The sequence below is a fragment of the Chrysoperla carnea genome, chromosome 3, assembly GCF_905475395.1.
Source record: "Chrysoperla carnea chromosome 3, inChrCarn1.1, whole genome shotgun sequence".
Taxonomy (NCBI): Eukaryota; Metazoa; Arthropoda; class Insecta; order Neuroptera; family Chrysopidae; genus Chrysoperla; species Chrysoperla carnea.
In genome coordinates this window covers 37,892,282-38,036,460 of record NC_058339.1, presented here as the reverse complement: position 1 = coordinate 38,036,460, position 144,179 = coordinate 37,892,282, and the positions used below count along the sequence as shown (strand labels likewise).

Genomic DNA, 144,179 nt, shown 5'->3' with positions numbered 1-144,179 from the left:
AAGGGCTGTTATGATTTATTTGCAATTGTTGTAAATGCTATAGTAAATGTCTAATTAAAATTATTGTCCATAAGAAATACACAAACGAACATAACATTTTTATATATACCTACCGAATTGTAAGCTATCTCCTTAGCAATATAAAATATATGAAGTAAGAAAAGTTTTTATTGACGTTCTTATGTATAAAACAAAGAGGGAATGTGTACTGTGTGTTATTGTGTGCTATGGTTGTGTGCTTCTGTGTGTGATTGGTATTGTATGAATATAACTGCAAGGGATGAGACTGACCGGCTGGGTGCATGTATACACATATACAATTCCTCTTTGTAATAATATAAATGGCTAACGATATGGTTTACAAGTTGTATAGATTTTTGATTAACATGTTCAATAAATAAATTGCTCGCTATATTTAAAATCCAAACAAATCAATTTCTTTAGTTCCATATCCAAATCGATTAAACAAGCGTAAAAAACAATCAATAAAATTTCAATCATTGGATGTTGTTAATAAGAGATTTAAGAAACACCGTTCTGTTTTTTTTTTTTTAAATTTCAACAGCAGAAATAAATAAATACCTTAGTTTAATATTTAAGAAATAAGTACTTAAGTACTTTTAAGTGATGTGATTTGAATTATAAAGTTTAAGTATATGTATGTATTTTTAAAATGTCGATTAAAGTAACTGCTTTGCTGTTTATACTTTTATACTTGTTGTGAAGTCGGTCATTACCTTTTATTTACCTTATGAGAAGCCAGTTTTATTATTATTATATGTATATCATTGTATACCGTATAGTAAGTATTATATGTATCTTTTAAGATAGATATATACATAACAAGTTAAGAAGTCACAATTCTATGCCACTAAACATCTGCTGTTTTATAAATAATAATAATGTTATCTTATAAAAGATGTATATAGATGCATCTTACTTAAAATCTTAAGTAACTTAAGTGGCCTTTAGCGTAAACTTTACCAAATTCGAAGAATATAGCTCGAAACACATTATAAAATAAATATACCCAAAATCGTATACATTCTATGAAGATACATTAAGCCATTAATGTTTACGTTACCATACTGGCGTAATTAGCCAAAAAGTTTTTCAAAACTTGTTATACCAAATGTGTATTCTTCGAATGCCTTATGTGTAAATTTTTACTTAATATTAGCATCTAATTCCATGGTTTTCTTATAGATAGCAGTGGAAGCCGTTGTACCACGAATCAAAATTTACATTTATGAATTTTGTATTACCTTTTTTTTTTTTTTAAATATCGCAATGAAAATTGACTTTGTTTATATTCTTCGAGACTAAACAATTGTAGAGTTTAAATAGGTAACCATTGAATGAACCATGGTAGATGAAGTGTGATCCGTTGTACAATATCATAATGTATCATAGTTCACATCATGATGTATCTAAGATCACTCCCATCGATTGTACTCTCATTTTCTCTGAAATTTGTCACTATTTTCATCAATTAATAATAAATTGGGCAATTTTCTCAATTTTGTGATTTTTATCTTACCGATTGTCATGTCTTGATCGATCCATGTACATTGACCCAGTGCTCGAAAGGACAGATGTGACTGAGCCATCTTCTTCTACCACTAAATTTATTGATTTTTGATTCGCTTAGTATTAATCTTGTAATGGCGACAATCGTTCAGATTGCATTGTGATATAAGAAATCGAAATTCTATTTGGAAATTCAATAATTCAAATTTTTTTCAATATGTTATAGCTACGTTACTTTACGGGATTTATATTTGACATTGTCTGCTTGGCATTGAAAATTTTATAAATCGTAAAACAAAGGAAATTTAAAAATACTGAATTAATCTATTTAATCGGTTTTAGTATCAATGTACCGATGCCCATTATTTGTAACGGAGAATCTTGTAGTAGTTTCAGACAAGATTTTTTTATTTATCGAAACCTAGACATATAAAGTAATAAACCAAAACTTTCATATTTTTCGATCTTAAATTGTATCTAACAAGATTATTCCCGAAAATGTTCATGGAATTTTTTGAATTGAATTATTTCCGATTTACAATATTGGCAACTTCTTCATATAAGTATATTTTTTGTTACGATAGCAAAATGAAATGGGAACAAATTGAGTAAAATATTGCAGTCTTATAAGAATCTTGCAATCATACTAGCATAGTTAGACTAGAATCTTGATTATCACCAGATAAAAGGGCATATAGTTCTCGTAGGTGTTCAATAATAGTTTTATCTACACTATATTAATCTGAACTATCCCCGCTTTGTAGGTACTTGATATTTTTACTGTCCCCCGTCTTGAATTTAGTTAATTTCTTCGGCATTGTCGAAGCACAATTCACTAACTAGCCAATAACTTAATTTCCTTCTACAGTCGACTTGATTTGCTTTCTTGGTTAACTAGGAGGATATACGTAATACGTATATGTGGTAGATATTTTTACTTTTTTTGGTAATAAATTTTATTCAAATATAAATGAATACTATAAATAAAACAAATCTAACCTTAAAAATAATACAGTTTTAGTATTATATTAATATTAATTAAAATAAAATCAATGTCTATGTTGAGACTTGAACAACATTTGAATTTGTGTGTTTCTGTTTTTGAATAATATAACTCAGTCAGTCATTGAAACAAAATGAAATACTTAATATAGTCATATGTTTTAAGTAGAGTGTAGCTTCATATACATGCATGTTACATATAAAATAAAATACAATATATATATATATATATATATATATATATATAGGTATATTTTATTGAATTTCATAATAAATTTTATCTTTATTTGGTAAATTGTAAAGGTTTTAATAATTAATGTATGGACTTAAATAGCAATCTTGTACAATGTATCAAAGATGCCTATTGTAGATACATCTTATTTTGGGCAAGCCGTTACCTATGCACGCCGCTAGTCAGCTCAAATTTTATTTAAAAACTTACCACATTAATGTTTTTCTCATTCTCTCTGCTCCCATAAGAATCCACCAACCCTCTTTTCCGTAGATTCTCAGGCACTAAAGAGGCCTTCGGAAACACTATTCGCAATCTGTTATTTGTTAGGTATTGAGATTTGCAGTACCTATTCAAGGTTCAAGGATGGCTTCAGCCTGAGAGAAGATTCATTATTATGAAAATTGAGTTTTAGAGTTTTCGAATTTTTCGATGGTTTGTTTAATCTTCTGGAAAACAGAAAGATGTCTCCGACATTTTAAAAGTAAGTCCAGCCAGGAAAAGAGCATCACAGAAGCCAGTAAAGGAACAGGCTAATATTACTATGGGCATGCTAAAATTGAGCCATGATCTTTTCAGTCTTTCCAATGAGAGGATGACTGTGACTCTAGCACTAAATTAAAATTACCGCTGATTTAAATTTTCTTCCCTACATTTTAAATGTTCTGCAAATATCAATAACATTTTGATGTTCGCTGAGTATTATATGATAATTCAAAATATATGGTAGTTTAGTATATATTTGTAAAATTTAGAGAGAAAATACAATTAATTTTATTATTTGATAATTTTGATGGTATAAATTTCAATTTCAATTTCGAATACCATATGTTCTTTGAAAGTTGACACTATGTTTCTAAAATTTTAATAAAAACACAACAAATTAGGTATAAAAACACAATAAATAGATAACAAAACGACCTTGAAATAGTTTTGGATTCATACTTTGAAAAAAAAATACATATGGTGTTAATTTTAACAACTTCGATTGTAGTTCGAAGTTTACTGTTGCCAATAAGAAGTTGTTGCTAAAGTCATGGCCAATAGAATTTTCTCTGTGAATCTTTTATCCGTTTATGACAGGCATGGGTAAACGTGGCTTAGAGAAGTCCCTCAGAATTCTGTATTTAAAATACGAGTAAGACAGTAACAACCTAGCCAGTGACAACCAAAAATACGAGTAAGACAGACAGACAACATATTTTTTCTACCTCATTACTATAATGGAAACTGAGATAGGTAGAAGAGTCGTGTACCCGAAAAAACTTAAGGCACTTTGGGCCATCCTTGATATTTTAAATTGAAAGTGTCCAGCTTTTACAAATAGTCATATATAAGTGATTCATAAGAAAACTTATTTTCTACTTTTTAGTACAATAAAATCTTATCCCTAAAAAAGTTTTTTTTTTTTTTTAAATTTTTATAACCTAAGCTGTATAAGCACGCTGTACATAAATTAAAATTATTATTTATTGCTAATATTTATAACCAACTCATTTCAATATAATCTATAATTTCCGATTATTATTAATAAATATAAATTACTAATTACAATAATTTTGGGTTTAATTAATGTAATGAAATAAATAATAATAATTATTTTAATTATTTTTTATTGCAATGCTAAAAAGAAGTACAAATGAATAGAAAATCTATTTTTAAAATGTTAATAGGTGAACAAATATAATTATTTATAAATAAAAATAATAAATAAAAATTAGTGAAAGTGTTTTTGTGGGCAGTTGCATGAATAATAATGACCTAAAGTAATATTATCTATCAACATGCTCCATCAAATTATTTTGTTTGTTTTTGTGCATTAAATTTGAATGAGTTATTTTTAAGATCAAATGAGTTTTCAATGAATGCATTAAGAAAATAGTTTTTGTTTTAATTGGGGGCACGACAGTGCCGCCGCCAAGTCGAGCGCGAAGCAAACACTGCCGTACCATCCTTTACGGGAACCATTTCACCGCATTTTCAGGCCCCTATTTAAGAATTTCTGGATAAGACCAGAACGCAGAAATTTTCGTCATTCAGTAAGCTATAAATACATACTTAAAATCTAAAATTTCAAGTCTGTAGGTCATTTAGTTCCGGAGTTAAGCGAAAGTAAATTTTCGCATTTATGACACTCACTCACTCACTCATGATCATCAAAATAGGACTAGTACTTCCCATAAACTCAGAGAGCTGAAATTTGGTACAAAGTTAGGGTTTAATGACTACATAAAGAGAAAACTATGGATAATCGAAGATCTGGAGTACCTGGCGACCCTAAAAAAAATAAATCAATATGCCCACGTTTCTACAAAAAGAAGTGAAATCCCACCAAAAAGATGCTAGGATCTGAGACCCAATTGATCTTTGTTGCTCATTTATGAAATCAAAATCAAAACCTTTTTACGTGCTGAACATGCTATACAAATTTCCCCTTGATATCTGTTTTCGGTTTTGAGCTATCGTGTTGACACACAGGCGGGAGAACGGACGGACAGCCCGAAATGAACTAATTAAATGATTTTATGAACACCTATAGCAAAGTTTTGTTTACACGTAGCATCAATATTTCTAAGCGTTACAAACTTGAGACTAAACTGAGTATACCTTGATATATATTTTATATATGCAGGTTATAATAAGTCAAATAAAGAGAAATTTGCAACTAAATGAATCGATTGTATGTTGAGATTATGGCCTTTATTTTGATAAAAATTGCTGTTTTATACGACGAGTTGCATTGAATTCGAGCAAATATTACGAATTTCACAACTTATGAATTAGACAGCATATTTGGGTCTATGAGGCGTAAGACCTGTGACATTTAAGTAATAATAAGTGAGTAAGGAAAGAGTTATCAATTTAAAAAAAATTCCCGCTAGCTTTTCAATACATAAATTTATCCGAGTAATTCCCGGTATCATATAAGCAATCATTTTGCATGGTCATTAGGTACAATAGAAAGTCTTAAATCAGATAATTTCGTTTTAAAATATGATTCAGACCTGTTCAGAGTCTGTGGTTAAAAGAGTAAGTATTGAAAAAGTAATAAAATATTGAATATAAGAACGACAATTTCAGGAATAATTAAGTATATGATTCAGAGATTTGATTTTTGCCATCAGAATGCTATTAAAAATACTCAGTAGAGTAGAAAATAAAAAGTAAAGTTTTGAATGAGTCAGTGTGAGTTGTACGTATAGTTAGTTTATAGCTGGAGGACCCTTTTTGATTTGTTTTTGTAACTAACATGATGAGTGTATCAAAAGGAAACCCCACATATTTAGTTATCAAGTCAATATTATATGAATGAGTCATTTAGTAGTACATGACGTATTATATTATTATTATTATATTTTGTACTCGTATATAACATATATGGCATAAATTATTATACAATATACAATAGAACTGAGGCCAGGTATAATTATTTGCCAAGTAATTTCAGAACGACTTGAAAGAGAGGTTGTTGTCAAGGATTGCCTAAAAACTTTTTCCTATTTGCAGCGTGCGTGAGTTTTATTGGAGGCGTTTCCATGGTAACGATACACTACTTAATTATAGAATTGTATGGATGTATATATAATTGTATGGATTGCATTTATGACTTACATTGAAAATTTAATATTATTGATATTATGATAATTTACATTTGAAAAAAAATATTTGTGCAATTTGATTTCTTATTTTCACAATTTTTAATGCATTAAGTTTAATTAATTAGTGTTTTTCAATAATTTTAATTTGACATTTTCTATAACATTAACATGTAAAGAATTGCAAATAAGTCATTACAACGTCCTTTATCTGCAAAATTTTTCACTGGAAGCGCTGCTTTAGAAAACTTTAGAAAGAGTACGAGAAGAGACGCTAATTGTAGAAGCAGAGACGTACATTATTAAGAAAATTTCCATTTTTCCAAATTTAAATAAAATTTTGTTTTAAAATCGGGAATTTTTTTGCGACATGTGTTAAAATCAAGTGACCTTAATTCGGAAGTAACTGGTTAACCGCGGAATTATATTCTGTAATTTTTCATAAGAAAACCCACTGAAAAAAAGTATATTTTGAGAAAATAGATTAAAGTTGACCACATTATAATATTTTATGAAATAATATAGTTATATATTTTAACATGGAAATATTAGTTTTTTAGACATATTTTCACGTTTTATTTTTTATATAAAAAAAATTAAATTTTATATTTTTAAATATGTGTAGAAAAGATTTACCTACGTGTCATTCGGTGTGTTTATAAGCGATTCGTGCGATATTATCTTATTAATTAGAAAAAAATTTATATTTAAAAACAAATTAATTTTATCGTACATATAAACATTACCTACCTATATTATCGAGTGATTATTAATTATTGATGTAATAAAAGGTGATAATATTGATTCATAATCAATAGATTATAGAATTCTTCTAAAATACATTGTCTTCGTCATCTTATGTATCTTAGATTTGAGAATTTAAAATTTAACACCTTCTTCCGAGTTGGTTTAAAACATAAATTTATTGAAGTTTTAAGGTATTTCGATAAAAAAAAAAAAGAAAATGATCAAAAAAATTGGAAATTTAATTGAACAATTAATCATCTTTTTATTCGCATCGTGCGTGAGTTTTATTGGAGGCATTTCCATGGTAACGATACACTACTTTAATTATAGAATTGTATGGATGCATATATAATTCTATAGATTGCATTTATGACTTACAATGTAAATTTAATATTATTGTCTCACAAATTTAAATAAATAATTATGATAATTTACATTTGAAAAATAATATTTGTGCAATTTGATTTTTTATTTTCACAATTTTTAATGCATTAAGTTTAATTAATTAGTATTTTTCAATAATTTTAATTTGACATTTTTATAACATTAACATGTAAAGAATTGCAAATAAGTCATAATAGCGTCTTTTATCGCAAAAATTTTCACCGGAAGCGGTGGCATCCATTTTATGGTCCCTACCATGACTACGCACACAACGAATACGTCTTTTGTGAAAAATTCATGTCGATTCTCTGTACGGCTTAGGAGAAATTAACTATCAAAGTCAGTGTTTTTACCAAGGTAAATTATTCATTTTTATGCACAGTTCTTAATTTTGATATGATTTAACTTGAGGAATATTGATAAAAAAATTTTATGTAAATGGTAAAACATTTTAAAAAGCATACTTATTTACTAGAAAACTAACATTTATTACGACTTCTTCACATACCACCATGTAAAAACGACTGTTTTTAATTATAATTAATTTATCGTAAACCTTACAGAGAATTGACTTGAAATGTATACAGAAGGCGTAATAAATACTCATTAATTGACCCACAATATTTCAGTTTTTTGGTAATACTTTCGTTTTGGTATCGAAACACCTATATCGTTACCTTTTTATCACTCTGTACGCTGTAATATTTAAAACATATATACCACTATAAAAATTTTAAACAAATTAAAACGGTTTTTATTTTTAGAATTTCTTTCTAATTTTAATACTTCATCGTTAAACTAAGCAGGTTGTTGATGAGATTTTAAACAGAATCTATTTTGAATACAAACATCGTAAAAACCATATGATCATTATGTTCATGAAAATATATTAATCAGCTGTTTTTTGTTGTTGTTGTCTAAATAAGTTAATACATTATTAAGTTTCATCATTCATTCATCTGAATAATATATTAATTAATCTTCAATTTAATTAATAACAGTGTAAATTTAATTACATATACCTATGTACAATTTTTATATATTTGTGTTATTTTTAATAGTTTCTTTGGAAATAATGGGTTGACTTTACAATAGATAATTTATGCCAAACTTTTACCAAATCGGCGATTTATGAAAATTTTGTAAATAACCTTGCATACCTTTTATGGGAAAGAGATCCTGAAAAAATTTGCTGTGAATTAACGACAAGTCTTAAGTTACCAGATGCTTTAAAGATTTTTTTCCGTATTTAAAAAAAAATCATTCTTCAGGAGCTGCGTTAGCTAAGTGCATTCTCTTAGAGATTGAAGAAAAATTAACACATTTTTCTTAAAATTGAATATTGCATTTTTTATTTTTTAAGAATTTTCATTTTGAAAACTAAGCGTCTAGAGAGAAAATCACAAGAGTACTTTTTTACTTAAAAGTGATCAAACGATACAAAAATCTTTTTTATTTAGAAAAAATTCAAAATTTTGTACTCTGCGGGGGATACGCTTCCCATAAATTTTAACGATGATAATTTGTGACATTTATCAGGTAGGATCAATTTTTGGAAACGCGATTTAATTTTTGTAAACCGATTTTTGGAAACTTAGCTATAAAATGTTCTCAGTCAAGGTGGTTCGACCATTTAGGGGCTACGATGCCACTAAGAAACACACAGACGCACAGATAAAAATTTCAAAGTTATAACACTCCTTCTTAAATCATTATCAAAGTGATGGTCAAGGACATCAGATGAGACGAAAAGGATACGTAGAGACCTATCATTTTTTGGGACAAATTTTTGGAAATATTTTAATTGAATTTGAAATATTTGAGTTGAGTTTGTTCTTTTGAATTATTGTTTTGAATTACCTAATTATTTTACCATTTCACTTTTCAAAATGAATTTAGCCAGGTTTATTCGACTATTTATTTCCATAGTAATTATTTAGGTGTTAAAATTATACGTTATGCCTTCTCCAAACTGAATCGATTTTGAAGATCATCGCCAATTTTTTAGTTTTTTCAAGAGAGAGAAGCTTTTTCAACTCTAATCTCGCACTTGAACATAACTAAAAACACTCTTATTGTTAGATAAATTACCTTTCAAAAGAAACCAAAAAAATTAAAATCGGTTCATCCGTTTAGGCGCTACGATGCCACAGACAGACAAACGCACAGACACTCACACACATAGCGGTCAAACTTATAGCACACCTTTTTTAATTCGGGGATTAATAAAAGTAAAAGTGAGTTTTAAATGTTATAAGAATAATTGAATTTTCTTTTTCTGCCTGAGCTTATAGCATATAAAAGGAATCTAAATATATTTAAAATAACTTTACAGAAATGACATCATTTTGAAAGCATTTTATTTTTAAATACGTTTGAACTCATATATTTTTTGCAATGCTGCTGCTACTCATAAAATATGAATAATAAAAAAAGGTCAAGATTACAACAAATATATACAATATTATTATTTTACATTGGTTGTTATCTGTTGTAAAACATCATTTATTTATTTATTATGATTATTATTCGTAAACATTTAATTATTAAAATTAAATAAAATTTTTATAAATAAATATGACTTTATTTTTTAAAATATTAAAATTATTATTAATGACTTCTTTAATTTGTTTTTTTTTTATTTTATTTAGAAAAGGATATTATTTTATATTCATGAGAAAACATATGTAATAGCACTGCAACAGACAACTTGCTGATAAATAAATAATATTTATGATTTTGGTAAGTTCTAAGAATTTAAGCTTCTTTGAATTGATATGAGTCACATGAGTATTAATTTCATTGATAAATACTGAGTGGGGCAGAGACAACAAAAATCTTCCAATTTTTAGACCATGTATATATGAAATATATCATGGTATATTAAGTTTAATCCCAAGTTTGTAACGCTTAAAAATATTGATGCTACGTAAACAAATTTTGGTATAGGTGTATTTGGCATAGAATCATCTAATAAGTCCATTTTCGGGAGTCCGTCCGACCGTCTGTGTACACGAGAGCTCAAAAACGAAAAAAAAATTAAGCTGAAATTTACAGCGCACTCAGGCCGTAAAAAGTGAGGTCGCGTTCGTAAATGAGCAACATAGGTTAATTGAGTCTTGGGTCTGTAGCACCCAACTTGTAAACCGTTAGAGATAGAACAAAAGTTTTGTTTGAAACATTTTTTTGTAAACATCACTGTTTACTCACGAGGGCACACATTAGATGCTAATTTTACTTTTGGCTAGCTATCACTTATGTGCCTTATTCCGAGAGCCGGGCTCCATATTCTTGAAACCTATTATAGATAGGTTAATTTTGATCACAAATCTGAAAAGTATGGCCCAAATTTAGTAGGATTACATACTTGGTTTATCAAAATTGGATAAAATTGGAATGTGATAGAGCAAAATGAAATTTTTTGGATTCTGATGACGTCATAAAGTTCAAAAATTTGATTTTCTTGATAACACAGGCAAATTTTATCCTATCTTATTGGAATTTTTTTTGAAACCCACTAATTTTGGGTCATTCTTTTCAGTTGCGATGTCAGTTTTTGGCTAGCTATCACTAATGTGCCTAATTCCGGGAACCGGACTCCATATTCTTGAAACCTATTATAGATAGGTTAATTTTGATCACAAATTTGAAAAGAATGGCCCAAATTTATTAGGAATACATACTTGGTTTATCAAAATTGGATAAAATTTGAATGTGATAGAGCAAAATTAAATTTTTTGGATTCTGATGACGTCATAAAGTTCAAAAATTTGATTTTCTTGATAACACAGGCAAATTTTATCCTATCTTATTGGAATTTTTTTTGAAACCCACTAATTTTGGGTCATTCTTTTCAGTTGCGATGTCAGTTTTTGGCTAGCTATCACTAATGTGCCTAATTCCGGGAACCGGGCTCCATATTCTTGAAACCTATTATAGATAGGTTAATTTTGATCACAAATTTGAAAAGAATGGCCCAAATTTATTAGGAATACATACTTGGTTTATCAAAATTGGATAAAATTTGAATGTGATAGAGCAAAATTAAATTTTTTGGATTCTGATGACGTCATAAAGTTCAAAAATTTAATTTTCTTGATAACACAGGCAAATTTTATCCTATCTTATTGGAATTTTTTTTGAAACCCACTAATTTTGGGTCATTCTTTTCAGTTGCGATGTCAGTTTTTGGCTAGCTATCACTAATGTGCCTAATTCCGGGAACCGGACTCCATATTCTTGAAACCTATTATAGATAGGTTAATTTTGATCACAAATTTGAAAAGTATGGCCCAAATTTAGTAGGATTACATACTTGGTTTATCAAAATTGGATAAAATTTGAATGTGATAGAGCAAAATTAAATTTTTTGGATTCTGATGACGTCATAAAGTTCAAAAATTTGATTTTCTTGATAACACAGGCAAATTTTATCCTATCTTATTGGAATTTTTTTTGAAACCCACTAATTTTGGGTCATTCTTTTCAGTTGCGATGTCAGTTTTTGGCTAGCTATTACTCGTGTGCCTAATTCGGGTCCAGGACTCCATTATCTTGGAACCTATTAGAGTAAGGTTAATTTTAAACGTTCATATTTCGTACTTCTAAAGATTTTCAAAAACCAAAATGCGGTTAAATTCAAAATTTGATTGAATTCATGATTCGTTCTTTGGGTTGCCATTCCTTTTTAATTTTAGTTTAGTTTTCTCATCTTTTTTCTAAACCGAAGAAATAGAAGGTTTTTTCGTTTAGGTATCTTTCAAACCAACCTCATCCGAGACCGGCTAAATCGGCGATTAGAACAACCCTTCGCCATCTCAATCATGAAGTGCCCTACTGTTCAAATTTTTTCCCCTAGGTCTTATACCTATCGAGAAATCAACGGAAAAATGCCATTTTCCAAGTTCTTTGTACAATCCATATCAATACCAAATCACAATACCAAGTGGGACAAAATCATGGTAAAATTGAAAATAAAACAAAAATTTCCTTGTGTTTTTACTGATTTTATTAAGCACTGGTTACGATATATTGATATTTTAAAATATAAAAACAAGTTGAAATTTTCTTTGATTCTAAGTTTTAATTTTCTTTGATTTATCAATAAATAATATTTTTTTATGATATTTTATACAATTTTTTGTTTAAAAATGTTTTTTTAAAATGAAATAGCTATTAATAGGTAGTATTTATAACTATCTGAATGTCATTGACATTGGCACTACTCTTACAAGTTTCATAAAGAATAATAAATAAATAAATATAAAAAATAAAATATAAATGCTATTTTATTTATTATATAAAATATAAAATTGTGGAATTTAAATGAATTTCCCGTTGCAACTAATTATTTATTAAATATATTTAAGAGCAGAGTGTAGTACCAATGATTAAAAATTACATTTATGTTGTTTTTTGAGAGTTAAATATTCAACGGCCACCATAATAAAAAATTGTGATATATAGTTTCAAATTTGTGATTCATGGTATAAGATCACAATGCATCATGGATCGCATTTTAATATACCTAGAATCCTCCTCACCTAGGATAGTATTTGAAGGCGTTATATTCAACATGTAATTTTTACAGTTCATTCTAAGGAGCGGCATATTTGATGAAAGGTGATTGAAACATTGAAAACTCAAATTTTTCTTCGAATCTTCTTCTTTGATTGTCCAGTAATAGCTTCATTCAATTGTACTACGCTAATATAAGTGCGATAATGAATTCAGTACCATACTAGGGCGGTAAGGAACTTTTTTTCCCATGCATACTGAGTGAGGAAAGTACTTCTTATCTCACGGTCGTAGATAAACATCTTTCCCATTACTTACTTTCTAGTAAGTAAATTTTTTCTTCATATATATTTGCTATTTCATAAATAGTAATCCGTTGAGAAACTAGAGATTGCTTCAAGTTAGTAGATGCATTTTATCCGAGGTACTACACATAACACTTTAAATTTTTATCTTATATACGTTTGTAGTACCTACATTAATTTAGCTATGTATATCCACATGCAATGTTCGTATATAAGTAATTATAATTATCTTAGTCTAGAAGTCCACCTGTGTATCGTTTCATTTTCTTTCTGATGACAAAATTGTAGTTTTAACATAGATATTTGAGATGGATGTTAAAGAGAAGAAGAGGTGAAAATCTCTTCTTAACACATTGGTGGAAGCGATGGGAAGTTATTTCGGTTTAAGGTCGATCCTCACCCATCTGATAACCAGATGAGGCATATTTTTTATGAAATTTTATTGATTTTTAAAGCTCCTATCATAGCTTTCTATCGAAAAGTGTTCATGGCTACTTTAATTAAACTAATTTTAATCAATTTTTTCCATGGACGGTTTTTTTTAAGACAAGCCTATGGCGATTGGCGAAATTGGTATCATAATTTAATTACGAAAATAATGGTATAGGCTTGCCTGAAAAAAATCGATAGAAAAACTATAATAAAAGTGAAAAACTATACAAATCAATAATAAAACATGGTTATCAGATGGTTAAAGGTCGACGTTACACCGTCTCTTGTACTAAAAGGCTCACTAACTGATAAGCGAAGTATACCGGCTGATGGCAAAGATGAACGAACTTGATAAAGTGTGGACTTAAGGTTTTGGGCTACAACCCAAAGATGCCTCAAAAAGTGCAACCTTAAAATGCCTTAAAAATCGCTTAAAAACTGCATGTTATTAAAATGGAACGTTTAATTTCTAGCGCAATGTATAAGTAAGGCACTCAATCGTCTTCTCTTCCTTAATTTCTTACATACTGCCGTTATTGTTTGCGATTTTCCATTCTCTTTGATTTTTATGCATACAACATCCTTCTTTTTTTCAAATTTAATGGTCGTACTAAAATTTTGGTTTTACAATTTATGAAATCAATCAATCAATAAAAAAAATTTCCTCGTCCTGATTAAAACCCATGTAAAATAAAGGATTATCAACGGTAGGTACATTTGAGGTTAGATCATATAATTAAAAACCTTGAATCTTCCTAAAATTGTTAATTTTCTCATCATCGTTTTCTCAAGGTTTATTATCTTTTAACTATTTTTAAACGGAAATATTTAAGGTAACAAAAATTGCTAGGTTATAAAGACCATGATTTTAATTTCTAAAAGATTATTATCAAGATTATCAAAACCTCAATAACTTGATAATATAAATCCACTGATTCATATAAATCCAAAATATATTATACTTTCGTTTATGATTTTGTTAAAACCAGATGACCTTTTAAGAAAGTCAAAAAAAATTTGGCGGGATTTGACAAAATATGAGATGACTGGGGAAATATGTATCAATCTTAAGACCTTACTTAAATATGTCTGAATGTCTGTGACTTAAATCAGTATTTCTTATGTTTATATATTAATTAAAAATTAACAGTGGCGTAGAAATAGATTTTTTAAGAAGAAGAAAATTATAGGAAAAAAGTTCGTGGTTGTAGTATTGCTATCTAGTTTCGATATTCGACATTTTCTATTTTCGTGATAAATCGAGTACCTACAGTAAACTAATAGTAACAAAAGAAATCTTAATAAATTAATCGCTCTGGCATAGGCCTCTGGTCAAATTTATTATTTTATAAAGCAAACCATTACGATCTATGGTTAGTTTTGACTTCAGGTAATGGAAAATGCTGTAAAATATTTAACGTATATGGAACACGATTTTTAAATGTTTGTATGCATGCGATTTCTTACGAATGCAGTAGCGCCAATATTTGTTATAAAACTACACGGTAAGAAATGCAAGGCGATTATTACAATGCTGGTATGATATAGGAACAGATACTCAAAAAGTATCTGATAATACTCTATATAATATTGGCGTAAGATCCATAACTATGGCGTTATCTGTAGAATACTAGCTTGATACCCATCTACTTCGTTGGACTTAACAGTGAAGACCACCGCGTTATAGTCTTCATATCCACTGCTCTCACTTTGCCCTCGTTTTCACCGCCTAAGGGGTATAATTTCGGAAAATCCTTTCTTATCGGATGCCTAAGTCATTCGAAGAACACACCATCCAAGTTTCAGGTCTCTTCTGGTCTATATGTACAGATTATCAGATAGTTTTTGAGTATCTGTTCCTATACCACACCAGCATTGTAATAATCACCATGCATTTCTTCGTGTACCAAGATCGATTCAAAGAAAGCGAGGATTTAGGTAGGAGGTATCACACAATATGCCTTACTTAACGCTTTTTAAAGGTTTGAGACTTTCGTAGATAACTTTGTCCTGCGCTACTGATTCAGAGAGAAAAAATTAATAACCAGTTTTGGTAGATTTTTTTTAGCAAGAACAAACTCTATATGCTTAAGTAATGGTGTGTATTTTTGTAGTTCTGTTCACATTTGAATAACATAATCTAACCGTCATTTTATTGTTAAAAATGATGTCATCAAATATAAATTACTTGAAATTCATATTTATGTTCTTTGAATTTAAATTAATTTTAAGTAAAATTGATCAAGAGTGTGGAGTGAACACAATCAAATAGTATTACACGGTAGTACTGTTTGTCTGAACAACTACGTCGTAAGAAATGCATCAATTTCATGAAAATCTTTTTGATACAATTTTCTGTAACCTAAGCATTCTTTAAATTATGTATGTGCTTACTTAACTTTTAGCGTTAAGAAAACTTATACTATGATTCAAATTAAATTTTAAAAAACAAAAAGAAGGTTTTCCTAATGGTTACTCTAATCGATTTCGTTCTACTGATTCAGAGAACTATTTGAATCAAAGGCTGTTGACTGTCAAAATGATCTAACGGATAGTTTAGTGGTATTTTTTTGCAATTGAAACATAGTTCTCTTGAGATAATGGTTTTGTCAACGATTTTAACTCCTGACACAAAAAGAGGAGTGTTATAAGTTTGAATGCTATATATGTGCCTATCTGGATGTCTCTCTATGGTCTCGAAGCTCCTAATTGGACGAAACGATTTTGATTGTTATTATTGTTTTGTTTGAAAGGTTATTTAATAGAGATTTAATGGAGATTGCCTTACCTGTGACTGAAGAAAATCGGTTCGGGTTGGAGAGAGCTACAAGGGAAAAAATGGGTAAATGGCTGATACCCATTTGCAACATTACCCATAAAAATTTAAAATTAGACTTGATACCATAACAAAATTTGAAAGCTAAATTAAAATTGATTAAAAAACGGAGAAGTAAGCATTCAAAGATTGTTTCCCGTCTCTTGTAAAACGGAGTTTTATATGTAAATTTCATGGCGTCCATTATAGGCAAATGTTGTATTTTACTTCTGACGAAACAATTCAATTTTACGGAAAATTGAATTGTTTGTTTGTTTTCATTGACAAGAGTTAATAACAATTTTCTATTTTAATATTTAAAATTATCGAAAACGAGTTGATTTTTACTTACACTACAATTGAAGAGAGCCAAAGTCCTTCTGAACACTCTAAACTTTGCCTAGTCCTAGGTCACTTTTTTTCTAAACAGGTACAAATGAAGTACTTAGAGTGTATTATTGTTTATTTTTATACTAAATCTTTTTAAACATCTTTATAAACAATTAAATATAATCATTATTTTTTGTTGTTACTGAATCCTAAATAAACTAAAGTATTCTAATATTTTATTATTCTTAAAATATAAAAATTTGATAATAAATTTCACTTGCGTTATTGAAAATACTTGAACATTAATAGTGATAATGAATTATTGTATGACATAAGACGAATTACCTGTTTTTAATTATTTTATCTTTTACGTGTAGAATGACTGTATCTTTGTATTTGCATGTATGTAATATGTAAATATAATATTATTGAGTTATCATACAAAAATTCTTATGATAAACTATTCATTTAAGTTACTGATAATGACATCTGCAATCATTTAACTCTTTTAATTTTAATTACTTTGTAACTTATCCGTTATCAGACGCTTGCTTCCCAATGGGATTTTACGTTTCCTGCCAAAAAAGAAATCGCATAAGCCTCAAAGTGATATCCGTAGAGCTGGTTTTGATAATTTTTATCATTCTGATGAAAAAATTAGGGCGTTAACAGTCGATAGTTTTCTTAAAACATCTCCAAAATGTTTCTAAAAAATTTGTTTGTCGAAATCTTTTTGAAGAATTCATACATAATTTGTTTGTCTGCAGCAATGACAGCAAATCAATAATTTAAAGAATGACTGCCATATTAGTAATACACGCGTATGAAGTTGTAATTGCTAAATAAATTTTAAACGGCTGGATACATGGATCCACACAGCCTCTATATACAAAAGCATATAATAACAAGTTCACTAGCGGGTGCACTAGATTTTTTTAAGGTAACGCGTGTTTTTAAAGACTTTCTTTATAAAATATATCCTCGGCAAAATATTCCCAAAATAAAATATCTTGAAACTAAAAGTTTTATAATAATCGAAATTAAAAATCATAGAATAAAAGCGAAGAACATCAAACTTGCAGACTACTGCGGATTACAAGATGAATGCAATCTTACTTTGAGATTGCATTCACTTTGTACATTCCGCGGGTTGTTTTTTATGTTTCATTGCAATTTGTGTTATGTTAAAGAGAGAGTCCGGAGATATGTTGTCCGAGGGATATTTTGTCTTTGAATATTTTGTGGAACCTATAAGTGACCATTTTTAATCGGCTTCCATTTCGACATGAAGTATGAAATTAATCAAATGGTTGTATGCACTACTCGTATTGTAGGGAGGAATTGTTCTCCTGGAGGAATGGATCTCCTGTTAATAAAACAGTTTGGCAGCAGCTCTTCTTGGCATATTGGTTTTTATGAGTATCTTTAGTGACGTAGCAGCACTTAAATTTAAAAACTTGTTTTTATAGTAAAGTAATATGAAAAATACTATACGGCGACTAAATCAAAGTAAATTCTGCTTTATTTTGTAGCTTAGACATTGAAGTTTTGTATATCGTTCTTATTAAAAGACTTTACTATTTTAAAATCATATATTATTAGTATCTGATTTTGGATTCAGAAAATATAAGGTCTGTGTTTCCATACTAGGTCATCCATAATCTGTATATGGAGGTTAGAGTTATTAATGTGATATAATTAGTACCTACCTAATGTAACAGATGTTACATATATTTTATTTTTGTTTACCTATTTTAATATTTAAATAATTTTGTGACCACCTACGAGTTTTTATGGTAAGTAAAAATAAGGTAAAAAACGTGGTAAGTATTTACCATATTATATTGTGTATTCTATGTACTTATATTAAGCCTCAGTTATACTAAGTTCTTAATACTTAGCAGACACTAGAATCTGACAAACCTTATATTTCTATTTAAGAAAACGAGAAGAACATCATATTTCGAACTTTATGATTCCAAATTATTTAAGAATATACGTCGACCAGAGTGACGTCTTCAAATAAAATATTAAAATCCACTTTAATTTTGAAATGTCTTCTGATTTCATGTGTCTTAAATTGTTATTGAACTTATCAATATTTTAAAAAATATCACTGTGATATGGTATCACTCTGATATTACAACTAATCAAAAATTATAAATCGATCGAAATAATTTGATTTCATCATAAATTGTGAATGGAACTTTTAGACACTTTAAATTAATTTTTTATTAATATTTATTATACGTAATTGTCTTTTATCTTACATAAATTACGGTTTTATTCCCGGTAACGGTTCTGGGATTTATTTTTTTTATATATTTAAAGGTTTAATTTAATCTACACCAATACTGGAGGTTAAAAATTGTTTACACTAGTTAATGTAAAATAGGCTTTAAACAAAATTTTGATGATGTCGCATTTATTATGTTAATCAAATTTAGGGAAACTATATTTTATCGATGAAAATACCTTGGTATTGTATTAAAAAAATACTTACTTAGATTTTATTTCTTTAGAAATAAACTGTAAGAAATAAATCTAAAAAATATTTTACATCAAACGAAAAGTGGTATCCAAAATTTGCGATGCTGCTTTCTAGCATAGTGTTGTACCCTATTATAAAATAACTAAGAGTCCCTTCAACTTCTAAGGGACAAAAGATGTACAAAAAAATTTAAAACCATTATTTTTCAACAGTTTTCTGTGTGCTAATTTTATCTGAAATACAATTTCTGGAATTTTTTTTACGAAAATATAGGCTTACTTTTTTTTATTGACTTTTCAAATATTTTTATTTTTACTGGAATTGAACAGAGAATCGTTTCCTTTATGATTATTCCATTGAAAAAATCTCCCACACTTTTGAAGCCAGGCGCCATACATATTTTCGACCTTGTAACTTTTGTTATATGAGAAAATCTTCAGCAAAGTATTTAAGAAATTAGTATAAAAATCTGATTACCTATTCAATACTCAATACTTTTACCAAAACTTTGTTGTTCTAGTATTTTCTAATTCATGTTAATAACTGAATTTTTTTATCTCCGAAAATTGATAAAAATTAAAAAATAACATAACTCAAGTATCTAATTGAAATATTGTTGTTTTCAAAATTCATATTCGATTAAATAAAATATTACACATTAATAAAATATTTTCATTTAAATCAAACTCTGCCCTAATTTATCTGACCTGTTTTTTTTTTTTTGGTTGTGAAATTCATTTGAATAAAGACAATTTCTTAAGAAAATAAAAGTGTGATTGACGTAATTAATGGAATATGTGACTCATCCAATTAAATTAAAAATAAAATTATATATCTAATATTTTTTATTAAGAAAAATTTTGAAATTGTAATTTTGGTATTTTAGGAACAAGTATGAACATGACCTTGATGAAATAGATATACTGAAAATTTTATTATTAGGTTCGTTCTTGAATCAAATTTTCAATTTCAATTTTAAATTTCTAATGTATTGATCACACGAATTTTTCTCAAAAAATTGAAACGTTAAAGTAGATTATTTTCTCGACTCTATTTTCCTTGGAAAGTTGAAACCGTAAATTGAAAAACTCTATTCGCAGATACTATATACAAGCGAATATTGAACACCAAACCAAGAGAATAAATTCTGGAAAAATGGAAGCTCTTATAAGTCTACGTTTTTGGCTAACGTCAAAGTCGGAAATGTTTATAAAGAACTTTTCCAATAATTTGCCCATTTTAAATTTTGCATTAAATCAAACATTTCCGTTCATTAAATTGGATTTGGTTAGTAGGTAAAAATTATTGTTGATAATTTATTAACTCTTGAAGAAAATTTTTATGATAATGAATTACTTGGTATTCTGTACAACATCCTTCAAATGTGTATGTCATGTGTACTGTTTATAGCTAACTATAATAACATTTAACAAATGTGATATTTAATTAGAGATTGCGTAATTAACTTTGATCCTTCAAATTTTAAACGAAATTCAAGAAAACAGAATGAAATGTCTCTTACATTCTTATAGCCCAAGAACTAACGGTTGTAGATTTTCTTCTGAAAATATTGATTTTAAATTTAGTTTTTAATCTTCCCTGAAAAGTTTGTATGGTGAATAGAAAGATCCTTAAGAATGTGGACTGCTGTATCTCGGGAACAGACCAGAGAATTAAGAAAATCGTATGCTTGACCTTTAAACCTACGTATACGTATAAAAAATGTCTGTGTACATTTTAGAGTTTCCTTGCCTATTGCCCAAAATGGAACTCGATTTGACTGATTAAAATGATATCATCATAAAAGAGACAAGAAAGTCTTCATAAGAAGCAAAAATTCGAAAACGGTAGGTACCCTCCTCTTAACTTTTCCGAACATTTTGTGTTAATTAAGGTAAATATTAGAGAGGAAGACACTTTTGATTTTGAATGCTTAAATTTCGTGAAAAATTCACCTAAGGAGAATAATCATTCAAAATCTAAAACACTCCATTAACGACGACCTATATGTATAACAAGTGACGAAAAAATTTGAATGCGCGAATTTTACTTGAGTCGGCTCTATCGCCCTATTATACTTTTATAATATAATGAAGTTGAAGTTGTTCGACTATGAATAACATATTCTCTCCATAAAGCTGATGGTATCTACTGTACCCAAAAAATAAGCTGACATTGTATTTATTTTGAAAATTCTCTATTTATTCTTCCAAATCATTTTTATCTCCTTGAAAATAATCCCCTCTCAATGCAATGCTCTTATGCCACCGGATTTTCCAATATTCGAAACACTGGTTGTAGTCACTTTCCGGGATTGCCTTCAGTTCTGTCTTCGTTGCGGCTTGAATCTCCTCTATCGTTTCAAAACAGTGTCTCCGAAGCGGTCTTAGAAGTGAATACGGTGGTTGCGGAACGATATGGGTTGAGTTTTTGACGAAATGATTACGAATTATGAGTGCAGTATGGGATGGTGCATTATCGTGGTGTAAAAACCATGAATTGTCTTTCCGCACTTCCGACCTTTTAAGGCGGAAAGCGTTATGCAATATGCACAACAAACGCCGCGCGCAATTTAAATTCAAATGTCATCTTATTTTTTAGCTTATATTAAGTTATCATCATTGAGAATAGGAAGATTTTTTTCATTATGAGGTCAAGATAATTATAATTATTGGTATAACAATACCAAAGTGATTCGCCACTCTAAACAAAACAATTATTCTCGAATATGTTTCATTCCAGCGTCCTCCATGATGATAGATCCAGGATGATAACTGAAATGTTTTCAGTTAAGAAATTTATTGCAAACCAATCGCGCATCCGATACTTTTCTAACAGCCGAAAGAGTCAATATGCGGTGAATTATCTCTAAATAATATAATAATAATTTCGTTGGCACTGTGATGATGATATTGTTGATGTAAGTTTAAAACCACTGAGAACACACATTTGGTTTTAGAATTACATATTAAAATTATATTTGTTATATCTTTAATAAACATTCAACGCATTCAACGTCCGGTGTCCGGTCTGGGTTTTTTTTTAATGTGTTATTTTTATGTATGTTTTAAATGTTTATCAACAACTTATACTGATGACAAATAAATTATTATTATATGACAATTTAATATTTATTAGCTGTTAAAAAAAGTCTTGTGTGTCAAATATGATAATTTGGAGTCAATAACATGTGATTCTGACTATTATTGTTAATACCTATTCTAAGCCAATATTGTGCTCTGTCGATGCTACCTTAATTAGGTTAGCCCCAGGAATAAATCAACAGTTTAGGTTTGTAATGGTTGTGCGGATTCAGTCCTCAATTTTGACAAAAACCAGGTCAACGTTAGTTTTGAGCGAGAGCAAGATTAAGAACAAGATCATAGTTCTCTTGGTCTTGCAAAAATATGTCCTGGTCTTGCAGAATCGAATTTTGTCCTTGCAGAGTTGAAACTTGGTATTGTAAAAATAATCTCAATCTTGGTCGTGGTCAACTGAGTCTTGTTTTTGATCTTGGATCAACCATGTTTTGAACATTTAAGTTTCGATTGAGTCTTATTGTATTATTTCGGAATTTTTGGAGTCTTACTTTTAATAATGATTACAAAATGAATCATTTATCTATATATTATTTATATAAAATAATGAGAAAAGATAATCAAAGTCTGTCAACCAAACTGTGTCATACTGAAAGTTAGTAGATTAGTTATTGTTTTTTCTTCATTTCTCGGGTTTAACTAAAAATAACAAAGAAAAATTTACCCAGGTATAATAAAAAAAAAAACACATTGAAAAATTCTCTAGGAGTTTCATTAATTATTCTCAACAATAAGTTTGGTAAAAGTCGAGTTATGAGTCTTGGTCTTCGTAAAAATTTCGGCTTGATACGTTTTTGAGTTATCGTGTTCACAGACGGGCGGTTGGACAGCCGAAAATGAAATAATTAGGTGATTTTATGAACACCTGTAGAATATTTTTAATTAAGCGTTACAAACATGGGACGAAAGGTATAATAAGTATACATGGTATAATAAGTGCATCTTTTTTACAGCTATAAATATATTTCTTACATAAAAAATAATATTTTTAAAAATATGAATATGGTATAACAATGTTAAAAAATAATTTCAGAATGGTTAAATTCATATAAGGTATGCAGAACGTGCATTTATCAAAGCTGAAAGCGACAGTTGGCCTTGACGGGGACTGAAACGTGTCAATGTTAAAATAATATTGTATATCTACATTCTACATGGTTCTGTTTTATATTATTCTACTGCTTATGTGTTGGATTTTATAATAATATAATTCATTTTATGTAATTTCATCAAATGTCCAATGTGCGTTTACTTTTATCAGCGCGATCGTCAAACAAGTGAAATTTACAAAATTTAAAAAACCCCCGACAAATGCGATTTAATTCTTGTACCTAAACCGATTTTTGGAAACTTAGCTATAAAATGTTCTCAATCAAGTCGGTTCGACCGTTTAGGGGCTACGATGTCACTGAGAAACACGCGGACGCACAAATAAACAATTTAAATTTATAACGCTCCTTCTTAAATCTATATCAAAGTGGTGGCCAAGGACATCAGATGAGATGAGAAGGATGCTTAGAGAGCAATCATTATTTGGGACCAATTTTTGGAAATGTTTTAATTAAAATTGGAATATTTGAGTTCACTTTGTTCTTTGGAATTATTGTTTTGAATTACCTAATTATTTTATCATTTCACTTTTCGAAATGAATTGAGCCAGGTTTATTTGGCCATTTAATTCCACAGTAATTATTTATATGTTAAAATTATATGTCATGCCTTTTCCAAACTGAATTGATTTTGAAGATCATCGCCAATTTTTAGTTTTTTCGGGTATGTAACCCTAAGCTCGCATTTGAAAACATATCTAAGAATACTCTCCGTTACATTACCTTTCAAATGAAACCAAAAAAATTAAAATCGGTTCCTACGTTTAGAAGCTACGATGCCACAGACAGACAAACACACAGACACACACATAGCGGTCAAATTTATAACATCCCTTTTTTTAGTTCGGGGGTTAAAAATAGTTTTTGTTTCCTGACATTTTGGTCCAGTATATTTTTTTCTTTGTCTTCTAAATTCACCAATGTTTTGAAATATCAGCAAAGATTTTCCTATATGTTTATATAAGGGCTTTATGTCTAAAAATAACTTAACAAGACAATATTAAAAGTAATTCTTAAATGTAGCTCGCTGTTTCGCACAATCCATATACTGTTTGTCATGGTCTTGGATTTTTACAAGGTTTGTGGCAAAAAAAGGATTGATGTCAATATGAGTATGTAAGTATAGATCTTAAAAAATAGAAGCTAGTTGATAGTATATCATCCTATTGTGCGCAGAACTGTTAAGATAACACAAGTCATTTCCGTTAATCAATTATTGATTAACAAATTATAATTGAATTGTGTAAATGGCTTACTGATTCATGAAAAAAATATTTAAAATATGTATTCAGTTACAGCGATTAGATAATAGATTACGGTTCAGATAATTTCATTATAATAGGCATTCAGATTTCAATTTTTGGCTTTTCTCATCGCGTATTAAAAGTGTTTTATAGTAAGTTTGATATGTAATGAGTTGAAGTTTTTAAGAGCTATGGAGGAAATACCGAAAAAACAAATGAAAACCAACGATTGACTGTGTTAATTGTTGAAATACCATGTATAGACAATGTTGATTACGCTACACACATACATAATATTTCCATATAATACATACTACATAATTTGCGCCCTCACGAGTAGGCAGAATTTTGAGTTATCGTGTTCACGTACAGACAGACATTCAAACGGACAACCCTAAACGATTTTTATGAACTCCTTTATCAAAATTTTGCTCGTAGCATCGATATTTTTAAGCGTAACAAACTTGGGACCAAGGTTTATTGTATATATATATGGTATAAAAATATTATTTAATTTTTTAACAGGTTTTTCGCCTCGTTCTAATAATAAATAAATACTTTTGAACGCCACACACATAGGAATTTTATTTTAAATAAATGATTAGTAAAATAGACAAAACAAGATAAATAATAGTTACGCCTCTAGTGATAAATTTTTTTTCAATTATCATTATGCTTTCAACTTATTCGTAAAAATTAATAAGCGATCAATACTTAAAGGGTTGTTAAATTTAAGGAATCTTTAAATAATAAAACATTATTATCTTCGAAAAGTACGATAATATTTGTGAAAAATGATTGAACTTATTGATAAGAAATTTTTGTGATAATCAAAGCAAGTGAATTGTTGACTTTTTTGTGACCGTTATGGCGGACAAAATTTTAATTACTCTTATTTTATCTTGAAGCGGGAAAAAATACAATTTCGTCTTCTCTTTTATCCTACAATTTAATTAAGTTGTACTTAAAAAGAAAACTCTAATTTCAATGATTCGACAAACACTTTTTCCAATAGTTTTGCGTGAAAAGCAAAGAAAAATTGGGTGAAAATATACGAACATAACAGTTTGATCTAGTATTATTCGCAACTTCTAAAATTTTCAATAAAACTTGGACGCAAATTTGTTTGATCATTTTTAGCGTCGCCACGAATCTGCCAATCTGCCTGCAAAGTTTCAGCTCGATTTGATCAAAGGAAAACAGTTAATAATCGATCCAAAGTTTTTTTCGGAGACAAGCAGACAAGCCAGACACAACGAGTTAGAAGAAAGGGTTTTTAAATATATCCAAAGTTTGATCAAAAATTCAAAATGAAATGCAAATAAAACAGATTTGGGTCATATTTGCCTTGTACTTCATATCTAACCCTTTTCATGATTTTGAACAAATAAATAGTACAGCTATCTTTCTTACATTGCAAACAGATAAATTTTAAATTAGGTACAGGTGATTTTTGATATTTCAAGAACGCATTCAAATTCATTTAACTAATCTTTTTTGGTGGAAGCGCAGAAAACAGTCAATTTTATCATAAAAACATATATGTTAACTTGCTTACCTGCACTTCCACCATTATGAAGACATAGGTAATAATTAACATTTAACGTTTTCAATTTAAGTATTTTATTTTTACTATCGAAATAAGTATTTATCTTTAATACAAAAAATTGATATATAGACACTGGAGCGATTTTAAAATTTTATTTCAAGTATAAAAGTTTCCAGAAGTATCATGTTTAGAATTGCAAATAAGCCCAACAAATGCAAAAAAATAAAAAATATAACAGTTTTGTATGAATTTAAATTATATTCTAGACAATATCCGATTGAACTTTGAATCATTTGTTTATATTTAATTGATTCCACACACATTCATTATTATTCAGACAAATTGCTTCTAGTTGATTTTGACATCTATCTCCTTGTAATAGGATAATGATCTGTTTTAAATACTTCTCGTCTCGTTGTTGGTATTAAATATCCACTGCCAAAAAAAAATTAATAAACCAATGCTTGATTTGAAAATCTTGGAAAATATAAACAATATTCTTAATAAACAATTCGAAAGTTATTCTTATCGTCGAGTGTCTCATATTATCTCTTTTCAATTTCGAGTTATCGTGCTCGCGGCCAATTGTGTGATTTTATGAACACCTTTACCTAAATTTTGTATCAATATTTCTAAGTTTACAAACTTGGGACTAAATTTAATATACCTTGATATACTTCTCACATTCAGGGTAAAAAACTAAAAAGCGAATATATAAATGCAAGTACGATTACATCACGCATTTTTGAGTTTTTTCGCGGGATACACATAGATTTAAAACGGGCTGTGATCTCATAAAATATCTAAGTTTTACAAAATTATTTTTATTTTTTCCTCAAAAATTTTTTATTAATGCTTCCGTCAAAATTTTAATGATTGCATTTTAATTTTAAAATGCAATCAATCAGTGGTGGCAAAGGAGCAGTTGCAATTTAAGTGGTGGCAAAGGAGCAGTTGCTTACTGGGACCTCGAAATAAGGCGGATGTATGAAAATAAAACAAAATGGATGAAATAAATGGGCAGTACATAGTCGGTATGGTACTGAAGTCGCGTGACTGCGACCCCTGTAGTCCACACGACTAACTTTCCAGGGAAAAAACATTAAAAAAAGGTCTTGTTAGCTTTCATAGATTATTCTTCGAACATGTACTGCAGTTTATGCTGGAACGATCATTATCTCCATAGATAAATGATGTGTTTTATCCACTTTTCAGATTCTGTTTATTCAGTTTTTCCGAGATTTTCAAAATCGGCCCCATTACTTTAACTTCCTCTGGGAAGTTAAAAATTACACAAGCGAATCCAAATTAAAAAAAAGTAAACTAAAAAAAAGAAGTTGACTGAACTAACAAACAAAATTTTTAAGTTTCGTGAATAACGCTTGTTGACTTTGCTTTAATATTACGATTTCTTCTAATAAATAATTGGTATGAAAAAAATTCGTATCTTCTTTAAATGTATGTATGTGTGTGTGCAAATAACTTCTAACTGCATATTCATGAATTTAGAGTGAGTAAAGTTATTCATTTAATTAATGAAAAGAAATTAGAAATCAAGGTTATTTATCGTGTATAGACCAGAAGAAACATTGGCTTTGAATAAGCAACATTACACTATACATAAGTACACTTGAATTCAAACAAAAATGAGTCTTTGCTAATTAGTTTGTATACTTGAATTTTTTTCAGTTTTTAACCCCCGAAATATAAAAGGGGTGTTTTAAGTTTAACCTTATGTGTGTGTGCGTGTCTGTCTGTGATATCGTAGCGCCTGAACGGATGAACTGATTTAGATTTATTTGATTTCATTTGAAAGGTTATTCAATGAAGGTTTTCTTAGCTATGTTTCAAGTACGAGCTTAGCTTTCCGTACCCGAAAAACTAAAAAATTGGCGACGATCTTCAAAATCGATTCAGTTTGGAAAAGGCAGGACATATTAATAATTACTATGGAAATGAATGAAATTCAACTCAAATATTTTAATTTCAATTAACATATTTCCAAAAATTTGTCCCAAAAAGTGATAGCTCTCTAAATATCCATTTAATCTCATCTGATGTCCTTGGTCATCACTTGGATATTGATTTAAGAAGGAGTGTTATAAGTTAAAAGTGTTTCTCAGTGACATCGTAACCTTTAAACGGTGCATTATGTATTTGTTGTTTTTACCAATATTACGTCACCAAAATGGCTAACATCGTTTTTGACAGAATAAAAAAAAATTTAAAAATTAATTTAATTTTATGGCAAGAAAACGTGTTTATTTTGCCGAAATTTATTTTTTGGTGGCTTTTAATTAGGAAAATCAAAATTTTGAAGTATTTTTTCAAGCATAGTAGAATACCCTATTACGATAAATTATCCCACTTATTCCAGTTTTAGAATGGTAGGTCATCATACTACCTCTTCTCGGGTCTATATCGATCATAGGAAAAAATTTATAAGTATCAAAATTGTAGGAAATTTGATTTAAAATAATTTTGGTAATTACCATTTGTCGTGTAAAATTGAAAATAAACGCGTTATTCAATAAACAAAAATTCAAACTCAAATTCACGATGGCGGATGACGCAACAGAGTTGGATTCAAAAAAACCGAAATGTAGAGTGCCAGTGAGCACCTCCCTCCAACGTTTTCCGAAGGAAAAGTGCTGTTATGAATTTTCCTGGGTCAAATTCTAATTCCTGGGTCAAAGAAAAATCGTGTTTTCTAGAACATACAATTTTTTCGCTCAAAAGTGTACAACATGACATAAAATAACAAAAAAATAGAATGTAAGAGGTCTTTGAACGTGGTGAATGAAGAGTTTGTGTGTAAATATATCACACATATACAAACATACAAACAGACATAAACCGAAACAGCCAATCTATTTTAATGTTGTGTGAAACGTATTATTAGTACTAAAAAAATAAAATATAAATATGTACTTAAAATAGATCTCATTTTCATAAAATAAAATTTACATAATTCTTACTTTTAATTTATATTAATTAATTAGCTATTATTAAATCGGTAAGCATATAAGCGAATCATCTCACACGAATCATATTCATAGAACGATAGAAGAACATAGTTGTGGTATGCATATAGGTATTTATTTTAACAGGCTAGACAATTTATTAATGGGATTCCTTTATTCTTTTTTTTTTATTGGGGGATAAGTATTCAATTCATAAAGTTTTTTAATATTGTAAGTGAAATTTTCAGATGTATGCTCTAAATAAACAGCTGAAAATATGAGCTAATAAATATATATAAGTACAGTATCTCCCAGAAGTTTTCTCTTAAGTTTAGTGATATACAGAATAATTTTTTAAGCAAAAGTTAAAGATAGGCATCCCATACGCACCTTGGATTGAATCTTTGAGATTCGTTAAAGGTCAACTCGTTTTTATTACTGGTCATATTTTAATTAGAAAGTTCTATACACAAAGCACAAATTTTTTTTGTCTTTGACGTTATTTTCCGAAATATAACTAGTTTTGAAAGAAGCTGAGTATAAAAAATTGCTGCAATTTTAAACTTTGGGGAAGTTTTAGAAAAATTGTACGTTGACATTCAAAAGAGCACCGAAAAAACCTGGTTTCGTGATCGGACATTGTTTCAATATTCCAAGGCATTTTCATGTATAGACTTTTATATTGATTTCTGCAGATGTTGTAATGGAAAAACACTAAATTAAAACGGGCTTTTATTCGCCACATTCGCCATTAATTGACCTTGCAGATCAAGGTCTAACCCTAAATGCCCATGAGACGTCTCTTTTGAACGTCAATTGTTGGCCTTCCATCAAAAAACTTGGCAGTTTTAATTGCAAAATCTTACGAAAAAAGCTTAGAAGTTTATTTTTCAAAAGAAAATTCAGTTTGTGGTTTCGTAAATGGTACGTAACACCAAGCGCATGTGTACTTAAGAATGTTGTTTCTATCGATATTTATCGATGTTTATATTATATTTAAGCAATTGTGGTTTTTGCGAGGAAGTTTGAAAACTATCGTCTATTATCTAAGTTTTTATTAATAAACTAACACCTACCTACCTATTTTAATAATATTTAACTTTATATCTATTTATGTGGCATGATGTACATGGAAAATTTTAAACATACTTTAAGACCAAAAATTTAATTTTTGATAAAAATTATTAAAAGAAATGATTCTGCCACTTTTCCTTTTTTTTAAACAGAAATGATTCTGCCACATTTCCATCATAATGTATAATTTTCCCAAAATTATTTTTATCGAGCGTTTTTGGTTTATTCAAATTTATGCTTAAATAAACATAACAAATTTTAATGAACTAATAAAATTACATAGAATTAAGGAAGGAATCCCACTAATTATTTGCTGATATAATACCTATATATGTATGACACACCTATTGACAAACTTGATTTGTTTGAGGTGTGCCGATAAATTACACAATCAAACTGAAATGAAATAATTTAAAAAATTTGTTTTCTATTATTTAAAAAGCTATTAATATAAAATATAATTAATTAATGGTCCTTGATTTTTGCCTAGAGACATTTAAAATACTATACATAATAATATAATATCCTATCCATATGTAATGTAATGTAATGTATAAATATTATTTGTATTTAACACGATAAGTATGTACCGTAACAATGTTATAAAAATAACCATATATGGTAATGTTTATTAAACTATAACAATGATAAGGAGACTTTAAATTATTACAAATGTATAGAATTAGATACAATGTATCTTAAAAGTACGAATACAGGGTGGTACAATTGCTATAAATTTATTTATAAGTAATATTATCTAGAAATACGTTTTCTAAGCTTGAAAACTTGATATTAAACATTTTTTTGGCAAAAATTTTAATAACCTAAGGTAGTTTTTTAGTTTTCCTAGTTCTATATTCAGATTTGAGTTGTTTGTTAATATGGACGGGAATATATCTGATATTATTGTATCGCTTATATAGGGGGAGGTGATCTCAAATGACCCCCCTTAGAAAAAATGTAATTAATAGTCAAACTATTCGAAATATGTACAACGTCGAAATATTTTCGAATTCTTTATTCAATTGTTACAATATTGATATGTAAATTTCTTTTTATCTGTTCAAAGTTTTAGAACTATTCAATATTTCTCAAAAGGTATCTTTTTGACCGACTTTGTAAAGATAGTAGGTAAAATGATCTCATTTCATTTTTTATCAAACAGTTCACATAAAATATTAACTGTTCTTTTACATTGCATCAACGATTGATATGAAAACAAAAATAACTGGTAAATTCATCTAAATCAACACATTCAAGACCCGTTACATGATGGGGGATAATTTTATCTATAATAATTTTACACACAAAACAGGGATCATTTTAGCCTATATAAAGGGGATCATTTTACCCGTAACATATTTGAACTTGTATTTAGAATTTATTATACGCCTATGAAAATTTGTTTTAATATCATTACAAGTCAACAAAAGCCAAGAGTAAAAACAGCCAGCCGGCAAAAACTAATACAAAAAAAGAAATTTTACGTTGAAATAGGTGTCTTACCATAAGTCATAAGCAGTAAAATTAACTAGCTTATACATCACTATAAATCTTTATTGAACGATTAATTTGATCGCGTGGAAACCATCTATCGATAAATATACATAATTCCAACGTCAATTTTAATTTGATTTCCGTATTTGATGCATTTCAATCTTTTTATGCAGTGAATCGCCTTGAAAATTAAGGTAATGTTTTTGAAATCCCAATGGAATCAAATGGGAAAAAACCTAAGAATATTGGTTGATATTGGTCGTTGATGCGGGTAGACTTAGTTTGTACGAATAATAACTTACTTTTTAAATACATGGTAATTAGAAATAATTAAAAAACATATGTGATTGTGTGACTGAGACGCACAGTCTATTAAAAAAACAAATTTCTAGCAACAAATTCTGAAATCATCTATGCACGATATAATATCTAAAGTATGTATCAATTACTATGGATGGCCTCAAAAAATTATATACTTTTTAGTTATTTTTTAATTGAATTAATCTAAATTATTTATTTTTTTGTATACAAAATTATATCTTTATATATTTTATTATTTTACAAAACTGTAGGTATGGATTGGTCTAAAAATCTGCACCATGTAGTTAGGACTCTCTACATGGTCTGATTTTCGCAAGTACCATAAAAACTTGAGGAACCTGAAATCAGCGACGGATTAACACCATTAAGCAGACTAGGCTATTGCCTAAGGGCCTCGGGGAGAGGAAAAAAGAGAAAAATATAAATCTATAGGAAAAAGGGGCTTAGTTGATTTACGAAGAGTAAAAATACAAGGGGAGAGACAAAAAAAATTGAGAGGAAAGACAAATTTTTATGCGATTCATAAAAAGTGATGAGCTTGATATTGAAAATGGATCAAAATGATAAGTTCGCAAAATGTATCTCTGAGTCACAAAATTTGCACAGGTTTTACAATTTTTAGTGATATAGCTATATGTACTGTTATAGTATTATCAATTAGAATGGTAAAAACCGTGCAAATTTTGTGACGATGAGTATATTTATTTCGAACGAGTGCACTAATGACGAAAAAAAAATATTTTGAGTCAATTTATGATTTTCATGGATCTTATGCTTAAAATTTCTTATAATTTAAGACTTAACCCATCTATTTTCGATCCAAAAATAATTATTCAAATCCCAGAATTAAAATTTTCAGCTTTTCTAATTTTCTTTATAAGTCATTTTCCATAAATTTATTAAACGCATTGACATAGTAAAAAATTGACCATTTTTAGGCAAAATTATTTTATAATATAAACGTAATAAATTTGTTTTACAAAAATTTTCTATTCTCTAATCCATAGCTGGGCAGACTTTGACTTTGTTATATGTTTTTTATGTCTTTTAACAAGACAGGTATGATCCGAAGTGTTAAAAATAGTTTAAATAAAGAGAGTCAGCTACTCAAGTAATGGCTCTATCAATACTTAATCAGTTTTGATTTTGTTGTTTCTGTTTGTTTTTTTTTTGAAATAAAATCAATGAAACAAAACCGGATAAGGAAAGTATAAACAAGAAGGAAAAAGAAATGAAAAACGTGTGTATGTCTTTACAATGATTATATTGTTATTATTAATTGTGACACAATTCACATGGTCTGTTTCACTTTGATCTTCTTATTACAGTCTTTACACCAAGTTTTTGTAAAAAAAAAAATAAATAAATAAAAACAATGGCTATAGTTGGTTTGTTAATTTATTATAATTTCATGTTGTTTTTATGTATGTATGTAATTAAAGTGTATTATATTGTTAATTAAATGGTAATAATTAAGTTAAAAAACATAAATAAATAAATAAATATCTTTATAATCTTGGATATTAAATTAATATGTTATTTATAAAATATAATATCAATAAAAACGCCGCAATTAAAATTTTATATATATTTTCTTTAAAATATTATAAAAATATTTGATTCAGTAATTAAATGGAATGAAAAGTGGGTTAATACGTACAGAACTAAGCCTTCCGTTTGGAAAATTTAATCAGTCTGCTAAATTTTTACTAAAATATTCTAATCTTGCTTATAAAATTTCATTGAAAGTAATGTTTTGTGTTGATATCGAAAAAGTTTAAACATTTTCTCTTCATTACCTCTCTCTACGAAAATGTATTCTAAATCATCTTTCGAAGTGTTTAAATAATGAAACAGTAAGTTAGCATTAAGGTAGTACTATCGGTAATAGACTTTGCATTCAGAATTGAATGAAACATGGCATAGTTGTCCATTATTATATCATAATTAATCAGTTAAATTTTTAGGGGCCTTCAGAGAACTGAAAATCTGAAGGTCCAGCTTTGTGAAATAAAATAAAATCTGTGATTTCCCATAAGGATCAATATAAAAATATCTTTAAAATATCTTTTTTTCAGTTCTCTGAAGGCCCCTAAAAATTTAACTGGTTAATTATGATATAATAATGGACAATTATGTCAAGTTTCATTAAATTCTGAATGGAAAATCTATTACCGATAGTACCTTAAAGTAAAAAATTAAGACTCTTGCTGTTAGACCTAGGTCAACAGTAGGCGTATAAAGCAAAACCAAGACTACAGGTGCAAAACCATGATTAAGATCTTTGCGTCTTTGTCTAGTTTTCTATTACGATTGCGTTCATTTTTTTACTTATCACAATATTATGAATTAGTAGATCTTAAAAGATCTGCCTGTTATTTGTAGGTCTATGTCAAAAATTTTTATAGCCTCAATCGATGTTCGTTATCGAGTCAAAACATCGTGTGAAATCAATTTTTGGACAACAACAATAATTACGAAAATATGAAGAATTTAAATGTACAAATAGAAAGAGAGGAAAATAGCACGTGGTGACGCCATAACTTGCGACAGAAAAAGATTTAATTGATCATATCTTTCATTTTTTCAATCAATTTGATTTTTTATTTCAAGTATTCTTATCTATTATCTTACATTTTCAAATTTGAACGAAAGATACATGAAATCGACATCCGGACAAAGGCCTGTTTAACTTTTTTCTTTTTAACTATATTTTTTAATAATCTCGTTTCATGAAAAATTGTTCACAGAGAGGCAACTTATGTCGTATTCGTATACGAGCAACTCAATTATCGTATAAATAACTTGTGCAAATTAACAACAAACTATTTCACAACTCGTTTATTATTATTAAATTTTACATGAGATTAAAATTTTTTAACGGTAATTGCCATTATTGATAACCATAACTCAAAACTTTTATCGAAATAAAATCAATAAACCCTCAAATTGAATTTCTAATTGATAGTTTATTTTTAAAATTACCTATACTTACCCAATACTTACCATCGAAACCATTTTGTAATTTTTCAACTTTCTTAAGAAATGAAAAAATAATAAAATTAAATTTCTTAAGTGTAAAAAATGATTTTATTTAGAAATTTCGACTGATGTTTAACAATATTATTAAGGACATGATGATTATAACTTAGATTTTTGAATTTGTAAACGTTTTTGTCGTAACACTCGTTGAATCAGTTCTTGCGTTTCCAATGCATGATCTAATGGCATTTGTTGTAATTGTAATGATACATTTCGTCCAAATGCGTCAAATTCATTGTCGATATTTGACGACATTTGGAGTGTGGATAATGAGTCTCGACGATTCATTGGTGTTGTTGATTCAGTAATATAACATTCTTTTTTTTCTGAAATCGTAACAAATAGATTATTAAACAAATAAATTAACTAAAAATTAAAATTAGTTATTTTATGTTAAAATATAAACTACTAGATGCCATTAAGAATGCCACGGCGGGGGGGTTGGTCATGCTTGGTTGAAAGTAGGCCTGCCAAGTCTCTGATATGGACCGGAGTCTCTGATTTTCCAAATGTGTCTCCAGTTTTTGAAAAAAAAAAAATAGGGGTAAATAGGTAAAAGACAGCAAATTTTGAATTACAAACACAGTGAGGAGCTTTAAAGAAAACATTTTCCAAAAACTTTATCACTTCAGATTTCTAATTTACGAAAATTTGTTGACATCATAAGCAATTCTTTTACAAATTGGAACTTTAGTCTAAAAATAGTTAATACGACTGCAAATGGAGAATAAAGGCAAAAATTTTTCCTTCAGAAATCTTTTCATTTTGAAAAATTTTTTCTTCCTGTCCGTGGAAAGGAAATCGTGTTTCCGAAAGTTCATATAAGATGCGAGCTAGATGTATGTTTTCCATATTTCGAATTAAGAGTCTGCATTATTGTTGTATGTACATGTCAGTTAATAAATTTCTGTTGGGAAAAAAATGATTTAATTTTTGAAATGGGCAATATTTTTAAAATGAAAATAAATCATTTAATTAAAATAAAATTGAAAATTAACGAAAACTTACATTTAATTTAAATATGAAATGTTTAGCTCAAAGAACACAAAAATTTTGGACAGTCAAAATTAACACAATAAAAACAGTGGCAGTAAGCTCTGGTTACATAATTCTGGTTTATATGACACAACGTCATAGATCAGGGTTGAACTTGCACATAATCAGCCCTCTTCAAAATTCAAAATTTAGTGCTTAAAAATTTCTAAAGAAACACTATAGAAATATTTACTCTTAATTTCTGCGTTTTTGTTAATTCCTTTGTTAATTTCCAATTTGTATTTGATATTTTCCATAGCGAGTTTAACAGCCGGGACCCATTATTGGGAAGATTTAAGCCGGTCTAGATTTTAATGGGTCCCGACTGATAAAGTCGCTATGTAAACAGCTGGTCTTGTTTTTTTCTTTCAGTTTAAATTTAATGCAGTCGTTTTTTTTGATTTGTTAAATTATTTTTTATTTTGCCCTTTTTTGTTGGGATTTTAAAATACCTATTCAATGATATCCCACTTAATATAGTTCTTCGACTTTCATTTTCGGTCGATTTGCCTATTTTATAGCTATTCTATGATACTCCACTTAACATATAGTTAATCAACTTTCGATTTTTTTTCTTTTTCACAATATGGTGTCTGGTGGTCGCCATATTGAATTTTAATTATTACTCTAGTGTACCTGAAAGGAGCACAGATACATACATTTTTAATCCTTTGCGTCGCGCAGTCGGGTAAAAAGGGGATTAACATGACTAAAAAGGGAAAACACTATTAGGATAATACCAAAGAAGGTAAGAAAAGCAACAACTAAAAAACTTTAAAACACAAAATAATATAATTTTATTAAAACTTTAATTTTCGCCACAGTCACTCATATTTGTTATAGCTTGAGTATTTGTTAATATGGATACACGTTTTTGTCGAATAATTCGTTGAATCAATTCTTGTGTTTCTAATGCAGCTGCTAGTGGCATTTGTTGTAATTGAAGTGAAACATTTCGACCAAATGCATCAAATTCATTATCATTTGTTAAAATTTCTCGTAGGGACAATTTTGAATTCCTTCCATATGATATTTCAGTCTGACTCATTGTAGATGTTGTTGAACTAATGCATTCTTCTTTTACTGTAATAAAATCTTCTGTATTTCCTGACTGTAACAAATAGAAATTATACTTGAAATATTTTACTGAAATTATTTTAGTATGTTTGGAGCGAAATCATATAACAGCAGAAAAGTGAAAAATGTATCGAATTTTATGGAAAATCAGTATTAAGAAAATTGTACAAGACCGTACAAGAAATTGGCCTCTAAAATAATGTCTTCGTCTTTAACTGGCCTCTAAACTAATGTCTGCTTCGAAAATTAACCGAAAATTTGATCCATCTACAATAATTGGACCGTTTCGGAAGAATGATAAGAACCAATCTTAAAAACACTTTTCCAAAAAGTTATTATTAAATTTTTACTTACTGCTTTTCTGCTGTAATAATGTGTGTTTATTCTTAGGATTTGACGATCCATTTAAAATACGCGGTTCAGTTTAATATTTGATTTTCTAGTGATATGGTATCAACAAAAAATTACTCTATACTTGTCATTTATATAAATTTTTTTGTTTAAAGTTATAAATGTATATGTATTTCGATAATTCGTTAAAAACTTGTCTACTTTCAAATTAAACTAAAATTTGGTTTCACAAAACTTACATTTAATAAATATGAAACATTTTTTAGACAATCAATACGAAAACTTTTTCATAATAAATATCAGATTATCGTTGATTCTGCATATTTAATCATTGGTAACCATGTTTGGAAACCTGAGAGATGATGAGTCAGAAGAATTATCCGATAAGCTAGAATTGATTTGCGTAAAAGAGGCAACCCATTCATTCTAAAATTAGGGACTCAAATGGAATAGTAAGCAAGGCTTATAACTTTCCTTGCCTTTTTTTTTATTTTACGCTAGTTTTGTTCGAATTAAAATTCTATCGATTTCTATCGCCAATATTATTGAAACCAAATATTATACCATGTATATATGAAATATATCATAGTATATTAAGTTTAGTCCCAAGTTTGTAAAGTTTAAAAATATTGATGCTACAAACAAAATTTTAAGGTGTTCATATAATCACCTAATTAGGCCATTTCCGGCTGTCCGTCAGTCTGTCCGTCTGTCTGTGGACACGATAACTCAAAAACGAAAAGAGATATCATGCTGAAATTTTTATAGCGTGCACAGGTCGTAATAATATCGATAGAACAAAAGATAAAATATGTTCCTTATAAAAAAATTAACAACTTTTGTTTGAAACATTTTTTTGTGAACATCATTTTTTACCCTCGAGGACGCAAATTAGATACAAATTGTATGGTATATGTATTATATGGGAATATCAGTAATGAATGTGTGGCTATCTTAGAGTGGATATATTTCTTTACTTACGTGACATCAAAAAACAAACGATTGCCTCTATAAATGGTATTTCAACAATTAACTCAGTCAATTGTATGTTTTCACTTGTTTTTGCTTATTTTCAAAAATAAATAATTTCTGTTAAATAGATTGCTGTTGAAATGCAATAACCTTTTTGAGAAGATTGTCACAATTAATAATTAATTGAATTTATATTAGGTTTTTGGTAGTACATACTATATTATAATAAATAATTAAAATAATAAAAAATAATTTGTTCATATGTATGACTACAAGTTTTTTTATTTGATCTAAAAATTTTGCGAACTTGCGTTCATTCTCAAGAGATTCAATCTAATAATTAGTTGTAATAATAATATTTAGATTAATCTAAAAATATAATTCCCTGTTGTACAACATTTGATCGAATAGGTTTATAATACACCTTTATTAAGTAAAATATCGTTTTGATCAATACACGAGATGAATACGATATGACTTACTAGAAGTTGACATGGTGTGGAGATGTGTATAATTCTAGGATAATCTACTGGTAGAATGTATATTATTATTATCATCATCATGCTTTAGCTTAGACGTACACTTGGGAGGTTTCAATCTCCTTCCGAAATTCAATATAAATTTATTCATTTCGTTTAAATTAAGATGAAGTCACACAGGAGGTAACTACCTGGCTGACTATGACTGATAATAAGGCTATTTACTTGGTGAATCATCCAAAAAAACCCAACCAAGGAAACATTCAAAGTAGTCCCACTGTTTAGTTACATGGTGAGTAATCACAAAACATCTGTCTGTTAAGCTGTTGTTATTAAGCGATCCACAGAGATTCTCCAGCTTTTTTTTTTTTTTTTTTTTTTTTTTTTTTTTTTTTTTTTGTAAGGAGGAGGGGAAATCTTGCATAAGACATCCTCGTGGATAGTGTCGAGATTCCTACCGACTAAAACCCCTCCTCAATCTAGTAGTTCGCATTGGAACCGCGTTAGCATTACTTCAATGCGAGTACTGTCTTTAAAATTACATCAGGTTTTCTCTCTGCCTTCTTTTTCTTTCGTCTCTATAATGACACGCACTACTTCATAGGCCTTTATCCATTCGTCTCGTGACAGTAGCAAGCTTTTCATCATGGATTGCGAGGTGAAAGTCTCCCCTGTTTTCCTCTGGAATATTTCTCTGGCTGCTTCCCATCTAGGGCAGAAAAAGAGTGTATGTTCCGCGTCATCTATCTGATTGCAGTAAGGGCATTTATCGGTTTCGGATCTTTTTCGGTCAAACAGAAACTTTTTGAAGCAACCATGACCGGACAGGGCTTGAGTCAAAAAGTAGTCCACCTCTCCGTGTGGTCTTTCGATCCAGTTTTTGATATTTGGAATTAAATTCCATGTCCAGCGACCATGGATCCCAGATTCCCACCTTTTCTGCCATTTTTCCATTGTGCTAACTTTGACTTCTTCAGTAGGCCGACCTTCATAGAGTTGAAGTCTTTCATCCACTAATAGGTCTATCGGGGGTATGCCTGATATAACACCAGCACCTTCAGCTGAAATTGTCCGGTATCCGCTGCACACTCTGATGCAAATGATCTTTTGCAGTCTCACCATCTTTCTCAGCAGGTGTTGTTTCTTCATCGCTTGTTGCCAGGCAGGAGCTGCGTAAAGTAATTGAGAATGAATTACGCTGGACAATATTCGTCTTTTGGAGGCTCTGGGTCCTCCCAAATTGGGCATGAGGCTCGATAATGCTGACATGGTTCTCTCGGCTTTCTGTATAGTCTTGTCTAGGTGCACTCCAAAATTAAGTTTGGTGTCCAACCAAACACCTAACTGCTTTAAAACCTTGCCTGGACGGATTGAGACCCCTTGAACCTCAAACTCAATGAGACCAACGTTTCTTTTAGTTGTTAAGAGAACTGCTTCGGTTTTCTCTGGTGCTATTGTCAGTTTCCTCTTCTCCATCCATTGGACCACTCTTTGAACGGCAGTATTTCCGTGATTCATTAGAGTTTCCTCGTTGGTTGCTACCACAGTCATAGCTATATCGTCAGCGAAACCCACTAGCTCCACTCCTATAGGAAGTTTCATTTTCAGTAGGCTGTCGTATTGGATATTCCACAAGGTTGGGCCTAGTATAGACCCTTGTGGTACACCACTACTGACTTCCTTCTTTGTGACCTTTCCTTCTGCTTCTAGTATTATTTCCCGTTCCGACAGATACGACGCTATTAAACTGATAAGGCTTTCATCAATTTTCCTCACCCTTAGCTCATTAAGAATGATCTGCCACGAAGCACTGTTAAAGGCATTTTTAACATCGAGTGAGATAACCGCACAGAGGCGCCGAAATGTCTTGGAGAAGGCAGCTGCTTTTTGTGCTGTTTCTATAACTTTTCGAATAGCATCAACTGTCTGTCTACCCTCTCTGAAGCCGAACTGGTTGTCTGCTAGGCTTCCGGTACGGTCCAATTCCCTTTTGAGCCTTATGAGAATTAAGTGTTCGTACAGTTTACCTTCGACATCGAGGAGGCATATAGGTCTATATGAACTAGGGTTTTCAACTGGCTTATCCCCCTTTTTCAATAAAACAAGCTTGGCTCTTTTCCATTCCTTTGGAAACTCTGATCTTTTTGCCAACGCGTTGTATATTTCAAGAATATATTTCGGCTTAGTTTGCGCTACTTCTTTTATTATTTCAGGTGGTATGTTACCTGGACCAGGAGCTTTGTTTTTTTTTATCTTACTTGCTGCCACTTCTAGTTCTTCTTCCGTGAAGTTTCTGAAATCGGATCCTTTAATGGTAGTAAAGTTTACGGGTTCATGTATCGGAAAAAGATATCGTACAACATTCTCCGTGGCTTTCATAGTCAGTTGGGATTTAGGTGGGTTCCCAACGAGTCTTTTCTTCACAATGACGTATCCCTTACCCCAGACGTCCCTATTAATGTCGTCAAGTACACTTTCCCAGATTTTCTTTTTCGATGTTTTGATGCAGTTGCGTAGTCGTTTTTTGTAAAGGGCGTACTCTTCCTGCAGGACTGTTTTAAGTGCAGTATCGTGTTTTTTAGCAACCCTCGTAAGCTGTCTTCGTTTCCGGATGCATTTCTTGCGGAGTTCTGCAATTTCGTTGTTCCACCAATACATGGGCTGTCGCGTCTTTGTCAGTCCTTTCTTTGGCATGCATGCATCGCATATTTTGGATAACGTGCCCGATAGTTCTTTAGCCGGTTGTGTGATTGTGGAATATTTTACAAAATCTTGAATGGCTTGGGATTTTTTGTCCTCGTCCATTTTCTTGGTATTCCAACCTCTTACTATTTTTTTCACATGATGGTTCTTTATGTCTTCCCTCACTTCAAAAATGATATAATTATGGTCACTCAGAGATTCAATGTCACTTACTTCCCAGTGAGTGATTTTTCTTCCAATTCCTGTCGTTGCTAGAGTCAAATCAAGTATCGAGCCGTAGCCATTTCTTTGGAAAGTCGGTTTTTTCCCTACATTTTTGACGATTAGGTCGTGTTCAGCTATCCATTCTGAAACCAGTTGTCCTCTTGCATCGTTCGCCATCATTCCCCATTGTGGGGATTTTGCATTAAAATCTCCAACAACTATTGCCTCAACGCCTCTTGTTCTTATGCAGTTTCCTATCTGCTCTAGTATATCCGATAGTTCCTCTATTTTCTTGTTATTAAACTATTGCTGTGTTCTCACTCCTACAAAAATGAGTAAATCGATAACGACTCAAGGGTGTTGGGAATTCAGATTTATAAATTTTTAAGTCGTATCAACTTTTCTAAGCTATTTACTATTCTGATTTTAGTGTAAAAAGTTGAAGTTGTTAGTAAAAAAATTGTGCATGCGCTTGGGTTTTAGATACCCATTTTTCTAGACATTCTTCTCCTCTTTTGATATTCCTAGTTACGGGCTCGTTGTTTGCAAAGAACCGAAGTGTATTATGAATGTATGAAGCTAAAGATGAATTCTTTTTCTCTTTCTGTTCAAATTAAATTTCAATAATATGAACAACGCGACGACGTACAGTCTAGACGTTACTGCTATTTTATTGTGAAATAAGTACATTTTTACGTAATACCTATAAAACTTACAAAACTTTTATACAGCGTGTTTACGCTACAAATGAATTTAGACAAAATTAGTTTTTCTTTTATGCAAGCAAGTAATACGATTTTTACGCAAATATCTATCAACATAATATTTCACCGCCTTAAACAATTGCACATTTTGGGAAAAATATACCTTTCTGGCAGATTTGTTACTTTGTGATATTATAAAAAATTTAATAGAGTTTCCAATATTTATTAAACTACGAAGTTTATTGTAAATAAATCGCAAGATCCTATATATTTTTATATACCTTAGTCACCAAAAAATTCAATCAGAATAAAATGAAATTAAGGTCTGTATATAATATGTTTTTAAATTAAAAAAAAGATCGTTTGGGACTAGTTTTAGAGGGAGGAAGAAACACAAGTTTTGGAATTTCATGGCTAAAATTTATATATCCATAATAAGCAAAGTTATAGAAAATAAATTTTACTATAGTTTTATAATACAGATACATGTCATAATTTCCATATGACCATAAAAGTTTTTAAGAATCCTAAAAATAACTACTTTGAAATCAGAGAAGGGAGATAAATTTTATTTGCCTCTTACGATAAACATTATCAGAAAATTCCTATGAGAATCAAAAAGATCGTAAGCAATTATAGAGATAATACCATAGAGCTACAAACTCAAAGATAGACAAATAATGTAGGCGCGTATAGCTCTAGAGAGACCGATATAGTAGGTGCGTAAAGCTATCTAAGTACCACCTGTATTCCAAATCCTTAACCGAATCATACTATGAGTGATACTCGGGAGGCATTTGATCTTTTAGTATCAGATGCCGGCTATCCTACCTGTGGATTTCTATGGTTTTCCATTAGGTTTGCACGAAGTTAATACCGGGAGAGTTCCTAACAAAGTCAGTCATAGCTGCATACCTTCCCCTTCCTTTCTTTTTCCCTATCCCTTTTAATGACATGTTCTGTACAATGTTCTGTATTGTTTAAAAAAAGAATGAATAAATTGAATTAAATTGAATTGAATATCTTCTACAATTTCTATCTTTTTCTACCACTCTCACTGAGGCCAAGCATTCACTTATTGCGTTTCCTATGTCTATACAGCTTTATCGTCTTATCTCTATGTATGCAAGTCATATTTGACTGAGGGGACCGTAGGTTATCAATTTTTTACAATAGAATCTCCCATTTGGATTTCCCGATTAAAATTTGACTTGTATACGAATCTTATGGATGTTGTCTGGAGTATTAGGGGATGTTTTATGAATCACCTGTTAAAATCGAACAGGCGGTAGTGTTGTATCATTGAGAATACATAACATAATACGATGCCTACTGCAGAATGCTATGAATGTATGTATTTGTGTGTATGTGTGTAATGTGCTTGTATATGAACGTAGTAACCACCATCAAGTTCACTGACATTTTGTGAGTAGGGCAGCCACGACGTAATGACGTCATATTCTATGTGTAGTATGTGGAAAATGTGGCGTCGACATATCGTCGGATATATATATGTGTGTGTATTATTTGTAATTCACATGTTTCATATCCTATCAATCGACGCCTAGTATGTTAAATATATTTATTGGTAATCTTGATGATTGATTCTATTAAAGTTTTGAAAAATGATTTTGACATGTTCTTAATTATGCTTCCTTCCAAAAACCGAATAAATAGTCAATAGTGCAATTAAATAAATAACGCCTGCGGACGGTGAACGATTTTGTACAAGACCATACGGCCTAGGCCAACCGCATGTTATTCATATTAACAATAACGATAGTAAATTAAAATAATTTACGGAACTAAAAAAATTATTTCAAATTAAATAATGAATATAATGATAATTAATTAGCAAATACCATTTTAGTAAGTGTAAAAATAAATAAATAATACCTAAAAATATGTATGTAGGGGAAGGTGGTCTAAAATGATCACCCAAAGAAAAAAATGTCATTTTAAACCAAACTATTCAACATATGTACAACGTCGAAATATTTTAGAATTTTTTATTCAAATGTTACAATATTGGTATGTAAATTTCTTTTAAATTGATCAAATTTTTAGAACTATTCAATATTTCTCAAAAGGGATGATTTCGACCGACCTTGTAAGATTGGTGAGTAAAATGATTCCATTGCATTTTTATCAAAGAGTTCACATAAAACATTAACTGTTCTTTTACATTGCATCAACGATTAGTATGAAAACACTGGAAAATTAATCTAAATCAACACATTCAAGACCCGTTACATGATGAGTGATCATTTTATCTATTATAATGTTACACACAAAATAGGGATCATTTTAGCCTATATAAAAGAGATCATTTTACCCGTAACGACATATTTGAATTTCTTCATAAAAACTGACCTTAAAATTTATTATACGCCTATCAAAATGTGTTATAATATTATTAAAAGTCAACAAAAGCCAAGAGTAAAAACAGCCAGCCGGTAAACACTAATACAAAAAAAGATATTTTACGTTGAAATTTGTCTTACCATAAATCATAAGCAGTAAAATTAATATATTTGCTACGAAACACAAATTAGCTTATTATACATCACCATAAGTCTTTGTTGAACGATTAATTTGATCGCGCGGAAACCATCGATAAATATACTAGATGGCTTTAATGATTTACTTAAAACAACGAGGGATCATTTTACCCTGAGGGATCATTATAGACCACTTTCCCCTAATTCACCTTTAAAAAATTGAATTATATAATATTCTATATATACCTATATTTTATTTAAATATAAATAACCTTTAAAATCACAGCAGTATGTATACTGCAAAAAATATTATGGTTAAATCACAAAATGTATTAGTATAATAGGTTGTCCTTTTAATGAAGGCTGATTTGTTGTCATTTATAATTTTTAAATAAATATATTTTTTTTATTTTTAGTCATAACCAGTGTAGTGTTTCCAATATCATTATTATCCTATTCATCATTTAAGTATATAAAATAAATTTCATTTTATTTTAACTATAAATGGTCATAGATTTATTTTATTTTCTAAAACCATTTTAAGAGAATTTCATAGAATTCATTGACAATTCAGTACAATTTCATTTTTTTATATTAGGAATTTATAGGCAAAAATTAATGACTAAATTAATTTTATAAATAGTTATTAATTAAAATTTTCTATAAGTCAAATTCACAATGCCGAAATATTTGTCATAAAATTCCAAATAGAAATTTTACTAGACCAAAGGCAAGTCGAAAAAGGGTAAGGCGAAATTACGTTAGATATCTGGTGGGTCAGAGATAGAGTATTGACTCGAGTTACAAGAAATCGTGAGATGACTCTTGAACAGGCCAGATCTAACTATTAGTACGGGCACAAAGTTACAAAAGGCGGACAAGGTAAAAAAATTTTCTCCTAAAATCTAAGGAGTCAAAAATAGCAGTCATTTTTTATTATTTTTAGAGGAATTTTCAGTGGATTTTTGATATTTTGATATTTACACTTCTTCAATATCAACATGACTTCTCACTTTTTCGACTTTTTATGCAGTTCAGTCACATACCGTACGGGCTAACAGGCCCCTAGTACGGGAATTGCTCGTACATCCCTGTAGGTGGCTAAGATCCAGGAGTAAACATAATAATTTTATTGGAATTAAATTTACTCCTTAAATATTTCAAGAAAATCGAGAGAGGAAAAAAGATTATCTAGATCAAAATGTAATATTTGGATCTTAAGTCAAAAATACGTAACGTAGGTCACATATCGACCACGAATTTAAATTATCGATTCACTAAAAATGGCTCTTTAAAAATATTGCCGTGATTATTCAAGATCACGTAAAATATAGTATCAAGTTCAATTACTCATATTAAACAGAAAAAAAAACATTAAAACTGAAATAAAATGAAAGTTTGATAAAGACATAAATATAGGTTTGAAATAAATTTTTTTCTTCATAAACACGATCTTCTGACTTACTGATGATAGAATGTTGCGGCTTACAAGGTATCAATTACAAATTAATAAAAAAATACTAAAGATGGTTTTGTAAAGAAAAAAAGAAATAAAAATGATTATTTTTCTATAAAACTAGGTAATTATTTAAACATGAAAAAGGCTAGACCATGCTAGACACATTGCACATTTTTATCTAAATGTATTTATTTTGTTTTTGAATTTATAAAATTGCACTTTTTTATTTATTAAAAAAATACTTTCTCTAGTAAGTTGAATACAGAGTGATTCGAGAAGGAAAAATTTAGTTTTGCTCATTTCCACTAATTATATATATTTAGGTACCTCTCTTTATCAATCAAGACAAATCCGCAATAAAATTTGGAAGTGCGAGAGACCGGGGCTGAATCAGGTATTTAAAACAAAAACAAATTACATAAAAACGATTAAAATTTTTAATCTTTTATGTAAAAAGTAATAAAGTATACGTATATTCCAAATTCAACTCTTTCTTATTGTGAGTCGCCAAAACAGAATGCAACATTCTGTAGAATTTGTCGAGTCAGAAGATTACATTTTTTTTGACTCGATAAATTGTAATTGTCCTTGCAAACAGTAAGACCAGTTTTACCAGTAAGTTGGTTAGTGTAAATTTTAAGTATGATTGATTCGATGATTATGCTATCTATACATTGAATTTCAATTATTTTACTTTACTCTCGCATGACCGAAGTTCTTTGGGAGTAAAAGGAGATAAGTAAAGTTCAGTACCTATACGGATGATCCCATTGTCGGCTCAGTGGAGCTTATCAATTTATTCATCTTGCCTTGGGCTCCTTTATTCTTTCGAACAAGTTTGTATGCTTTTAGTCGTAAAGATAATAATTATCTATTTTAATAAGTTGTCGAGACAGAATGAACTTCTATTTGCGGAATAACGCCGATCTTTGTTCTTTATTCTGCCAAACTTACAATATTACATCATTAATATGATGAAATATATTAAAGTGGACCACCGGTAATCCGCCCCCTGGCTAATCCTTCGCCCCCTGTAATTCGACTATTGTTTTTGTATTGAAGTATAATCTTTACTTAGAATATAACGTATAGAATCTATCATTGGATTTGTGAATTGGATTGGATTAAAAGGTACTCTTTTGTATAGAATTCCGGATTATGGGGGAGGGGTCTTCAGCAGTAATCCAGCAAATTCGATAGTCCAACACTGCCCTGCAAAACGTTTGCCCGAATACCATGGGTCCATTGTATAATAAACTATTTTACTTTACTATTAAGACTTTAAGTCTCATTAAAATCCGTAAGGAAAACTTGATTTCTCAGTGAAAATCTAGAGCTTCAATTTTAAGTTCACTCCAGCTTATGATCATATCCCCTATCGCCAATAAGGAAGCTATTGAGCCTGTTTTTTGGCCTCTATTGTAATCACAATTTTAGCAAGGTTAGGAAGTTAACATACTCTTTCATGTACTTCCTGTATCATGCAGTACATTTAAAAACAAAACTCAAAGCAGTAGGTGAGAGCAGAATTACCAGTAAATTTTATGTATTCATAACACAATGATCAGATCTTCGTCTGATAAATGATAAATATATTACTAAATACTTTTAATTATTATTCTTTATTATTAATTGCTTAAACAGTGGGATTTTAATCTATGACAAAGAAATATGGTTTTTGTAAAAATTAGAAAGTATTTCCTTCTTATCCTTAAAAAAAAAACCTTAGATGGAAATCGTTACAACTGTTAATTATGGTTTACTATGGTTTGCACAATACAAGGAAGCTAGACCAAAGCAAACTGTGACTTTTAGCAAGCCAAATACAATGAGATAATGTTGTTCGTATCATATGAAGTCCTTTAACTTGGTGACTTGTGAAAATTGATGATTGTAATTCTATATGCAATAATTGGAACAATGGAAAGCGGTTTGGTTGGCTATTGATAGTAAAAAATCAAGTAGAAGATCGATTTTCAAGTTAAATGGTAAGCTTGTGTGTAAAAAATCAAGTAGAAATAACCGTCGTTAGTTTCCGGAAGAGCTTCTACTAGTAGTCTCTAAATATTGGGAATATGAAACTATCCATAGCTTTATATCTCCCTTTTTAAATAATTCTCAGGCTATTCTAAGAACTTCTTTCCTTTCTTTTTCAGTTAAGGGAGAGTAAAGCTCGAAGTCGTTAGTGACAAACTTAGATTAAGATTAGTTTTTGTTACACTAAACATACCTCATTTATTTTTGTTTGTAATTCCTGACATTGCTCTGGCGTACTATCATCCGCTACTAAATGAACTCCAGATATTAAATCCTGAAATATCATTGGTTCAACAATAAGTCCTTTCTTTTGACTGTTCTTTTGTTTTTGTATACAAGTCTCGCATAAACTTAAAAATAATTGCACATCCCTGTATGTAACATTTTGATATTGACTTTTTAATACTTTCATCATACGATCGCGACCTGCATGTCCATTTGATAAATGAACTTTTTGCAATATATCAAATAACTGTTCATCATAGACAAAATATTTGATAGAATCCGAAGGACCATTCTTGGTTGATGGATTAATTAATTTAAGTTCACCATCAATTTCTATGATATCATAACGTTTTAAAAATTTATAATCGTTACCCTTTTTACTTTTATTTTCTTTTAAAAATTTTACTTTCTTTATGATTTCATTATATTTATTTCTATTCATTGATACAGAATTAAAATTCGATGAATCACGATCAATTTTAAGTATTTCATAAAATTGCGTTCCATCGGCCATTTTTGCAAAATATTTTAGCGCGCACACTGTTTGGCTTCAAATAGCTGCACTGAAAAGTAGTTAATAAAGCAACAAAGTAATGAATGTTATGTTTATCAGTTCTACATTCACTGATTAAGTTGTGCTAGTGAAGGTATTTAAGAAATAATGACTTAAATAAAATACGAAGTACGATTAAACTAGTTCGTATGCATTCGCTAGTGAATGTAACAGCTATAAAATATTCTGATACTCGATAGATTACAAGTTAGACCTTGCATACACTAGAATACAAAAAGGAACGATTTTATTTTGTCTTCGAACTGCATGAAATAGTTGGTTTTTTGTCAAGACAAGAGAAACTTTTTGGTTTGAAACGAACTTTCATTCTTTTGAAAAACAGATACTCAATAGAAATTCAATACTTTAGCTTTAAAGCGGTATTCTGGTCTAGAAATTTGAAAAAATCTAATTTCCAAGTTTAGATCCTTAAGAATATATGTACGGATTTTTCAAAGTTAGAATTATTTTCAGAGATGCGAATTTTGTGAATCACATAATAAACGACAGATGTTGCCGGACGACTTGAGAACCGGTTTTTTCTAGAAACACCAATAGAAAAAGGCCCAATTTTTAATCCAAATCGAATATAAAATATTATTCTCCTAGTTACGCTGCCGAAAATGTTTCTCAAACTTAAAAAACTTTTTTTTCAAAACTACTTTTTTCAAGGTGGTTGACATGATATCTCAAATTCTACTCGACCGATTCCTTTGAAATTTGGTGGGAATCTTCTTTATAAATCTCTCTATCGGCTCTGATGGATTTCTGAAGGGGGAAATTTTTTTAAATATTATTGAAAGGTCAATAAAACATTATATGAAAGAATGGCTATAAAATGTTTTTAATTTTTTTTTATCATAGTTTGAGAAATGCCTAAAATTTTGGCTTCTGGACCAAAATACCGCCTTAAATTATTTTTGCTGTTTATTTGGGAGGTACAATGATGCAAAGAGATTTAGAGATACAAAGATAAACAGACTCTTCACAATAATGCCTTTGCTTCTTTTCGTTCTTATTTTTCGCAAATTTTTTGCACTATTACTTAAAAATTAACACTACACAAATGTCGATATCTCAATAATATTAGCCCTATCGTCAAGGCCAGAATAAATTATCATATCTGAAATTTGGCGGTGTACTTTTTAAAATTATATTAAGTTTTTTTAGTATGTACGCAGTCATAAACAACGCCTAATGTAGCATCAGATTCATATATGATATATTCATCGATTTATAACAATCGTCCAGTGGCTAGTTTCATCTTCTATTACGCTTTTATTTGCTTTTTATCCTACTGAATCATTCTTGCGTGATTTTTTTTCTTGTCACGTGTCTGCAACACACAGTAATACGAGTGTATCAAATGTCAACTTCTTGGTATTGTTGAGGTTTGGTAAAAAAATATTTATCTAATATTAATTATTACTGATTAAATTATTTACCTATAAAAGGATTTGTTTATGTTTCGAATTCATAATACTAATTTATCAGATATATATTGATGAATAATTGTTTTTATTGATTGATTGTGTATGAAAAAATAAGTCTTTCCGATTATTATTACACAAATTAATTTCTCTTTAATATTATGCCATGTTTGTAGATTGGGATTTTACATTAGGTACTTGTCCTTTTGCTTTAATTATTCAGAAAAAGAGCTTTATTATTTAGAAGAATAGAGTTTATGATGTATTTGTGATTGGCAAATCGAAATCGGTAATTTTTCATGAATTTAGTAAATTGTACGATATTCCTACGATTTCTCTAAAACAAGAGCCTGATCCACAAAAACGTGAAGAATTGTCACAGTTTTAGTAAAACTTACCTGTAGTACTAGTCTATCTATTAGGAAGAAAGTAAAGAAAGTGTAAGTTATTTTATCACCACGCTTTAAGCTCCTTGAACGTGTTTTCTACCCACTTCAAAACGTCGGATTGAATTAAAACTTTGCACACTTATCAAGGACTGATGACAACACAATAGTTTAATCCGATTATCCTGTTTGTCCGATTATCTCGATCATGATCTTCAGGATTAACGATTAACTAAAAAATCTTTGATGGTGGAAGCGCCGATAACATGCCATAATGTTAATAAGTAGTCGTTTATGGTAGTACGAGCACCAAGGCAATATTAAATTTAGGGTTGAAATTATTTGTACCTTATTTTCAATCATCATACAATTTTTTTTTTTTGAATTTATAAAAAAAATTATTTTATACTTTTTAGTTGATAAAAAACTGACATCTTATTATCTGGATGACACTGAGTATACTTATTCGATTTAACTTATTTATCTACTAATTCTTTATTTACTGTTATCTGTTTACTTTATTGATATCAAAGGTTTATACGACCTTTCTTCAGTAACGTGGAGTTGTATTTAGAACTAACTATGAAAGAAAATGGCAAAGGAATTAAAAAAGAAACAGTATATCCCAGTTAGCTTTTTTCAGTTTCGTGTGCAGATCGTATACCTTCGGAATGGGTTTTATGTTCAAACACAATAAGGAAACTAGAAGGATCGACAATGTTAAACTAGAAAATTGGTTAACGAAAATATAGGGTTACTAGACTAATAAGAAGAGTTTAAGACATGTATTGATAATATCGATATGGAGGCACGTTTCAAAAGACACGAAATCAATCTATTTTATGTCTGGATAGATGTAGCGATGTAACAAACTTAAGAAGGATTGCGGCGCTTCTTGATTGATTTGATTGTTTTAAAAAATATGTCTCCTCAATTATGGATAACTAACGCACTTTAATTGAAAAAGAACGGATGAATTGATTATTTTGACCATATAAATACATATCGTGAAGCCAATGATAGACAACCGCCATGACTTTGTTACTTTTAATTAAAGCAGTTTTTTTTTATTATGATTGAATTCACTTTTTAAAGTAAGTAAATGAAAAATAATTATGACTATATGTAGTTATATATCACATATGTTATGAACTACGAATCATAACACTTATTATTTGATTTCAGTCATATTTGGTTATGCATTTTGTATAATAATATTAATTTGAATTTTGATAACAAATCAAAATGATTTTAATTATCTTATATGATACATCTAAGGCCAGGCGTGGTATTTTTCAGCAAATTTCGGAATGGTTGGAAATTAGATAGTAGCTATTTCCAAAGTCTTGTCGAACAATTTTATCTCTTCTTATAACTGGGGTCTTTTTTTCAGGGATTCTGAAAAATCTTTAATTGTGAGGAAAGCCTAAAATTGATGAATATTCATTGAGTGAATAAAAATTCAAAAGTAATTTCTTCCGACATGACACTAACTAAAGCAGGATATTCGTCGGTTGGCAACCTAAAAAGTTTGGACGGGATGTTTAGTCATAACGTACTTTGTAATAGTGGAACTCAAGAGGGAATTTGTGTAGTGACAGATTAACATATGAGAGATTCATTGGACCTTCCTTGGTACCTCCACCAAATATTAGCCCTAAATATGGGGGGACGCGCGTAGTAAAAAAGAAATTGTGATAGGTGAATTAACTCGAGCGCGTCAGATTAAGTTATGGTGGGTTAATTACAAGCTAAAAAAGGTACATTTCATAATCTGAAAAAATTTTGATCGCACTTTAGTTACTACATGCAACGCAACTTTGCAAACCTCCCAATTCCTTGCGACACGCTTAAATCATCAGATTATTGATATGTAGATTTTTTTAGCATATAATTAACTCACCATATCTTAATCTGACCTGCTCGAGTTAATTGATCTATCGCAATTTATTATAATCTAATAATCATCTGCCCTACGTGCGTCCTCCCATATTTTGGGCTAATATTGGGTGGAGATACTCAGGAAGGTCCAATGAATCCCTCATATGTTAATCTGACGCGCTCGAGTTAATACATAAATACCATCTTAAGCTCTCCTATTATTGTGGTTGATTATTAAAACAAATACAAATATTTCCACAGTGAAAAGTTCTTTTTTATCCTCCGAGTTTTTCTCTAATTTCGTGATAAAATTTGACTTTAAACCTAATTTCGGTAATGAAAGTAAATAATTCCGGGATATACACTTAACAGAGGTAAATTAAAAAGATATGTTTTATTTAATGTAAGTATTTTCCTAGCACTCTAAAAGTCAGGGCTATGAAAATTATCGCATAGTAAAAAGTTATTAGAACTTGATAACAGACATTCAAATTTTCAGCCATTCTGAAATCACTGCCAAACAGTAGTTGCGCTTGGCTTTAGACCTATGTTGTATGTGGATCGAAGTAACTATAAATGTATAAAAATTAGGAATTAAAAATGAATCGTGTTTCATTTAATTCTTTGAAAATTTTATTTATAATAAATTTATATGGTAAAGATTTATCTTTTTAGAATTCCGTAGCAGTCTTATTAGAGTGTTTCAGAATAACGATTATCCATGCTTAGCTTAGCACTTCATTTCCAAGTAAACACTTGATCTACCTTGTCTTTAGACCTTAATTACTGTGATTGATTTGTAAGACTCAAAACTCGAAATTTCTCTTGATAACTCAAACTCCGTACATTTAACCGAAAAAAGTGTGATGTTACAAGGAAGCACCTAAAATAATAAGGAGTTCCGAGTGGTTTTTGTTCCAACAAAAATAATAGTTTCCGAGATATGGTGAATGTCGCATTTTGTTAGTCCTAAACTAAAATCGAATCGATATTTATCGTTTTTTTTTTTTTTTTTATTTCCCAATTTTCCAAAATCTTAGCCCGACTGCAACCATGTGATGTTATTCAACACCTTTTAAATACCTATAACCCATTTTTCAACCAGTTGCTACAATGTTACCAACTCTACCAATTTTTTAGGTAGATCTACCATCTTTGAGTATCTGTTTCAAATCTATTATCTACATCGCTAAGAAAATTACCAACTTTTAAGTAGGTATATAAAAAAAATAAATATATTTAATATAATTCCGTGAAAATGATTATAACTTTGTCTCATAATATTATGTTTTTCTTATCAATGTTTTTATTGCTTTTTGATTAATTAAACACTTACCGGAGAACAATTCTAAATTGTTTAATCAAAATATTAGGTGAAAGATCTAGTTTTGGTTTAAGGCGACCGAAACCGACAAAATGACACCACGGTGGATTGCGCAGAAAAAATAAAAATTAGTTTTACCAAACTCTTAAGCAAGATTTGCTGTAAACTACCAACTTTTTAAATCATATCTACCACCTAGACAGATTATTGGTTGGCAATACTGACCAATTGTTAGAATTTTTGAGCTTTAAGTCTGCAGTAATATATTGTATATCATCTTTGATACGAAACATATATGGCTTGTTACAACTCATACAGTACCGATTTTCTTTTTCTACAATTAAAATATATTTATTTTTACTATATTATTTTATAGACATAATATAAATATTGTCAAACTGAATCCATAAAAGGAAAGATTCGTTGCATTTAACCATTTATAGAGGAGAGAGAAATATATACACAATATAATAATAATAATAATAATATTATTATTATCAGTCAACCTACTTTCATCTGTTTTGTGAGTAGAATATTTCTCTTATTTGTGCAAAAAATTATCATGCAAGAAATCGTCTATTAATGAAAAGTATACATATAGTGCATACTTACATGTTTGTACTTTATTAGTAAATAGCCGAATGCCCGCAATTTCGTGTGTTATCTTTTCGAGAAAAAACTCGTAAGCAACAGAGCTCTATCCCTAACATCATATTTTCCGCTGACTAAGTTCTTCAGACTAAGTCTCTGTCTGATGCATCAATTTTGATTTTTGTTTCGTTTGAAAGGTAATTTAATGGAGAGTGTTCTTAGCTGTGTTTCAAGTGCAAATTTAGGCTTCCGTACCCGAAAAAACTAAAAATTTGGCGATGATCTACAAAATCGGTTCTGTTTGGAAAAGGATTTAAGGAAAAAGGTAATTTAATGGAGAGTACTCTTAGATATGTTTCAAGTGCAAGTTTAGGGACCCACACCCGAAAAATTTGTCGGGGATTTTTGAAATTTTGCGCTTTTTTAATACCCTTTATAAGCAGATTAATTTTTTAATAGCCCTAACAGTGTTTTTAGAGATTTGTTTTGAGCTGCTAAAAGGCTAACTTTCTTAAGAAAAATTTTTAAAACTAATATTCATTAATTAAAAGCCTGATAAATACAAGAAAAATTTACAAAATTTAAAAAACTCTCGACAAATTTTTCGGATACGGAAAATGGGTTCATCCGTTTAGACGCTACGATAACAGACAGACACACACATTTAGGTCAATCTTACAATTCTCCTTTTTTTTGGTTCGGAGTCACTAAATCTAAGATATTTCGTTAAATCAATGATATTTCGACTTATAAAAAGGAAGACGATACCTTGAAAAGGTACTTTTTTTACACTAACTTAACTTACATACAGATTTTCAAACCTCTAAATCAATTTGGCGAAGTCGAAAGATATCAAAGCCTTAAAACCAGGGAAAATCCAGTTTTTGACATACAAAAAAGGGGAGGAGTTGGAAATTTGACAACCCCAAAGGCATTACCTTGAAACTAACTCAAACTACATATAGATTTTCACCTCTCTAGCTCAATTTATAGACTGTCAGTGTACGCAAAACTTTAAAACTACGAAATTCCATGATTTTTGGAATAAATGGTGAAGCTTCCTAAATGACTGAGACATCCTCAAAAGAGAGAATCTAAGAAAGAAACTGAGAAGAAAAGCCAGACCTATTGAATAGATAGAATCAATTTTCACACCTGAAAATGAATGTATAAATTTTCAGAATTTTAAGCTTTCCAAAAAGAGTACTACTATTTTAAAGAATATCTATCTATGTACACATACTAAACAAGTCAACAACAAAAATGGATCATTGGCATACTTTTAATTTTATATTGAAAACTGAAAATGCCTTATTTAAAATCCTTTCAAACGGTTTTACAAAGGTAGATTTCTGAGCGATCATTATTTCAGGAAAAACAGTATTTTAAATGTAAATATCAATTTTGCTTCGACAGTGAATAATTCGTTCAAAAAACGTATTTTTAAAGAAAATGAAAAAATAACTTTTCGGGTACTTTTGTAGAAATTTTCGAAAGAAAAAAATTTTTGCTTTTAGTGTACACTTATGCTCAAAAATAATAATTACTAATAATTTTTCTGCTGTATTTTAGCTTCATCATATAGCAGTTGGGATGCCACAAATTTGTACCAGAAGATTTAAAAGGATTAGCTTTCAAGTGAGTTGACATGGATTCAATCGTTTTCCGCAGGAAAGAAAATTGAATTTTTCTTGATCTTCCGATTTTTTTATGACTCTTGTGTATTGTATACGCGACATTATGATCTTCTCACTCCACTTTTAAGGGTTTATAAAAAGCGGATGTTAAAAATAGAAGAATATTATATAAAAAGATAAGATATACTTGACCGCGGATATTTCTGGTCAATTTTTTATAATTAACTAATTTATTGACCATTTATTTCCGTTGAAATTTTAGACCTCATATATTCAATAAGTACATTAAAAACCACAATATAAGTAATAATTACGTATAATAGTCAAAGATATATTAAATTAAAATACATACTTCAAAAAATTTTATCAATTTTAGTCAATATTAGTTTATTATTAATATTACTTTAATTCAATTTTCGTTCAAACCTCGGCAACTCAAATCTCACTAGAACATAAAAAGGCCTATAAATGTTCCAAATTCTTTAAAAGTTTTTTTTATTACCTAACTCCGAAATTTTAGCTGATTTATCAGAAATCTATTTTTTGTACTCTTTTTTGTGACGACATAAAAAACTCCATTAATAAAATCCATTTCACTTTTTATTTACTTTTCATACTCAACTATCACATGACCAAGCGCCCTAGAAAACAACTCGATATTGAAAGGGGGTTAAAAAATCTAGCTATCGAGGAATTCGAGGTATTTATTTAGATTTCAGATATTAAGGTCAGATAAGCAAATAAAACTGTTTTTGTTAATAAAAATATTGATTATATATTATTATTTTTTAAATAGATATTACAAAACATTTTTTTAAATTCTAAATATTTAAACCATTTTCTTTCGACCATTTTTTAATAATACGTAATATTTGTTCCGCTTGTGGATTTTGTTTATGTTTTGCAATTAATTCAATTGCATCATAAATCATTTCCTTTGGTAAAATATTAGCGATAACACCTTGAAATATTCCAACAACCGCACCACGTTTACCCTCCCAGTATTCAGGTGTTGGTTCAATTTTTTCTAATATATCAAATGCTTTTGCTGAATACCAAAAATCACCCATTTTATAACAATCATTTGCAATTATCTGTAATAATTTATATGCGCATGATTTACGTTCGTTTTTCATGTATAAATCCCATGCACGCTGTGATTTTTTATTCATTATGAAACATCGTGCTAAATTCGTTAAATATATGCTATCAGATTTTAATTTTGTATCTTCGATTAATAAAAATGCTTCTTCAGCTTCTTTATAATTTCCAGTTGCTGCTTTTGCCTAAAATAATACAAACATTTTCAAAACACAGATGCATACAATTCATTCTTCTCTATCATGTCAGCCAGCACTTCCAAAAGACTTCATTCAATCTTAAGAATAAGATAAGAATAAAAATTCGCTGGAAAGTTATTCAATCTGACAAATTAATCAATCGAAAGCATACGTAGCTTTGAAAAAGGATAGTGGAAAACATGAGATAATTAGTAAACACTCACTGGGTCAGATCTTAACACTCGCTGGTTTTAGCTCTTAGAATAATGGAAACTTTGGAAAAAATAGGAAATGAGACCTTCCAAGTGCATCTGTTAATGAATAAGTTATTACGATAAGTGAATTGATTACCTGACCATAATTGTAATTAAATGTATCATTATTAAAATAGAAACTTCGAATTGTTGTTAAATAGACAAGAACTTCTTCAAATTGCCCAAATAAGAAAAAGGTTGATGCCATACATTGACGTCCAGGTATTGTATCACATTCACTTGTCGAACTTCCAACCAATTGGAAGCATTGTTGAGCTGCTTTAATATATTCAACCTGAAAGAAATTAAATTTCGCCCTAATCCTATTTATTACAAAATAATTTCACGTTGGAAATACGTTTATATGAAGATGCAACTGCGCGCTTCAATTTAATCAAAAGTATTTGAGTAATAATTTCTAAGTAAATTCCTTCAATTGAATTATTTTAGTTTGAAATATGAAAAAGAGGAAAATTAATTTTATTTTAAAAAAACTTTTCAACATTTGTTTCATTCCGCCAGAATACGTCTCCGGTTCTTTTATGTCAGATTCCTTAACATATAGACTTAAAGACTCTCTGTGCCTCGATTGGAGTGCAAGTTTGGAACCTATGCTAATAGATCATTTGCGCTCTACTTTAAAGGAAGGAATAAACTTCTGATGTCAAAATATAATTACATCAGTAAAAATAACACCATACTCTGAGGATTCACCTAAAGTGCAGCATCCTTGTACCTACGCATCTTCTGCTTCGTTCCCTCTATAAATAGATAACTTGTAGTCAGCCCTTAATTATGTTATTACTAAATGGGAAATATGTTTATTTCTTTAGGTATTCGAACAAAATATTCAAACCCATTTCCAACGTTAAAAGTATAAAGTTCCAACAATACTTACAGAATGTTGTTCTTGACCTAGTGTTGCATAAACAGTACCTTTTAAAATATATTCATGTGGTACGGATGGCGATAAATCTTTAATTAATTCAAATGCATCTTTTGCATTATCATCTTTTAAATAATGTATAACTAAATTCAATCGTGCTTCTGGTATAACATCTAATAATGGTGGAAATACTTGTAAGGCACCTTCACCTTGACGAAATACAACAATATTATGACGTACTAAATCATGACCAAATGAATGTACAGATGTTTGTTCAGCTAAATTTTGTATTTCTGATATTGCTGTTTGTCCATTAAATAAACGAAATGCATTACATGCCTTTAAAAAAAGTGAAAGACTAAATTATTCTAAGATAGTTTATTCTTGTGGGTGAAAACAAACTTTTATTTTAAAATTATTCTACTAACAGAAATCATTGCAAACATTGGGCATTTTTTACGGAAAAGTAGTAAAGATTTTGAAATAACTCATTGTTTATCGAAATTAAAGTTCTTAAATCGAAATATAACGATATTTATTACCAATTGCCGTCTTGTAACCATTCAAGGGGATCGGCGAAATTAAAATTAAAAAAATTCTAAACTTTAACATAAATATTGCACGCAATATTTACTAATTTTAAGCGTATTTTCATTCAACAAATTGATTATTTTGCATAAATTAATTGTGAGTATATGCTATTGTTATAGCAGTTATGTCATAAAATTGTGCATACTTATCAGAAATGTTTAGTATAAAATACATATAATTATTTATTTAGGATAATTTATTTAGGCTTTATTAAGGCTGGAAAATGGATATCGAATTTTGTGTATGACTTTCTCGCCTATGTCATGTAAAGATAAGCATATTTTTCGTAAAGATCATCTGAAAAGTTTGATTTCTATATTGCATAATAAAAATTAAATTTTTGTAGTAAGTATTTCTTCACAATAGAGCTTCTTAAAGTAAATAAAAAAATATATTAAAATTTGTCCAATTATCTAAACTTTTATAACAATGCATTTTTTTAATAAGAATAATTAATTAATTTGCTAATTACTTGACAGTATACTTCTGGTTAGATTTCTAATAGATAAAATACAATGGCTAATAAAATTTTTAATATAATTTTGTGTATTAAAATACCTTTAAATTATTAGCAATTGCTGAATCAGGATACTGATTTAAATATACTGACAAAACTTCTTGTGAAACATCGTAATAATCAAGTTTATAGTAGCATAATGCAACGTAAACATTTAATGCCAAATATTCTCTAAATAAAAACAGAAACAAGTGAAATTATTATTAATAATTATTATTATTATTACTTAAAATTAAGTCATTTTGTATGACTTAATTTAGGTTACAAATTATATATATTAATATAAATTAATTAAAATATAAATGTTCTTATTTTTAACATTAATAATTAATTTTTTTGAGTAAAAATTTTTATATAGGATGTTTTTTTCATATATAAACTTCTAGAGGTGGTGGAGTCATCAAAACAAAAATTTTGTTTCGAAAGGTTTGGATCGAAAAATGGGTGGTTGAAGTTTGTGAAATACATTTTTTAAAATTAATATATCCAATATATTTCATAACTCATTTTAATATAATGTATTAGTTTGAATTACTAACCACTTAAGCATCTTTTGAATCTATTACAGTTAAGTACAGTAATTTCTGGACTGTATTCACGGAACAATTGTTTTATTGTACTTGGATTACTGTATTCAACTACAATGGATGCAAAAGGTGCTTAGTTAGCAATTAACTGAATATTTGTAATTTTTTCCAAAATTTTAACACCTTGTATCTAGAAAAGGAGGCTCTAAGCGTATTTGCTGAAGTCCTACTATTATAACTTGGACCACCCTGTATATAAATGAAATATCCAGTATATATTAAAGGAAAAAGAAATATAGAAATTAGGGAATTTGCGAATATTCATTAATTATTTAATTCTAGTTGTAAGCTAACATGACCCTTTTTCGCATTGAGATGTATAATATAACTATTTCCTCAATTAGAGAATTAACGAACTTTTTTTGAGTCAATGAAACGTGGAAGAAAGACTTTCACTAAAGACTAGATATTTGCTACTTGTTGAATACCGAGCAAATGTAATCCATATAGAAGAACTATGGAATATTAGAAACTATAAATTTCCCAAAACATCTAAAATGTAGGTTGCCCATCTCCTTTTTTGATTTGTAAATTTTCCAAAGTGCCTACTCTATCAGTTCGCCGTTCGTGTGAGATTTCAGACTATGGATAAAGGCAAGCCTTGAGCCTTCTCAAAAAGAAAATTACGAGTGTATGTTATTTTAAAAACAAACCTTTTCAAACGCAGTAAATGATGGAAACGGGAATTATCATCATGTTTATTGGCGGAAAGGGTTACAAAATCGGATTCACGACTGGAATATGACAGGAAATGATTATAGGATTGACATATAACATATAAAACAGTCACAATTAACAAAAATATTACCTGTTATTCAATAAAATACGTTTATAAATATCAATAGCTTCTTGATAATGAGCTCGCATATAATGAACAGCAGCCAGACTTAATTGATCCGGTAACGAATCGTGTAAACGTTGATGTTGTCGTAATAATTCTTCTTCTTCAATGTCTGAATCACCTCCAGCACCTTTTTCTCAGATACGTATTAAGATAAAAGAATATGTAGTTGTTAACGCCACACAACCTCTATATACAGATTTTTAATCAGAATAAAGAGCCAGGGCAGTTATTTTGATGAATGTGATTAAAGGTATGATTCCTATGCTCCGTAGGGTGCATTTTTGACGCGGCTGACGCAATCATCTGACGCGCGCAAGAAGAAATTCTATTGGAACAATTGATGCTTGGTGGTAATGCTGAAGTTCATACATAATACAAGGAAAGATGAAGGTTTCTTTGCAAAACTTACCAGCATTTACTACAACGTCGCTCAGTTTAATTATGATTTGGATCTTATAATGGTTGATATTAAAACAGATTCTTCATACAGACATCAGTAGACAATCACCCCTACTTTGGAAGCCATTTTTGACAACTAATTATTTATTAATATAAGGTACTGCTCACAGAGAGGTATAGCCGCACGGCTCTTTCCAGCTGCAGCCGCACCAGACGCAATGACACAGCATAGACAACGCTTGCATTAGATTTCATAACAGCAGTATACTGCGTCATACCTTAGGATAGGAATCATACCTTAAAATATTAGAACCAAGGGAGCGCTTATTGATAGATATCAGCGCACAGTGGAGTATTTATGTCAAATTTCTGCCCAAAATATAATGAAGGTATATATGCTCAAAATTGTTTAAAAAAGACTATTTACATGCAAAATACCTTTTATTTGGCAATAATTAAAAAAACATTTCTCAGAGATGGAAAGTTGGTCTAGAAGTCATGAATTTCATCCAGATGTGTTTGTTATGTTATATCAAGATTATTAAAATTATTTTATTGGGAATTTCAGATCTCAAGACTACGAAGAACTGAACTACATATTTTGTAACAGCTTGTATATAGAGGTTAAAAATTATTTGTGATAAATTCTTTTTAACCGTTAACTTTACTTACCAGCATGACCTTTACGCTGCGCTAAGTGTAAAGCTAAACGTATTACATGTGATGATGGTGGAGCTATTTGTAATAATTTATCTGATTCATCATTCATTCCTAAAAAAAAATCAATGTAAACAAAAATGAGAGAAAGAACTTACAAACAGAATAGGTTGGTAATATTTCTTTCTATATTAAAACAAAACCGTACGTATTTATCACTGGACTAATTTTGATTAAAAAAATCAGCGGTTCGGAGGGAGATGAAGTTGAACTAAACCAGAAAAAAGGGAATCCTAACCGGACAAACCAAATGCGATTTTCTTATTACAACATGTACTTTTTGGGAAAATAAAGGCAGACACCACAGATTGGCAGTAAGACGGTAACTTGAAATCAAGCGTGGGAGAATTTCCGAAAACTGCTGTAAAACAGTATAAAGTAAAGTAAAAACTGAAAAAATTTCTGCCGCTTGCCAAATAACTTCCATAACGACCGCAAAAATGTTACAAAATACTAGTACATTTAGACATTTCCACCATCCCCTAAACCACCCCAAAAAGGATAAAATTGGTTGGTTTGCAACTGGGCCTGCACTACATTGATAAAATCGGCAAATATTGCAATAATTTTTTTTCATGAACGTAATTATATATGTGTTTTATCAATTTTTTATGTTTATCATAAAATATAACAATTATTTTACCTAAATAAAAATAACAGCAAGCTAAATTATATGCAATATTTGGAGCATTTTTGTCGTTATTATAAATCCGTTTATAAATTTCCATTGCCTTTTTATAATCGCCCAAATGAAAGGCACAATATCCCATCCATAAATCAATTTCCACATCTGAATTATTGGCTTTCTTAAACTAAAAAAAAAGTTTTTTGCATAGAAATATTTTTTGTAAAAAGAATTTTTTCCAATACCTCTAAAAATGTTAAAGCACCCGTGTAATCACGTTTTGCTAGAAAGTCGTTGAATTTTGGTAAACTTTTTCCACCGCCAATAAATTTATGGGATTCAACCGCTGGTTTTAAACGTGAAAGTATCTAAAAAAATATTTTATTTTGGCTTTATTTTCTTAACTTTATGTTTAAAATATAAAAAGATTTTTACCATTTTTGGGTACTTGTTGTTATTCTATTGTTGCCATAACAATGGTAATAGGGCACATGCTGAAGCTATGTCATGCGCAATTGTTACATTTCTACCAGGTGTTTACAAAAGAAGTACATCTTTCCGGCTTGTTCATTATTAACGAGAAAGTTAAAGAGATTGGGCTGATTGAATTCGGGGTTGTATTTTTTGTTGTGAAAAATTCATAAATATGGAGTGCCAAAAATATTATCTCGGCTGAGTATGTATAGACTGGACAGTTAAACCATAATAAAGTAAAATAGCTATATACCGGATGAAGCTTACTACAGAGAATGAGAGAAACATTCATTAAAAATATTATTTGTATTATAAATACGAATTTCGACCTCGTCGCTTACTTGGAGACTGTTTCATGTGTATTCCTGAAATTTGTATGTACAAATTCAAGAATCAAGATGCCGGACAGTATCTGTATTATTAATTTTTTTTATTACAAGCAAAAAGAATATTTCTATTAGTAATTTTTTTAAAAATTAATTTTTGCTAGACAGTTTAGTTTCCTTTTTATATAAATAAAAGCTTGTTTAAAAAATTATTTTACCATTATTTATGTACCCATTCAATTGAAACACCCGGTATATTCTTTATTCCAGTAAAACCATCATGAATGACATGTGACAAAATGTGGATAAAAGTCAGATAAAACGTCATATTTAAATTAATTTTAAACGCAAAGCAATAAAAAAGGATATTTAAATATGTTGGATCAAGTAAAACATATTATTCTCGTACTATCAGGAAAGGGTGGTGTTGGAAAATCTACAATTAGCACTCAATTAGCTTTAAGTCTGAAAGATTTAGATTATAAAGTAAGAATCGTGAAAGAAAAATGTTAGGTTATATTTATTTAATACTTAATAAATTATCTTTTATTTAAGGTAGGATTACTTGATATTGATCTTTGTGGACCTAGTGTACCATATTTATTACAATTAGAAGGATCAGAGATTCATCAATGTCCAGAAGGGTAAGGTTTGAATCATTGTTGGCTATCTGTTAAGTAAAGTGTTGCTGGTTAAGAGAACTGTTTCGAAAACAGAATTTTCTTATTTCTAGGCAGTAAGAATTGTAAGCGATATATATTTTGTTTAAAATTCTTTATGAAAGCGTTTACGATATGTATTTGAATCCGTTGAACAGTACTCCGTTGAACAGTATTATTTGGTATTTGCCCACAAACGGTATTCCCTTCTTACGATAGTAAAACTTCACTTAAGAAAATCAATGAACTTTGTTCTAAAGAACTTAAAAATCCGTGTTTCAATTCCCCCAGTATATTTTTTTAACGGAAAGGCTATTCGATCTTATCGTGTGTTTAGCATGAGTCTCACGATAACGTTAATTTGAGCGACTGCTTAAAAATCTCCTAGAACGTTTGATAAAAAATCAAATTAAAGCATTTTTATGTAGATTACGAATCCATTGTCGTAATCGTTGACTTGATGAGAAGTTAATAGTTTTCCCCTTAGATTGCGTTCTTTCATTGATTCACAGGTTGGCCATAGCTTTAATGAAGTCGAGTTAGGATGGGTCTCCCGGTTTTTTTGTTAACCCTATGATTGCATTCATTCACTGATCCATAAAAACTCTGGGAAACATTCAAAAACCTAGATAATATTCGGTTCACGCTAATTATCTACTCCGAATTATCTTAACGTAGTACACTAAGTTAATAATAAATAACTGTTAAAATGCAAATTTATCACAAACTGAAGATATGACTAATATTTTCCAGTAAAGAAAATTGCAGACATTCAGTTGACTTGTAAAATATATTGAAAATTGTGTTTAAATGAATTCGAAGCACTTTCTCACAAAAATCTTTTAAATTTTAGATGGGTACCTGTCTACACAGACAAAGATCAAAAACTAGCTGTGATGTCAATAGGGTTTTTATTAAAAAATCGTAACGATGCTGTAATATGGCGTGGCCCGAAGAAGACTGCAATGATAAAACAATTCCTCGATGATGTTTATTGGCAGGATTTAGATTATTTAATAATTGATACACCACCAGGGACATCCGATGAACATATTAGTGTCATGGAAAATTTAAAAACTGTAAAGTGTGATGGTGCAGTGATTGTAACAACACCACAAGAAATGGCCATTGAAGACGTACGAAAAGAAATTACATTCTGTAAAAAAACTGGTATTCCTGTTTTGGGAATTATTGAAAATATGAGCGGGTAAAAAAAATTTATTTATTTATTTTCAAGTAAAAGTCTTTAATTTACTTATTTTGTAAGCATTACAAAGCATTTATTTAGAAACATTGAATAACTAAACTATTGAAATGAATATTAATTTTGCTGCAAATAAAATTTAAAGATGTAAAATACTCTTATAAGTTAAAACAACAAATATTTTTAAGTTTGCTTTTGTACCATTTATCGCTGTTTACCCTTTGTATCCGGTTTTCATAGTTCTTCATTGAAAAATTACACTTTTGTTTATTATTTTGCTGGTTCTCTTTGGCTAATAGACCTTTTTCATGAAAAACAGAAATGCTTTTTGATCATTTTTTATGAAAATATAGGTCGAGGAGAGCCTGTAACTCGAAAATTACGCATTTTTAACAATAAAAACATTATGAAAAAAATTGTAAAAAAGTCAAATTATTTGAAATAATTTCAAACGATTTTTTTTTTGCTCCACCGCACACGTGATCTGTGATGTCAATCCGACAAGCAATGACAATAAAACAGTGTCAACAGTCGTATTAATATATCATTATTACCAAATTTAAATGACGTCAAACCTACCTTCGTGTAACATCGTGTGTTTCCGGATCGTTTTCGCCAATTTGAATTTTAATGATTTTCATTGTCTGTTTTCTCGGTCATATGGCTCCAAAAAAATCGGGGAAAAAATTAGCCCATTTATCAAGACATTTACTTTCATTTAAAAAAAAGAAAAAAAAAATGTGAAAAAGGTCTATTACATCACATTGAGTATCTGTATTAGAAATACAGACGTGCTTAAACCAGTGGATACAGATTCGAATGTTTACTTTAGTGCAAATTTCGTGTGTTATAACTATTTCAAACAGAAATAAAATATTGTTATTTACGTTTGTTTAAAATTTCATGATACGTCGGTTTTTTTTTTATGTATTCGCACAATTTAAAATATCGAATTATATGTAGTATATGAGACGGAAACGAATATGCATTTTTTATTTGTGTTGAATATCCGCGTGTACGAATATCCGAAACATCACTAAGTATAATTTTTTCGTCTTTAACTCTCTCCGACTAGATTTGAATGATTTATACCTCTTTGAGAATATGTGTACAAATTTTATAATTTTGTTCATTCTGTTTCCATGTTAGAGACAAAATAAAAAAAAACAGATTTGCTTAATTAGCAAAAATGGCAGTCAGTTAATCTGAAAAAGTTTTTATTTTATGATTTCCTAATAAAATATAATTTTAATTTTCTTCTAGGTTTGTATGCCCAACATGTTCAGAATGTACCAATATATTCAGTTCAGGAGGTGGCCAAGCATTAGCTGAACTAACTGAAGTACCATTTTTGGGTACATTACCTCTTGATCGACGTATGGGTGAAACATTAGGAAAATCATATATTAAAGAAATTCCTGATTCACCGGCTGCAATAGAATTGAAAAAAATTATTGAAAAATTAACAAGTAAAGTTTCTTAAGTCTCATTTTTAACGTACAAAAATTTTATTTTTTCAATCAATAAAAGAAAATTAATTTTTTATATTAAAATTTTATTACATTGCTAACAATATTCTTATTCCTCCAAATTTTTTTTCATAAAAGTTTCCCCTTTTTTTAAGTTTAACAAATTCCTCAGAAACATAACTTAGATTTTCAATTAGTAGAACGATGGCTTAAAGGCGCGAATGCAGTGCCGGATTAAGACAGCGCGAGGCCTGTAGCAAATTTTGAGTGTGTGTGTGTATGTTTTTTTCCCTTATTCTATCTGGGGCTCTTATTGGGAAGGTCCTTGGACGGGGATGTAGCACTTGCTGCTCTTGCTACCTGGCTAATCCGCCACTGCACGTATGACGTCTTTGTGCTCAGTTTTAAAATATGAGGCCTACATATATTTTATTTTTCATGAACTATTCATTTTAATTGTTATTAGGATATGATTTAGAGAGTAAATCGAAAAATAACTACTTGTATTTTTCGTTTATAGGCAAGTATCCTATTTTTTAACGTTTCTCTTTCTTTTTTCTCCGTCTAATTTTAAAAGCAAATGCTTAACTAGAGACGTTAGCATTTTGAAAAATAACGTACTAGAAATTCCTTGTTTTATTAAAGATTAGGAGTCGAAAATGCAATATGGCACATAAAAAATATTATTGAGCATATATATTATATTAGATATAATATCTGTTAAATAAAATGGATCTCTTTCTCGTTTACTCTTCGTGTTTGCTCTATATGATAAACGAATATGTTAAATCCACTATGAGTAAATTCGAACCTAGATTGAGTATAGAATATAGATCCGCAAATATCCATATAGCCAAATACATATCCGGTGAATTTACTTATGGCAATCTGTTGAGTGATCGCTTACAAATATTGCCATCATTTTGTACGAAACTGTTGTGTACAAATAAATTATTTGGCGATAATTTGGCTCCAGTGACAATCACGTTTACTGGCAGCGGCAAATTGATCGAACAGTTAATTTTTCGTTTAATGCGTAGACTTTAATTTACTAAAAAGCGCCTACTGTTACAACGGCGACGATAGTAATTTGTTTACCACTTGTGTAACCGATCCATCGATACACAGCACTTTATTAAAAACTAAATATCTCAAATGATGTGCAACTCTTCTTATTCCAATCTGAACTGTCTAAAGAAACATTTAATTATATAATAACAAATTCTATAAATACGAACTTTCTATTAAACTATAATGAGATCTAATATCGTCACATAATTGGTCATTGTAATCATTCCGTTAAAAACATATGTCGTGTTTTCGATATTTTCAAATTTTGGCGACCAAATATCCAAAAATATTTTTCATAAATCCGCTGTTGTTTTAACAGAATGATTTCGATAACGCTAAATTATCTTGAGATGTGAAACAACATAAATTGTCTAAGACACTATAAGCGCATATTTGATAAACAAATTTATAGCAACATCGAAAAAGGAGTATTTCATAAACTTCCAAAATAATTCAAATTTGTATCAAACAATGTTCATGACATTGACTAGGCAATCCCAAAAATGATTTTGCTTCATTTTCATCTGAGGGTCGGCAGTGGGGTGGTGCATTACCCCCACCCATAATCTGCTCACGTAATGTTTGCATAAAATATTTATTACGCTTAGATGCTTCAGTATGATCAACAATTGGTGGTGGATAATCTTTTCCAATTATGCAATTTGAACGTTCTTGAACATCAATTGGGGCTTTCCATGGTTCATACCTAGAAAATTTATACATAATCTTAATTGATGAGAATTCTTCGACACTATAGGGAGTTAAAAGTTATAACTTACAAATATTCGGATGGCAATGAACGTAGCTCTGGTAGATAACGCTTCACGTATTCACCGCCTGGATCTAACCGACGTCCGAATGCAACTGGACACACACATTCGGAACAATCCAATACTTGTTCGAATGCTGAACTACTGACCCACATCCAATTACCAGCACAAACAGACCTACGATATAAAAAATATGCCTTCATATTTGATTAAATAGTCTTCATCAAATTTTGTAATGCAAACGTAATTTTCATCTATCGAATCGTTAAATATACAAAAAAAGCTGATGGTGAAACAAAGTGTTCAAAGAGAGTCGACAGAATTTCGAAGTTAATCAAGGCGAGACTAATGTTTTGAAATTTGTGGCTTGTTAAATCATAAACTAGATAACAAAGAACTAGAGTTGTGACAATTCAACAATTCGTTTCTAATACTATCGATCAACATCTAAATTCAACAGATTTGGCCCGGTAAGATTTCTTTATATTTCTAAAACTATTCCCTGGTCATAAAACGGTAAAACAAAATTCGTTGAAAGAGTTGAAGTCGGTAAAAGAAGGATTTTTAAGAAACATTCCAATGCTTGGGTAAAAAAATCTGTGGCGTAAGTGTGTCTAATAGTGTAGTTAAAAGACGACAAAGTCTTATTTAATAATCCCCTGGTTCGTTTTGTAACGTAGTCATAGTTAGGTCTTAAATTAACGGGTTTGACGAAGGCCGACATCAGATTATTAAAATTATTACCAATCAGCATCCAATAGATATTTGAAAAAATGATGAAGGCCATATTCCCAAGAAATCCACAAATCTCCACGCGTCAAAAAACATGCAACTGCATTACGTGCGACATGGTGAACCCAACCTTCCAATAATAGCTGTCGCATTACAGCATCAATAAAAGGAAATCCAGTCTTTCCATATTTCCAACGGTTTAAATCCTCTTTTTTCGGTTCTGACCATGGTATATTCAAACAAATTGGATTTCGTTCCATTTCAGCATAATATTCATTATTCACAGACATTGTATAGAAATATTCACGCCAAATTAGTTGCCCGGTAATATGCGGAGATGGTGGTAAATTTCCACCATGTACCGTTTTGAATACATCTTGGAGATTCCAATAGAATCTGTGGAAAATTTAAGTGGTTAAATGAAATCTATCTTAAATGGATTCCACAAAATGTTTAATACCTTCGAACGGATAAACATCCAAATCTCAATGCTGCACTTTGTGATGTTGGAGCTCCCAATAAATCAGGATTGGCTTGATTTGGTAAGAAATATCCTCCATCAAATGCCGACTTTTCAATAGCTAATCGATTTTGAAGTAATTTTAATGCTTGGGTTTCACCACCAATCCAGCGGAACATTCGAATTTCGTTTGGAGCTTCTCGTGTGTATCCCAAATCTTCGGCTGTTGGAACCTTTCGATAAATAAAATTAATAATGTTTTTAAGACCATAGATTCCAACTTCTATAAAAAATGCTTACTTTTGGAAACATTTTCAATTCTGCTGCTATTTCAGGAGATATTATTCCAAATTTGATACCTTGCCAATTGACATCATCGACAGGCCGCGGAGGATTCCCAATATTTGACACAACATACTATAAAAATAATTGGTAAAAATAAAAAATAATTGAAAGAAATCGGTGATCGTAATCTTACAAGAAATGCTTGATATGTTAATGGTGGTGTACCGCCATTTTCTTCTATAACACGAAATGGATCCCATAATGTGTGGGACACACATTCCATCCATTTAACACCCCGCTTATCACATAAACGTTTAACATTTTCATCTCGTACACGCCAAACTGGTTCGCAATCTTGTTCGAAACACAATAATTTTAAATTATAATGCTTATTCAATGCCTTGAACACAACCTCCGGTTTATTTTCAAATACGAATAATTGCCCACCATATTTACGAAATTGTTTATCCAAATCTTCTAAGCATTCTGTTAAGAATTTCATACGATTGTATCCACATAATTTTGTGCCTAAAGAATTCAAAAAACTTTTTTAGAAAATGTTTTTTAATCAGAGATAAGTTTGCATTCGAAGATTTTTAACTTCCACATTAAAGGGGAAAATGCAAATTTGAATTTTCCAAACGATTAGACACCCGCCCCCCTTTATGCTTGAAAACAAGAAAATGATTTTACACAAGGTAAAGAACGAAGTTAGATTAATATTTTGGCTCTTAGTCCTCCCTGGCTATTAATTTGGAAAATAGCATAAATTGTTATTGATAAATACATCTCTACAAATTAATGTGTTGATTAATTATGCTTAGCCTAACAATTTTCATATCTTCAAAAATTCTCGTAAGATGGTTCGCACGACTAGGTATCCGAAAGGTATCCTTCAACCTTTTTATTTGTTATTCCATTGTGAAGAAAATTTGAAACCAAACTGAAAAACAGTTTTGTCGAACAACGGACATCCTCTTCAATTTAGTGTTGGGCAAAACAATTTTTGCAATTTGGTATCAATGTATCTTCCTAATGAAATAACAAATAAGGTATCCCGGATTATTTGGTCGAGGTTGTGGATGCACCGGACTAAATTTAGTTGCCAAAGTGTACACTAGGTATAGTTATGAAATCAAAATCATTTATTTTCAAATTTTCATATTTCCAAAACAAAGTATCAACATGTATTATTAAAATCAAAATACACCTTCTTTGACATTCGACTATAATTATTAATTTGAAAAGAGTTAGAGTTACAGAAGACTTTAAATTGCAAAAATGTTTCTCGTGGTAATACCTTTTGTTCGAAACATTATTTTAAAACCTTAACGGTTCAGTTCCATTGTTACGACAAGTTCTGGCGTTGGGTGGCGTAAATCAATCAGACAACAAGCAAATGCTGGCTGATTGATTATCGTGTCATACGTACAACGCGGCTTAAACAAATGTTAGCTTCTGGTTAGTTTATGCTATCCAATGTCAACGTTTTACATCGCAATGGAACTGCACCTTAATGTTTATGGAGTACCCAATACCCTTCAGTTTTTATATTCTAACGTTCTCTCGCAGAAAATTTGGCACCCGTTGCTCACTTTTTTCGTAAGTAAACAGAAAAAATATATAACCAAAACGGGTGTTAAATTAACAGGATGTTTTAAATGCGCATAACAAGCCCAAAGATAGATTTGCCACTTTGTCAACTTAAAACTGAATTTGCCAATTTGGCAACTTAAAAAAGAGCCAGCTATCACTATCAAAAGAGTTCAAGATAGAATGACTCTAGGTAATAGATCTTAACGTCCTACGCTATGGGATTATGCCCTTGTTAATGGCTTAATGGTCCTTGCCAAATTATTTTAAATTTAAAAAATCTTAGTTTGTAGTGGTTAGAAACATTAGTATTGAGAAAAACTATACATACAAATTTTAAAGAGTTAAAACAGTACAATTTTAAAATGTTTTTTTATAGTTTTTAGATACAGAGAAACTGAAATAGAAGAAAGAACTTAAGAAAATGATTAGAATTTTAGAATTTGAACCGCCATAAATTAAAAAAATATATATATAGGATATAATAACGTCATTAAAAAAAATGATGGCCATATCTATGGATATCCACCTGTTTTGACATTCATTTTGAATATTTTGACATTTGTCAATATCATCACAACAAAACAATCAAGACTTTTCATACTTTTATACAAATCAAATAAATGTATAACATTTTTCATTATTAAAGATACAACATTCAACCCAACTTAGATTTTCTTTATTTATTTTTCTGATGTTAAGTAAAAGTACAAGGACAAAAGATTTGAAACGTAAATAAAAAATTTTAACAATTGTATTTTACATCGTACAATACCTGCACTTTCTCCATCAAAAATGAAAATTGGATAGAAAAGACGATCTCGATCCTTGATGGCTTCATGTAACGATGGATTATCATGAAGACGTAATCCATGTCGAAACCATAATGCAGAACTTTCCATTTTTGTTTCTAAAAAAACTATTCACTTAAACACACAATATTATTTCTTAATAATAATTTCAAGTTGCTCGAGATGTTATATGTTTCGAAATCATGTCTGAATGTTCTAGAAGAAATGATGATAATATATTTAAATAAATTCTCTTTACTATGTAAAAGAAAATATTGAACTCTGTTTACTTATTCCTTGTTGTTGTAGTGTGTGTCTATATCACGTGCAGAATTTACACGTGAGCGATTTGCTGATAAATGTAAATGATTGTATATATACAGTAAGTTTCTATGACATATCGGTATAAATAATTTTTTTTTAATTAAAATAATATCAAATCACATTTATTTACAGAAGAACCATTAATAGCTGTCAAGTCAATTATTATTTGGTCGTAATTAATATTCTTTAAATCAGGGAGTAAGGCAATAGTTATTTCATTCTTGTAAATAACGAACTCAATATTATATAAATAATTTTAATGATTATATTGTAATTCGAATAATCTCTGGCAAGGACAAAAACCTAAATTAGAAAATGAAAATTGTACATTAGATTTTACCATTTTGATTATCTAATTTATCTATTTGAAAATTTGCAGTGAAAAAAATGATTACTTATGAGTAATAATCTTATATTCTTGTTACTAATATAATGCATTGCATTAATATATGCAATGATTATTACATATCATTTATAATACTTGCCATGATCACTGAAAAACAATTATAATCAGGATTTGTTTATGTTTTTCGTGTTCAAGTGACAATTAAAAATTCTTGTTGTTGCATTTCCCCCCAAAAAATATCATTACTAACCCTCCTTTTTTATAGTTAAATTATACATACAAAACTTCATAATATAATTATTATTAATGGTTGATTATATTTTATTTTATTGGATAATTATTTTTACAGTAATTATTGGTTGGCCAAGGTTTTTTTAAACTTTTTTATAGTAGTGCAGTATGCTACAATTCTTTGTAGTAAGAAAATGTGAAATCTGGGTGTCTCATTTAATTTGAGACTGAGTTGTAACTCTCAAAAAAGGTTATTACAAAAAAAAAAGTTTTAAATAAAAAAGGTAGAGCTTAAAAAGTTATATAGAGCTAGCACTATGTCGTTGACCTAGATTTACAAGTTTCTTTACACCTAAACCGCTAAACCAATTTTGATGGCTCCTGGTGTAGAAATAGATGGATCCTTGAGGAAAGAAATAGAATACTTTTTATCGCAAAAAGTGAAATAGGGGATAAAAGATCTTGCATGCATTGCATAGATTTTTGCGCTAAAACCAGATGGAATGTGTTTCTTAGGTATCAAATATAATTAGTAAGCTATGAGATAATAAATAATAAATGGGCAACTTATATTACGTATACGTTATACACGTATAATATTTTTTCGATTATTTGACAAACACTCACATTTGCGTCATACAAGTTGCCTATTTACTATCCTTTTAAGTCAATTTTAACATTGACCTTTTGATTGAATTATTAATTAATTTATTGTTTATTAACAAATAGAAACTAGCTCATGGCTTATTAATGATATTTGACACGTAAAAACACATTTCATAAGGTTTTTATAGAAAACGAGCGATTAATTTCGTTTTCCTTAATTAATCTTTTGCTGTACTAATTTTGCTGTATTTTATAACAACTTATACGTTTTATCGAGGAAGAAGGTTGTTCGTGGAATTTTCGGAAAAAGAACTACAGGATGTACCCAATTGTTTGTTAAAGATGTTTAATAAAGAATAACTTGGCTATATTAATTTTAGAAAAAAATTTGGACTCTGGCTATAACGTGGTAGCATTTCTTTTAATTGTTGATTATAGTGGGTGGGTTTCTTAAATATGACCATTTATAATAAAAAAAGTGGTACCTAATCAGTTACTCCTCTACTACAAGTATAAAGAACTTTACTGTTGAATGTAACTGGTTTATGCTGAATGTATTCCTTTTTCGAAAAGATGTTTCGAAAAAAAGGTGTTAGCTTTGTTATGAAGACAATTTTTATATTTAAAGTACTTATCAGTAACGAGGAAGCGTTTATTATTAAGTCTAAATCAACTCAATTTAACTCAATTGAAGTTCTACAATATTTCTTAAAAATTTTCTAATTAGACACCCTATATAAGATGAATATTAAAATTATTGAAATTTAATATATTATGCCCTATATTTTGTTAAAACATATCCCCTCTAGGGCCCACAGCAAATTATGTGGTTGCCTGGCGAATATACATATATTATAATAAAATGAATAAGAAAGCTCACAGCAATACTCAAATAGAAAAACAAAACTTAGGTACTTGTTCATAAAAAAGCTAATATGAATCAGTCACCATATTAGATATGTAGACGGACTTGAATATATAACATTTTACATTTTTTGCGAACCTATTGTTCAATAAATAATTATCTTAATGTGATGAAATTTGGTGTGCACAATCGTATCATAAAAACGCTCGAATTGACTCAAAATTTTCAACGAAAATTTCCAATTTAAAATAAATCGGTTCATCCGTTTGGGAACTATGAGCCACAGAACGATACACACATATAACACCTTTCTCTGGTCGAGTCGGAGGTTAAAAATCAAATGTAAAGTATTTAAGGACACGATAAAGGATAGTAAATAAATTAAAATAAATAAATATTTAAAAAAATTAAATACAAATAAAGTAAAAAGGTTACTTAAAGGTGATTGACTAGGTTCGTTTAATAAATGTATTTTATTATACATTTTAGTTAGTTCAGCCACAAAATAAAACAATGGTGCTTTTAATATAATAATAATAATAATAATAATAACAAAAACATTATAAAATTAATAATTATTTATGTATTAAACATTTTCAATTGAAATTTTTCAACATTTGACCCAACAATATACCTATATATGAATAAATTTTTTATTTTTTTATTAAAAACAGTACTGCATTTAAAAAATAATTTAATACATTTTTTTCTCACATTGGAATTCTTCGATTAACTGAAATTTTAGTTTGTATCAATAACTGAGTTGAGAACAAGCGGAAGCATTTGCTTAGAAGCACTGAACATCGAAAATAGTGAGTAGTGAATAGTGAATAGTGACCAAGACTAATTCTAGATAATTATTAAAGAATTTTCGGCGCCTTTGCTAAAATATCTGTCGCCCTATTAGCTCAGTTGGTTAAGGCGTAACCAATTCCGTCCGCTGTATGCTTAGGGTAGCGGGCTCGCCACACTAACTAAGTTGGTGTGGCGTTTTAAAATTTTTACTTGTCATTTGGGGATTTCAGATAGCGAATATAACAGCATTCAAAACATTGATGAATTCTAAGCCGTGAATCAACTAATTACCTACTTCGATCTAAACTCTGGCCTTTATTAATTGAATTTTAAATCTTTTATTTATTTATATGTATTCAATTGTTCATTTATCAAAATTATCGATTGGTTATCTAAGTCTTTAACAAATAATCAATAAAATATTTAATAACGGATTGATTAAATATGTATTTGAGTGTACCTAAATATGAGTGCATTTTATAATTAATAAAGTAATGCTGAGCAGTAAAGGCGTCAATCTCATTCGATAATTGTTTTTTAGCCCCCGAACCAAAAAAAAAAGGGTGTTAAGTTTAACCGTTATGTATGTCTGTCTGTGGCATCGTAGCGCCTAAACGGATGAATCGATTTGCATTTTTTTTTTGTTTTGTTTGAAAGTTAATTTAATGGGGAGTGTTCTTAGCTATGTTTCAAGTGCGAGTTTACCTGGAGCGACTAAGAAATAGGCGACGATCCTCAGTTTTAGACTGCTCTAAGGAAAAAGATAATTTAATGGAGAGTTCTTAGATACGTTTCAAATGCGAGTTAAGGGTTCCGGACCCGAAAAATTTCTCGGTTTTTTTGTGTGGAAAGTGTCAGGCTTATTTTCGCGTACTACTGCAAGAATGCTGAAATTTTTGCCATTTCGTTAAATCAATCGTGCATACGAGTATTGTTGAATTTGTTTCACTGAGATATAATAAATTGTTAATCATACTTATAAAGAATGGATGAAACTTTATCAAAAATTACATGATATTTTTTGCTAGGATTTGTAGGTAATCACACGATGTTTGATTTGCTTTCAAATCCAACACTGTATGATATTAGTTACATAAATACTGATATTAATGGTAGTGGGAGCGATTCTATCATAATATTTTTGTTTGAAGTGTATGAGCGGTTTTAAGTCTGCTCATAAATTAACCAGTTTTTAATGTTTTTATATAATTTTTTACAAAACAAATAGGTTTTTACCTACATAATGTTTTAATTGAAATTTATACGTGGAATAAAAATATATCCAAAGATGTTTTTGCTGTTAAATAATCTTATAATAATTATGTTAAAATGTTTTGATTATGTTTATAAATTTTTTGGTCAAAAACAAGAAAATTAAAAATTATGTTTTTATATTAAAAAAATAAAGTGAATTTTAGTGTTGGAAATTTTGTTTCTTTTGGATTAATATCATAATATAAAATAAAGTGAGTTTTTTATGTATAAATTAAGTTTAACTTTAGTTTTATGCAAGTTGTATAGGTAATTCGTTCAATTTTAACGTCTATTTTTGCTTTATGACCGAAGAGAGTTTCTTAGATCAAAATGCTTCATGACTCATAAACAAAATAGAATTTGCGTATATATGTTTAACGATTCTTGCCTTATTACGCAATCAAGCACTTTTTTAGCCTAAAATAAATTTCCCTGTTAGGTAATACTAAATATATTATGACTTTTTCGTGAAACGTATTGTAAGTCCGTTTATGATAAGACCCTCGGGTGTATTATTTCAAATTTAGACATTCTAGTCCACGTCAATTGTTGTCGTGTATCACCTGATTGCTAAATAAATAAGAAAGTGTTTATAAAATGTAAATTATACACAATATTCAGTATGGTGTGATTTTAAGTCATAGTATCATTCGGAGTTGGATTTAGGCTTGCTAAGCTTGAGCCAATAGATCCTTTAATTGTTTCGCTTTTGCTTCGGACAGAATGTGAAAAAATTAATAATATAAAGAAATACGAAACCACTTTTATACTGTTTGACAAAGTTAAAGGATGTTTGGTTTTTTTTTATATGACTAGTTTTTTGACAATCAGCCAAAACCAAATGAATCGTAGTTTAAAATATAAAGGTCTATTGTAGCAAATGGCTAGAATTCTAAGAGTTCTTAAATTGTCTTTGGAGAAATAACGTTTTCGTATTTTCTTGATAAACTATTAATCATAAAATATTTATTTATGGTACAAGTGGATAAGAACATTATTAACGCACGCATTCTTCAATTTTGCAATTGCAGAAGATCAGAAGTATGTTAATAAAGCGTTATCACATACGTATATCGCATAAAACTTTATCTACGCCTAAAAATGTGAAAATAAACGGTAATTATAATTTAAAGTTTGTCATGAGTTAATGAGAAAACTTGAACATTAAAAAAGTTTTTATTTGTTCAGATTTTGACAGCAATTTGCGTGCGGTAATAAACTATAACTAACTTAGGCCATGATAAATGAACGAGATAAGCAATTCTTAACTCACGGGTGCAGGTAATGAAATTTAATACGAATAAAGTACGAAAACCTTGCTTCTAGGATAGAACTTGATCGCGACCTACAATTGACCGTGGTTTCATTAATTGCCTATAAAAAATTCGTATAGTCTTTCTTTTACTCAATTAAATTTTACTTTACTCAGTTTCGGAAATTGTTACACAAACCTTTCTGTAAGAAAAAAAAAATTTACGATGCTAAGGGCACTGTTTGCAACATTTTTAAATAAAAAGAAGTGTTATTAATAACGCATAAACTTTAAGACCTTGACTGTGCATCAACGATTTGCGACCAGCAGATTAATAGTTCTGCATATTGTTTTTTAGCTACTGGTCACATTAAATATGAAATAAGACTGACTCATAATAAACATACGACTTAGCTTTTACTTCAAGATTCCACAATCGTTTTTATTTATATAAAACATGTAATTTTGTAATTAGTTTAAAAGCAAAAAAAAGCTGCTTCGATTCCATTTGTAATTTTCCATTTCTTGCATAAGTAAATAAATACCTACACTGATTGTTCAAGGTAAATACAAAATGGTAGTTTGACCTTCACCTGTTCCCTCATTTAATTGAAAAAAAACGTACAGAAGTATATTAAAATACAATAATTATTTTTATTTAGACCTATTATTATTTTATGAACAATACTAAATTTTGCCAAATTTTTATTTTATATAAATAATTACGAGTTTGTTTTCTAAGCACAAAAATTCGTAGGAAAACAAGTTCCTATAAGCACAAAATGTGTTAAAAAAATGTATTTCATTGTCGCACTGGAGGCTACTTTCTCAACTTTCTACATATGGTGAAGAAAGGTGTGGTACAGTGGAACAATCACAATATACGTATCTTATCCCAAGAGAAATTTCAGACTGAATTAAACAGCTTTATTATGAGGCCAGGCCGTCCTTTTAATGCAGTTTTCCTTTTTCTTTAATGTATTATGCAGTTATTATGTTGTTGTGTATTGCCCAGTTAGTTATTCTGAAGTGCTGCAATATATGCATGCCAATTCCTTTTTATTTTTAAAAATTTTTGGAACTATTCAATATTTCTCAAAAGGGATCGTTTTACTGACTTTGTAAGAATAGGTTGGTAAAATGATCCCATTGCATTTTTACCAAACAGTTCATATAAAATATTCATTGTTCTTTTACATTGGTGATCGGGGACCATTTTACGTATTATAATTCTACACACAAAATAGGGATCATTTTACGAACATAGAGGGGATAATTTTACCCGTAACGATATATTTGAATATTGTCATAAAAACTGACCTTAAAATTTATTATAAGCCTATCTAAATGTATTATGCTATTAAAAGTAAACAGAAGCTAAGAATAAAACAACTAGCCGGCGAAAACTAGCACACAAATATTTTACGTTGAAATTGGTCCTACCATACATACATAAGCAGTAAAATTAATATTTTTGCTACGATATACAAAATAGCTTATACATCACCATAAGTCTTTGTTGCACGATTAATTTGATCACGTGTAAGATATCTATCGATTAAATGTAATAAATGGCTTTAATGGTTCACCTAAAACAACGAGGAATCATTTTACCCTGAGGGATCATTTTGTTACACTTTGCTTATAATTTAATTTAGACCAATTTTTGGTGTAAGTAGATGATTTTCAAGTGAAATGCTATCTTCCATGTAAAATTGACAGTATTTACGCCCATATTTTAGAATAAAAAAGCTGCAAATTTTGGGATGGGGTTATTTTAGAACTAAACAAAACGTGTATTGAAAAAAGTATAAACAAACTTTTTTCTAAATTGCAAAAACATTGCAAATTTTCAAGTAAAAACCATAACAATAACATAATTTTGCTTAGCAAACTACATAGACCTACCATAAACAAGCAATAGCGCCAAATATTATTATTAAAAAAAAATATATATATATAAAAAAATTGCTCCTGAAATGCTCCTTCAGAATATATAATTGCTCTAGTTAATTTGGGACTTCCTTTAGGTACGAAGTTCTTTTACATCCAAAACTAGTCATGTATATGCATATTCGCATAACTAGTTTTGGATGTAAATATTAAAAAAATAATAAATTCGTGTACTATAATAAATAAGAATAATATAAAGTAGGTGAACATGTCGTGGTTGCCATGGATATGGTAGGCACATACACACACACAAAGCATATCTCACATTGTTACGTGACAGTCTGTGCCAGTTTGTTAACCATGGCAATTATTCATTATTAGAAATATATGACGTTTTAAATTTCATATTAATTTGTCATACAATCCTCACTCCTCAACGTTTGAAGTATGTATATGTAAATGTAAATGGGGACAATCGGGAATTAAAAATTATTAATTATGAATAACTAATTTGTTTTTAAATATTAACAATTAAAATAATTAAATGTAAAAGTAGATAATTGGAAATTCAAATTTTTTAATAATGAATTACTAATTAATTATTAATTATTTAAGTGGAGCAATTGTATAATCTGAAGGAGAATTTCTGGAGCAATTTTTTGATAAATAAATTTTTCGTATATAAATATATGGCGCTAACTAGTTTATGGTCATAGACCTACCTCTATTTAAAGATAGGATCCAATATGTATCATTTTAATAAGTTTATAAAAAAATTATCTTTATTTTGCAGATTAAGAAAAAAATGTGTGATTTAGAAACAGGCGAAATCGATTACGATATTGAGACTGGTGAACGATATCCACATAAACGACCAAATGTTTATGTATATCGACATCCAACAAATCGAAGAAACAGTCATCGATTTAAAATACCGCCAAATATAATAACAAAAAATAAAGAGATTTTCGACGATGATGAATTTCGATCAAAACATTTACCATTTAATAGCGATATTAGCCCAATAGTATTATTCTTATTACCAACACTATTTGTATATCCAGCTTTAACATTAATATTAGCCGTGGTCGAAATTACTATACATATGTGGGCACATCGTAAAAATAAAACATTAAATGATCCAAAATACTATTTTCGTAGCCCGTTACATTCATGTGTTAGTGTGTATTGTGCAAGATGTAAAGAGGATAATTATATGTCCACAATTGGTAAATTACAGGATAAACGTACCATGCAATATGACTGTTTTAAGCATTTAGTTTCTTAGAGATGTTTTCGTTTCATTTAGTCACATGCTAGCTAGCCTAACACCAATAGGGTACTTTCGGTAATGAAAAATAAATTATGAAATTTGAAAAAAGTTAAAATTTATGTAAAAATTTACTTAAATATTATTTCGAGTCATAAAAGCACATTTTTCTTTTATAATATTAAAATCAAAAATCGTAATTTTTAAACTGTATATCACGTGACCAAAAACGCGGGCAAGCCTTGATGTGATGTCATATCGGTATGAACCATAGACCATCAGTTAGTTTAGTGTAGACAGCTGGGTATAATATATCCATAGATAATAAATATTTATATTTATTATAATTAGTTGTCTATGAATATATATCGTATAATGATACCGATATTACGTCACCAAATTGAAGGCCCGCGTTTTTGACAGTTTAAAAAAAGGTTTAAAATTTAATTTAAGTTTTTGGCAATAAAGCGTGTGTACTTTTCCGAAATAAATTTTTGGTGGCTTTTTATTTACAAAATCAACAATGAAGACAACATGAAGTACTTTTTCAAATATAGTAGAATACCCTATTAACGAGCGGGTGGAAAAAGATCTCTGATTAGTTTTTAAAAATTTTTCTTTGTTGATTTTCATTCAATAAGGAATTTTGATAATATGCCAGGCGCTAGTGTGTGGCGACCTTTTTTTTTTGTTTTTGGTGATTGATATTTTTTATTATTATTTAGTATCTATTTAATGTAATGTATTCGTAATAAATAAAAAGGATCTGTAATAAATTTATAATTCGTAAAAACTTTAAAATTTTTGAAAATAACTACAATTTGTATGCGTGTTAATTTTTTATAATGTTTAATAAAAGCGAAAAATTATATTTACAAATTTTCAGTTTTATATTTAGTTCAACTTTCAAACAACTTAACTCAAAAATAAGTTTTTTAGGTACAAAATTGTGAATATATAATTAATATTTACTGTTCATTGTATTTGATAATGAGCAAGTTAAATTGGCAAATTTTTCAGTAGGTACTAAAATGTCATAAAAATTTAATTTTTAACTTCAATAATTATATGCTACATTTTGATAACGTAAAATTGTAAGTTAAAGAATTAAAAAAAACTTTCTTAAATATTCTGAATTTTAATAATTCTTAAATTTTATGTTTTTCAAAAAAACTTGCTAATTTTTTTAATTGATTTTATCTTTCAATTTTAAACAAAATTTATTTTTTGAAAAAGAAAAATTTTAATTTATATTTTTAATAAAAAAATTGTTAAAAAAATGTAATATTTATAAAATAAAAATTAAAAAAAAATTTATATTGTATCCATTTGTTTAAATAATTTTAAAAAAGTCTTTAATATATTTTTAAATTATAAAGTATTGTATTATCCATGTTTTCCAGAGCCTAACATTTTTATGTATATTTGTGGTTTTAGTGAATAAAGGGTCATTAAATACCAGTTAAATATTTTTAATTAAAAAAAAAAAAAAAAATAGTATATAAGATACCAACATGTTTTTTTAAAACTTTACTTCTTGGCCAATGGCTTTTTTTTTTTTATTTAAAAACGATAAAGCGATTCATGTAAATGACTGGCTTTTTACGGCAACTGCAACGCCGTTTGCATTTTGATATATGTATATGATTATTTGTTAGAAATTGAATAGAAAATTTAAAATTTTTAAAAACTAGCAATGTTTTCGAGAGTTTATTTTACGACAGTTGAATTTCGGATATTTTCTTTTTTTATTGATGTTAGTTAGTATTAATGCGAGATGGGTGTCAGTAAAGCAATCGAATTTTTGTTTTGCATACTATTTCATTCTTTAGTTACAAAATTAAAGCATTAATTACAGATTCACTAAAATGATTTTACTAGGTTTTTTTTTAATTATTAAGATAATACTTTGCGCGTTTATTCCGTTAATTAACGGAAAAAAGAAAATGACTAATGCTTTAAAAAGAAATTGTCCTAAAATGATTCCAAAGTACTAATTTTCATAGCTTTTTCAGAAATGCATACTAGTAAACACAGCCAATGCAACCGCTCTCAGGTGCCAAGCGTATTTCATTCCTATCTCATCTTCACTAACACCAGTAAGAAATTTTTTGCCGATATCACTATATGGGCGTGAACGTAATATTGTATGGTTTCGATGATTTTGATTTCCTATAAAATTTTAAACATAGATGATTTTACCATGAAATGTATCGGAACATGAGCAACAGCTAGGCCACATGAGCGAATGTCAGTATAGTTAACAGACCCATACTGACTGGTGGTTTCCACAATACTTCTGGTGAATAGTTCTATTTAAGACAAAAATAACAAAATAGGTTAAAAATAATAGAGTGACTAGTAGTGTAACAACAAACATAGCGTTTACTCAGTAGTATACTCAGAAAAAAAATCTTATTACACTTTAATCTTTTTCTATGTACACTTACCTATAATGTGCCTCACTTCGCGAAAAGAAACAGATATTCTATTGAACGATGCTATTTACTTCAAATATAATATTTCATCTTAGATTCTTTAAAAGTAGCTCTGGCCTCTAAATTGATTTTGTAAATTGTAAGCATCAAATAGGTATGTATTATGTATGTATCGATGTTACCAATTATTATGTTCTACCTACGGTTTCTAATTATACATGTATATACAGATACTTGTATATTTTTTCTAAGAACAACAAGGAAAAATGTTATTGGCTTTTCCATGAAAAACGTAATATAGCATTGAATAATATAACATGATATTCTTAATTTATATTAATAATTATCACATGACTTCCGTAATGCTAATTGAAAATCATTCTTTTTTATAATTTTACATCTGGGCATAGGCCTACCACGAATATGACAGAATAAATGCGATCTAAGAAAAAATCTAAGAAAGAGGTGTTATAGACATGTGTTGAAGGTTCGATACGCGTTGAGTTAGTTGTAAGTGAAATAACTATTACTTTATTGCTACTATTACTTGAGTCGATAAGTTAAAGTGACCAGGAAAAATTGACTCTTTTAAAATGATCTTTATGATATTTTAATCAAACTCCATCCTTGTAAACGGGGCATCAAATATACTACTTTTGTAAACAAAAACAATGATTCGAATTATTGGAGTTTTTCTAATTTTTCTTTTCATACTAAATTCTCAAACAGTCCGTCCTTTGAAAACCGAATCTCGCGAAAGAACGGCCTCTGAGGCCTTTTGTTAACCCCGCCACTGTTTACATTTAAACAAATTTTTCCATCGGGTAGTTACATTATTAAGTTAACAATTTGTCAAGTTTTTTAATTCTCAAATGATAATTAAATATTTACTTTTTTTCAACCCAATGCCACTTCAGCGGTAGGTATTTTATGGAATTATACAGTTATTATTTAAATATGCTTGGTTATTAACTTCGAGTATTTAAAACTCTTAGATAGTTATCATAATATTTATTATTTAGATTTGTGAACAGATCTTCATAGATGGCTGTAAAATAAAATTAAAAATATTTATTACATAACTTCTTTTTTATGATTTCGAAAACATCATAAACAAAATTTGTAAAAAGAATCTTGTTTTTAATCTAGTCTATGGCCAAGAGATAGATCATTTCCTATGTTTTTTTGAGTCCCCGAATCGATTTTTAATATTTCAGATTTGTTCCCCAAGTAAATTTCCCCCCATCATAAAATAAGAAAATACTAGTTTGACCCGTACAGAATTCCATAGTGCGGTACCCGTGGCTAAAAACATGCTGGACAAATAATATATACGATAGGTAGGTGAGCCAAAGTTTAAGTTTCAGCTGTTTTAATTGAAACTGGTCGAAACCGAAACTGAAACTATTCGATCGACTAATGATTTTTAAATTTCATTTTTTGATGTTGTTTTAACAAAGCTTTTATTTATGACTTTATTTTATTCGAATTGAATTACTTAAATACGCCACTGTACAAAATTCAAACATAGGTAAGTTTAACAATTTGACCTTCAATGATACGAATATTATAAAGAGAAAAGATTTGATTTTTTGTTTGCTTGTATGTTTGTTTTTAATGTTTATCACCGAGTAAAATGGGCTATAATTTCAATTTTAAAAGCAAAGAGTTAATAGTTTGGTTTCATAATAAAAAGTAAAATATACAGTCAAACCTGGTTAAGCGAAAGTTCAAGGGAGCACAATTTCATTCTCACTTATAGAGGTTTCTCACTAACCCAAGTTTCTCGCTAATGCAGGTATATGGGTAGCGTTTCTCTCTTATAGAGGTACGCAGAAATAAGAAGTCACAGCAAGTGCGAATTTAGTAAAATTGAAGCTATAGTTTCTCTTAAATAATATAGATAAATAAACCTCGACTTATAGAGGTATAGATAAGTAGCAGTCTCACTTACGGAGGTCCATGAGGGAACAACGACTCTCTCTTACAGAGGTTTCTGTTTCTCGTTAATAGAGGTTTTGGGAGCTTAAAATGACGAGTCCTGGCTATTACTCTCATAGAGTTTTCTCACTTATCCAGTTCTCACCGTCTTAGGTTTGACTGTATTTCGACAGTTATGGAGGGGAGAAGGGAGTTGAAGGCTATAGCGTGGGGTAGTCTGTATCTTGCATGTTTTTCATTACCATTATAAAAAATGTTTGGAAGACAAGAAAGATGAAGCCTATAATGCGGCAGTCCTTAATTTTAAAATTGAAATTATCGAGCAAATCAGACGGGTAACTGCTAGTCTTACGTAATTGCTGGTCTTAGTTAAGTAGTTTCTAAATCTTTTTATTTTGCTTTTTTTCCTTAAGAACGTAAAAAATGTTTTAGTACATAGTATGAGGACAACTTTTAAACAAATTTTATTAAAAAATATTTAATAATGTTTTATCTATTATTGTAGTTAATTTTATGTTTAAATAATTGTATTTATGTGATTGCAAATTGTGAAGTTGATGGACAAGAAGTTGAATGTGATTCTGAATCAAATCTTAATGAAGTGAACAACTTATCCTCAACAATACGGGTAAGAATGTTAGTCATTTTCCCCAAAAATATAGATAGAGGATTTATGCTCCGTCGATACAGTCAAAGGTGAGATGTGTGTGTAATAAATCCGTTTCATGACCTCTAAAACACGGTTTATTGAGGATTTCTGATGTAGGTACGAAATATATCCTATACCTTCTGCTATTTTACGATTACTGTACCGGGTATATAGGCCTATATAGAAGGATGTTATAAAAGGGAGATTCCCAGGAACAGTATTCTTCGATGCTTTCTAAGATGCTTCGATTTGCTCATCTCTACAGACCTTCAAAATTAAGATACAAGGTTGAAGAATTGGTAGGTAGGTTGGGTTAATGTCAAGGAAGTTTCATTTATTGTTCCATGTTTGCGATTAAAACATGGAACAATTCTGTTTTTTGACGAAAAGGCGGAGGAATGATAAAAGTCTTTACAAAACAATATCCAAGGCTTAAAAAAAATACTTTAAGTTTTGGAATGAAAAAAATTTCAGTGCGATGATAATTTCAAAAGATACAGGATTTTAAATCTATAAGTAAGTGTCAATTTTGCTTGGAAAGCGTATATTTTGGTCCAAAAAGCTTCCATGGAAATTTTTTATAGCTCATTTTCAAGAAAAAAAAAACAAGCTTTCGAGTGGTTCTAACAAAATTTCAAAGAGGCAAGATGTAATAAAAAATTTTCAGCAATAGATTCCAAAACTAGAAAGTATCAGTCTTCAAATGAGCTATCGCAGTTCCAAATTCGATGATTTTTCGTAGAGATACGACTGTTTGAAATTTTGTGTTTAAAAAATTTCCTTTTTGGAAACAAATTTTTCCTTTAATACTTTGGTGTGTGTATTTTTTATGAACTTTCAAAATAATTATTTAATACATTTTTATTTTTTAGGATTCAATAACAAAACTAAAATATGGTGGAAGGAATGACACAAAATTACCACTGGAATCGTTTAAATTTGCCGAATTGCAAGTATTAGTCATCTACGGTACAAATATTCAAGAAATTGAAGGAGAAGCATTCTCAAATCTAGATTACTTAACACATTTAAAAATAGAAAGTAATAAATATTATTCTCAAATTCAACCAAAAACATTTGGCGGATTATTTCAATTAACAGAATTAATAATTACTACATGTCCAATAGAGATTATACGAAATGATACATTTGAAGGGCTTGGAGATTTAGAAACTTTAAACTTAGCAGATAATATTATTCGTGTTATTGAACCAAATGCTTTAAATTCATTAAGTAATTTAAAACATTTAATATTAAATAATAATGAAATACAACAAATACCAGCAGGATTGTTTTTGGGTAAAACGCGAAAAATTGTGTATCTAGATTTGCATAACAATGATATTGAAAAAATTCCACCTTTAAATCTTGCTACACATATAGTTGAATCGTATACTGACGGTGCATACTCTTCATATCCCACATCAAATATACAATCCATTAATTTAAGTGGTAATAAAAGATTCAAACCTGACAAAAAAAATAATCACCTTAATGAAAACTTGGTTGAATTCGATTTATCAAATACAGGCCAGACATCAATCCCACAAAATGAAAATATATTTAGTCCTACATTGCAAAAATTAGTCTTAAATTTAAATAACATTACGAATTTAACAAACGGAATCTTTGAAAGGCTAATTAATTTAATAAATTTATCAATTAATCGAAATTTAATTAATTCAATTGATGAAGATTGTTTTAAGAATATGATAGAATTAAGGGTTTTGGATTTGTCAGAAAATCATTTAAGCGAAATTTCAAAAATGTTGTTTAAAGATTTAACAAAATTAGAATTTTTATATTTAAATAAAAATCGAATAAGATCGTTAAATTTTGATGATTTTCAATATTTAAGAAATCTTAAAACCTTGAATTTAGCAGATAATAATATTACTTATTTACTAAAAGGGACGTTTAGTAATTTTAAATATTTAACATCATTGGATATTACTGGAAATGAAATTGCTTTAATTCAAGCAAAAACTTTTGAGAATCTATTTAGTTTAACTACACTTGATTTGAGCCGAACAAAATTACAAACAATCGATCCTGGTGTTTTGGATGCGAGGAATAAAAATAATTATTCAAAATTAACTTCATTTAAAATAAATTATGGTGAATTAACTCGAATAGAAAATGATTCGTTTTTATCATTAGTTCGTGTTACGAAACTTGATTTATGGAAAAATAAAATAATCGAAATCGAAGCTGGAGCTTTTCGTACAATGAATAAGTTAAAATTTTTAATATTGCGTGAAAATTTGATAGAAATTTTACCAAATGGATTGTTTAGTAATTGCCAGGATTTAGAGGAAATTGATTTATATTCAAATAAATTAAAAATATTACCGGACTATATTTTTTCAAATTTAAAATCGCTAAAATCAATTAATTTAAACTTTAATAATTTAAATTATATATCACCGCTAGCTGTTAAAGATTGTAATTCGTTGGAGCGTTTCGAAATATTTTTTAATAATGTGACATTTGTTGAAGATGAATTTTTTATGAATGCTCCACAATTGAAAAAATTTGTATTTTTTAAGAATCCAATTCAATGTAATTGTTATTTTGAAATGTTGAATACTTTGGAAAAATTAAATATTGAGCATGGTTTTCAACGTGATTCAGTATATGGTGCTATACCAGTTTGTACAGTTACAAACTTGGATACATGTGTGCAAGACCCAAATTTAAATTTAGATGTATTCAAATTATTTTTTCATATGATTAAAATTGGACCAAGACAATGTGATGTCAATTTAAACTGGAATAAATACTGCGCATAATACAAAGAACGCGTTTTTGTAAAAATTAAACTCTATAGCTATGTAGGTACTCTAAGGTAAATTGTTTCCGGTTCATTCTGTATCCAGTAGGACCACGATAGGCTAAAGTTCAAGGGACACTTTGAGTAAAACTTTGAGGGATACCTTTAGAGATTGATAGTGATACAGGATGTTTTTCCAGTCAATTCAGACAATTTACTGTGTGTGATGCGACTCCTATCTAAATCAAATGATAAGATTACACACGTATTACACACAATAAAATGTCTGAAGAGTCTTTCTTTGTCTTATACATAAGAACATCCATAAAAATTCTTCTTACTAAATATATTATAATGGCTAACGAGATGCTTTAAAAATGGTATCTATATTTTTAAATAACAGGTATATAGTTTAAAATAAAACAATGAGCTTTTTACAGATACATTCTCTTATTAAGTTATGGGAGTACTACACAACCATATATGAATTTTGCACAGCCATACGAAAGTTTCCAGTACTTTGGTATAGACCTATAATTGCTTACCTGTAACGAAAACGAGTTGACCTTTAATTGACTTTGTTTCTGTACGTGACCTAGAAGAAGAGAGTTGCTGAGGGCTTTTGGGACACCCTGTAAATTATATTCCGAGATTAATGAAATTTTACATATTTAACATTGTAAGAACGTCAATGCCTACATTGTAATTCAAAAGAGTACTTACAGTTTTCCCTTAACTTCGAATCAAATTGATAAAAAAAATTTGTACATCTGAAATTAAACCATCCCTATCTCACTTTTCCAATCCTGCAGGCAAAATTTGAGTTAAATGAAATATGTACGTGCTAGCTATCAATAAAAATATATTTATACTTTGAACTGATATGAAACGTCACAGTTCATCAAAATACCAGTTTTTAAACATGAAACAAAAAATTGTGGCAATATAAAAAATTGTCTGTTTTGGTTAAAAAAAGCATGCAAATAAAAATTGATCAAATTTATTTTAATAAAAGATTTAATAATGATTTTTCTATTATTGTTGTTGATTTTATGTTTAAATAATTGTAATTATGTAATTGCATATTGTGAAGTTCATGGACAAGAAGTCGAATGTGATAAAACATCAAACCTTAATGAAGTCAATAACTTATCCTCAACAATACGGGTAACTATTCAATAAAAATTATCATAATTTACATTTCACTTTTAAAATCTTCACTCACTTGATAAGTATGTCGGCCAAGTTGGACTAAAAAAAATTGTGTTATTTATTTTACTACTGCATAGTTTAAAACTACATGTTTAAGGATATACGAACACAAAGGCAATACTTCATAAAAAGCGTGTTTTTTTTTTATATCAAGTTGAACTGAGTCACAATCAATTATGAAAATTTTAGGGGGAGTTGTTCGACTATTTAAATAAATAAATGCCTTCAAAAATAGACATATTTAACATTGATTTTATGGTAAAACAGTAAATAGATAATATGTTTTCGTAGATTTCTCCAAAACTAGTCGGTGAAAATTTTTTAAATTTAAAAATATTTTGAGCTAGGTACATTCTTTGACTTTGTTTTTGAGTCGAGTACTTCAAACTGAAAAACTGGATCTTAACGAGGAGATCGGACTTAACGCTCGAATTTTGAATCATCGCAATATTTTATCCCGTGACATCTGGGTAGGCGGAAGCTTACCTTTGACGAAAACACATTGCCGGGCGGGGTTAAAGATGCGTTTCCGAATGTCTACTAAATGCTTTGTGTTCTGGCAGTTGTGTCTGTGACAACGTTGACGAATGAACGCTTATTTTCAACCTTGCTTCGTCTCAAAACATATCTACGTTAGATCGACAATGACTGAAAATCGGCTAAACTGTACCTCGCAGAATTCTCTAATTGAAAAACAGTGACTGAATTTCACATTTTGACCTTATTAAGTTCTCTTATTCGAAAAAAAGAATTTTTGGTTTTTATTGACTTTATGACCTAACATGGCGATTAAAAGTTTGAACCCTTCCCTTTGATAATTCCTGCGCACGGGCCTGGTCTGGTGACTTCTAAATTTTAATCTTTGAATTTGGACTTAACTAAAAAACTGAGAGACATATAATAAAATGAATGTATTATTTTAGGAAACGATAACAGAATTAAATTATGCTGGAAACAACGATACAAATTTACCTGCGGAAACGTTTAAATTATCTGAATTACAAATACTAAAAATCCACGACACAAACATTCAACGAATTGAGGGAGAAGCTTTTGCTAATTTAGATTATTTAACAGAATTACAATTAGAAAAAAATAAATATTATTCTGTAATTCAACCAAAAACTTTTAGCGGATTAGTTCAATTAACAGAATTAACAATAACTAAATGTGCTATAGAAGTCATAGGAAATGATATATTCGAAGGACTTACAGATTTAGAAATTCTGAATTTACGAGAAAATCGTATACGCATTATTGAACCAGATGCATTAAAGTCATTAAATAATTTAAAGGAATTATATTTAGATAATAATAAAATACAACAAATACCAGCAGGATTATTTAGAAAAACACCTAAAATTGTGCACTTGGATTTACATGACAACGACATAGAAAAAATTTCACCGCAAGAGTTTCTAACTAGTTTTACATTGGTTAGATCACCTAAAAATGGGGTAGAATGCATGGTCCTTCCGAAATCAACTTTCGAATATATTAATTTAAGTGGTAATCAGAAATTAAAATTACAAAAGCGTAACTTTAATTTTCAATCAATAATTGAAATTGATTTGTCTTTTACCGGATTGGTCACAATTCCTCAAAATGAAAGTGTATTTGGTTCCAAGTTAAAAAAATTAATTTTAAATACAAATAATATTACAAAATTAACAAACGGCGTTTTTGATAAGTTAACTAATTTAACAACTTTATCAATAAACCAAAATTTAATTAAATCATTCGATGAAGATTGTTTTAAGAATATGGTTGAATTAAAGGTTTTAGATTTATCTGAAAATCATTTAAGTGAATTATCAAAAATGCTGTTCAGAAATTTAACAAAATTAGAGGTTTTAAATTTATACAAAAATCGCATACGATTGTTAAATTCGGACGATTTTGAATATTTAAGAAATCTTCAAACTTTAAATTTAGGGGATAACAATATTATTTATTTGTTGAAAGGGACCTTTAATAAATTTAAATACTTAACGTCATTGGTAATCACTGGAAATGAAATAATTACAATCCAACCAAAAACGTTTGAAACATTATTTAGCTTAAGTACACTCGATTTGAGCAGAAATAAATTACAAACAATCGATAAAGGTGTTTTAGATGCAAAAAATAAAAAAAATAATTTAAAATTAACTTCATTTAAAATAAATTTCAGTGAATTAACTCGTATAGGGAAGGATTCGTTTTTATCATTAGTTCGTGTTACAAACCTGGATTTAAAATCGAACAAAATAATTGAAATTGAATCCGGTGCATTTCGTACAATGAATATGTTAAAATTTATAACTTTACGCTTTAATTTGTTAGAAACTTTACCAAATGGTTTGTTTAGTAATTGTCTCGACTTAGAAGAAATTGATTTATATGAAAATAAATTGAAAATATTACCAGATTATATATTTTCAAATTTAAAATCACTAAAATCAATTAATTTAAATTTTAATAATTTAAATTATTTATCTCCGTTATCATTAAAAAATAGTCCAGTGGAACGTTTAACAGTACATTTTAATAATTTAACATTTGTTGAAGACGAATTTTTCATTAATTCTCCACAATTAAAATATTTTACATTTTTCAAGAATCCAATCCAATGTAAATGTTATTTTGAAATGTTGAAAACATTGGAAAAATTTAATATTAGACAAGGTACTCATTCTCAATCAAGACATGGTGAAATACCACTTTGTACAATAACAAACTTGGAAAAATGTGTAAAAGATCCAAATTTAAATTTAGAAGTATTCAAATTTTATTTCCATATGATTAAAATATCTCCAAAAAAATGTATTGATCCAGATTTTTGCTAAAAATACACCCCGTCCTAACTTTATTCTCTATTAACGCTCTTGAGGTGCAGTACGTTTACACTTGTTCGTTTTTCTCTGATAGTTTAGTCAACAAGTTTGCTCGTTGGAATGATGTCTAGAAAAATGTGTTAGAAGCGTTTTTCAGCACATAATTTGCAAAAGTTATAAACAATTAAAAATGAAAAAAATGATTATTTATAGTCTAGGTAATGTTCTATTTATGCTATTTTGAATAAATAATAAAATTTGTTAAAAATTTTTTTCTAAGTTGAGTTTAATAGAATCTAACCAAAAAAAATCCTCCTTAGCCCCAGACTGTTTTCAATTTAAAATTTCAATTTTCTGTTGAACTTTAATGAGGATACCAGGGACTATGTCTATCGAGAAAACATTGGAAACACTAGACACAATCGCCTCCGTTCTTTTACGTTTAACATAAATAAATACGGTATTTTTAACGCGAAAAGTTTCTGCGCATCTGCATAAAAGCGAATATGCATTAAGTCGCCTGTTTCTGCTGAACAAGCCCATTTTATTTGAATTTCTAAGTAATATATGATACATATAATCCTATTTCGCTATGATCATGTATATTGATATAGGTATTCAAATATCGATGTAGTGAAGTCATATTATGACTTTGTGTTTTAGCCAGGGCTGGATTTATACAGCCAAGGTCCCAAAGTGTCCTGGGACCCTCCAACAATCAAATGCAAAAAATTTAATAAGAATCAATCAGCAAATGGTTGATGTAAAACTACATAACTCAGGGTAATGTAAAAATCAGAAAGTCAAGATAATTTAAAAAAATTATCCCCTTACATGGAGCCCCTATGATTTTTGGCCCGGGGTTCCTTAAATTCTTCACCCGGCCCTGGTTTTAGCGATGATTTTGAAGAGTCATATTTTTACATGAGTTTCAATTATTTTAAGTAAAAATCTAGCCCTCAATCATGTTATTAAAAAAGGGCTCGAAGGAGGACTCTAAAACGTTTAATCTTTGATTTTAGTTTCTTTTCTTTAAAGCACTTAATCGAAAATGATCAAAATTAATTCGTGCATATTTCTCCTAATTTGTTTATATAGAAAATATTTATTCAATTTATAAATTAAACTTAAAATATAGCTAAAGTTGTTGCATTTTAATTACAATTTGAAAATAAAAATTTTCAAAAATTTTTTTGTTTTTATTATAAATATATACAGATTTCAATCAATTTCAAGGTCACATCATATATGTTTCTTATTTTGAATAAAAATTTCCTTATTAATAATTATCTAATAATAAACTATAAAATATTGAATAATCGCTTGCAAATTATTAAACACAAGTAAAATTTACAAAATTTAAAAAACCCCCGAGAATTTTTTCAGATACCCTAAACTCGCCTTTGAAACGTATCTAAGAACACTCTCCATTAAATTACCTTTTGCCTTAAAGCCTTCTGGAAACTGAACCGATTTTGAGGATCATCGCCTATTTTTTAGTTGTTCTGGGTATGGAACCCTAAACTCGCACTTTAAACATAGCTTAGAACTCTCCCCATCAAATTACCTTTCAAAGAAAATTAAAAAAATCAAAATCGGTTCAAACTCTTTGACGCTACGATGCCACAAACAGACACACACATGCATCACATATCTTATTTTTTACGACTAAACTATAAATTAAAGGCACATTCACATCTATATCTGATAGACTGTACCGTACGTAAACGATATGCCCATATGTATTGATTACCATTTGAATAATGTTATAATTAAAAATAAAACAAAATAATCCGTAAATTATAAATTTTATTTGTGACGCTACTGCCTTTCATAGATATTTTAAAAGTATCTACCTACCTATAGAATGAAATTACTTCTTAATTTTATATTATTCATAATTATGTGAGCTTCGGCTATTTTTTATTAAAACTTTAATTTTAAAATAAGTTTTCAAACTGGTTTAATAATCATGCATATTAATTTTTTTATATTATTTTTATTAATTAGTTTTAATAATTATTATAAAGTTCATGGCTTTTGCAATGTTAATAAACAAATAGTAAAATGTGATGTTTCATCAAATTTAACTGAAATTAATGCGCTATCTACATCTATCCGGGTAAGTATTGTTTTATTAACTAAAATTTACTAAAAAACATAAAAACACAAATCAACGAGTAAATACGTTTTATGTCCACTAAAACTCAATGGAAGATAATCCTGATGTCGAATTGGCCATTTTACCCAAAAAAAATGTTAAACTAGATTTGATACCATGACAAAATTTGAAAGTGAAATTAAAATTGATTAAGAACGAAGAAGTTATAAGCAATCAAAGATTGCATTCAAAGGTTGACCATCTCTTTTTAGCAAAACAAAGTTTTGTATGTAATCTCTATATGGCAATACCCACGTATGACGTCACTAGTGGATATCTTCCTCTTTGTTTAATAAGGAATTTTTAAAGCGTTCATATCTTGCATAGGTACTAGCAAAGATTTTTAAAAACCAATTTCACTCTTATATTGTTGAAATAAGAACTCTTCAATTAAAGTGATAAAAAAAATTTAGTCCGATCCCCTATTAAAGCATAATGAAAAATGAGGAAAAAATATCTGCTTTTTGTATGCTTGAACAAGCTATTCATATTATTTGTAATCAATTTTGCTTGAATTAAAAAACTTAAACTCTTCTCAAATATTAAAAATTATTTTATTTTATATTTTTCTCAGAGTACGGTAAATCAACTGAATTACCATGGAAAACTTGAAACATTCTTACGATCAGAAGCGATTAAATTACCATCTTTACAGTCATTAAGGATACAGGACACAAATATTGCAAGAATTGAAGAAAATTCATTTAAAAACCTCGTAAAATTAAATGAATTATATCTAATACACAATGTTTTTTTAACATATATCGAACAAAAATCACTGAATGGCTTAATTCAATTAAAAAAATTATTTCTACAAAATTCATCAATTGAAACTCTTCAAAATTACATATTTTTAGGTTTACATGCATTGGAAGAACTAGATTTACATAGCAATCGAATTCGAGTAATTGAAAAGAATGCATTTGAATCATTAAATAATTTACAAAAATTAAATTTAAGTTATAATTTTCTAGAAACAATACCAAATTGTATTGGAGATATTCCACAGTTAAAATATTTGGATTTAGCTAATAATCGAATAAAACTAAATGGAAGTATTGTATTTTTACCAGAAAATACTTTTATACCTAAAACAAATAATATAGAATATCTGAATTTGAAAGGAAATCGTCTACTAAATTTACAATCAAATTCCTTTATCTTTTTAGTAAATTTAAAAGAATTAGATTTATCTTCTAATTTTTTACAGACAATACCAAAAAATATTTTTCCATCTACTTTAGAAAAATTAAATTTGAATAACAATAAATTAGCAATTATACCAAACGAAATATTTAATACAAACTTAAAAATATTATCTTTAAAAAATAATTTAATCAATTATTTTGAAGAAAATTGTTTTGCAAATTTACATCAATTAATTTACATAGATTTATCGAATAATCAAATTAAGGAGATACGAAATGAAATATTGGATTCGTTAAATAATCTCAAAGTTCTCTTACTCAATGAAAATTCTATTCAATCGATAGACGGAGACAGTTTTGTAAATTTAAATCAGTTGACACACTTGGATTTATCAGTAAACAAGTTAACGGGAGTAGAAAATAAAATTTTTGATTCGTTAACAAATTTAAAATTTCTTTCATTACATGATAATTTAATAAGCACTTTCGATGAAGAATGCTTTAATAATTTGAAACAATTATTATTCTTAGATTTATCAGTAAACAAGATAATTGAAGTACCAAATTATGTCTTTGATTCATTAATTTCGTTAAATGTATTAAAATTAAATAGAAATTTAATTAAATCTTTTGATGAAAAATGTTTTGTAAATTTAAATCAGTTAACACACTTAGATTTATCAGTAAACAAGTTAACGGAATTACTTGATAGAGTTTTTAATTCGTTAACAAATTTAAAAGTACTTTTGCTCAATAATAATTTAATAGACATATTTGACGATGATTGTTTTATCAAATTACAGCAATTATCATTTTTAGATTTATCAACAAATAAGATAATTGAAATTCCAGAAAAAGTATTTGATACGTTAAACGAATTAAAAGTACTTTTATTGAATAATAATTCAATAAATTCATTTGTTGATTATTGTTTTATGAATTTAAAGAAATTGATTTATTTAGATTTATCAGTAAACAACATAGGCGAAATTCCAATAAGAGTATTTGATACGTTACCTATATTAAAAATACTAAAATTACAAGATAATTTAATCAATTCATTCCATGAAAATGGTTTTTCAAATTTATTTGAATTATTATACTTAGATTTATCATTAAATAATATGGCAGAAATTCCTAATGATATATTTAACTCCTTAAAAGAACTAAAAATACTTTTACTTAATAATAATTCAATCAGTTCAATTGGTGACGAAAGTTTTATAAATTTAAATAAATTAACGTATTTGGATTTATCAGCAAACAAGATAAATGAAATTCCTGAAAAAGTTTTCGATTCATTAAATATTTTAAACGTACTTGTATTAAGAAATAATTTAATAGATTCGTTTGTTGAGAACTGTTTTGTAAATTTAAGTAAATTACAATATTTAGATTTATCAGTAAACAAGATTGACGAAATTCCAGAAAAAGTTTTTAATTCAATAATAAAATTAAAAGTTCTTTTATTTAATAATAATTTAATAGATACATTTGTGGATGATTGTTTTACAAATTTGAATAATTTATTTTATTTAGATTTATCAGCAAACAAGATAAACGAAATTCCAATTTTAGTTTTTGATAAATTACATTCATTAAATATTCTTAAATTACAGAATAATTTAATAGATTCTTTTCATGAAAATGGATTTGTTGGTTTGGATCAATTATTATACTTAGATTTATCAGTAAACAAGATGAATGAAATTCCTAATAAAATATTTAATTCCTTAAGAGAATTAAAAGTCTTATTACTTAAAAATAATAAAATTAATTCTTTTGATGATGAATGTTTTAAAAGTTTGCACAAATTAAGCATCTTAGATTTATCAGAAAACAATTTAACTGAAGTGTCAGAAAAAATATTTGATCCATTAAAAATGTTAAAAATATTATCTCTAAAAGAAAATTTAATATATTTATTTGATGAAAATTCTTTTCAAAATCTACATCAATTATTGTATTTAGATTTTTCAGCAAATAAGATAATTGAAGTACCCGATAAAATATTAAATTCTTTAAGCTTTTTAAAAGCTTTATCTTTTAAACAAAATGAAATAAATTCATTTGTTGATAATTGTTTCGAAAATTTAAACCAACTAGAATATTTGGATTTATCAGAAAACAAAATAATAGAAATACCCAAAAACGTTTTCAACTCGCTAGAAAAGTTAGATGCGTTATTATTACGGGATAATAAAATAAATTCATTTGATGATAATTGTTTTGAAAATTTGAATAATTTAAAGTATTTAGATTTATCAGTAAACAGGATGGTTGACATACCAAATAAAATATTTGATCCCTTAACCGATTTAAAAATATTATCATTTAAGAACAATTCCATTAGATTAGTTGATGATGAATCTTTTTCTAATTTAGGCAATTTACAATATTTAGATTTATCAGTAAATAATATTACTGAAATTCCAGATCAATTGTTTAAATTATTAGCCAATACTAATAAACAGAATATATTTAATGAATTTTGTTTTGAAATTCCAACAGTATCTGATTTGTTAGTTGATTTTGAAAATAAAATAAAAATGTTATTATTTACCGATAATCCATTTGATAAAATTTTTAAATTATTAGGAAAGAATATAGAGGAAATTCCAGAAAAAATATTTGTTGATTTCATGGAGCAAAATTCAACAAATATCAATCATTTCTTAGTTGATAAATTAGATTTATATCTAAACAACATAATTCTAAATTTTACGCTGATAAATATGAATTTCAACTTAAATTTAGACTTTGTAAATTTTAGAAAATCACATAAAAATTGTTTTGACTTGAAAGTAAATTATCACCATGATAATTATTCAAAATTAACATACTTAACGATTGATTCTAATCAATTAACGGTGATTAATAACGAAGTATTTTCGCCGTTAGTTTATTTAAATAAACTGAGTTTACAATCGAATAAAATTCATGAAATTGATCCCGAAGCTTTTCGTTCCTTGATTGACTTAAAATCTTTAAATTTAGGCCATAATTTGTTAGAAATTTTACCAACAGGACTATTTACAAGTTTAAAAAATTTACAAGAAATTAATTTATCTGCTAATAAATTAAAAATATTGCCAGATAATATATTTTTAAATTTACAATCACTAAGATCTGTTAATTTTGATTTTAATAATTTACATTATTTATCTCCGTTGGCTTTAAAAAATAGTTCAGTGGAAAATTTAACAATTTACTCCAATAATGTAACTTTTGTGGACGTAGATTTTTTTGTGAATTCTAAATTAAAAATTTTTATATTTTTTAAGAACCCCATACAATGCATATGTTATTTTCAAATGATGAATACGTTACATAATTTAAATATTGATAAAGGATTTAATTATCAATCATATAATGGCTATATTCCAATTTGTGTTGTTACTAATTTTGGAACATGTATTGAAAATCCAAATTTAGATGTAGATTCAGATGCATTTCAGCAGCATTTAAATGTTTATTATCGTATTATTAACTTTACTCCTGAAATGAATTTGGAATCTCAACAACTGTATGAAATAATTGTTTGATTGCTCGAATGTGCAAAAATATTAATTTTAATTAATGGAAAATTCTGGTCTAAAATTGGTCTAAAACATCAAAAATATCGAACAGTATTTTAATTCGGTGGTATAATTAGATTAATTTCACTATCTCTATACTTTCTTGTTTATCTCCCGACTTCTCGGAACTTTGAAGTGGCATCCCTACCCTAATTATGTTTTTCCACTTTGCCCTCCTTGACTCTGCACTGTGATCATATCAAAGAATTTATACAAATAGAGAACGCCAGGGTCCCAAACTTGCGATGAATGAAAGAGAAGATTGTCAGTGAGTTCCCTGTGTCCTTGTCTAATATATATGTCATTGGCCAGATGTTGCATCATATGCTTATGACATATGACTATGTTCAATGGCATATAGGAACTAAATGACAGTCTTCTCTCTCATCCTTCATATCGCATCCACTTACAGGCTAGCATATCCCTCGCGTTATCTTTGTATAATATTCTAATTGTATCTTGCTATCTAATTATATCTTTATCAAGTTGTATCTTGCTATCTTGTGCCTTTGTGATTAATAAATATATCTGTCGATATTAGCGTTCATGTCACTGCGTACTGTTTATTATTATATAGAAGACTGAGAATTAATAAGGAATGAGTATTTTCAGGATAAAGGATTTAAGGACAAGTAAAAATAAAATATGCAATTAAAACTTAATTTAATATTATTTATTATTAAATTTTTTTTCTTGGTTTTTGTAGTCACAACAAATACAGTTGGGAAAGATATTTTCTTTATATATAAATGAAAACAAAGTAAATTGGGATCTTTAGATTTTTTTTTTTTTTGTTATTTTTTTGGGTTTTTTTTTTGCATCGTCTATCTAAAACTTCTACTACAGTACGACATTTTTTTTTTTTGTTTAAGTACAACCATTTAAAGAGATTTGATTTTTGTTTTTTTATTTTTTTTTATTTAAAGCTTTGATTAAATATTTATTTTAATAATCTTAATTGCAAGCATTTAACACAAATATTTTAGATTATTTCTTCTTTTTTTTTTTAATGTTTATATTACATAAAATCTCTACTTGAATAATAAAGTACACAAATTTATAGTTTTTCTGTCATATTTAACCGTCTATAAAGCGATGTGTAACTGTTTTATTTATTTCGTTTCGTTAGTCTGTAGTAAAATTTATGTTTATTTTAGTGTTAAAAAATTTTTAAGAAAAAAATTTGCTAATAGATTTTTTTTTTATTAGTTACGAAAGGTTTTTGAACCTGAGGTAATTAGGTCCATTTATAAAGTTAACCTCAAATGAAATATCAGTATATTAACATAACTTATTTCTAAGAACCTCGCATTTTTCTTTCTCTTGGTACTAGTATGCAGGCCTGGGCGATGGTTTTGTCATTTCATTGATAATATTTTAATATACAACGATTGAACTCTGCCATTTGTGAAATAAGTATGGTTCAACAAAAAGAAAAGATATCGAGGGTAATCGCGACCAAACTTTGCTTTTCAATGTCTATCCCAATCGACAGAGTAACAGACGCAGATGTAGACTGCTAATTTAGTTTGTCTTTTCTGTAAAACAGGCACAAACAAATCAAAATTGAGTGGCCGGTTTATTATTAAGACGAACGAGATAGATGAAAATTTTCTCGGAAACGCAAAATACATCTGATTGGCTCAACAAATACGGGGAACATATAATATGAATGTCATCTAAGGCGAATGATGGTAAAAACATCGTGTATATAATATTTTTTCGCTCTAATTTTCGCAGGAAATACTGCGGCCATGTAGCTGTACTGCAGGGAAATTACGGTTGTACGCGTTTTACTGGCTGTCCCAGTTCTTGGCTGCTTGTTGTACCAGCAGAATCTTAAAATCATAGTACAATAAGCGATGTTCCTTCGTAGGAAAGCTTATGATTCAGTTTTCATGAATCAAAAATATTATACCGAATAAAAACTTGGGCTAGTTCGATTAACTATATTTTAACGAAAATAACAACAATAGGTAATATATTTATAGAATACAGGAGATATTTTCAGACATTTTTTGTGAAGTTGCTATAAAATTCATTTTAAAGGCACCAAATTATATATAGAATGTTAAAATATTTGTCGAATTTTTTAAGGCTTTTCAATGATCGTTGTCTAGGCTTCGAATCGACTTCTTAAAATTCAAAAAACCACTAAAATCATAAATTTCATACAAATCATTTTAAATAAACAAAACAGCACAATCGCTTTAATTTTTTTTTAAGGTATATTACAATAAATTGTAAAAAAAAAAAAAAATAATTAAATAAAAATATAAATTAATTAATTAATATTCTCTATTAATTAAATATTACGTTAATTTATTTATACGAATTTTATAAGCACAGTTTGCAATGAAATAAATTATTACATTAACAAAAAAAATGAATGTATACTTTTTTTAAATTTTAACATTTTTTTTTTTTATGATAAAGAATATTTACATATTTTACAAATTATAGGTATAATAAATAATTAATTACTATTATCAAATAGTTGTGAGCTAGTGGTAACTACCTTAATTATTTTCTTTTTTTCTTCATAAAGCTTTTATTTCATTTAAGTTGCATTCATATACTTATTTTTCAATTACGGAAAATAGTTTCCTCAATAATACATTATGGCATAATACTCAAATTGAAAATGAACAGGTAGCGTCATTTTATACCTCGGAAGGAATGCACAAGAGGCATTAAGTTTAGGCTATGAAAAGCTGATACATCTAAGTATTTATGTACAATGAATGCTAAAAGTTATTTTACATATTTTATCATATACAGTATGTCGCATTTAAGATGAAGACACCCATATATTTTCGTTCTTTATAGGAATATCGATTTAAAATTTTACAGTCAAATCATGTAATGGTTCACATTTTTAAGATACTTAACCGAAATCTGACCTTTAAACTCAGCCTACTACAAATTGACTAATAGGGCCGATTCTTAATATTCAGATTTTGGTTATGTATCTTAAAAATGTGACATATCACCCTGTATGACCCCAAAATTTCAAATCGATATTCCTATAAATAACGAAAATATGAGGGTGTCTTCATCTTAAATGCGACACACTGTAGATGCCTCAGCTTACTTTACTATATTTAAAAAACAAAGTATTGCATATTAAAAATTTTACAGCTGACGCTATTTGGATAGAGTATTCCATTTCCCGAATAAAAATTTCCGTAACTATTCAAAATCTAAGAAATCAACAATCATATCACATTGTTTACATTATTTACTAGCCTCGTTCAGTAGAATTAGTATTGTTTTTGGTAAGGCTGATATGCATTTTGAACACTAGAACACTTTTCGTCCCCGAATAGTCGCAATTCAGGCATCCATTTTTAATAATAGTTACGTTTTAAGCTGCCGTTTTTAGGTTATGACTGAAGATAGCTCAGTGTGTGTTATATACATACCTGAAGGTACTCTATCCGGATAGTATTAGGGTAAAAGAAGTATATCTTTACTTCTTTATTTCGACTAAATTAGGTTTTTTCATAATTTATTTGCCTGTTTTTAAATAAAATTTCACAGATTTTCATTTTACAAACAAAATATTAAAATAATATTTCGTTATTAAAAAAAAAATCCAGAATTATAAATATTTCGAGCGTGCAATTAAATAAAATAAAAGCTTTACAATTCTAATTTAAACTATAATTACAAAATATAATAAAAAATTTTTCCTTTTTTTTTTTTTAATTTATATAATTTAATTATAATTAAAAATTCTATTTCATTTACAAAATATTGATGCAAGTATAATCTCAAAAGTCAAAGGATATTCGCTATATAATATTGTTCGGAGAAAATTTTTCCAATATTTAGTAATTCAAATAGAATTACGTAAAAAAGATATTTGAGTTTTGTCGTATTGCAATTTATTTTTATTTACGATAAAAAATTATGTCATTTTTTCTCATGTAAAAAAAATAATTATGATATGTAACCAATGTATTGCGAAAACTACTGATTTATTATTTTTAAATACAAAAAAGAAAAAATTCACAACAATTACTTTAAATTTTTTAGTCTTTTTTATGTTCTCATGAGCTATATATTACTTTCTTACAATATTTTAATTTACATTTTTTTTTCGCTGTTGCTACATTTTTTACGTGGTTTGGTAGGTAATGAAAGGTGGGGGCTATTAATCTAAGTATGATGTTCTCATTCACATCATAGAGCATTCAACAACAACAGCAGCATTTATTTTTTGAGCATAAAAAGTTTGTAAGAAAAATTAAATAGCTTATAAATATTATGTTATAGAGAAGGGAATGGTCAGAGAGAATATTAAAACTACTAGAGAGAGATATTCAGCCAACGAACAGTGATGTGAAGAAATTTTCATGTTTTCTTGAAAAGCATTTTATATAAATATGTTTGGCGCAGCTGGAATTGCAATATGGCGGTGGCAATGGCATTTTAAATAACACACGATTTTGTTTTTTTCTTTTAAATAAACTATTTTGTTTTTTTGTATTTTAATACTGGCATAATGACTAGTATGAATTGGCGTTGTATCATCATGAAAAGGTAAGAAGTACAAAAAACGTACAATTAAAACTTAATATTGGTGCACAAACTTTTTTTTCATTTTATCAAACATTAACATTTTTCTTATTTTTATTTCTACTTTACTATTTCATTTCATAAATTGTATAAAAATTTAATCGGCAGAAAAAGATAAAAAAATTTATTTTAGACAGCAGGTAGTAATTTCAATAATATATAATAAGAGAGAGAGCAATGTAAGTTATAGGACGGGACATCAGTACAGCACCAATCTTTTTCTAGCTCTACCTGTTTCCTTATCAATACTTATAAGTAAAACTTGAAAATTCAAAAGTGATAATTCTTCGTTTTTAAGCGAATCGTGAATTAAAGACACAAAGCATCTTCTTCACTTTACCACAAAATGTTATATGTAAGCATTGATTGGAAAATTGTCACAGGTGGAAGACTGAAACTAACTATAGCTAGCGATATAGAAAAATATCAAATATCTATGCCTTCCCCTTATGGATATACTTAAATCGACCTTTATATAGTGGTGTATAATATAAATCTAATTCAAGCAATGTGTCGTAAACAGTGGTGAACAGGAGGAGACAATGTCTCATCTTCTCTGTCACTGCCCAGCGCTTGTCACGAGGAGATGGACTTACTTGAGCCAGCCTCTCTTTGATGACCTCTCCGACCTAAAGTCAGTCGATGTCAAAGCACTCCTGCTGTTCTTAAACAGCTCCAAATGGTTCATGGAGTGGTGGCCGGGGATGGGCCAACCCTTTTACGGTATCACAACGGACCCTATGGTCTAAGTGTGTCCCACCCCAGGACAACCACTCTCACCTAACCTAACCTAACCTAATGTGTCGTTAAGATATAAAGTCACTGATTAAGTAACTAATTTTAGTCACTTACTAAATAACTTAATTAGTCGATTTTCAAATGCCTGAAAAAAAATTATCGTAATATTTTGTATGTGGTTAAAGGTATCTTTTATCTTTAAAAACTATACTTGTGTAACGAGCTTCGTAGCGAGTGGGATATGTAGATCTTACTGTTTCATCAAGACATTTAAACCATTTACAAAAGAAGGATACCTGTTTATGACGGTTCTTTGAAGAATAAGAGGACTGTTTGCAAGGTTCACATATTTTTAAAAAAACTACTGTAAAGATCAGTCAAAAATATTCTAACGATTAAATTGGTTAAAATTTATGAAATGAAATTTTTTTTAATATTTTGAGAGGACTGAGTCAATTAAGTGTAAATTAGTATTTTAAGTTCTTTACATAAAAAAATTTGATTTGCCTTTGTATTACTAAAATTACATCCTAGAATTTATTGTATGATCTCAGTCCAAATATTTTAAAATTATTAATCTTACATAATAAATAATTTAAATTTTTATATTATGGAATAATAATTACGTATCGTAGGAACTCACATAATATTATATACAAATTTTAATTAATTATTCTTTCATATTTTTTTGTTGAGTACAAATTGATTGGAAGAAATTTTTTTTAGAATACGAGTATTTTTTTAATATTATGATTTTTGTTTGTTTCTATCACTGAGTTCCACATTCTTATCTCCACATTTCGCATTATATTAAAAAGCTAGAATTATATTACATTAAGTAATGAGTTTTGAGTATAAACAAGAAAATTGTACAATTTTTGAAACTTACTACACTCTATCAACTACTTAAATAATAACTGAGCTGTCAAATTATCAAAAATAATGAAAAATGTTAGGTTATTTTACTTTATGACGTGTGGCGTTGGGTTAGGTTAAAATGTCCTACGATGTAGAGTTATGAATTATATTAGTATTATTGATCTATTTTCATCTTAATTCCATTTAACTAATAAGTACCTACCCGCATTTACTTAAGGTGACTTTCGAAAGCAATTATAACCTTTCTTTTAAATAAATGACAGCTCAGTTATTACTTTTAGCCTACAATACGGTTTCAAAAATTGTAAAACTACATGTGTTGGTGTATTTTCATGTAATGTAAGTGCTTTAAATAAATGCAAATGGTTTAATGATTTTGATCATTCACTAAATATTAGGTACATTAAACTACATTATTTATGCTTATTGTTTAAAAAGTGATGATTAAGAATAATTTGACTAGAGTTTGGTATTTTGTTTGTTTTTTGTTTTTGAAAAATATGTTTTTGTGTGATCACTGCAAAGATACAGAACCAGGCGAATTAAATACGATCTGGTTGAATTCGAATCGAATGACGATGACAACGGACATTTGAAGATGTTTATTTTTGTTTTTTTGTTTAGAGTGGAAGCAAAAAGACATTTTCATGCATTATATGATGATATTTGTTTGTTGACAAGATAAGTATTTCTCACTCACACAACCACTTTTTGGGAGAGGATAATATGAATGAAAAAACAAATGTAATGTATGAAATTTGGAGAGTCCTTAAAGCTATGATGTATATGATTCGCTGAAAGTATCAAACGCATACTCAAAACTTTCAGTAATAATCCGTGGACTTCTTGGTGACATCGCCGTTGTACGATATTGTGCATCGAACGTCTGTAATATGGCTCGAATCTTTGCAATGATCTCATCTACTCAGGCATTTGATTCCTGCAAAAATAAAGTAATTTTAGTTTTTTGTACCGTTAAAATTTAAATGTAAAAGTATAAAAAATTTTATTAGGAATATTATTTCTCGTATGGACGAACCTTTAAATTATTAAAATAATTCAAAATTTGATCATAATCCATATCTAACTGTAATTCTTCCAATTCGGCTGTGTTTGCTGTTGCTGATGTACTCTTTGGCTCTAATTCTTTTGAGCCGAACATAGGATTTCCTACAATTGTTGCTGTTTTTACTTCTGGACTATTTCCACGCACTGAAACAGATAAAAAACAGTTTAACAAAAAGACTCGATTAATTTAGAAAAAATTTTAAAAATAATTACCTGAAAGACTAGAATTTCCCGCAGCATCTTTAGGAAATTCTACAAATCGTGTAGATTCAGTTTTATCTTCATCTAAATCTGTTTTTAATTTATTTTTTTCAGCTAGTTGTAATATTTCTTGCTGAAATACACCTGTTGCAGTTGATGGTAACGCATCATCAAATGTGAATGCATTTTTTGGTATATCAGGCACTAAACATGCGCCTAAATCTGCTGTTAAATTATTTGGTATATTATTTTTTCGATAATGTTTATGGTGCTTTTTAATATCTGGTTCTGGCGATTTATTTGATGCTATTTGCGCTGTTACTCCAATATTTCTATGAGGTGGAACTGGTGGTTTATATTTATCATCTGTTATTTTAATACCGTGTGCAGGCACTGCAGGTGGAATATCTTGTTTTGAAACACGACTAGCAATTTCGTTGTTTTCCAGGTGATAATTTTTATGTGAGTTTGAGTTTCGCTTTGAATATGTCGACGAATCAATTGTTGGTTGGGCACTACGTGTGGGCATCAGCTCAATATTTGAATTTGTTATTAAATCATCCGGATCCGAGTAATTCATACTCATTGGGTTTGCGGTAATTCGAACTACATTATTTTCTTCAGTATCTGGACCCACATTATTATTATTGTTATTATTATTATAGCATCGAGAGTTAGTATATGATTGTCCATTTGAGCCAATCGTGGCTCTTCCTAACCAAACCCAATCGTGAGCGTTTAATGTGGTTGGACGTGTTTTTCTAGTTTCCCGCATTATACCCATTGAAGAATTGTTTGATGTATTGTATGAAGATCCATTTAATATCACTCCTCCTTCTAAATTTTGTGGCTTAAATTTGGAAGCATAAACAATACAAGATACTACGAAAACCTAAAATTTAAAAAAAAAATCCAATTTAATTTTAAACTTAAAATTTGTTTTTGCTTTCAACTTACCACAATAGCAAAACAGAATGCAGCTAATAGAACGTACATTCCAATTTCTAAAGGTGTCATATTTACAGGATATTCAGCATGCCTGGGTACTCCTCGCCCGTGTGGGCCTAACGCAATAGAATGATGTTGTCTAGCTTGGAATTTAGGTGGTTCATGATGTTCATCTTTTATTGGCATTCCACCATCATTCTGCACAAAATCAGGTCTGTGTGGAATTTCGGCCGCGGTAAAATCAACATCTACAGACGTTGAAGTAAACGCCAGAATACCATTTGATTTCCCAGCTGGTTTTCCTCTCGATTGCAGACGACATTCGTCATTTAAAAGTAATGTGACTTTTAATAAATCGCCACTTCCTGAAAAAGTTTTAATTTGATAGAATTGAGAATTATTTCTGTATTTGAAAAAGTATTACCTTCGCCGATAGCTATGACGCGAGGATGATGTGAAGCAACCATCGGTGCAAATGCTACAACATCAGAATTTAAGCTCTCTACAACTAAATGATAATCAGCGTCATTAACATCTCTTAATGGTATTTTGGATCCATCCGAAAAATCTAGTTCAATATCTAATAAGCCCTCCTAAAAACGAAAGAGTGACAAATTTCTTTCCATGATTTGAAATTTGAATTGAAACCGTACCTGATATTGTGCTGTTAAGCGTTTCGTTACACTTGTTTCTGCAATATACCCATTTTCAATTGTACTATCCGGTGATATGTTTAATTGTAATCCAGAAATCACGCTCACTGATAATTTTGTTATACTAACTTTATCATTCACTACACGGATTTCTTTTGCACCAATCACTCGTCCAGTAATTGGAGATAACACTTGCACTTCAGATCGTCCCATTGTATGACCTTGTAAAATACGACCAGATAGAGTAGCAATTCTGGGATCACTAACACGTAACAATGATGTTACTAAATCAGTAACACGTAGCCAACTACGCCGGGATATAAAATAACTAATACGTCCTGAATCATGATCTGTAGCTAAGAAACGACCATATACATCAACTGGTGTTTGCTGATATCGTAATCGACATACTGGTTGGTCTGTTCCAATTCCATTCATTTCGTCCGTAAACATTCCACCATTATCATTATTTGGCCAGTTATAAGAACGTTCCGGTCGATTTGATTTTGCTGGGTTAATAAAATTTGACATTACTTTCCACGATTTTATTTGTGATAATCTCACATCTGGCACTGTTATCTCTAACGGAAATTCTGGCATCCATACTGTAAATTGTGCCAACCCCGTGTATGTACCATATTTTACTAGAACCGACCCATTTACAGATCCTCGTGCTTCTGTTCCGTCTACATATACTGAACTACAAGATGAGGATACCTGTAAAGTGTACGAATTTCGATTATAAAGGGAACTTGTCTAAAATTTTTTTGAAATCATTTACCTTTAAAACACTTTCATCCTCAGAATGGCATGAAGATTGTAAAGTAACATCTGCAGCTTTCCCCGCTTGGGATACAATAAACACTTTCATTGTTTGTGAGACTTGACGACCAGTTAATACTGCTGTATTCATGACTTCCCAATTCTGGAAAACGAAAATTAATTTTAGACAATCAAATATTTTTAGATATTTGTAAATCACTTTGTTAAATACTCACTTTGCTTATGGGTAAAACTGCCTGGATATCATCTTTTTGCACTTCTAATCTAGCAGTTAGCTTTTTACGGCCTTCTTGTTGTCCAGTGAACAAATCTTGAACATGTGGCGCGTATGTCACATGATCGTCACCAACCATTGTTATGCCAGCACTTGTAATTGGCTGTTGAAATGCTACAGGTGGATTGTTATGCGAATAATTTGTTTTCTGGGATGTGCCAATATCTATAGCACCCAAATAACGAACTGTCCAAACAATCCGTGCTCCATCCCATAATTCAGCACTATCTTCAGCTACTTCTAGTAACCATGTAAAAATTTCATTTACACTGTGAACAAAATGAGAAAATTAATTATATCCCCAAATCATTAAGTGAAAAATCAGTACTTACTTTGGTACTGAATTACTTTTATGGTTTTGTCCACTTTTTTGCAAATTATCTCGGTAAACTGCTGTGACAGTAGCCCCCGTTCGTTTTGGGTTCAGTTCTGTTGTAATATTCCAATGTGGGTTACTGGGTTCTGCGCCCAATATTCGCAATCCACTTTTTACTCTTGCTCGTACAATAAACATTGTAATAGGAATGTCTAAACTTTCTTGAAGGAATACAGGAATATGTATTCTGGATAATGGATACAATGGTGTATGAGGTACTAGCATTGTTAAGTACTCATCTGCACGTAGCTCTTTGTAAGATGATCTTGCGGGTACTAAAGAAACTGTACCGATTGGTGTGACTGGCTGTATTTGTACACGAGGAACACATCCTTGTTTTGGTTCCAGCACAGAATACGCTAAGTGTACTAAACGTGGTGGAGTTTTCATTGGTCGAATTTGTGAGTCAGGTGGTGGAAGTGGTGGCCACCATTTAGAAGGAATTGCAATTTGTGCAAGGCAAACTCCATCCTCTCCATCAGGACTGCATGCGGATGTTAATGGAATTCGACCAGGGAGAGTGGCATGCAAAACAATACACACACGTTGATGCCTCGACAGTAAGAATTGTCTACGCCCGCCAGGGTCCGATCCTGTATGAAATAGTACACGTAACACAGGAGAGTCACGTGGAATTTCATGACGTACAATATGCGCTGACATATCTAAGTGATGCGTTGCAGCTGCACTAAGTTCTTGCATATCAACAACCAATGACGAACTTCCATTTGATTTCGCTTGCTTCTCTGTTATGGAAACTGGATCTAACGGATCAGGAACAATATATCTAGCTGGTACTGTCTGTTTTGTTGAAAAGGGACCATATGTGGCACGCACCGATATTGGTTGGGAATTTTGAAAGACTGTAAATCTATCCACCGATAGAATTGTCTCTGAAGAAGACCCAACATTTGGTGGCAATGATGTACCCGATAGATCTGCAGAAGACTGATAATGTTGTCTGGGTACATGCTTTAAGAAGAACCCGCCATCTTTGTTTTCAAAATGTACTTCAACTGCTTTTGATGTTTGACCTATAAAAAAAAACAATAGGTTTAGTAAAAATGGACCGTTATGAAAATTTCTATAATAAAATAAAAGAATTTATGTTATGGCTTTAGAATTGATGACGATGCTGTTTATGACCCCTTTTCGCTAATGTATATATTTCTTTAATGACGACAGAGAAAAGATTTTATATTTTTAAACCATAATTATTCTAATGGGCAGTAATCCGCAAACATTTTAAATACAATGTACAACTATTTCTATTTTATTGTTTTGATGGACAATAATAATGATGTTTTAAAAATAAAAAATAAAACTGTTTTAAGTGCATACAAAAACTTTTTATAAAATAAAATAAATGCAGATACAAAGTGCATAATACTGTGTCAGTAAATTATGTTTTTTGATTTTAATGAGGGGTCGTAAAATGTTCAACGGACTAAATTATATTTAGTTGAGTTTAGTGAGCGATTTTCATAATTTAAATTAGTTGAATCATTGCAAAAAACGTGCTCTGATAAAAAATGATAATAGTTCAGCTAATGACCCTTAAAATTCTTTTATCGTATAATTTGTCCCTCAAATATTTAAAAGGTGTGTAAAATGCACCGGTCATCTAAACTTCCGAGATCGCTTTTTACTGCATTAACACATTATCAATTTTCTCTAGCTAGTTATTTTTCAACCAAACCTGAAAATGAACTGACTGACAATAGATAAACTTGGCTGACAATAGATAAAGCGACGCGGAATTTGTTTTGTCAAGTTTAAAGCACATAGCTCACTACAGTCTGTGCAGTCCACCACCAAATTAACAACGAGTAACATAGGAAATTGGGACAAAAATCGAAATTTATTTCATAAAAATAGTGTGGTTATTTTTAGTTCTATTAAATGAATGGAAATAATAATACTGATTAATTAGAAAGACGAAATTAATTAGAAAACTGCCATAAACGAAGAAAATTCGAACAAATTTTTATGATTATTTTGAAATCCATAGCTCTGTCGTATGGACCAAAAATTGATTTTTTATCCCCAAAATGGTGGAAGTGCTCTAAAAAAATATTTATTCCATTTATAGATATTTTGCATTTGAATAAGAGAAAACTGGCTATTTCAATAAATGTTTTACAAATTCTCAGTACTTTTCTCCATTTTCACCTTTCATTAATCACTCTTTAAACAGAAATACGACGTTGTTTTTCAGTGAATGTAGTTACTTAAAAAATATTCTTTTAGCATTTTCTGTGCCAAAACTAATAAAGTCAAAATAGTGTTGGCACAAAAATAGGTAAAATTAAAAATAAAACATTTTATCTCATATCAGGTATTACTTATTATTAACTGTGAAGTTCCAAAATAAAGCCATTAAAAAGCAAGTTATTTTTTATTTATCCAATTTTCAAGAATCGTCATTTCCATTATTCATTTTTTTTTTATTAGTAACCAAATTCGAGTATAGGCGATAGCATAAAAAATTATAAAAATACCAATTTAAAGGCACTCTGTCAAAAATAACATTTGTTTTATTGAAAATTGTTTTTTTTGTACGAAATTTAAAAAATGCTCACAATGCAATTAAAAAATGAATTTATAATATCCGTAGGTGATGACACGTTGTTTACGAAACAAATGAATATTTTCAATTATCAAATGTTTAAAAACAAAAATAAAAACATGAAGCGGGCGTTTTATAAACATTGGTACTACCCAAACAAAAAATGTGGAACATATCTTTAGATGAACAATTCAGTTAACCTCTGAATGGGGTCCTTATATGATTGTTTGTCGTGTGCTTCGAAATCGAATTCCATACCCAATTCTATAATCTCTGTCATCTCAAATCGTTGGTTCCTCTAAAAACTTTCAGTTATGGCATTCCCCCCGTGAAACTTCAAAGGAGCGTTTTTGAAATTGATTAGTACAATCAAATATCTTGATATATATTGATTTTACGTGAAGATGACTTTCGGAAACAATAATTCAAACAATTTTTGTTTAAAATTTTTAAAATTTGAATGTTTGAAAATTTATGAAGCTCCAAAAATCATACCTTGAAGAGTAGAAAGAGTTTTTCTTACGAAGTGAAACAGAGATGATAAGAAAATTCTTATCTTACTCTTTGAAATTGGAAGACTGTTTCCAATTTCAAACGTTATCACTGTTTAAAATCTATTGAAACTTTATTCAATATAAAAAGTTTTCCAAAATTTCAAATAAAAATTCTAAGAAAATTTCTCAATAATATTTTTGGCACAATCATTTTTTAAGTAAAATCAATATTTATCGAACTAATTCGATGATATTAATTCAAGGCATATGATATCTATCGTTGAAATTTTTCCCCTGGCGCAAACCGTAACGCACCTACTACTTGAGTATAAAAATCTGGCTAACAATTATTTATTGAACTTTTTAGTTAAAAATAATTTCAATTCGTTTCAGATTTATTTCAACTAAAGTGTACAATTGCAGTCATAAATGAACATCTTCTCTCGTTATAAATACTTAATAAACATTAATCCCTAGTTACTGAAGCAGCCTTCGCCAGTTTCTCTCACGCTGAAATAACATATGAGAATGTTTTTAATACTACATATTCTATGTTTTTAGACCAGGTCAGAATGGTGAAAACATTTTTAATTGGTAGAAGAGAGCCAATTTTTGTTGATTTCAAAGTTTTTATACCATGTTATTATAAAATAACTAACTTTTTTAACCTGTCTTTTTTTGAGTACGAATCTTGTATTTGAAAATTAAGGTACTTCTCGATGAGTTAGAAAGTTTAATGCAAAATATTTTCATATTAGATGAAAATACAATATTATGACATAAAAAAATAAAAGAAATATGGTGGAAATGTTGTAAAACATTGTATGTACTTTTCTTCTATAAATGCTAATTTTTACAATGCCTCAAATAACTTCTGGCTAATGTTGTGGCGTAATGAATGTATTGATTAAGAATGGAACGGCCGAGAAATTAAATCAGATAAAATTTCAACATTTATAGAGCTTATGAGTTACTAGCTTTTTCCCTTGGCTGGTGATAATGATTCATTTCTATGGATTCTATAAATGATTAATTTAGTGAATTATAGATTCATTTAGAGAACCTTACTTTACTTCACTTATTCGCTCTATATACTACTCTTAATATAGACAATAATATCCCATATACTATTCTTCAACCCGCTTGTGCTCGTTTAGCTCGCCCTCTAAACATCAACTTTACTCCCATCCTCTTGGCACATAACGCGGTCTTCGGTCATGGAGCTTACCGCGTATCCTAAAATGATGAAATAAAAAAAGTGATACAATCAACTTTTGTTCTGAACCTTGAGCACATATTTTAATTTTTATATATTCCTAACTTCAAAAAGGATAAAGTTTCATATAAACTTTCAACGCTCAGTTTAATCATCCCCTTGGGGCAGGCATGGGCGAGATATTTTAAGTTGAACTCATCATTGTTGTAACTTTATTGTGTGCCATAAACTTTATTGTGTGTCTCTTTATCCAAGTCCACATTACTTATAGAGGATGAAACGAGACGGATATACGACTCTTCTACCTATCTCAGTTTCTCTAATAGTAATGAGATAGGTAGTAAAAAAAATGTTGTCTCTCTGCCTTACTCGTATTTTTGGTTGTCACTGGTTAGGTTATCACTGTCTTACTCGTATGTTAGTTACAGAAGTCTGAGGGACTTCTCTAAGCCACATTGGCCAATGCCTGCCTTAGGGCCTGAATTTTTGAAAATAGTCATATAGTAAATTTTTGTTTTGAACCATGAGCTCATATATCATTTTTTTACTTTTCTAACTTCAAAACTAACGAAGTTTCATATAAACATTCAACCCTCACTTTAACTTACGTCATTTAAGGAATGTGTGTACAAAATTGCATGCTTCTAGTGGTTTAAGCTGTGCGTTGCAGTTTATCAGTCAGCTTATCAGTTTCTTCTTTATAGATATAGATAAGTGGCCAGTGTTTTTATTGTTCATGTGAAAATCGTATAATATTTAAATACTCTCTTGGGTTATGCGATTTTTCAACTACCTTTGAATTCAAATATATTAAAAGTGAAAAGTTTAAACAAAAATTTTCACAATGCAAATGAAAATAAAAAGTTTTTATATTTATTGTTAATTCTTAAATTTTTAAGATTTTATATTTCTTTAATCAAGTGTCGATGATTTTGTATATAATTACTAGCTTGATACCCACCCGCTTAACTGGGCTTAAAAGTAAAAACCACCGCTTTATAGCCTCCCCTCCTTTGATCTCACTTATCAACGTTCCATAACACTTGAAGGGATTGTTTTACGCAGCTAAAAGATATGCACAGTTTTCAATTTTTTAAATTGTAAAGCAGTCATAATTTATTGAGTATATATCAGAAAAGGTAGCCATGAATTGTAACATTTACTATTTTAAATTTGTACAGAAATCTTTAATTTATGGTTCAAAATGATGATCATAACTCTACTCCATCTGTTATCATCATTTTGAACAATGAATTTAAGATTTCTGTAAAAATTTAAAATAGTAAATGTCAGATTAAATTTATTAAAAAAAAATTTTTTTTTTGGTATCTGTATCTTTTTAATTTTTAGCTCATGTGTTTTTCTGATGTATGAGCTATATTGCTGTACAGTTACATTAAAATCCATTCGCTAGTTTTTGCGTGAACAGCGTAACAAACAAGCATCCTTACATTTACATTTATAATATATAGGGATAATTTTCGAAATGAAGATAATATTTTCCAGGTAGTAGGTTCATGTCATACTTGCAAATGATTGCGTCATTCTTACCCGGACTATTTTTCACATGTTTTTGTAATTTTTTTTTTTTTTTTTTTTTTTTTTTTTTTTTTTTTTTTTGTATTTAGAACAAACAATGTTTTCAATAATTAGGAATTTAAAATTTCAAGTCAAATTTATAAACTATTGATGCTCTATTTTTGTAACACATAGGTACATCTAATTATTTATTATTGAAACTGAGTATTTAAATCGTATATTTTCGAACATTGTATGAACTTATAAACGAATTTTTGTTCATCATGTTGTTTGTTTTTTTAAACAATTTTTTATGTACTCTTCTAAATTTACATCAATAGTTATTTTGTTAACGAATAAATTTCAAAGCTGTATTGAAATACTAATGGATCAGTTTTTCGTTTTTATCCAATTGTAATTTTATATATATTTATACCATGTATATGAAATATACTAAGGTATACTAAGTTTAGTCCCAAGTTTGTAACGCTTAAAAATATAGATACTATGAACAAAATTTTGGTACAGGTGTTCATAAAATTACCTAATTAGTCCATTTCCGGTTGTCTGTCTGCCTGTCTGTCTGTCGTCTGTCTGCCATCTGTCTGTCGTCTATCTGTCACCACGATTGCTCAAAAACGAAAAGAGATATCAAGCTGAAATTGTTATAGCTTGCTTAGGACGTAAAAAGTGAGGTCGAGTTCGTAAATGAGCAGCATAAGTCAATTGGGTCTTGGGTCCGTAGAACCCATCTTGTAAACCGTTAGAGATAGAACTGAAGTTTAAATGTAAAAATTGTTTTTCGTAAATATCACTGTTTACTGGCGAGAGCGCAAATTATATAGTCTGCATTATATGGGAATATCAGTTATATATGAGTTTAAAATTTTCTGATATTATATCTCCTAATACTTTATCGAAATATTCTTTTCGAATTTGTTTTTTGGTACGTAATCCTTAAAAATAAACACCTAAAATATACATAACATAAAAGTTATACAAATTATATCGACTTTACCCCCAACATAACGACTGAAATTCAAAGTAATTAATCATGAAAACATTTAACATGTTTTTTAATTTGTAGTAACATGAATAGAGGAGACAAAAACATTGAATAATGTTTCTATCTCTACAGACGGCTCTATAAAAAAAACTCTTCAGTTAAAAAAAAAAGAAATTTAATGAATTTTTATTTTAAGATCCAAATCCCGTAAAAACAAAGTGTGAGTAAGTTATGGATTTTGGCTTAACGCTGCTAGTGTTCTGATTCTTCAATAAATATCCTTAAAACATTTTTGCTGTTTTTTTCTGGTAGATATGTACGATGGCCTATCTCTACCTATTCTTTGTGTGTGCAGTCATGGTAGGGAAAATAATATCGATGCCAGCTCTTCCAGAGAAAATTTTGGCGTTAAAGGAGGCTGTTATGACTAATTTGCAATTCTTTACATGCTAATGTTATAGAAAATGTTAAATTAAAATTATTGAAAAACACTAATTAATTAAACTTAATGCATTAAAAATTGTGAAAATAAGAAATCAAATTGCACAGATATTATTTTTCAAATGTAAATTATCATAATTATTTATTTAAATTTGTGAGACAATTATATTTAATTTTCAATGTAAGTGTAATTATATATGCATCCATACAATTCTATAATTAGAGTAGTGTATCTTCACCATAGAAACGCCTCCAAAAAAAACTCACGCACGGTGCGAATACATATCAAACAGATCATGAAGGGTACCATTTACTATTCATGGAAAGTGATTTACGGTCATGCATTATCAGTGTATATATATTCTGCCAGTTCGTGATGAGTAGATCAAAAGTTCTTGAGATATTGGGGAAAAGGGTCCAAGTTCAAAAACTACGCTTCACTCAAGGACAAGATTATAAAATTTTATATTCAATTTTCTTCTTCAAGAACTTTTTAACTTTGCTACTCCCAAACTCTGACAAATAAAAAGTATAATTTTTAATCGATCTGATAGAAAAAGTTAATATTTTTCGATAAATAAGAGAAATTGTGAAGGTGAACAATAAGAAAAAACTTCTTTAAGCCCTGTGTAAAATGTTAAACTATTAACTTTTTGGAGGCAAATACGTCATTAATCAATCCTTTTATATATAGTATTTCAACAATTAATTCAGTCAGTTGTTTGTTTTAACTGCTTTTTATTCAAATTTTAAAAAGTATCATTCTTATTGAAAGATTTTATATTATTTCAAAACAAAAAAATTTAATAATTACCAGCACCTTTTTATCATGTTTTGTAATAAAAAAAAAGAAGCTTTTTCTATTGAAACTTATAATGATCGATTATTAATTATCCTTGAACCTAAATATAACAATAATATAATAGGACAATAACTAACTAACTAACTGATGGGCAAGGACATTATTTATAAAAGAAAAGCTTTCTCATTATTATTATTATTATATTCGTATGAATTTATAAATGTGAATGGAAAATCGGAAAATATAGGAAATTATATAACAAATCATTTGTGTACCTTTCAAAATGTAACAGTTAATATTATTTTCAATGAGAATTTAAATTAGAAATGAGAATATTTTATTTTGTACAGCATGTTTTAAGATAATTCTGTGGGTCAATATTTTAAGCTTGTATATTGCCTAGTAAAAAATGTAAAGAAATTGTATTTGCTGACGTTTAATAATTAATATATTATAACTCAAAAGAGTTATTCATAATTGTTTAGGGCACATTTTTGGGACTCATTTTATAAGAAAAAGACAGAAATTTGACAAATTGCTGCTAAGGCTGCACTAAACAGTCTTTTCATTTACAAAAGCTTACATAATCGGCAAGCCTAAAGTTGGGAAATATTCTTTAATTAAGGAATGTATTCAAGCAAGAAGAAAATTGATTAGAAGTAGAAAAATCATTTTGTTCGAATCTCGAAAGAGTGAGATGACGGAAGTGGGTATCATGCTTTCATGCTTGGTTGAGTGATGGGCAAAATCTATTTTTGCCTCTTTTTATTCAATTGTAAATGTTTGTTGAATATCCTATTCAACCCAAACATTTTCGTAAAGGAAAAATTTGTTAGGGCTGAATTTGACAATAGCTAAATTGGAAAAATGTGTTCCACTTCCTGTTTAATAGTAAAAATTATCTGATTTGAATTTGAAGCATTGTACAAGCATTGATATCTGGTAGGCGAAATTGTAACTACTGCATTCGGTACTTCTTCTGTTTTTAACTAGTACGAATTATAATCGCCAGTTGGCGAGTTTCAACTCCTAGTTATCAATAATCCAATAGCAGTTTTCCATCAAATATATTTTTAACACCATAGAAACAAACTAACTAAGTATCAAAATTTTTGAAAATTGGAAAAACAATACCATTTTGATTCCTTGGAAACAAAAAATAATAAACACTGAAAAATATACAATTTTCGCCAAACACAGCTTAGAAACCCTACGTGTTTACAATTTGTCTTGGAACATGCAATATAATAAATGAACAGTTGGTAAGTTGGTGGAACTAACTGACTCTATACCAAATAAAATACACCATTATAAAATAAATGTCAATGCAAAGTCGTAATACGATTATCATCAAGTGACATTTAATTATTTCTTGCAGAAAAATTATCATTAAATGATTTTCATTTAGAACATTATGTGCGAGGAAATTATTTATACGGATGATTTATAAAATATTGAAAGGAGAATAGCTGCTTTCTTTTTGGTTAAATTAAATTTTATTCACAATGACTACTTTCAAATTTCACAAATTGGAGTAGTTTTCACGAGCGAAGATATAATAATAATAGTCATCATAATCCTTGCTTGTGGAAACGACTGCAAATTATGAAATTTGAAGTGTTGACCAAAGGTTTAGTGGATAAAAATCCAACGTTAATTGAACCATTAAACTAACTAAACAATTTGAGTGCGCTGCGCCTTCTCATGAAAATTGACATTCTAGCTATTTTCGAAATTGTAAAACAAGCTATTTTTCCCACGCATCTTGAGTGAGAAAAGTAGTTCTTATGCCATGGACGTAGATAAAAATTTTAGACAATCGAGTCTGTAATAACAGGAATAATAAAATTAAAATTTTACTTAAAATTTTCATTTCAAATTAGAGGTTAAAGCTTTAAAAGCTGTGGGTGAAAAAGTATGACACAGAATGATTTGGGTGGTCATGTGGTCTAACCATTATATTTTCTTTATAGTATTATGAGTATACCCATGTCATTTTTGGTGAATAATATAATAAATTCTAAACCATTTTTCAGGAAGTTTTATAAGCAAATTATAAAAAATTGTTTATCAACAACTTAATGGCGTATATATAAAAAAAGTTTTAAGTTTGTTGCCAAAAAAGGTTTTTATTTTTTATGCGTTGATTCAAAAAGGAAAAAAAAAGGTAAAATTAAATTTAAAATAAAAAATCAAAAATATATATAAATTTGAAATTTTATATACAGAAACGATCAGGTTTCCATTTTATGATATATTTCATTGCAAAAACTAAAAAAAAAAAAATGGTTTGAATAGACCACAACATCTATATAGAAGCCTCGCATGGAAGGCGTATATCAAATTTTTAGTAGGGCTACAATTAAGGCTTATATCAAATTCTTAGTAGGGCTACAATTTAAATTCGGAAATCTATTCCCACATTAGATACAGTTAGTATTTAGAGGTTAAATGATTCTGTTTACAAAAGTCACACAGTAGTTAATTTTTTTATGAAATTTCGAACGGATTTTCTTAGTATGTATTAGCTCATTTATAAACATCATTAGCTCTTTGATGGTTTATGGTAGACGTCCCTATATGGGCTGAAGTAGAATAATCTTTAAATATATTTATTAACTTCTAACAAAATGGAAGGAAAATGCGCTTCCAACAGAGTCAGTATTTTACATTTATTAAATTTTTATTTCTTTAGCTATGTGTATGAGGTACCGTACCTCTTTTGGAAGGTTTTTAAAACATGAAAAATATAGAATAAATGATACCTTATCCCGACAGAAACTGATGAGGTAAAACGGTAAAACGATTTAAGATAAAACAATTTCTAATTGAAAACCATTTTAACATACACTGATCTTGTAATAACGTCTTTATATCAAACAGACGGAAGAAATTACCAAACAAAAGATTAATGGTACTTATATTAGGTACTTATACAGAAATATGTTGTTTGGTTATACTAAATAGTTTTACAATAGTTTTTTCAGGTTTAACCATAGAGATAATAGAGAATGCTGGCCTGTAAGTGGATGCGTTATGCGAAGCAAGAGAGAAAACTGCCAGTAAGTTCTCTTGTGTCCTTGTCTAATACATATACTTATACTTACCTATAATAAGTATATATGTATCTTATACCTATAATAAGTATATATGTACATATGATTATGACAAGAACAAAGGAGAACTCACTGACAGTCTTCTCTCTCGCTTCGCAAATCGGATACACTTACGGGCTAGCAGACCCTTGGCGTTCTCTAACTGTATTAATTTATGGGTTTAACCTAATTTTTCGGATTAACAGACAGACGCGGAGGTCTACTTTCTTTTATACTCTATGTAGATCAGGAATGGGCGAGTTATTTTAAGTCGAAATCACCATTTGTTACAACTTGTGTTTCATAAAATTTATTGTGTGTCCAAGTCCGCATTGCTCATAGAGAAGGAAGCGAGACGGGTATACGACTCTTCTACCTATCTCAGTTTCTCTAATAGTAATGAAATAGGTAGAAAAAAAATGTTGTCTCCCTGTTTTACTCCTATTTTTGATTGGCACTGGTTAGGTTGTCACTGTCTTACTCGTATTTTAGATACAGAAGTCTGAAGGACGTATCTAAGCCACGTTTGCCCATGCCTGATATAAATGTTTTGTTCGATGCCATTGTCAAGCATTTTGACAACGATGGAATTTACAGCTTTACTATGATACGCCACGAATTTTACTAGCAAAATTTTTGATCGGTAAAATACTGTTCAGGAAAACATCGTTAATTTAAAAATAATTTTCGTTCGACTATAAAAATGTTGAGAATTCCTGCTAAATTATATACTCTGGGTTGTTAAATCCTTATATAGAGGTAAAAAATATGTCTATCAAAAAACCACAAATGTTCACAAAGTTCAAAAAAGAAAAAAAAAAGGAGAAAGGGATTTAATATATTTTATTTGAATAATATTTCATCCAAAAAAGCTTTTATATATGTATAGTCTGTAGTATAGCATATCCTTTTTTTTTTATTTAATTAAAGCATATATGTAATATTTTTACTATCAATAAACTACAAGTTAGTATATAAATATTTATGAAGGATCATCGTAAAGGATTCTTCTTTAAAATACGTCACATAACTTGTCTTGTTAGACAGTATGTTTGCATATATCATATATCTTTTATGAGAAGGAGCGTTGCTATTAGAAATTCAATGAGGAGTATTTATATTTTCAGATAATCGGTGAAAAAAAATTGTTTGTCTTGTAAGACTTTTTGTGCACTATCGTTTGAAAACAATAAATATTTTCGGATTTATAATAAGAAATATTTTGAAACAACTTGCGTACAATATACAGAATGTTCGATTTACATCTTGGCATATGAATATCACGAGTATGACAGAATACATGCGTTAAGCAATGCATTTAAGTGAAAGGTATTAAATACTTGTGTTGAAGCTTCGATATGCGTTGCGATAGTTGTAAGACGCTTGGAGAGAGGGAGTTTCTTAGTTGAATAGATGAACTACAACAGATAAGCCACGATAAAAGTCACTTTTGCAATATCATATAACACCTACAATACCTCTTACTTAGATGTATTGCATAACACATGTAATCTGTTATACTCGTGATATTTATATGCCTAGATGTAAATCGAGCATTTTGTATACCAACAAAACACGTTTATTAAATTTTTATTTTACTGAGGAGTATTTTTCAAGGCGAAGATTTAGTGCATCATTTCAAACCAATTGTATGCACAGATATGCATTCATGGACTTGATATATTATTATCTAATACTTCAATAGTATATTAATTTATTATGGATGATAGAACGAGAAGAATTTTTGGTATAGGGTTTCATAAAATCAGCTAATCCTTCTATATACGCCTGTCCGTCAAAAAGATAGAATACAAACTATGATATATTAAGCTGAAATTTTTATATATTTTTTCTGGTATGGTATTTTTATAGAATAATTTAAAGTAACTTTGAGTTTGTAAACGAGCAGAACCGATCATTTAAACCGTAAGAGATAGGAAGAAAGTCTAGATACCATCCACTTTTGTTTGAAATTTTTTTCATTGACGAGTTATTACAGGAACGAGTTATCACACACTGAGAATATAGTTCAGACCAGAAATTTCATCAGTGTTTTTTTAGAGTTAATTTTAGTGTTCTATAATAAATTTCCCAGCGCAAGGCAGTAGTGTTAAGATATAGTGATATTCATTTCTAATAACATGCTTAACGTTTTTTCTTTCTTAGATACATGAGCACTCCAATTGAAAAAGTTCTAAATATTCACTATTTTTTTCTGCACACATAAAAGAGAAAAAATATTTTTCGAATAACTATAAAATCAACCAAGAAAAGCCCATCAAACATTTGTTTGTATTACTTTCTAACAAAACTGAATTTAGCATACAGTTCTTATGCAAACATAGTATATGATGTCAAATACAATGTCAAATTTCTCTGTCTAATATCTGTCTAATTAATAGTCCCACTTCTTGGTCGATTTTAATTTTATTTTTTGACATCTCTGTATCGGTATTTTCATATATTAATAAGAAATGTGAAAAGAATTTCATGAATATTCATTCATCACATAAATGCCGAAATTGAATAAACTGTTATGGGAAAACGATTGGGAAACGGAATGGACACCTATTTCATGTGTATCATGTTTTCAGTGTATAAGAATTACTAAAATTCCGAGGATCCACATTGAGACATCTTTAAAAGATAGGAACATGTTCTCTTATAAAAAATATTTGTAACGTACGCTACTGATTTCATAAATAGCAATAACTAAAACAAACTACACATACTCTCGATGTTTAAGAAACATTTTTTGGCAACAGAAAAATATGATACCAAAACTGTTTTATATACAGATACATAATATGCATACATAAAGTATATGGAACAACATCGTACTATCTGTAGTATATACATCCTCAATTCTTACGATTCGAGGGATCGATTTATTGGATACGTGAGAGTATCTCATATATTTTTTATCATTTATTGTGCGGGCGCTGTAGATACTCGAGTTTGAAAAATGTAAGAACCAAATTCTGTGCATTGATACTTAGAAAATCATGTAGATTAATATTTCGAATGCGGAAAGAAATCCTATTGGATCAATGTTGTAACTACCTCCTCAGAAACAGTAAAATGTTAATTTTTTGTGATTTTTTCGTAAAGCTCACCGTTTTCAAGTTATTGACAGTTTAACGTTTGGAAAAACTCCAAAAAGGTCATTTTCAAATCTGAAAAATTATGCTAAAAAATTTAAAATATGAGCTTTTCAAAATCTTAAGATGATCTTTGAACATTTTATATAAAGTTTTGAAAGTAATTATAGATTGTTTAATTCTAAAGCTTCATGAGAACTTTATTAAATAATTTTTTTTTTTTGAAAGATTATTTCCGGATTTTGGTAAGCTCAAAATTTTAATTTTTTTTTCGTTTTTCAGCTTTGAAAGTGGCTTTTTGGAATTTTTTCAAACATGAAACTGTTATTATTTCGAAAACGGTGAATTTCGAGATCCTCATATCGTCACAAGAGGCCATTTTGACTTTAAATAACTCAAAAAATCTAGGGTAAGATTATTTGGTTCAAAAAATTTACATTTCTGTGGTGGGGTTGGAGGTTTTATAAAAGTTGGAGTAATAGGGTTTCTGATAACATCCAGGGTATATTAATGTATAAATTACTCTGAACAAGAAACAATTGAAAACAAGTGAAAACAAACTATTGACTGAGTTAATTGTTGAAATACATGTCACACATACATAACTGATAATCCCATAGTAATACATACTATAAAATTTGCATCTAATTTGTGCTCTCGTGAGTAAACAGTGATGTTTACAAAAAATTTGTTTCATACAAAAGTTGTTTATTTTTTTATAAGGAACATTTTTCACACTTAAATTTTTGTTCTATCTCTAATCTCTAACGCATCTAATTTGTGCTCTCGTGAGTAAACAGTGATGTTTACAAAAAATTTGTTTCATACAAAAGTTGTTTATTTTTTTATAAGGAACATTTTTCACACTTAAATTTTCGTTCTATCTCTTACAAGATGGGTCCTATGGACCCAAGACCCAATTGACTTATGTTGTTCATTTACGAATTCGACCTCATTTTTACGTCCCGAGTGCGTTGTAAAAATTTCAACTCGATCTTTTTTCGTTTTCCAGTTATCGTGTTCATAGGCGGACGAACGGACAACCGAAAATGGACTAATTAGATGATTCTATGAACACCTATACCAAAATTTTTTTCGTTGCATCAATATTTTTATACCACAATTTTTTTGCAATCTCATATCTCCAGCTCCTGCTCTAAAATGTATTTTATCCTATTTTATCAAAATTATGATTATGATTATTATTATTATTATTATGGTTACAGTTCGCAGCATGTAAAAATATTTCACAATATATACTACATTATATGATATGAGGGTGAACTTGTAACTATTGATTTTATTTTGTAAAATTCTATGTTAAACAAAAATATCTTTTTTATTATTTTATTTTGGTGATAAACTCAATTTTATTTAAACGATATTGAGTGATTCTGAAATCGATCTGCCATAATTGATTATAGAAAATTGATCTACAACAGACCCGTGCGCAAGGGATGGGTTTTGGGGTCAAAACTCCCAATGAGAATCTGTCCACATAAATTTTGAACTAACAATACAGTCCTATAAATGAACCCATTTTTGAGACGCTTTTCACTGACGATTCAGATATCTATACATATTTTGTGCTCCCGGTACACTCTTTGACTTTGTCTTTGAGTCTAGTACTCCAAACAGAAAGCCTTGTTCTTGGCGAGGCTATTGAACTATCTGATGCTGCAAAACATATATTGCTTGAAAAAAGAGGAGACTTTGGAGAAGAGTTCAGAAAAATTTTCAAAACCATGAGCAATATCTGCGACAAATACGACATAGAAGTGCGGAAGCCAAGGTTCACGGCATAGCAGACTCAACGCTCGAATACACAAAGTGATTCAGTGGAAGATTATATATCTAATTTTGAATCATAGCAATATTTTATCAAATTTAGCTTGTCTCTTCCTCAATAAAATGAAAAATTTTGTTGAAAACTCTTGCTCGACTTTTTGAACTAGAATATTTAATTTTGCATGTCACGGGAATCCGTGACATCTGAGCCGACAAAGTTCAACTTTGGCAAAAAAACCTTGCCGGGTGGGGTGCCAAAAATTCACTCGAAGCACTCGATATTTGAAATAAAGTTGCGTTTCAGAATTTCTAATAAATTATTCGCGTCTGGCAGTTTTGCATGTGACAACAGCGACGCATGAACGCTACTTTAAAACGTCGTCTCAAAGTGCGTCGTGCGTTGCCTCAAAGCATACCTTATCTAATGTTAGTAAGAAAGGAATGATCAAAATCCAGATTTCTTGAAATGAAATTTTTTGTGGCGTTGTGACGCTCTTATATTGATCTATTCTCGTGAGATTTTTATTTGGACTCTCGAGGTATTACTAAGAGTTCAGCTAAAATAAGCAAGAAATCATCTCTGTTCAAATTTTAATGATCTTCCCTATTCAATATTTAAAAAAAATGAGTGAATTTTTAAACTTAAGTTCAGCCTGTATATTCGATAGTTAACATTTTTATCTTATCATTGGGAGGGTATTTCACTGAGGAAACTATTGCCATATTTTATAACGATGACACAGAATTTGAAGAAATATCTTCGGGGCATTGTTCGTTCATAAATATAACAATATATACGTCACCACAATCTAAATATATTAATAATATAATTTAGCTACCCTCGTCTTTCATAGGACCCTTGCCTTGAGTATTAATATTACGTCATAATAATGGAATCGTCTATCATTTATCATTTATTTTTCATTAATAAACTAAAATAGACTAGTGTGATAAATTGTCGTAGCACGAATAATTGGGTACTTTTACATATTGGGCACTGTAAGACAATCCGTTAGTTGAGTTGAGTTGTATACGTTATTTGATTAGACAAGTGATAAAGTATTTGTTATTAGATCGGTAGCAAAGAAACACTTCGTAAAGTTATTTGATTTCTCACTTTATGGTAGATTAGGAGGCTATTCTTAAATTAACATCCTAATATATCAAAGTTAAGTCTATTTTCTGCCAATTTGTCCGTGATAAATAATTATTTACAATAGGAAGCGATAATTTCAAATCCTTAATTACTATTGTCCATTAGCTCATGACATCAAAGTCTCATAGAGATTTACCACCATCTACCATAATTACAAATTAATTTCATCATTTTTTACCAAAGATTGCTAATAACTTAACAATAGACATATATATTTAAAAAGAGTATTAAAGCATTGCAAATTCCTTTAGCCGTAAAGATATTTCAATTCTCAGTTTGAAAACAATAAAAATTTCAGAAAATTTATTAATTAGTCCATCCATTTAGCAAGTTTTGAAACCATAATCATAAAATAAAAAATTAAATTTTCTTAAAACTTTAGACAAGAACTATTTACTTTAGACGTCTTCGATGAGATTTTATGTCTTCGATGATATACATAGATTATACGACACAAAAGAAAGTGATATTATATCCCCTTCAAAAAAAAAACAAAAAAAAAACTAAAAAACAAATAAACAAGTGATTTTATCTGTAAATTAAGGCCTTATGTTATAGTAAAAAGTGTGAAAGATAAAAAAACTATTTCAAAACAAAATAAACTTCACATGTGTGTACATTTTATGAAACATTAAATTTAATATAAAAAAATGTTTTTGCATGTTTATTATGGCGTCAAGCTTTTTTGTAGTAACTTAATTTAACTCTCTTTCTTTTCATTTTTGTCACACAATAATATCACGCTAACCACAGAAAATAAAATCATTGTAATTATTATTATACACGCATAGTACACATTACAAAGTATAGAAACGTTGTATTTTGTAAAAATAGTTCTCCATCTCTTATGACAAGGAAAGAAAGGTAACAAATGGAAAAACTGCAATAAAACAGTCCGGAAATTTAATCTCATCAGAAATTTTTAATAAAGTATAATAGGAATCGTAGAAAATGATGATAAATATTCTAATTAAAAAGTTTTATTTATATACTGCCATTCGCCAACACCAACATATAGAGTAGAATTACTATAAAGCCCTATATGAAATCGAAGCTTAAGATTTTACCAAAACTGAAACTGTATGCCGAAGCTAGATGTTTTTTACCGAAATTGCCGAACCGGAACCTTCGGTCGATCACTAAAAATAATTATGGCTCTTGCAAATAAAAATGGGTATTCGCTAATTTTATGAGTAGAAAATTTATTTTTTTTACAAATAAAGAAAGAAAATTACCTAATTTTTACAACGGGTTCTTAGTTTCTGCTTGTGTGACACTTAGCTCATTTTCTTCTAAAAATAGTGTTTTAGAATTTTTTACATAAAGTTCAAAATTTTTTATTCGCGGTGTCGATTTGATGCACACAAATTTTTATGCATGCAATAATAAGCCAGAATACTTTTTTAGATAAATTACGTTCCTCTAAATCTAGTAGCTTTTATAGTAATTAATGCTTTTAAAACGAAAATTCAGATAAATTTATCGATTCCTTAAAGTCTTATAATAATATATTGAGAATCATTACTGTAAGCTATGTAAATAATACAATATTCCGATATTTGAAATATTCATCAATAAACTGTCTAACTTAAATGTTGTATTTATTTATTCATGAATAATAGATATTATATTTTACAATAATATTGAATGAATGAATATATACGGTGTTCCGTTTTAACTTTTAGAATTGTAAAATCTTTTTTTGTTGAGATATTGATGTATTTGCAAAAAATAAAGTTTTAAATTTCGATGATATTTATTGGGTAAATACTTTTGCCATGTCACTGCCGGTAGTTTAAAATAGAACTACGAGAACTGGCTTAAACTGAGTTTAAGCAGGCATTTAGTAAATAGGCGGGAATAAAAAACCATAGTACTTTACAATAATACTATTCAAATGCATGAATGAACTGTCTAATAAAAAATAGTCCACTCTTTTAATGGTGCGTATATTCTACTTAATGGAGCCAATGGACCCAATTTTGTTCATGTACGAACTTGAATTAATTGGTTAGGTCCTGAGCACGCTATCTCGACATCTCTCTTCGTTTTTTATCTTGAAGACGGATGGACAGACGGATAGATAGACGGACAATTGAAAATGGATTATATTGGTGATTCTAGAAGCACCAATACCAAAATTTTGTTTGTGACATCAATATTTCTAAGCGTAACAAATTTTATATAACTAATATATTTCATATACAGAGTATAAAAGCAAGGTTGTGGAACATAATAAATGCTATTTCAATTTCGCAAAGAATACAAGATTTGCATAAATCCTACAACTACTGTTTCTGCCTCAAAGGATTATTCTGTTTACGTATTTTTTTCCTACTGGCAGTAATAATTGCGATCAAATGTCAGTATAATTGCGGAGGAACATAAGTTCCTTACCGGTTTTTTTCTTGTAATTCTTGATGATTCTTGATTTTGTAATTTTAATGCAAACTTTGTAATGTTTACAAGTTGATAGTGAATTTCATTTAAGTTTTCAAACTTAAACAGACTTATACAACAAAGCTTCAGAATGTTTTCAAAAATGTCTTCTTGTCTTAAATTGACATTGTATGTTTTCGTTCACATAGAAAGATGAATATTCCATTTCTAATAAAAATTCTGTAAAATGAAAATAAAATGGAGCATCATGTATCAACATCTATCTACCAACTATCATCTCCACAGAAATCCTCATTCATACACATTCCTCATATCAACCGTATTACCTACCATAGAATTTAATTAGGTAACAAATGAATTATTTGGTAGCAAAATACAAGAGTATAGGCAACACACAAGACATATCTTATCAATATAATACCGTTATACAGAGAGTATTGAAAAATTTGCAGATATTATTAAGGATGTTATAGAAATATATATGTCTGACATCACATTGAAAGTCCAAAAAAACGCAAATCGAAAGGTAAAGTTAGGCGGAAGAGTTAGAAATTATACAACGTTTACAACTAAATACGACAAGTTCTTTAGGATCGGGCGATTTTAACAAAATATTAAAATGGAATTGCAGAATACAACTCTTTTTTTTAATAACCAAAATTGAGATAGATCTTAATTCGAAATGCAAAATTTTATGCGTTCATTGCATAGCGCAGGAGGTTAAAACATAGTTCATGTAGGTATACATCTCATTTTTTCCCAGTAAGGGATAGAGAAAAATTTCTATTAGAAGGTTATTATTAGAAAACTATTTTATCGTAAACTAAATAACGTCCTATATCTTACTCATATTATCAGTTAAGAATATGAACTAGTTTTCAGCCCCATGCTTTCTGTAATGCCTAACAATGAATAAAAAGTTCGTATTAGAAAGTCTTTGCCATTCCATTTTTTGTAAAAAACATCTGATCTATTTAATCTTAAAATAGTGGATCTTTTTGTTTACTTTTTGGAGAATTTATAATGTTAAATTTGGTAAATACCAAGCCAAATTTGAAGTCTGGATCAAAGTCAGTCGATTTTGAGTGATTATGAAGAGTATCAGTTTGCTTTCAATGTTTTTTTTATTTTAAATGGTAAACAAAAAAAGTCCTAAGATATCTCGATTTTCTTTATTATCGAACTTATTTTTATTAATCTTTTAAAACGCAGACCAAAGGAATTACAGCTCTTACTTACTTCCTTACATTTTTTACAATAAATTTTACGTTGAATTCAAGCCATAGATACAAAATTTAAACAGGAAAGTTAAAGACTAGTGTATATAAGAAAAGTATTCGAATTCAGAATCATAGAAACCTTCAATATTTTACAAACTTCTTGTATAGGCATAAGTCAGGTTTATAATATATTTTAATTCAGAGTTGTATTTATTCAAATTTATGGATTGTTATTGTAAAGTAGGAATATGCCTGCTTGCTAAAATTTCCTTCATTGTTTTATGGATGAATTTTTTGAAAATTTATGTAGGTAATATACATGCAACGTTCTCCCACTCATATATTTTATAAAGAAGGAAACATTCCTGCGTAGTTCAAGGAGCTATATAACATATCTATATGATTTTTTAATTTTCTTAAATCTAAATATATAATCATCATTCCTAACCCTCCATTTAAACGAAAGAAAACATAACTACTACGGAAACTACGGAAAAATGCTTTAGCCAAAAGTTGTCATGATCAATGGAGGACATTCGCCTGTATCCATGACTTTGACCTACAATTATCAATAAACTTTAAGAGTATTTTTTTCGATCTAATGCAATAATGACATATTTTTAATTTCCCCCGAAAGCTAATGTTTTTGGAAAAAGTCTTTTGAACAAAATATGTTAGTTTTCTAGAAAACTAGATCCAATCTGATCCATTATTTATTAAAATGACCCACCCTGTATATCAAATATACTGTTGCACACTTACAGGCGAAACATTAAAAACTCATCATGAAATTGATATTTGATACCAAACTATTTCTGTGTTTAAACATTATCCAGTAAACTTTTCAAATTCGAAAAAAATATCTCTTCAAAAAAAATTTTCTTTTTTCTTTTGATTAGATAATTTGCCTATAGTTATTCCACTAATCTGATTTTCGTGTTTAATCTACAAAGGTTTATGGCTTTTTTTCATTGATCTTGAATTACAAATACAAGTTATGTTACTTAGAATTGAAACTAATTAATTATCAATTATCTTCACAAACCATATCACATTTCTATTGAGTAAAACTAAAATTTTAATTAAAAATAAATTCAATTTGAAGTTGTTGTATTGTCGAAGTACAAATCTGTATTTAATTAGATAACAACAATGTTTGTATGTAATTGTTGTACTAAATAATAATTGATTATGTTGTTGTAGCAGTAAGTAGTACCAACCACCTTCTATTTGTTCAAAACTGTTACCAAGAGAGACGATGAATAAGAAGACGAACCGAGCTTATTCTTGTATTCTATTTCGAAGAAGTTGATGTTTATTCATAGAAAATATTTTAACAATAATATTGTACAATGCAGCTAGAGGAGCATATAACCATGGTATTAATATTATCTGAAAATGTCAAGATTTCCCTCTTGGTTGCTTTTATACAGCGTGTACTAATATTAAAATTCGAGATTCGAGTACAAGCTCTCAGCAAAATACGAAAAACAATCTGATGGGACATACATTACTTTTTTGTAAGCTTATAAACCAATCAAAATGGAATCAGGTATACACAAAATGGATATGTCTACTGAGATTTAGGGTATGTTCTACCTAGCGTTCACAAGGCTCAAAGAATATTGAAAATTTTGAATAATATATGACTTCACATTGAAAGTCGAAAATACGCTAATAAACCGTTTGAGTCGTTTCGAGTCGGGGGGAATTTTTTTAAAAATTATTTACTAATCGATCTCACGCGTACAAAACATGATGTCGACTTCATTGAGGTGTCGATCGGAACGTTCATAACATTCAGTCGAGGCGTTTCGGTGATGATTTTTTAAAATTCTTCTCTAATCGATATCGCGCGAACAAAAAAAAATTGACTTCGTTGGAGTGTCGATCGAAGCGTATTAAAGACAATATAATCCAAAAGAATTTTGTAACATTCAGGCTAAGCGGGTGACTTTTTTCTTAAATTTTTTCCGGATCGATATCGCGTGAACAAAAATGATATCGACTTTGTTGAAGTGCCGAACGAAGCGTATTAAAGGTTATATGATCCGAAAACAATTTCATAACATTCAGCCGAGTAGTTTCGAGTCGGTCGAGTTTTAATTTTTTGAAATTTTTTACTACTCTTTATTTTGCAGGGAAGTTTTTTGTGTGAACCTGAAGGGTCGCACCAGAGTCTATCTACGGCTTGTTCTTCTCCTGCAAACAATTTGATTATATTTAAACGTAGATTATTTAAATACTCCACTCAAATGAAATTAAAACAAATTAATTTGTATATTTTTTTAAATATAAGTCAAGTTAAAGAAAAATACAACTTCAGTAGTTTAAATTACTGCATTTGATTTTTTCTTTTCAGTTTAAATTTAACGCAAGCGGGTTTTCTGATTTGTAAATTTTTTTTTTAAAATGACTTCCAAAGTTTAGCCCTTTATGTTTATGTTACATTCTGTAGGAAGAAGTATATACTTCAGATATTATTGTATGATTCGATTCGAATTTCAAATTTATGTTTTCTCTTAGTTCAATCTCACTAAACAATATATTCTATAGAGAATTTTACAAAGACATTACTTATACTAAAACTTTGACACAACTTTAGTAGGTACATCCTATCGAAATGACAATAGGAATAAAGAAGTGTATTTTAGACATGTATCAAATGGAAACACTTTCATACGGTTTTTCGGATAATTACTAGTTGTAAAAGGAAACATTATTCGTATTTCTATCGAATTGAAAAAACAACTGCAACGGATTAAAGATTCTTATAATTTCGAAAATTTTTTCTTACTCCACTAAAAATTGCCAATATGTGATTGACGAAAAAAATGAATCCATTCCAAAAAATTCTCAAAACGACATTTAACATTGAAGGCGGGTTAAAAATCTATAATCAGGATTCCTTAGCAAATATTACAAATATTAATATAGTTATCTTAAGAAAGTAACATTCAAATTACTTAAATAATTGTACTGAATTTACTAAATGTTTAATAACACTAGTTTAAGAGGACCAAATTTCTGCACAAGTCTTAATTGCAATATAATTATTTTAGCAGTATGTATTTTAGGTAAACGGAGATCTTTTTATTGCAACTTAAAAGTTATAGTAAGTACATAAAATTATTCAACTATTTTCGTTTTCAAAGAAATTAAACTTTTGGTTTTGTACAGGTGATGAAATAGAATGCTGAAATAATATTGCATTACAAATTTTGAAGTATTTCGATTTAAACGGTTAATATCAGAGCCCATCAGAAAAAAAAGTAGTTTTAGCGTGAAAGCGTAACAAACAAATAAACAAACATGCTTACTTTGGCATTTATAATATACTAGATTGATATCCACCCGCTTCGCTGGGTTTAAAAGTAAAGATTGATAAAGATTGCTCTTCCTTATCCTCTTTCTAGAACATTCGAAATAATGGTAAGGATTGTTTTACACAGGTAAAATATATGTATGGTTTTCTATTTTTGTAAATGTATAATAGTCGTAATTATTCATTGAGTATATCAGAAAAGATGGCCGTGAAATATTTTATATTGTCTATTTTTACAGAAATCTGTAATTTATGGTAATGCCAAATTAATTAATTTTTAATTTTTGTTTGTTTGTTTAATAATATATCTTTATAAATTATATCTCATGTGTTATTCTGAAGTATGATATATGGTTGTACAGTTTCATTAAAAACCATTCGCTAGTTTTAGCGTGAATGCGTAACAAACAAACAAACAAACAAACATGCTTACTTTGGCATTTATAATATATAGAGATAGAGATAAGAGATTTGAGTTTCATAATTACTAGATAGGTCTATGAAATGCTAAAAAGCATAATGACGGATTACGGAAAAACCAAGCCGAAATCATAAAAAAAGTAATGAAATTATTTACTAATTTTTACAAATGATTAAACGTAAAGAACAGCAACCTACAATAGTAAGGTCTTGTAGCTATTAGTAGCATATTAGTTACCACAAAATTTTCTCCGTGCACTATTTAACATTTTAATATTTAAAATAATAAGGAAGTGCTTGTTCGGCGTCAGTTGGTATGTTACGGTCACGTTATTACAGGTGTAGTAACATCATGAATGAAGGAGATAGTACGAACAAACTTATTATATGTAGAGATTATAATTAATTATTTATAAAGCTAATTTAGGGCTTACATTGTTCTGTTAATATTCGTACAATACAACAGTATAGTTTATATAACAGGAAGAATGCAAAAGTACCTAGAAATTTCTATAGTTTCAACATAATAATAAAATAGTAGATACAAGAGGTCATAACACTAAACCCTGTCGCCTGTCGTATACGACAATATCTTAATTAAAAGTACTTATTTTAACCCTTATTTTCAAATAAAACTTTGTAATTAAAGAAAATTGAAAAAAATACACTCGAACCAGGACTCGAACCCGGACTTCTTGGATTCATGTCAAGCGTCCTACAAAATAGGCTATTCGAGTTCTAGACACAGAGTGCAATTTTTTCAACTCATTGAATTTTTTATTTTAACTTTGTTTATTCACTTATTTTTATTATTATTACTTTTTGTTTTTGCTTACTTTTAATAATGTATACGATATTTATTTACATCATGATCTCTCGATTATAATTGATGATTTTTAATATGATACACACAAATTATTGTGTTGAAACATTATTTTCCAAGGCATATATTAAGCTTTTAAAAAAAATTTTGAGTGGAAGGTGGTATAAATCTATATAAACATAAAATAAGAATTCTTTGTAATGCAGAGCAAAGATTGTTTGTTGTGGAGTTCTTCATACCCAATCATTATTTACATTACAATAATTTGATGAAGATTTGAATAATCGAGCGAAAAAGGTCGGTAATTCCTAGTTGTTATTCTGATATCCGATGATTTTTGTTGTAGCCACACTAAAACCTTCGTAACCACACTACTCTGAACCAATTAAACTAATTGAAATTTTCGATTTGATCCGTTACGTGGAAGATTCTGTAAAGTGGCTTTGTAATCAAAACACTGCTTTCTTCTAGCATAGATACAAATGGATCTCGAGCCGAGGGAAGTTCAGGATTTCAAATTTGAAATAATTTTATAGTTGAAATTGTGACCATAAAAAATTATCTCAAATTTCTAGATATAACGAGTTACCAAAATATCCACTTATTCTAAAGCTAAATCATTTTTGGAATGAATCTCTTTATTTTAAAGATATATAACATTTAATATTTCTAATTGCTCCCATTAAATTTGTATTTAACAAGTACCCAATTTCAAAGTGAAGTTTACAATTTGTCAATGCTTTTCGTAAAAAGCCTCGCTGTCGTCAAGTTTTAGCCATCTTTCGAGAAGATTACTTTATATATTAGGAATCATGGACTTGTTATGACTATGAGGAAGAATTTGCTATTATGACCCTTTATATTAAAACATTACAATAAGAATGCTTTTGATACCTTGAAATTTCTGTTATCAACACAATAATGAAATATTTCATGTAAAAACGATGAAGAACGTTTTAATAACTGCATCCTCCGTTCCAAGTAGATATTTAGTAGTATGGTATATACAAATACATGTAAATAAACAAGAAGTATCACACACTTGTCTGTTTAAATACTAACTTCTGGATTTTACATTAAAGTGTACAATTTATTAAATAAAAAATGACTCCATCATTTAAAAGCAACATTAGAAATATGTATAAGGATATCTCAAACGCTGATCAGAGATATTGTTTTACTTTTCTATCCTTGCCCTTGACAAATTTCTATTGTCCTTGACAAATTTTGTCCAAAGCATTTTTCTGAAGTGTTTTCTTTGGATTTAATGCAATAATGACATACTTTTCCGAAACTGTCTTTTTTTCTAAAATCAAAAGCTTTTATTTTTTGTTTAAATAAATAATGTTAGGTTTTTTATGAGGTTCAACTTTCTAATTTAAAGAGTTATTCTATATCTTATCTTTTAATATCTAAATTGACTATTAGAGCAACCCGGAGAGCTACATACAATCAGAACATGATGCCCCCCATCAAACTGCAACTTTTGTTTTTACGATATTTTTTTATTGCTTAACTACAAAACGAGTACACATAATACATACACATTTTTCTGTAATACACATTATCAGTAAAAAATTTTGTTTACCAAGACAATTGTGCAAAATTTTCCAATTAAGAATTTTGTTATTTGATTTAATTAACTACTTAAAATTTCGTTGCTTAAAATAACATTATTTTCTTAATTTTGAATTTCATAAATTTTTCTTGATTTAGTAAACTTCATTAGATTTAGCAACACTTAGTTTATTTCTCAAAAAACAATGAATCAGTTAATTTTAGTACTATTCTTTGGATTGGTGATAGCGCAAAAACCAATTGTTAAAAAACCTGCAAACAGACTTCATATAGACATTGAAGGTTCGTATGAGGAATTATATAATTAATCTATCCTTATTCAAAATATTCATCCCACTTTATTATAGAATGTAAAAAAACATTGTATCAAAACCTGAAGGGTGTTTCAGTAATAAAAGCAACAGAACTGTGCACGCGTGTTGGTAATATTTAAAATAAAAATATAAAAAAATTCAATATCATAATTTGTAATTTATATTGTAGATGAATGTTTCGGCGGAATGAAAAAAATTGGACCAGATCCCGCAGAAAAATGTCTAATTAAAGGTACAGTTTTTTGAGAATTAAAACTATTTTCAAAAGAGTTTTTATTAAAAAATATAAATATCTACTTCTATAAATTTTGCAATGGATACACTTAGCTGATCTGAGCACTTGGAATCGCTTTGTAAGTACTATAGCTCATATCTCTACTAGCTCACATATCTTGAAAAAACAAAAATAGATTATCGATATATGGTGAACAAACAATTTTTAAACTTCTAAGCCTCTTTGACTTTTACCTTTTTTTGGCGAAATTCGGAAACGGTTTAACCGTGATCCGAATATCTTCGTATTGGAATTTTTCATTTTTTGTGTTTAATGGCTTTTTTGGGCCATAAATCTGAAGAAAGTCACTTAAGAAAGCCAAACTAAGCTTTATTTTGTTGCCTTTTTGGGTACGTAAAAAGAACAATTTCTATATATACGGGTTTTGATAACCTTATAGTTATAGCAAAAATCACAGTAAAATACACTTAGTAGTTTTTGAATAATATAAAAATATTTTGTTTTCTAATTTAAATTTGTTAAAAATTTTTTTATTTTTTTAACAAAAAAATTCATTGATTTTGAAAGTAATACAGCATACAGATTTATTTGAAAATCGTTTCCCAGTTTAAGACTGCTGACAAGAAGATTCGTATTAGCAGACACCGCAGATTTTGTTGATTAAAAACATAATAAATTCAAGAAAATCTTTATAACTTGAAGTGATATTATTATTAATTGAATTTAATTAATTATGAAAGAATTGGAATGTTTAAATGAGGCAAAATATCATTTGCATATAATAATGTAGTAAATATTATGATTCTTACAGCATGTGCTGATAGCCGTCTGAAGTGGGAGACTGATAAACAATGCCGTGAATTTATGAACAAGTTGTTAGAACCTATCGAAACGTATGACCCTATGCAAGCGGGAGAAATATCTAATTATTTCCAATAAAAATTCTAAAAAAATTAAAAAGAAAACCTACATTTCTAGTTTATCATAAACTGTGGATTATAGTTAAACAATAAATTTTGTGATTTATTTTGATTAATAAATTTATTCAATTCATTGTTTTTTTTTATTCTGAGCGCAACTTTATACATGCATGCATGTTTGATTAAATTTCGGTTTTTTACCCAATTTTCTATATCAATTTTGTAATATATAAATACGTATATGTACCAGGTTTCGACTACCATGATGACTGTATCAATATGAATTTGCTAACCTTAATTCTTAAGAAATTGTGGCAAAAAATCGAAATTTTATTTGTTATATCTTAGAGGTCTCATTTATAATCTTCGATAATACTTATATAATAACATGTTTACTAGTACAGGTTGGAATAAAATTCCCATGAATTAAGAATTTATAATTTCCGTTTTTCAGATATTTATCTATAACAGACGCCACTCAGATCATGATTTTTATTTAAACTGCATCCATATTTACAGTTAACTTTATGCCGTGGTTGGAGTCGGTTACTTCGTTCTTGTCCAAGCGACGACATTGGGGTCAATTTATAACCTCATTAATTATAATTATAATTAATCAAACTGCCCCTGCCTGGATTCGAACCCACAACCTTCTCGTCCGTAGCCAAACGAGTAAAGTCGATTGCACTTTAACTCGTACGCCCATTGAGCTGATTTCACTTATTGAAATAGCACATAAACGCATGCAATTTCACCAATTTCAATGTATTTTATGGAAAAACGAGTGCGGTTTGCTTCTTTTAGGAAAATATTTGTCATGTTTTAACCAATGAATATTAGTTTTCCAAATTTTTCTTAAGTAAACTAGCTTTTAAACAGCAAAACTTTAACAGTCCAAATCTACATCTAAATTTAACTTATTAGAAATATTAAATTTACCTGCATATAAAGTATAAATTGAGAAATAGAGATTTGTTTGCTGAAGAACGTCCTTAATGAAAATGAAGATGACTATTGATAATGTTTCATTTTTTTATGAATAAAAGTGTAGTCTTTTACTATGTAAACATTGTATGTGTTTGTAAGTTATTTGGTAGTTTTGTTCGGATGTTTGTTTATTTAAGATATTAAAACATTATATTTTGTTTGTAATAATTTTATGTAAATTCTTTAATAGACATACCAGGCAGGATCTTCAATTATAGTGTAGTAGCATTAACAATATTCGAATCTTATATATACCTACGCAATGTGCCACGTTAAGTACAATTCTCAGGACATGCATATATGGTTCTGAAACCTTCAAAATTAAGGCTTATGATTCGTTATGCACATGAGCCTTTGATACCTTTTCATTTGTTAAATACTTACTGTAAACTACCGTGATAAAAAAAGACATTTTATGCATGCCTTCGAGGACAGGAATAGTGTTAAGTTTAACGCCTCTGAGTATCTATATGTTTGTTTTTGGAATGGTAGTTAAACGGATGATGAAATTTTAATTTTCTTTTGTTTGAAAGATAATTTGATCACGTTCTTAGCTATGTGCCAAGTGCGAACTCAGGGTTTCCTATCAGAAAAACTAGAACACAGGTCATGATCTTCAAATGGCTGAGCAGATTTTATCGTGAAAGTTGTCGATTTTTACTGTAAGTTTCATGGAGTTTCACGTCAAAAGCAAAAAATCGGATAAAAAAGGTAGTTTCAAGAATATTTTTAAGAAATTTTTTGGGGGTAAAGATGCATACCTTCAACTTTACGATTAATTTGATTTTATTACGCGTCGAATGAAAAAACACCACTATTCTAGTGTGAAAAGCTTAGTTTTAGAGGATTTTCTTCTATTTTCGAGGAGTTATGCCATAGATATGTAAATAAAATTAAAATAGATTATAGTCTATGTCCTATTTTGATATATAAGATATCATAATAACCTAAAAACCTAAAAAATCAAAATAAATCGTGGTACACGCGGTATAAATATATGCCATAATGTTCCAAGACTGTTCATACTGTTTGTTTAAATTAACTATGTTTTACGAAGAAAATATCTTCTTAAAATTATTGTATGAATGCTTTAAAAATTATATTACATAGTAAAGAATGTTTATCTAATAAATCTTTTTCATTTTTTTTTCTTCATATTTAAATTCCAAACCAATTAGTCTTTGCTTATTAATGCTCAGCTAATCTCTATAAATTAATCAGTTGAATAAATCATTTGTATGAAATGAAATCAGACAATTAATTTGAGTGGAAATAAATTAAAATAAAATTAACGTGAAATTTATATTTTAATCTGATCCTTTGATAATAAAAATTTGTAACCGCATGCGCATACAATAATGTTAAACTTTTTATGATAATAGCTTCCGGGATAATGATGATTATATGATTATTTATTTATATCTCAATATGATTATTTTATGCAGTGTACATTTTTTTATATCATGTATAATACGGAATATTTAAGAATATTATAAGTTTAGTCTAACGCATGGGAATATATTTGTGGAAAAATATTTTGGCAAAGATAATATAGGATATAATATCTGCTTTATTAAATAATTGTTTTTATTTTTAACACGCTTTTATTAGCTTCATACGTATGGTTACTATGTTAGTATGTAACGGAAACTTTGAACATGATTTTTACCCCTTTCAAAACGTCGAATTAACTCGTAATATGGCTTACTTATCAAGGACCGATGACAATACAATAATTTAATAAGTTTATTTGATTATCCTGATCTGGAATTCAAGATTAACGATTTCCACAAGCAAAAAATATATACATTTATTTGCGCTCCCACCATAATTTATACTGAATTTTTGATAAATAAATAATAGTCTAAAAAACTAAAAAACACAAAATAAGTAATAATTTAACAAAACTAAAAAACACGCTTTTGTAATAAGCTGAGCTAAAAGGTAGAAAATAATTTCTTTAAATTCTAAAAAATTATTTTATCTTAAAAAGCGTGGAGTGCTTTTTAAGATATTTTGTAATGACTTTACTTTTACCAATATTTGTCCATAAAATATTTACAATAATGGAAATTTGTAACCACGTGGACGAATTTATTTTACATTTTTTGTTAAAGCAAGCATGAAACTATTTTTTGTTTCGAACTGAACTGAAGTTTGACAATGTTAAAAAATATTTAGTAATCGTCTTATCACATTAGTTTTTTGAAATTTAGTTTCAAAAAGAAATGAAAATAAAAATGTTTATACTCATAAATTTTCTGGCACATAAGATAATTATTTAAAAAGACCAATTAAAAGTTATGTTTGTACAACAAATCGTTTGGAAAATTATTTATTAAACAAATAAATTTTTAATTCAATTTAATTTGATTATTCTCACAAAAGGTCTCTAATTTGCAACATTCATATACAAATAAAAATGACACATCCTATCAATTTATAAAATTATCCCAATTTTTCATAATTTAATAATAATAATTATAAATTACAAAACATTTTAATTTTACAAATTAATATAAAACTGTTTAATATTTTAAATTAAATATAACAAAAATATAAAATAAAAATATTGTATATTTTATAAATATAATATGTTATTAAAACAATTGTTTTGTTGTTCCCTACGAGTAACAGCGAGTGACATGAAAACAATTTGTTTTTGTATTATTTTGGATCAACATCCAACAAAACCAACCAAACCTACACCTACCGAACAACTAACTCCCCCACATCATTATTATAATAATAATTATAATAGCAAAATTAATAAGATTATACTGTTTTGTAGAATATTAGGAATATGTTGTATATCATATACTATTATTATATATTACAGAGAAATTTCTGTAGAAATTATGTACACTGCAGATATTGTATAGGCTCTTTTGACTCCTGTCATTAACAAAAATCCTCTAGAGTTTAATAAATAAAGAGATTATTGATTATGTAATGATTTAAAAGATACAAAAAATTGTAAATTATCATGGTTCGTTGATTAATTTCAGTGTCTACCGACTATTTGATTTATATGCCGATTTCTTTTAGAGTAGCTTTGAGGTAGCAAGCCTTATTTTAAGTCAAAAATCAGCATTAACATTCTATGAAGGAAGGTTTTTATATTTTTATTGATTGAATCACAGACAAATATTAAGTAATAAAAAATCATTTTTTAGTGAAAATCGTTTTTGAAAATTGTTTTTCTCCGAAAAATGTATGTACGCCTTGTCTTTTTTGCAAAACAATTTTTTTATTCATTGATTTTAAATTTGATTCTCGTGGAATTTATATCTCGGGAACTATAATTTGAAATAGATTTAAGAGGGTGGAAAATTGAAGCAGAAAGATTTTTCA

The 144,179-nt window shown here is 28.9% G+C and overlaps 10 protein-coding genes across 10 annotated transcripts; 6 read left to right on the top strand and 4 right to left on the bottom strand.

Moving 5' to 3' along the window:
- Positions 1–37,121: 37,121 nt before the first annotated feature.
- On the bottom strand, positions 37,122–49,539 carry LOC123296020. The gene is made up of 3 exons (XM_044877482.1): positions 49,474–49,539; positions 48,994–49,272; positions 37,122–37,424 (listed from the first exon to the last, which is right to left on the bottom strand). The coding sequence occupies exons 1-3, from the start codon at positions 49,537–49,539 to the stop codon at positions 37,122–37,124; spliced, it is 648 nt and encodes a 215-aa protein (XP_044733417.1).
- An 8,109-nt stretch (positions 49,540–57,648) lies between these two features.
- On the bottom strand, positions 57,649–63,994 carry LOC123294871 (intraflagellar transport protein 56). The gene is made up of 9 exons (XM_044876054.1): positions 63,963–63,994; positions 63,773–63,895; positions 63,546–63,714; positions 62,858–62,956; positions 61,751–61,913; positions 60,397–60,526; positions 59,260–59,586; positions 58,459–58,656; positions 57,649–58,113 (listed from the first exon to the last, which is right to left on the bottom strand). The coding sequence occupies exons 1-9, from the start codon at positions 63,963–63,965 to the stop codon at positions 57,649–57,651; spliced, it is 1,677 nt and encodes a 558-aa protein (XP_044731989.1). The 5' UTR covers positions 63,966–63,994.
- Positions 63,995–64,619: 625 nt separating this feature from the next.
- LOC123296874 (cytosolic Fe-S cluster assembly factor NUBP2 homolog) lies at positions 64,620–67,769 on the top strand. The gene is made up of 4 exons (XM_044878561.1): positions 64,620–64,813; positions 64,883–64,971; positions 65,840–66,193; positions 67,454–67,769. Exons 1-4 carry the CDS (start codon positions 64,703–64,705, stop codon positions 67,671–67,673), a joined length of 774 nt encoding a protein of 257 aa, XP_044734496.1. The 5' UTR covers positions 64,620–64,702; the 3' UTR covers positions 67,674–67,769.
- Positions 67,770–67,843: 74 nt separating this feature from the next.
- LOC123296872 (cryptochrome-1) lies at positions 67,844–73,831 on the bottom strand. The gene is made up of 8 exons (XM_044878560.1): positions 73,652–73,831; positions 73,346–73,577; positions 71,171–71,505; positions 70,993–71,109; positions 70,693–70,925; positions 70,245–70,628; positions 69,510–69,677; positions 67,844–69,436 (listed from the first exon to the last, which is right to left on the bottom strand). Exons 2-8 carry the CDS (start codon positions 73,470–73,472, stop codon positions 69,184–69,186), a joined length of 1,617 nt encoding a protein of 538 aa, XP_044734495.1. The 5' UTR covers positions 73,473–73,577; positions 73,652–73,831; the 3' UTR covers positions 67,844–69,183.
- Positions 73,687–82,366, top strand: LOC123296875. The gene is made up of 2 exons (XM_044878562.1): positions 73,687–73,743; positions 81,721–82,366. The coding sequence occupies exon 2, from the start codon at positions 81,733–81,735 to the stop codon at positions 82,213–82,215; it is 483 nt and encodes a 160-aa protein (XP_044734497.1). The 5' UTR covers positions 73,687–73,743; positions 81,721–81,732; the 3' UTR covers positions 82,216–82,366.
- Positions 82,367–86,849: 4,483 nt separating this feature from the next.
- On the top strand, positions 86,850–93,624 carry LOC123296019 (toll-like receptor 3; the record flags this gene model as incomplete). Its single annotated transcript, XM_044877480.1, has 6 exons — positions 86,850–86,911; positions 87,087–87,204; positions 88,098–88,985; positions 89,055–89,573; positions 91,004–91,165; positions 92,134–93,624. Coding segments are annotated over exons 1-6 (3,240 nt in total), but the record flags the coding sequence as incomplete, so codon positions are not given.
- Positions 93,625–96,622: 2,998 nt separating this feature from the next.
- On the top strand, positions 96,623–98,310 carry LOC123296018 (leucine-rich repeat-containing protein 15-like). Its single transcript, XM_044877479.1, has 5 exons — positions 96,623–96,683; positions 97,045–97,242; positions 97,540–97,931; positions 97,998–98,219; positions 98,299–98,310. Exons 1-5 carry the CDS (start codon positions 96,623–96,625, stop codon positions 98,308–98,310), a joined length of 885 nt encoding a protein of 294 aa, XP_044733414.1.
- A 149-nt stretch (positions 98,311–98,459) lies between these two features.
- On the top strand, positions 98,460–100,880 carry LOC123296017 (leucine-rich repeat-containing protein 15-like). Its single transcript, XM_044877478.1, has 4 exons — positions 98,460–98,651; positions 99,675–99,856; positions 100,256–100,521; positions 100,687–100,880. The coding sequence occupies exons 1-4, from the start codon at positions 98,460–98,462 to the stop codon at positions 100,878–100,880; spliced, it is 834 nt and encodes a 277-aa protein (XP_044733413.1).
- A 6,875-nt stretch (positions 100,881–107,755) lies between these two features.
- On the bottom strand, positions 107,756–113,583 carry LOC123296015 (transmembrane protein 132E). The gene is made up of 10 exons (XM_044877477.1): positions 113,574–113,583; positions 111,374–112,451; positions 110,983–111,310; positions 110,766–110,909; positions 109,985–110,701; positions 109,756–109,924; positions 109,341–109,696; positions 108,396–109,275; positions 108,154–108,326; positions 107,756–108,054 (listed from the first exon to the last, which is right to left on the bottom strand). Exons 1-10 carry the CDS (start codon positions 113,581–113,583, stop codon positions 108,040–108,042), a joined length of 3,870 nt encoding a protein of 1,289 aa, XP_044733412.1. The 3' UTR covers positions 107,756–108,039.
- A 23,406-nt stretch (positions 113,584–136,989) lies between these two features.
- LOC123296014 lies at positions 136,990–139,857 on the top strand. Its single transcript, XM_044877476.1, has 5 exons — positions 136,990–137,088; positions 138,508–138,651; positions 138,717–138,791; positions 138,853–138,915; positions 139,730–139,857. The coding sequence occupies exons 2-5, from the start codon at positions 138,555–138,557 to the stop codon at positions 139,855–139,857; spliced, it is 363 nt and encodes a 120-aa protein (XP_044733411.1). The 5' UTR covers positions 136,990–137,088; positions 138,508–138,554.
- The last annotated feature ends 4,322 nt before the right edge of the window (positions 139,858–144,179 follow it).

Excerpts from the sequence above, each read along its gene's own strand:
- LOC123296874 (XM_044878561.1), top strand. The coding sequence starts at position 64,703 with ATGTTGGATCAAGTAAAACATATTATTCTCGTACTATCAGGAAAGGGT. Across the intron at positions 64,814-64,882 it reads TGAAAGATTTAGATTATAAA|GTAGGATTACTTGATATTGA; the intron begins GTAAGAATCGTG and ends CTTTTATTTAAG. Across the intron at positions 66,194-67,453 it reads ATTATTGAAAATATGAGCGG|GTTTGTATGCCCAACATGTT; the intron begins GTAAAAAAAATT and ends ATTTTCTTCTAG.
- LOC123296017 (XM_044877478.1), top strand. The coding sequence starts at position 98,460 with ATGGCAGAAATTCCTAATGATATATTTAACTCCTTAAAAGAACTAAAA. Across the intron at positions 99,857-100,255 it reads ATTCCAACAGTATCTGATTT|TTTACAATCGAATAAAATTC; the intron begins GTTAGTTGATTT and ends AAATAAACTGAG. Across the intron at positions 100,522-100,686 it reads TCCGTTGGCTTTAAAAAATA|GATTTAATTATCAATCATAT; the intron begins GTTCAGTGGAAA and ends ATATTGATAAAG.
- LOC123296020 (XM_044877482.1), bottom strand. The coding sequence starts at position 49,539 with ATGGCCGATGGAACGCAATTTTATGAAATACTTAAAATTGATCGTGAT. Across the intron at positions 49,273-49,473 it reads ATTCATCGAATTTTAATTCT|TTATTTGATATATTGCAAAA; the intron begins GTATCAATGAAT and ends TATGATGAACAG. Across the intron at positions 37,425-48,993 it reads TACAAACAAAAATAAATGAG|TCAGGAAATACAGAAGATTT; the intron begins GTATGTTTAGTG and ends TATTTGTTACAG.
- LOC123296872 (XM_044878560.1), bottom strand. The coding sequence starts at position 73,472 with ATGGAAAGTTCTGCATTATGGTTTCGACATGGATTACGTCTTCATGAT. Across the intron at positions 71,506-73,345 it reads TTTTGATGGAGAAAGTGCAG|GCACAAAATTATGTGGATAC; the intron begins GTATTGTACGAT and ends TGAATTCTTTAG. Across the intron at positions 70,926-70,992 it reads AATTGAAAATGTTTCCAAAA|GTTCCAACAGCCGAAGATTT; the intron begins GTAAGCATTTTT and ends ATTTATCGAAAG.
- LOC123296018 (XM_044877479.1), top strand. The coding sequence starts at position 96,623 with ATGAAAAATGAGGAAAAAATATCTGCTTTTTGTATGCTTGAACAAGCT. Across the intron at positions 96,684-97,044 it reads ACAAGCTATTCATATTATTT|GTTTACATGCATTGGAAGAA; the intron begins GTAATCAATTTT and ends ACATATTTTTAG. Across the intron at positions 97,243-97,539 it reads TCGAATAAAACTAAATGGAA|AAAATTGTTTTGCAAATTTA; the intron begins GTATTGTATTTT and ends ATTATTTTGAAG.
- LOC123296875 (XM_044878562.1), top strand. The coding sequence starts at position 81,733 with ATGTGTGATTTAGAAACAGGCGAAATCGATTACGATATTGAGACTGGT.
- LOC123296014 (XM_044877476.1), top strand. The coding sequence starts at position 138,555 with ATGAATCAGTTAATTTTAGTACTATTCTTTGGATTGGTGATAGCGCAA. Across the intron at positions 138,652-138,716 it reads ACTTCATATAGACATTGAAG|AATGTAAAAAAACATTGTAT; the intron begins GTTCGTATGAGG and ends ACTTTATTATAG. Across the intron at positions 138,792-138,852 it reads AGAACTGTGCACGCGTGTTG|ATGAATGTTTCGGCGGAATG; the intron begins GTAATATTTAAA and ends TTTATATTGTAG.
- LOC123296015 (XM_044877477.1), bottom strand. Across the intron at positions 111,311-111,373 it reads AAAAGTAATTCAGTACCAAA|TGTAAATGAAATTTTTACAT; the intron begins GTAAGTACTGAT and ends TTTTGTTCACAG. Across the intron at positions 109,697-109,755 it reads CGTCATAGCTATCGGCGAAG|GAAGTGGCGATTTATTAAAA; the intron begins GTAATACTTTTT and ends AAACTTTTTCAG.
- LOC123294871 (XM_044876054.1), bottom strand. Across the intron at positions 62,957-63,545 it reads TTGCTGTTATTTTTATTTAG|GAATGAATGATGAATCAGAT; the intron begins GTAAAATAATTG and ends ATTTTTTTTTAG. Across the intron at positions 58,657-59,259 it reads TAGGTCAAGAACAACATTCT|GTTGAATATATTAAAGCAGC; the intron begins GTAAGTATTGTT and ends AATTTCTTTCAG.